The 121781-nt window shown below is 41.1% G+C and overlaps 4 protein-coding genes across 11 annotated transcripts; 1 reads left to right on the top strand and 3 right to left on the bottom strand.

The window, feature by feature from the left end:
- Positions 1-2991: 2991 nt before the first annotated feature.
- yjefn3 (YjeF N-terminal domain containing 3) lies at positions 2992-51727 on the bottom strand. The gene is made up of 6 exons (XM_078258184.1): positions 51360-51727; positions 19679-19787; positions 8260-8370; positions 4714-4827; positions 4041-4191; positions 2992-3763 (listed from the first exon to the last, which is right to left on the bottom strand). Exons 1-6 carry the CDS (start codon positions 51425-51427, stop codon positions 3567-3569), a joined length of 750 nt encoding a protein of 249 aa, XP_078114310.1. The 5' UTR covers positions 51428-51727; the 3' UTR covers positions 2992-3566.
- A 4653-nt stretch (positions 51728-56380) lies between these two features.
- Positions 56381-85635, bottom strand: gatad2ab (GATA zinc finger domain containing 2Ab). Of its 6 annotated transcripts, none has more exons than XM_078259283.1 (12): positions 85495-85635; positions 72976-73114; positions 64804-65112; positions 60981-61104; positions 60206-60337; positions 59912-59983; positions 59533-59649; positions 59107-59307; positions 58668-58917; positions 58162-58547; positions 57793-58015; positions 56381-57541 (listed from the first exon to the last, which is right to left on the bottom strand). In XM_078259283.1, exons 3-12 carry the CDS (start codon positions 65097-65099, stop codon positions 57408-57410), a joined length of 1935 nt encoding a protein of 644 aa, XP_078115409.1. In that variant the 5' UTR covers positions 65100-65112; positions 72976-73114; positions 85495-85635; the 3' UTR covers positions 56381-57407. The 6 variants fall into 6 exon arrangements, with proteins under 6 accessions (XP_078115409.1, XP_078115408.1, XP_078115407.1 ...); XM_078259282.1 differs by having other exon boundaries at positions 72972-73114; XM_078259281.1 differs by lacking the exon at positions 72976-73114.
- A 3497-nt stretch (positions 85636-89132) lies between these two features.
- Positions 89133-101341, bottom strand: LOC144523616 (MAU2 chromatid cohesion factor homolog). Of its 2 annotated transcripts, none has more exons than XM_078259287.1 (18): positions 101081-101341; positions 100686-100769; positions 100401-100496; positions 100076-100170; positions 98329-98356; positions 97917-98072; positions 97544-97690; positions 96944-97034; positions 96723-96826; positions 96511-96588; positions 95881-95946; positions 95648-95731; positions 93896-93945; positions 93054-93131; positions 92859-92970; positions 90655-90745; positions 90337-90464; positions 89133-89389 (listed from the first exon to the last, which is right to left on the bottom strand). In XM_078259287.1, the coding sequence occupies exons 1-18, from the start codon at positions 101312-101314 to the stop codon at positions 89315-89317; spliced, it is 1797 nt and encodes a 598-aa protein (XP_078115413.1). In that variant the 5' UTR covers positions 101315-101341; the 3' UTR covers positions 89133-89314. The 2 variants fall into 2 exon arrangements, with proteins under 2 accessions (XP_078115413.1, XP_078115412.1); XM_078259286.1 differs by having other exon boundaries at positions 95639-95731.
- Positions 101342-102137: 796 nt separating this feature from the next.
- Positions 102138-108661, top strand: LOC144523617 (mitochondrial coenzyme A transporter SLC25A42-like). Of its 2 annotated transcripts, XM_078259289.1 has the most exons (9): positions 102138-102529; positions 102747-102822; positions 102958-103108; positions 104589-104700; positions 104935-104960; positions 105554-105720; positions 106377-106493; positions 106680-106831; positions 107231-108661. In XM_078259289.1, the coding sequence occupies exons 3-9, from the start codon at positions 103022-103024 to the stop codon at positions 107554-107556; spliced, it is 987 nt and encodes a 328-aa protein (XP_078115415.1). In that variant the 5' UTR covers positions 102138-102529; positions 102747-102822; positions 102958-103021; the 3' UTR covers positions 107557-108661. The 2 variants fall into 2 exon arrangements, with proteins under 2 accessions (XP_078115415.1, XP_078115414.1); XM_078259288.1 differs by lacking the exon at positions 102747-102822.
- Positions 108662-121781: the final 13120 nt, after the last annotated feature.

Below are 121781 nucleotides of genomic sequence, written 5' to 3' on the forward strand. Positions count from 1 at the left end.
CCTCATATTTATCTTGACTAAGCTACCTACCCACTCATAATACGTTGTATGTCAGCCACAGGGTAGATTTTACTTTTAATTTTGATACTTTAAGTACATTTTGCTGATAAGACTTATGTACTTTTACATAGGTTATAGAATGCAGGGTTTTAACTTGTAATGGATTGTTTTCACGTTGTTGTATTATTACTTTTACTTAAGTGAAGAATATTCCTCCACCACTGTCACAATTAAGAATTATCAAGAGCGGAAATAAGTCTTTAATTTTTTAAATAATAAACATATCTAGAAATGCCTACATAACCAGGCTCTTATAAGAGGTGCTCAGTGAAACTACAATAAGGAATTGTAGTACCTTTCATTAAACCTTCTTTGGACAGACGTCTTTCTCTATTCAGGGGATCAATATGTAAAACAAACCCACATTTTAAGAATATGACTTGCAATGATTGTCTTTAAAGCCCTGTAAGACCCTGTAAATTGTGTGTGTTGTACGCAAGCACTAAATTAAACTTTCTACCTCACTCCACAAAATCATTTGACTGTATTTCTTCTCCATGTAAGACTCTCACTGGATATTACAAGTGCAGCTGTCAGTTATGATTGTTCAATTCTACGGGCCACCGACGGCTCTGAAGCTCATTACTCAGCGGCTCTCGTGGAAAGAACAGACGACAGAGTGGTGACGAGTCGTTGTTTCCTGACAGGGATTGGACAGGCTTGAAAGACAGGACCGCTGAGCGCTCAGACATATTTCTACATCCCTCATCTGTTCGCCTCTGACAGATTTAATACCACCGAGCACCACCGAATCAACATTCCTTTTCACTGACTTTCTGCACCCACTCACACATGTGTGCGCGCACACACACACACACACACACACACACACACACACACACACACACACACACTGGGCATTAGTGCATTAGTATTCAGAAGAAGCTCCTAAACTTCGTATAAATACACTATCTTGTCCTGCATGAACATTACCTCATCCATAAACAGCACAGAAGTCTCGCTTAGTCATTCTTATTGAAGCCCTGCAGCCCTGAGCTCAATAATGAGAGGCCTTCCTCTCCAGCTGATTATAGTATGATCACACCTGTTTGTGGCTTTCATTACCAAATCAAATCCAGTTGGGAACCGATAAACAGAAGTAACAGCATGCGCTCACCTAAGAAGCGCAACACTAATTGCATGTGATGTGCATGTAACACAGCTAGGTGGCCTCGTGATTAGAGACCGTTATTTAACCGAACGAGCTCTGTTCAGGGTCTGTGTTAGCAAGCAGGTACCCTGCTGAAAACACCCAAGGACACCATCACTAGCAGCCACAGGGTATTTTTTACTCCAGCTTTGAAGATCAAATCTATGTGTGTTTTATGCTGGTGTGCATCTGTTTTTTGTCTTTGTGAAGCACTTTGGTGCAAACTTGTTTGCTTTTAAGTGCTATATAAATGAAGTAAACTTGAAACTTACATAATTCATTAAAGAAATTATATTATTAATCAGTGGGGATGGCATGTCGCTCATCAGGATCGGGAAATCAACTTGCCACTCTCTTGCCGACTCTGCTAACCTCCTGCTAGCCTGGGCTAGATAGCCAGCTGACCGGGCAAGTTTTCAAATGCAAACATTAGAGTAAACACTGTAGGAAAAAGTGGAGAAAATGAGCTCAAACTAGCAAGACCAACTCTCTGCGGCCATCTCATGACGAGTCACTCATCAGGATAGGGAAATCAACTCAGCAGTCTCCTGCTGCCTTTGCTAGCCTGGCCAGTCAAGTTTTTCAAATGTAAACATCAGAGTAAGCACAGAGGAAAAGGTAAAGATGGCTATCAGCTACGACCTATGGCTACGATCCCGACTACGTGGACAAGCAAGACCATCTTTGCGTCTATCTCCATCTGGACATCAGAGGGGGCACCGAGGCAAGCATGGAGGAATTAAACACCAATGGCGACTTCTCTGATCCTGCAAGCCATTGTGCAGGCATCAGACGGTGAGCTGGGTGGCCTCCGTGCCGTCAGTTTCCAGGGGCGTGTCGGGAGCTGTGGTGTCCTTTCGCCGAGACTTGGCTGGATCCTGGAGTGCCGGTGCCATTCAACCGGGTGACTCTTTTCGTTTTCCAATCTGGCAGCCACATTCTGCTTTATGATGAATCATGCACGAGTTGAAGAGCTGATGGGATAACAAGTTTGCACGATTTCACATGTCAAATAAAATTGATTGAGTCATGTTTTTGTACACTTTAGAAATGTAAGTCCAATGTTTACTCTACTTTTAGCTCTGTTTTCAGTCTCCACCAACTCTTGAGAAAAATATCTGGTATTTTAGCTGGTAATTGCTCCACTATGTTCACTAACTAGTCGCTAACTGTGTCCGTCTGATATTTATTGTTGATCAGGTGGGTCACAGTGGGGTTATCTGAACTTTTTCCGCTGCAAACAGCTGCCTCACACAGCTGGACACACGTTTGATGAGAGCAGATTTACAGGCAAGAAAACCAATTATCCAAAAATAGGCAAAAGGCACCATGGAAGCTGCAGAGTTGGTCTGTGATTCTTTGTGGGTTTGTCACTACGAGCGACCCCCTTTCACATTACATGTAGTCATCAACGTGTTATCTCAGGAACACCTGGATAGAATTTATTTAGATTTTGCACAAATGTCCACTTCAATTCAAGGATGCAGTGATTATAATTTCATGTTCAAAGGATCACTGTGTCAACCTTTTTGTCCACAACTCAAGAATTCTTATGCTAATTATGACAACATTTCACATAAATGTCTAATAGTATGATGAATTGAAATGATGAAGTGATGACATTTTTTACCCAAAAGTTTAAAGGTCAACTTCACTTCATCATCATTATGTTCTGCAAAAACAGAGGCATACAACCATGAGTCATTGTTAATATAAAATATATTCATTAGTGCAGCTTCACGTGAAGGAAAACACCAGAACACCAGAAATTGAATCCTTAAAAAGGATGTTTTTTTATTGGACAACAAGAACTGTCTAGGCCTTTTTTCAACAGCTAATGAAGTAACTGAAACAAAAGTAATGCAGAAGTGCAGGCTGACAAAACAAACCAAAAACACATAAACAGAAAATTCTAAATGGCCAACCTACACAACATCTAATCTCAGTAGCACACTTCAGTAGAAAGTTAAACATAAGACCATTAGAACATGAACATTTTGTGAAGAAAAAAAACTTTCCAGTGGTTGGCATCATAGAAATACCATCTCTTTTTTCTGACTGTGGAAAAAGTTATTTCTGTCTTTTGCAAAGTAATCAGAAAACAGTGTAATGCTACAGCTTTTACAAGTAGACTGACACAAAAACTCCTCATGCCATTCCCTAAAAAGACTCAAACCACAGCTTCTAAATATTATCCTTTTACTTTAGCTCAACAGTATATTTGGCTAAGGTGTAGCCTGATCTACACAACTGAGCTGTTAACATTAAATCTATAAAATACAAAACAAGAGAATATATCAACTGTACGTTTTTGAAAATGAGCAGCGGCCACACTGGCTCTTATGTTTCCCATGTGTTACAATTCTATAAGACAGTCTGTGCCAGGGTAGTCTGGGAGGTTAAGCTCGTATTTCTTCTGGATGTCATAGGGCAGGAAGCGTCCGGCCAAGAAATGCTTCCCCGAGAAACTCATGGCGCACTTCTTTGGTGCTGTGAGTGAGATGAGAACTTCTGGGTTAATGCCATCCTGACTTGGTTCTTCTACGTCCCATCCTGAGAAAAAGACAGAAAGGAGGAGGAGAGGAATTTAAAGGGAGAAGGATTGTGGTAATTTTCTGCCTGTTGTGCTCAAACTCAGCAGGGAGTGTATTTGGGGTACGATGAGCTCACACAGAGGCAACTGTAGTGTAAGATTTATCCTCCATGTGGGCCTCCAGATTTTGGAAAAGTCCTGCTGAGCCAAGGCTCCCAGGGAGCTGCCCGGAGGCCAATTTATCAAGTGTGTTTCTGAGCCTCCAGCCTGATATCTATAGTTTGTATAAACACTTACCTGAGGGCACATCCACACTGGCAATGGGGATCTTGACTTGTTTCAGGGTGACCAGAATGCCAGGGTAGGGCTCCTTAATATTGGCACAGTCTGCATCTGGGCCCAGCATGGCATCAATCACTAGGTTGTAGGCATCGTTTATGAGCTGCACCTGAACATAACACATCTCAGCATGACTAATTGGGGGTTGCAAGATGAATAACAGCATAGAAAAGCAAATCAAATAATCATCAATAAGGGTTCACAAGTAGTAGTAATAGTAGTAGACATTTCATTTTTATTCAAAAGGGTCAGATAAAAAATAGGTGTTTCTTAACTTCTTTATTGATCTAATCTAATGCCACAATTCAAAGCATTCCTAAAAAGTTTGACATTTTAGGCAATATGCTTATTTTCTCTCTTGCAGAGCGACAGATGAGAATATTAATACCACCCTCAGATTGGAGAGTGGTATCAATCTTCTTATCTAACTCTGGACACAAAAGAAAGTGAATAAGCACATTTCCCAAAATGTTGAACTACTCTTTTAATCAAAGCGATTTTTCACTGTTACAAATTAATCAACAGTGCATACTTTAAATGAAATGATACAGTTTTAATGTGTCTTTATAGCTAACTACAAGACCATTGAAGCTCTTGTAAATTGTTTTGTTCTGTAAAAAATGCTGCTGACCTCTGTGGGAAGATAGGAGAGGAAAGGGATGTCCATCTTCTCACACTGAACTGTAAAGTCCTGGTGTAGACTTTGAGAGGAGCGTTTAGGGTGGTAGATGGTAGGCTCATATTCCTGTGTGAGACGAGGCAGCAGAGACAAACAACAAAGGTGGGGTGGGGGGGCACAAAGGAGGAGATAAACAAGAATAGAGAAAAGATTACGTAATATCAACACTTCTATTTCAGCCAACACTGACATGATTGAATGTGTATAATAGATTTGGCCTTCAGTTCACAACAAGTAAATATACTGTGGACCAGTGATCAGAAATGTTTGTGGTTTTCTGCTTCCTGAATGAATACTTCCCTTATAAACTGGAAGCTGAGAGGAGTAGAAATCCAGACACCCGCAGTCTGAAAAGTCTGTGATGCTCAGCAGGAAGCACCTGTGACCTTTACACGGTCCCAAGATAAATCTTAAAACACAGGAACCACTGTCAGAAGTGTGTGTGTGTGTGTGTGTGTGTGTGTGTGTGTGTGTGTGTGTGTGTGTGTGTGTGTGTGTGTGTGTGTCTATGTGTGTGTGTGTGTGTGTGTGTGTGTGTGTGTGTGTGTGTGTGTGTGTGTGTGTGTGTGTGTGTGTGTGTGTGTGTGTGGTCATTGATAAATATCCTAATAATGACTTTTAAAGGGCCAGTTTACCCATTTTTCTCTCACTTACACCTAATGGTATCAAGCCATGCAAATAAGTTTTGTTTTATTTTGCCCGTTAGCCTTGCCAACAGTATGGCTCTATGCTTGGCAATGTTGGTCAGTTGGTTGGTCCATTACTTTGGTCCCGACTGAAATATCTTAATATTACTATTGGATGGATTGCCCTGCAATTTTGTACAGCCATTTATGGTCCCCAGAGGATGCATCCCAATGAATTTGGTGATCCTCAGTCTTTTTCTCTAGTGCCACAAAGAGGTTGAGGTTTGTGTCTTTTAGTGAAAAACAGTCTGCCTACAAAGGAAGTGATCTGTCAGGTGAGATAGACTGCTTGTTCCGTGAGGATCCTAAACCACTCAAACAGCCACAGCCACTCATCACCTGACGTCATCTCCATTGTGATCTCTGCAGAGCGAGCAACCAGACCAAATGCAATCCACTGTGTGTGTGTGTGTGTGTGTGTGTGTGTGTGTGTGTGTGTGTGTGTGTGTGTGTGTGTGTGTGTGTGTGTGTGTGTGTGTGTGTGTGTGTGTGTGTGTGTGTGTGTGTGTGTGTGTGTGTGTGTGTGTGTGTGTGTGTGTGTGTGTGTGTTTCCCTCGGGGTTAGCCAGCCGGCCCCGGTATGCCCTTGACCTCATCAGCAGTTACACCATCTAACCGTGTGAAACTAAAGAAGGGCTCGAAATGACTGTCAGTGTCACTGAGCATGAGCAGAAATGAAGCGTGAGACAGAACCATGAAAAGGGTACAAACAAGGACTTTTTCCAGGGTTACACTTCCTCTCCCTGAGGGATGATGGTGTTTTGTGGTATTTTGATTTTTTCAGAAGTGAACCTTTACTCTTAAACCTTGGCCCTCTGACACCCCTTACCTTGTTGGGGAAAAAAAAGAAAACTACCAACCTAGTTTACTGTGTCCTCTCTTAAAGAACTGCAAAAGTTACTTATGACAATTAAAGGTCTGAAAAAAAAAATAAGACGCTAGTCCAGCCTTAGCAATACAACTAGCACACAGCACAGAGAGAGTGAGTTATCACCAAAACAAAAAACTACAATTTTTTTAAGCAAAATACAAATCCTCCTTACAAATAATCACATCATCACACAAGTTATGTGTGCACTTTGGCGGAATATGGTGACAATGGGTTGGGTGCAATATAAATATAAAAAATATTTGCATTTTGTTCATGCCATTCATGGCATTATAATGTGACTAACAGCAGACATGAATTTTTCATTCAGTGATTGTCTATAGAGCACAATGTAGTGAGCCAAACATAACATCATGTCCAGTTGTTTTAATACGAACAAAACACCGGAACTAATGTGCATAGGACATGTTTATTGTTCTCATCCAAAATTAGCTTTGATCAAGGGATATCTGTGTCTTCCAGTATGCAACATTGTGTTTTTTTCCCATACCTAACAGTGGAAATAATCAAACATGCACGACAGACTCAGACACAACCTGCTTTTGTGAACATGGACTTCTTGGAGTGACGTGAGAAGCAAGTTGGCCTGTTTGCCTGCAGCTGATCATTCATTTCTATGCTCTGTCTAATCACATTTACAGCTCTGCATCAGTGTGTGTGTGTGTGTGTGTGTGTGTGTGTGTGTGTGTGTGTGTGTGTGTGTGTGTGTGTGTGTGTGTGTGTGTGTGCGTGTGTGTTACTGTGATGTGCGCGTCTCACGTGTATGCTTGCATGTCTTCCTGCTGACAGGGATCACATCGCACCATGAAAAACACACACTCTTACACCAGGAGAGGAGAGTGATTCACAGTCCAAAGTAAGTACTCAAGTTTCTCAAGTTAGAGCAAAGTCAGACAAATGTAGTCCCAGTCGGCCTATTGTAGAGTGCAGTCACTTTAAAAATATTAATAATAAAACTGTTTTGCTATAGGACATTTCAAGATGCAGTCAAATGTTTCACAATAGGTGACACATACACAGGAAAAGACAGCAGCAGCAGGTGAAAACATTAGAAACAAAGTGACAAAAAAAGAAATAAAATAGCGCACAAAATAAAAGACGAATCAATGCTGTTTTACTCTTTTTAAGTTATAGAGAAGCGCCTCATTTATTTCTGCAATGCCAGGGCAACAATTATTTCCTTCTGAGCGGACCTCTGACCTCATCCTTGGCCTTAAGAAGGAAAAAGAAGCTAGGGAAGAGAGAGACTCCACAGAGAGCCATTAGAGTCCATCTAATATGGTTTTAATCAGAACTATCAATGCACTATAAATCTACTATGTCAGACACATATGGTAAAGTGTATAGATGCATTCCATCCTAAACCAAAGATCCCCAAAACACATATCCAATATTTCCCTTCCAATAAAGTCATAGACTGGGAACTACTGAAATAAACTGTGAAAAAAGAAAATATTTTTCAAGTCGTGATCTGTAATGTGTTTAGAGAGAATGAATCCTGCCTCCAAAAACAATTAGTCTTGAAAATGTCAGTCAATATGTGGCCTAAGGGGCAGACATCATGGTCATGACATCATATCGTGGCTGTGGAGCGTAAGAGGCAGACGGCTTTAATGAGAGTAACAATAGCATGATATCATAACTGTCTGAGTGCCCTTGCGGGGAGGGTAATGGGATAACTGCTCCAAGCCATTTACAGGAGCTAAAATGAAATTCTGTAAAGCGCAGAGGGCCTGTATTGGGGATACCCTGTTAGTCCTGACGTGAGTTTTTATTTAGTTTTTTTTTTTTATAGTGATATCATCTAAATGACTTAGTAAGCACCAGACTGTGTTTTACAATGGCTTATGTGTGGTGTCGTTAAATATAAAAGAGATTTACTCTGCTGAAAAGTTCCTTTTGTGCACTGTGGTAGTTTACTTACATATATGCGCAGGTGCCGGGCACACACCAAGCCGATGGAGCCGTTTTGATCCGGACCACAGATCACCAGCACTGTTGGCTGCTTCTTTGCTAGAGAGCTGAGAGGGTAGGCCTGATGGAGAGACAGAATGAGAGGTATAGGCAGTTAGAAACAGGAGATCATGACTGAGGGAAAAGCATAAGACATAGAGATAGAAGAGATGTACAGAAAATAGACAGGGTTATTGATAGAGAACAATAGTGAGACAAAAGCAAGAGGAAGATAGCTGGTCATCACTATGCAGTATTTATCCCTCAGACTCAGGCCTCCTATTCAGCGCAGGTCATCCAATCTGTGCCTCTGCCTCTCCATCTCACTCATTGGGCCTGAATGCAGCATGCCAGTCATGCCAGACAAGGGTGGAAATGGCCCCAGCTATATTGTCTCTTCCGCCTATGAGAAAAGGTCCAATCTAATTAAAACAACCCTGGCAGCAGTGGAAAAAATACCAGTGTGCTCGCCATGGGATGCTTCCGTATGTGTAACACACTTTCCGTCTCGGCCCCAGCTGCAGCGGGCTGCTGGCATTTGCCTCGTTTGCTGGCCACATATTCCCTTGTAAATCACCCTGCACCTTCTTAAACGAGACAGGTATTTGCCTGAGGAACTGTCAACCTGAGTGGCTAATCTTCCATCTCCAACACCTAAACAGAAGTGCTGAGTGTGTGTGTGTTTGTGTGTGTGTGTGTGTGTGTGTGTGTGCGTGTGCGTGTGCGTGTGCATGTGCGTGTGCGTGTGTGTGCGTGCGCACTCAGTCATGATCATAACTGAAAGCCCTGAAGGTGTCTGCCTTCATTTTCCACAGTTGTTCAGTGGAGAGTTTCTGCACTATTACATTATATAGGAATGATTGTTCATCATCGTAAAGGTCACAGCATCATTTTCATAGAAGAATAACTTGAACTGAGGGAGAAAGTTCACGCAGACTTCTGGAAATCCTGTCCAATTAAATGTGTGTCAAAACAATTAGCCATGGTCTGTCACCGCCATAAATAGTCCACGGCCGCAGTTCACAGTAATGGTTTGGATAAATAGCAGTGCAAGTATTTAATTGTGGGGCTCATATAAAAGAAAGTACATGATAACGTATTAATAGAACAAAACAAGAAGTCTGAAACTAAAAGGGTAAAAGTACTTACTCAGAACTAAATTCATAATTATGTATGTTTTTCATATATGATTATGGGGTACAATGCCTTTAAATCTATACCGTACATGTAATTTACCTACAGTCGGCCAGCTACATATTTTGTTTTGTCAATTCATAAGTACATGACTGTATCCCATAATGAATTTATGAGCTCCTCATAATAAAGAAAACTTTTCCTGGGCTCCTTTTTAGTGGTTTCTCTTAACTACATCACTGTACCATGTTATTATTTCATAAATATCCTTTAATCAGAAAGTAGTTACGCCATAATTTACGAGTTGTTACCCCTTTATTACAAGGCTTTCAGTCAATGTTTTATTGTACCCCCATAAAATGATTATAGTATATGAAATTACATTGTTTATCCTTGGCCTCCAAAGTTTGGAGATGAGCTCAAAATTTGGCCGAAATTCTGCCACTGCACATAAAATCCATTTACTCCCACTTCCACTAATCTATTCAGTAAAGGAGAAAGTTCACATGGAGAAATAGGCCATTTACCACATTGTATAATTGCCAATAACAAGACTCAGAGTGCATTGACTGGAGCGATGAATCCAGGAGAAGAGACAGCAGCCGTTACCTCCATCATAACCGCTCAGTTGAGAAATCATCACACAGACTCAGTGAGATGGACGAGAGAGTGTTATGGTTGCTGAGGGCCATGGGGTTGATGGTAATATTAGGAGAGAGGAGCAGGGAGTGTTGTGAGGAAAAGAGAGACAGAAAGTAGAGACTGAAAGTGGAAGACGGTAAAACAGGATAGCTATTAGTGAGTTTCACACTGTCTAATCTGATGTTAATGAAATATCGCAGCATCGAGTTAATTAGTGTGTGGCATAATGTCAAGCTCTCCATTATAAGCTGCTCCCTATAGAGGGAATTGCTAACTGTAACTAGAAAATGCATTTCCTGCAGAAAATGCTTGTGAATGCTGAAAAGCCAAGTTGCTAAAACTAAACTGGATTGCTGGCATAATTGTGTAAGAAGATGATTAAGAAATGAGAATAGTTGGGAAAGTGGTAATGGTTTTAATTAGTATGAATTGCATTGAAATGTTGAATAATACCAATAATGTATCAAACAAAGTGGATTATTTTAAGGTTTTATTGAAAAGCTGTCACTACACTGAATTGCTGGTTGAAATGTGTAAGAAGGTGAAGTTGTAGGGAAAAGTAGATATGGTTCTAATTAATAAGAATGTCTTAGAAAAGCTGAATAACACCAATATTGTATGACGGTTTTTGTAAAAGCTGTTGCTAAACTTAATTGCCAGCTTTAATTTGGATGAAGAAGTAACTAAAAGAGTAATGAATAAGTTGGTAAAATGGGAAATGGGGGTTCAATATTTTCAAAAACTACGAAAAATGAAAGAAAATTGTTGAACATTTTTAGGCTTGAATTAAGTAACAATCCATCAATGCGGAAAAAAAAAAAAAAAGATAAAATAGCCACTGTAGAGTTTGTCAAAAAAGTAATAAAATGTCATAGTATATAGTATGATGAAAAAAGTTTAAAAAAATTGTCATTGTATAGTAAGCTGCTCTAGTCTAAAATCATCTGGCCAAAGGACTACAGCTGAAAATTAGCCGGCTGGCTAACACTGGCACATTTACAGAAATGTTGATTAATGTGTGTTGTCCTTAAAAGTCATAGTAAAGTAAGTCGAAAAAAGTGATAAAAAGTCATAGTATAGTATGTCAAAAAAAAAATGATAGACAAGCCATAATGTAGAATGTATGTCGAAAACATTCATAAAAAGTAATTGTATAGTAAGTCGAAAAAAATTATAAAATAGCCATTGTATAGTATACATTATATAGTATGATGAAAACAGTTTAAAAAAGTCATAGTATAGCATGTTGAAAAAAGTCATAGTATAGTTTGTTCAAAAAAGTCATAAAAAGTCATGGTACAGTATGTTGAAAATAGTGATAGAAAGCCATAGAATAGAATAGCGGAAAAAAAGTCATAAAAAGTCATAGTATAGTAAGTCGAAAAATGTGATGAAAAAAGTCATAGTATAGTATGTCGAAAAAAGTGATAAAAAAAAAAGTCTGAAAAATTGATTAAAAAGAGTCAGAGACGGTTTAGAACCGAGACGCCCCAACTCGAGCTAGTTTCCTGTATCTTAAGGAGACTAGTGGCAGGTCTGAGTATATTGATTCCAATGGGAGAATTGACACAGATTATGAGCGATCCTTTCGCCCCATAGTCACCAAAGTAGATACTGATCCCATTTCTCACAAGCTACATATCTCCAGAGCATTCTGACACTAAAATTGTATTTTTCAGATGGACACATCAGGAGAAAATTAACTTTGTTTGAGACCTGTTTCTGTCTCAGCACCAATGTCTCGCGAGATCTGGCAACACAGAGAAGCTAACATCAGCTAACGTTCGTGAACGCTCTAACAAAACTAATCTCCGTGATGCTAAATTAGTCTTTTAGCTGTGTAAATATCTAACGTTAGCAAAATACCATATATTAATAATTAATCAAATATAACTTTTCATTCATCCACATGAAGTTCACTACACGTTCAAATGAGGCAACGCCTCTTTAGAAGACAGGAAGTGTGTACCGTTTCATACCATCTTTAGTATGAAGGATCTTTGGTACAGTATGTCAAAAAAAGTGATAAAAAAGTCATAGTATGTCAGAGTGTGTATGTCGAAAAAAAACATCGACTGGTTATCGAACCTTGGTCAGAATCCACACTGACTACTTGCTGGTTACTTGTTGGCAGCAGTGTTAACCATTGAGCCATTGTGCCACCGAAGCATTTATTTTGAAACAGTGATAGCGTAGTATGTTGAGAAAAGTGATAACAAAGTTACAGTATAGCATGTTGAAAAAAAGTGATAACAAAGTCATAGTATAGTATGTCAAACGAAAGCCATTAGAAATTCAACATGTAGTTTTTTGAAAAAAACATCATGAAAAGATGCAGCCAAGACTTGCAGGTTGCTTGTTGGCAGCAGTGTTAACCATTTAGCCACTGTGCCACCAAAAAGGTTATGATAAAACAGTGATAACATAGTATGTTGAAAACAAGCCATTAAAAAGTTACAGTATAAGATGTTGAAAAAAAGAGATGAAAAGTCATAGTATAGTATGTTGAAAAAAAGTCATAGTATAGTTCGTCAAAATAAGTCATAGTATGGTCTGTCAAAAAAAAAGAAATTACAATTTTTTTCCGATCGCTATGACACTTTTCAATACTTTTAACAACTTTCCTAAACTCTTAACACAGTTAGCACAACATCTGTCTGTGTAGGCTATACAATTAACAGTTACAGTTACACAAATTTAAAATGCTTGAACTTCTTCTACACACAAGCTCCACCAAGACCAAAAACATTTACAAATGCTTTCACACTGTATGTCAGAACAGATAACATCATGTTCTAAACCTAACTTATAGGCTAAAGTCAAAGTGAACAGCTGTTCATATTGTAAATTGAAACACAAATATATCCCCTGCATTTTATACATTTATTGAGAAACAGCTGATTGAAGCTATGCAAATAGATCAATCACAACTGATTCCCTTCTAGGTGTTGAGGTTCTTTCAATTGCATGATAATATGGTAGTACATACAGAAAGAGGTCCCATTTGAACAATATACTGTAGATGAACACAGAAAATAAGAAAAATGCCTTCACGAGGGAGAGGAAGAGGAGTACCAGGACAATTCTGTCTCTGTCTCCTTTTTTTCATAAACTGCACATTCTATAAAGCTACTCTGAGATGGGTCATTCATTTTTTGTATTGAATCTCTGCAGCAAAAGAAACAAAATGGTGGCCGGGTGGGGTCAGTGGGTAGAGTAGACGCACATATACTTGGAGGTTTATGCCTCGACACAGAGGTCCAGGGTTCAAATCCAACCTGTGATGATTTCCTGCATGTCTTCCCCCTCTCTCTCCCCTTTCTCAACTAGCTGTCCTGTCAAATAAAGGCGGAAAAACCCCCAAAAAATATCTTTACAGTAAAAAAATATGCATGCATTTACTAAACCCAACAAAACAAAAATGTAGAGAGACTTCAAGAGAAACTGCAGTGCTAAACACAGTCTATGGTCAATACAATATACTATTGTTTATTGTATAAGGGCAGACCTGACACATATCAAATAATGCAGTTTCTGTAATTCCATGTGATGTTAGTGTTTTGTATGATGTTGCGCAGTGATGTAGAATAAATGTTCCTGTTGGGAGAGAACATGTGTTAGTGTTCTGGAAGAATGATTTGATTTTGAGACATGTTTGCATTGTTTTGGTAAACACAGTGTACTGTGTTAGTGAATTATTGTATTTTGAAAATCAGTGTTAGAGTTTAGTTTTCAATGTGTGATTTTGAGCATGAAATGAACTGTTTTGCCAGTTGTGTGTTGTAGGTGTATTGGTGCGTTAAGAGTTTAGGAAAGTTGTTAAAAGTATTGAAAAAACAGTCATAGCGATTGTGAAAAACTGTAAAAGAGGACCTATTTGGGCTGATTTTGTGTGGAAAAGGAACAATAAAGATGAACACAAAGAAAGTAAGCAAAATTGCTGCACAAGTGAGAGGAAGACGAGTACTAGGACAATTCTGTCTCTGTCTTCTTTTTTTCATACAGTAAACCGTACATTCTATAAAGCTACTCTGAGATGGGTCATTCTTTTTTTTTATTGAATTTCTGCAGCAAAAGAAACAAAATGCATGCATTTACTAAACCCAACAAAACAAAAATGTAGAGAGGCTTCAAGAGAAACTGCAGTGTAAAACACAGTCTATGGGCAATACAATATACTATTGTCTATTCAATAGACAATAGACTCTATTGTATAAGGGCAGACCTGACCTGTTTTGGTGGACATAGTGTTTTGTGTTAGTGAATTATTGTATTTTGAAAATCAGTGTTAGAGTTTAGTTTTCAATGTGTGATTTTGAGCATGAAATGAACTGTTTTGTCAATTGTGTGTTGTAGGTGTGTTGGTGCGTTAAGAGTTTAGGAAAGTTGTTAAAAGTATTGAAAAAACAGTCATAGCGATCGTCATAAAAGATCTTTTTTATTGTTTGTTGTTTTTTTATTACTGTAATTGTAACCTGTACTGGATACAGTATTTCATGTCTGTCTGTTGTTTGCTGAGCTAACAGTGTTATGCACACTACTGTAGTAGAATGAAAACTGAGAAATGTTTTGTTGTGGTTCTCCATGTTGACTGATTTGGGTATATGGAGAGAAATAAATTATATTTTCCTAAGTCTGCAGCATTGGTCTTGTGTAGTGTTTGGTGAACTTATTGTATATTTGCACTTTCTCTGTGTACTTCATTTACAGTACTCTAATCACTGAGAAGTATAATTGCTAAAAGTGTTTTAGGTTAGCAACAACAGTGTGTAACTGGTTCAAACAGAATTAAGTCATATGAAACGTGTGTGTTTCATATGGTAACAAAATATGTTTTTTATAAATTAGTGTATAGTTTTTGCAAGAGTGTTTCATTTTGCAAAGGGTCTGTGGAGACAATTGTTTGCTAACATTTTAGCCATTATAACCATAATGCACCTTTAAAATAAAAAAAATAAAAACTACAGTAGTGTTAGTCTTTTTCATTTGTACTCTTTCTTTCTCTGTTTCTTGCTTCCCTTCATGTAACATCCTAAAGAGCACATCAGCAGGTCATGGTCTTTTCTCTAAATGTTAAGAGCTGTCGGGAGGATCAGTGATATCAATGCTGGAGCCATTTCATGCTGCTGTAGAAACCATTAGAGACACACACTGTTGAAGGTAAGCAGCTATAAAGGGAGCAGGCTGAATCAATTCAGGCAGCGTTCTGATGTGTTTTGAAGCATTTGTCTCATCTCGCTTGGAAAAGAAGCTTGATTTACTCTAACACCTCTCTATCCTAACTCCATTTACTCTCGTATCGAGCCTCCACATGGATCACTGGAATGAAGAAAGCAATTAGCAAAAGAGTTGTTGTTGTTGTTGGTGCTGCTGAAAGTGCTTTTTTGTTTGTCTGTTTGTAGAACGAAAACAGAGAGATTCCCGGGGCGCTCTTTAGGTAGATACTGAATTTGAAAGCTTCTTTTAGTCATTATATAGTATGACCTCACTGGTGTATTACACCTTCAGAAAAAAGGCCACATCATGACCAAAACACACTAGTCAGTCACAGACTTTTTATCAGCAGTGATGACAGCTCCACTCCTTTCTTATATTAAGTTAAATATATTGATACAAGTCTATGATGCACTTTATTCCGCACTAATGTATTTTCTTTTAATAAAATTCTCAAACTGCCTTGCCAACAAATGGCACAGTATTATTTTAGAAAAACAAGGTTTTACGACTCCGTTTTAGGCTAATAAACTTGTTGAAATGTTTTCCAGTGTTTGAGATATTTATGATATTTTTGATGTGGAGGAGGTTTCTACAAGTGCAGACAGCTGGTTTGTTGTATCTGTTCAGCAGGTTTGTGCGCTGGTTGCTTCTTTTTATCTGCTCATATGGAAAACTTTTGACGTTTTTGCTGCGGACAGGACATTCAAGGTCTACAGCTAAGTTTTCTGTATTTCCAAAAATAAAAATAAATCATGAATTATATAGAAAAGGGCATACTCATAATAGTTTTGCAATAAATGATTGTATTAATGAAATACACTGTGAGCTTTAGGAGGATGATTTAGGAAGGGTCCAAATTAAGAAAGGTTTGGATAGTGCAGGGTCTTATGCAGAGCACTGCGAGGACCCCCCTCACACTCACACACACACACACACACACACACACACACACACACACACACACACACACAAACACACACCTAAAAATATGGCTGTCTTGATTGTAATAAGGTCTCCAAGGGACTACCTCTTTGAAACAAATGTTGAAGGCACATGTTCTTTCACCACTAATTAACCTGAAACACACACTGAGCCTGAGAAAACACAACCATGGTCCTAGAAACACAAATAAACTCACATAATGCAGAAAAACAGTGCCTTTAATATTTGTACTAGAGTACTAAACTACAGTCTAGTGGCTCCTGTGAACTATAGACTAATGCATTGCTGTGTGGTAACAAAAACATCTCCTGTCTCCATTCAGGTGTTGAAAAGCCTCAGACTGATACAGAAACACACACAAACTGGTCTGGTGGCTGCAGCTGTCGGAACAGTAAAGGGATGACTTACACAAGACCGGTGTGTGTGTGTGTGTGTGTGTGTGTGTGTGTGTGTGTGTGTGTGTGTGTGTGTGTGTGTGTGTGTGTGTGTGTGTGTGTGCGTGTGTGTGCGTGTGTGTGCGTGTGTGTGTGCGTGTGTGTGTCTGTGTGTGTGTCTGTGTGTGTGTGTCTTTGTGTGTCAGCTAGCCAGCGTAGGTGTTTTTTTGTGGTACATTTGGAAGCCAACAGCAGTAGGCCAGCAGGGAAACCAGTGAAATCAGACTGTCTGCATCTCCTTCTACTGTAATTTTCCTTAAATAGCAGTGATGTCATGTAAGCAGTAGCGTGCTGTGGGCAGCAGCGATCCGCAGCGTCCAGGCCATGTTTGTCTAGTAAGGCTATGCTGTTAGGACTGTTGGTGGAGGGCCAGGCATGGGGCCAGCGGTGACTGATGATAATAGAGGGGAAGTGGATGTGGTGGGTTTAATCACACACACTGAGGGGAGAACACACAGTCTCTGATGCAGCCACTCTGCCTGTCTCAGCCTTTACTTCTTCTCTTTTCCATTTCACTTTCTTTAAGCTGTTGCTGTTGTGTCTGCATGTTTCTCATCCCCCAAGAATGTAATAGTTTTGTTTGGTTAAACAATAATACATTTGTCGTGTTTAATAAAAATACCTATAAAATCAAACAAATTAAAAGCATAAAATTAGCTCCAATCATGAATGCAATAACGACTCAAATGACACACTAAAACAAACACTAGTTGAATCTGCATTAATGACTTTGTCAGCAGACAGTTGCTTATTTACACATCCAGTAGACAAGGAGCAACATTATAATTAATTTAATTTGAATGTATTCACTCTCCTTTTAGCTCTGGTTTGGTCTCCACCAATTCCTGAGGAGAAATATCTGGCTTTTTAGCTGTTTAATGCTCACTTAGATTGTCAATGAATGAAGTACAAACACCCTGTTAACCATTAACGAAAGCAAAAAAATAATTTGTGTATCCGCCTTGTGATTGGGATCCTCTCCAAAATTGACTGTGTTCTTCCATGGCCCATGCTACGCCCTTCCACCGAGTTTACATGAAAATTGGGCCAGTAGTTTTTCCATAATCCTGCTAACCGCAACGCATTTTCATCAATGGATTCATATGAAAAATGTATGCACAACAATTCGTATGATATCTTATGAAATTGGCGTTAGTTAGAGTTACGTTTAGCCGACAGAAGATGACTGTAAAAAGCAACGTGACAGTTAAGTTTAGGCACTAAAATGACTAGTTAAGATAAGAAAAATATTTTGTGGCTTGTGTTAAAACCTCAGTCCCCTTAAGTAGTACTTCCGGGACACGAACATCCATTTCCGGGTGAAGTCTTGTCTTTTTCCCGTAGATTTTTCCAGGACACAAACTTCGCTCCCCAGGTTGAAAGTCCTGTGTTTTGGGACCCATCAACCACCCCGACCTCCTCCCTACTTAGATTTTCGCGGTCTAATAATGGTGCTCCGGTCAGATATCTCTGATATGTCCGTCTTTCCTGACTGTCTCTCTTCTTCTCTTTCTTGTGTCTGTCTCTTCTTTGCTTTTTCTGAGGATATATGTAAAATATATCCTATTAAACTGCTTTTATCACTTTTGTTGATGTGTTTTTTGTAACTTTTTACTGTAAACCACTCAATTGTGTCTCTGCTTCTGTCTTTGTCTCTTTCCTTCTTTTTCTCTTCATCCTTCCTTCTGACAGCAGTGCAGGGTTTCATGTGTCTTGTAGCTCAGACTCTTATTCATTACAGCCTGTTGAAGAGTCCGCTGAGGAAACCATTGTGGCGTTAAACCAAGCCAGTGGTCTGGTCAAAGGGAACCACATGTGTTCCTAACAGCCCTCCACTGACACACACTCTTGGCTTGACACAGTCCAGACAACAGCGAAGAAGAGCTGTGGTTCTGGACCGGTGTGGTTAGGAGTGCTGCCACATAGTGAGCTCAGGTGTTCTGCCTCGAGGTGAGCCCCTTCAAATGTTTGGAAGTAAATGTCACTGAAAGTTAGAACATTTCCTTTCCACATAATAATCAGACATTTTGTAAGTTGCAATGCAAATTAGGAAAGTGTGAGTTGCAACAGCTGTGACTTTTTGCCCTCATGTACAACCAAACAGTCACACCACGGTCTCCCTGAGGGCTCTAATGAATGCTGAGGCCCAGAAGGACAGAATGTGCAGCTTTTCTAAAAATAAAAAATAAAAAAAGGTTTGCTGAATGATACACAGGGAGGCTATTAAACAGATTTGCACAGGACTGGGTTGGTTCTGGATTGAATGGCTTTATGCAGAAAGTGACAGTAATTGGAAAATATGTATGACTTCCTTTGATTTGACCACTCTTTTTTCTGTTAATACTTACAGCTATGATATTGGTACAAGGACAGATGATAAAAAATAACAATTATTCAAAAACAAACATATCTTAAATGTAATACATTATTTATTCAATACAAAGACAGCAGTGCAGAAGAGGCGATACAACTCCTCAATTCATGGAAAACATAAAATATATGCAAGAAAAATGTAATTGCTGGTTTGTAAGAGTACTGCTAAACACACTTAAATGCAGACCCAACACACACACACACACACACACACACACACACACACACACACACACACATCACATCACATCACATCACATCACATCACATCACATTAAATGACAACAACTGTTCAGTGTTTGGTGCCATTGGGTTAATGGTCCAAAGAAAAGAGCTTTGAAAGCAAAACATCACATTAAGGCAAAGGTCCATTTCGCAATAAAAACAAAAACTGACATAAAAACATACTGGAATGATGTTATTTGCCTGAGCTTTTATTTATAGCAATAGTATTGGATGGATCAACCCATGACCAGATACGTTTAGATGGTTGGACAGAAAAGGATGGATGGGGATTATGAATGAATTAAAAACATAAAAAGAGTCTGCCTTGTGTTGTGTTCTACCTCCTACTTAGAGAAGAAAGATAGAAACAAAGACATGCAGACTACGGACAAAGGAGATCTGGAAATTAGAAGGTGTGCTGACCTTAGTGATGGCGTGGGCGCATGCTTGTCCCCAAATCTCTATCAGCTGCTGTTGTCCAAACCTGTAGTCCCTCAGTAGCTCTGTCTCAATAGCTGCCGCCTCCCCTTTACTGTCAGACAGAGAATAAGACACGACATAGTGTTAACAAGAGAGGTATTGTTCATTATCATCGTCATCAATAAAAATCATCAGCAGCATAACTCTGAGTGGAGGTGTTTAGAAAGAGAATCATGTCGTCACTGGTGTGCTCTGAGCCTCATTTCTGTAAATGGCTTCACACATCATTTAGCCCACCAGCAGAAATGCACAAAATTTAAAGTGCCTGTAGTGTGAAAGAAATGTCCTTTCTGCCTGAATGTACTGTACAAATGGCAGCGCTACACTACAAGTAATAGCAGGCATATACAAGGTAACATTTCTTTGAAATGACACATAATTGAGTGGTCATATGAATAACACAGTGACCCATGAGACACTAAAAAGGTTTTTACAACACAGTAAAATTGGTCTACTTACAGGTATACATGCTTAAGTGGTTGTCACATGCCTGCTTATAAGCAGCAAGTGTTGCTTTAGGTGAGTTTTTAAGACTTTCTATATGTCAATGTCAATGTACTCAAACCTTCACAGCTTCTGTAAAACACGGTCATGAAACTCAAAACAGAACATGTGGGTGATGAACTGAATTGTGGCCTTTACAGTATCTTACATATGCCAGGTTGTGCCTGTGTATATGTGAACCCAACCTGACGATGTGATTTCAGCATTAGTTATGATATTTGTTCACACATAGGTGGTTGGTTCTGAACTGATTGTCCCTTTGCTTCCTCTGGCTGCTCTGTGTGTGTGTGTGTGTGTGTGTGTGTGTGTGTGTGTGTGTGTGTGTGTGTGTGTGTGTGTGTGTGTGTGTGTGTGTGTGTGTGTGTGTGTGTGTTCAGGTCTTTATTAGGGATCTGATTCTGTAACGTCATCTACATTCCTTTTACTCTACAGACACCTGGTGGTCCTCCTTAGTACTGCAGCTCAATAAGAAATATTAGATGAAACAATTTCTTTCAATTAGAAACAAGGCTGTCTTAATTGTTTTCCCCATTTTCTGTACTTTAAAACATCTCAGAGAGACGTGAGAAAACCCTACAGCAGAAGGAATAATACAGTAGCTAAAGTAGGATAAAAGAGTGATGTTTGCGTCTACCCTTCATTTTATCTGACTATTGCAGAACAATAAGAACACATGAGAAAGCGGTCGATGCGCATCATCAATATTGTGCTTCTAATCAGCACTGCCGCAACAGGGTCACTCAGCTCCACTTCAAATCTTTACCTCTCAGAAAAGATGAAGAGCTCGTTGTATAAGTGAAAGTGCACGTGTGCCTGTGTGTGTGTTTTTCTTTAGGTTACATTTTTGTTGTTTTGTGTTTACATAACTAGACTACTGACGTGTACAGAATATGCAACCACCCCATACAATGGATTCATATTATACATTTGCAAACAGATGATTAGAAGTGTGATGGAAAATGTTAGTCATTTATGTAGTAACAATGCTGTATTATGCCACTGTCTGCCCAATTTCAGCTCCAATATCCAGGAAGAAACAAGTGCTGAGCAATTACACTGAAGGGCTGCATCTGAATCTCTGGGTTATGCTGTGTCTTTGTACAGTATGTGCGTGTGTGCGTGTGTGTGTGTGTGTGTGTGTGTGTGTGTGTGTGTGTGTGTGTGTGTGTGTGTGTGTGTGTGTGTGTGTGTGTGTTTGTGTGTGTCTTTGTGTGTCAGCAAGCCATTGTGACTAAGTGGGGTTTCTGGCATTTACCTGTGCCAGTGGAGCGGCAGCAGCTGTCACCCACGGCTCACCTCAGGGATGTTTCCTGAGTCACTGTGACAAGTTGATCTTTAGAAAGTTCACCTTGGTCCACAGGGTTCGCTCTGTGTTTGCTGCACCCGGCAGCACCTGAGCTCCTCACAGTTTTAATTGAGCCAAATTGATTCTACATGGGGATAGGCTATTTTATTTTGTTGCCTTTAAAACCGAAAAGGGTAACTGTCCAAATTATGTAAAGAAATCCCAAATCTGCTGTGCTGTTGTTGGTTGGTGGAGAACTTTGAACCCAGGACTGATACTATCACATGGTGGTGCTGCTGAACAGGCACTTACTCTTGATCCTTAACATTTCTGACAGAACAGTGTTGTGGGTGTACTGCTCAGTTGCTTGTGTTAGCCAAGAGGCTCTACCACAAGGGAGCAGCACACAGCATTCATGATAGACTCAACACAGATGGCGCTTGCTTATCATATGCATATGCGCTTATCATAATTATTAATTGAACCATTTGTTTACCTGTAACTATGAATGAATGAGTAAGGACCTTGCTGAAAGCTTCAAAACCAAATTGCTTCTAAAGAAAAGCGGGTGTGCATATATAACCCTGCCCTTGATTTAAAGAAAAATGTGTGTGTGTGTGTGTGTGTGTGTGTGTGTGTGTGTGTGTGTGTGTGTGTGTGTGTGTGTGTGTGTGTGTGTGTATGTGTATATAGAGCAGCTGCAGAGAAAATAGGGCCTTATGAGTATTAGCTTGTGTTGCACCTGTAACCACAGCCATTAGCAGCCAGCAACCTCTCCCCGTGGAGGGAGGGTCGATTTCCCCATGCTGTGTGTGATGTGCTCCATCTTCATTGTAGCACTGAGATAAGCTAAAATGAAACATTAATGGTTCCTATGGGGGAATGAGGACACTGCGGTAGCAAATACTGGGAGTGTATACAGCAAAGACAAAAAAAAAAAATATATATATATATATTAAACAATAATGAAGAAGTTGGGGGTCCTAAAAACATTAAAATGCAAATTTCAACACATTAATAAATTATAATGTGTGGATGAAAGTGTGACAATTACAAAGTGTACAAAAAATCAGCTCTCATTCTTTCCAGCATATTTATTGAAAGAAATAACTCACATAAGGCGTTTAGAGGTATGTGTTGTAGCGTAACATTCTCATCTGGAGAAAATATAGCAACATACCATATGAATGCAATGGGTGAACACAAAAACACCTGTTAAATATAATGTAACCCAATGCAACAGCCCTGCAACAGATATGCCTACAGTGTAAGTAGAGTAGCACACAAACATGCTAAATTTACCCTGTAATGTCAACAAAACACTCATAACGTGTTATGTGTTGTGCCATAGCCTGCAGCTGCGAAGCATCCTTGTATCATATGAGAGATGAATTCTTCACTAAATATCAGAAGGGCTTCTATTTTTCTAACATTGGAAGACTGAAATAACCACATTCCCACCCCCTCCCTCTCAATTTGCCTCATTTCCACCTTTTCAGCATGACCTGCTGGTGAGAGAAGTAGCGTGATTAAAATAACTGAAAGTGAAACATTGCTGTTGATATCTTTCCAACCTCTCATTGTACTATACTACACTTGGCAGGGGGAGCTCTATGTTTCTAAGCAGAATTATAGAGAAACAGATGGATAATGGATAATTTAGTTTTACAAAAATACCAAAGAACTTCTGGCAAATAAAATAATATCTTTGAGTTATGTTTTAGCTAAGCTAGCGGCATGCCAAGCAAATGTTAGCTAACATACCGTACTGAGAGGGTTAAAATACTGAAGTTATTCCTGCTAAAAGTTTGTCAGCATTGTCATTGTGAGCATGTTAGCATGCTAACTTTAACATTAGCTCATAGGACTACACCGTGCCTTGGTACAGCGTCACAGAGCTGCTAGCATGGCTGTAAAATTAGCCTCGTCAATAAACTGAACTGCTCCCTGCCAAAGCAAGAGGTACTTTCATGAAGACATGAAGAAGAAAACAATTTTCCTGGACGACAGTATAACATACATTAGTAGGCTGCAGTTACTTATTTTTATCTTGTTGTTGTATGTGTTGTTTGCACATTGCCTCATTAAAAGTGATGGTACAGCCCGGCTGCTGGCTACTCCAGATTTACTGTTCTGTGTAATTATCTAAACTGTTCCCACTAGTAGAAGGCCATGTGATTGCGTGATGGGAACTGTGCTGGTCAAATAAAGAGCAGGTAATATTATAATAATAGATCACTGCCTTGGAGAGGACAGAGAGAGTAAAAACACAGTGTCCATTAGGTCCACAGCCCTCTTCTCCACTCTGTGCCAGTCCTCTCTCCCATTAGCTGTCCACTTGGCATTCTATCTCACACTTAACCCTTTTTAATGATACTTCAGGCCCTAAACGCAAATAAAGCACCACATCAAACAACATGTTTCTAAATGTTCATGTGTTCTAAATTTCCATACTGAAGTCCAAGGAAAGCAATGTCTCAGTACTAACATCTCATTGGAAAACCATTGCTGCATGTGTTGTTTGTCACCAAATATATACAAGACATAATTGCATTTATAGGCTATGTACATATAATGAACCTGCTTTATCTTTTTATTTTTTATTAATTACACTGCCATGTGAACCTATGGAGTACTCACTGGCCAACTATTACAGTATAAAAAGGATTCATAGATACTATTTATCAACTTATAGGTGTCAGTTAAGGTCCAATATGTTCCCTTTGTAACCACAAATCTATTGGCACATACTGCATACTGCATGCATATATTTCTGATGTAAAGAAGTGATCAATGCATCAGATAAATTATTGGGGTTCCTATAGATTGCTTACCAAGCATTGTGTTTCTGAGTGATACTCACTCCTTAATCTGTCATCATATCTACAGAAGGTCCTTTTTATGGCATTACTGCAGCAAAGAGAATTATTATTGTAAGATGGAAACCCCTGCATAGTTTTCATATTTATCAGTGGGCGTCCTCTTTTCCCAATCTTAATTTTTTTTAATGTTGATTGTCTATAAATCCTCTTGGTTGCTCTGGGTCTCTTTCATTTGTTTTCCTTTATTTATTTTCTGCAACAATGATACATATCAAAAGAAGCTTCTACACTGTGATGCAAAAAGATATACCTAGGCCGAGCTTTCTGACCTGTGTCACATTCTGTGGTAAGAAAAGTGCAGCAAGAGATGCTCTCTGCTTCACTCTGCTATTTCCTCCTCTCTTATATCGGCATACTCCTTTTATTCACCTCACTTGTGCTTTCTCTCCACTGCCCTGTCCTATGATCTCCAACTTTTCTGATCTGTCCTTCTGATTTCTCACTCACCCTAGTTTACCCTTTTCCATTAGGTCTTCACTGAACCAGAGTGATGGCAGATGAAGGGGTGACAACAAGAGTCACGCAGAGAAAAAGAAAACACATGGGAGATGACTCACCCTGGTTGATTTGATCTGTTGTGTGTGTTCTGTGTTTTGCTTCTTCTTGACCTACATATTTTTGATCCGAGGAATGTCTTAAGAGGACAATTGCAGAATGCAGCTTTATACCACTATATAAGCAGAGAGGTAAAGCTATTATTACTCATCTTAAGCTTCACTTTCATCAGTACCCTGAAGATAATCTCGTTATGGACACTCTGTGTCTGTGTGAACAGCTTTGTTCCAGCTAAAAGGTTTTGGTCATAATTTTGGCATCATTCTGATGGACATGCTTATGTCCTACAAAGCCTTATAGTTTGTACTATGTTACTGAAGGATGGATCCCCTGCCATTAAACAAGATTAGCAGTAGGCTTTACCAGGTGTGTGCGTGCGTGCGTGCGTGCATGCGTGCGTGCGTGCGTGCATGCGTGCGTGCGTGCGTGCATGCGTGTCTGTGTGTGTGTGTGTGTGTGTGTGTGTGTGTATGTGTGTGTGTCATCTAATTTAACACGTGTCATCTCAAAACACCTTTCATCATCAGTCACGCCTCCTGGAGTATATCTCCAGGAAGTCTTGCAGCATCCAGCTAAGAGGCGATGTAAAGGGAAGTGCAACAGAGAAATGCAGGATGGTTCAGATCCAAATTGCTTAAAGTTTAGAGAACAGAGATCTATCTTTGTTGGTAAAAATGAGAATAAAATTGAAAATGACTTTTAAAAAGGCATCTATGGGAATACCAGCAAATAGCGACACATCAGAGGGAAAAAAATGCATGCAATGACATGAGCGTGCACTTTAAACAATGCCGTTACTCGAGCAAAACAAAAGAAACATCAGGCCGTTACACAAAACATATCTCAAATAAAAAGAACAATGCCCTACAGTATTTGAGTTTATGTCTGAATGTGTTGGTTATGTAAGTGTTTCTTTTCTGTCTTTGCTATCTGAGTACATAGTATATGCAGTGTGGATAGTGCAGCATTACCATGTTCCAGCTGAAATTACTACAATCCTGGAATAATTAGTATAATCACAGCATTGCTGGCCCTAAACACGAATGAGCAGGAGTTATTACGAGGTGTTTACGGTGTCACATTTGTAGATTGCTGAAAGCATAAAGATACGTGTTATGATTCCCTCTCCACAATTTGTTTATGAGCGGGTGGATCAGGTGCCACAGTAGTGGGAGTGTCTCAAAAACAGCCTCAGCTGGCAGATAGGAGCTGGCCTTGCGCCTCCATATGGTCTCATTCTAACTGCCCAGCATGAGCCCCTTCATGCTGCTCAATTCTTATCAAATCAGGATGGCATGATTCACGTTTTTTCAAGTCTCCATAGGCAATAATGTAGGTGTGGCTGTGTGTGTGTGTGTGTGTGTGTGTTTGAGAGAGAGAGAGAGAGAGAGAGAGAGAGAGAGAGAGAGAGAGAGAGAGAGAGAGAGAGAGAGAGAGAGAGTCACTATCTACAGGCGCATCATTCTTTTAAATCAGGCTTAATCAGTTTTGCTGTCTGCTCATGTTCCTAATATCCGGTACGACGAGACAGACATTCTTTAGATAATCTCAATCAGTGGCTCCTGCATCTTGCTCTCATAACTCATTTCATCCCCCAGCCATGAACATGGATCATATTTACCTAAAGCCACAGGTGTTGGCAAGCTCATTTCTGTTTTATTTCCTGTGAGTCGTGTGTTCTTGTGAGCTAAAAATGTCCATCCATGAGTCAGGTCTACTCCATTATTCTGTTTTAGATGGCATGTATTGCAAAAGCCGAAGGACCTTTATCTAGATGGAGGAGCACCCACACCCACCCACACATGCTCAAACACAGAGATGCACAAGACATACATGAGAGGGGCACACCCACATGTACATACACAACAGGTTACATAATCCCATGACCCCCCCAGTGCTCTTGAATCCTTTGACCCAGTTATCCAGACTATCCATATAAAACCAAGGGGCCAGGGGCCATCAGAAACACAAAATGTGAGGCGTATGTTGTCACATTCGATACATTTCCACTGAGACAGGGTCTTGTCCTCCAGCTACTGGAGGCAGAGCAGAATGCTTAACGCAATTTATAAGACCGCCAGCCAGGACACGACAGACTGATGACCTATCTGTGTTACCAAGTGACCTGAAATTCAATGACAGCAATGTATTAGTGCTTTGTGCTTCAGGAGGAAAATCTTGTCTTTGGAGAGAGATGTGGCCTGGCTGTGGTTATATTTGAATCTGTCTGTCTCTCTACCTCTAGATAGCTCTATAATATACCTTAGAGTGACTGTATTCACACACAGCGTCAACAAAAAATCTGTCTTCAGTGACCATAATGAGAGTTTGCTTTTCTACTCGATATAAAAATCCCATAATGTTTCTTTGCAGCCAGCATATGATGGACTTCATTTTCTCCCCCAGTGTGCCCCTTATGGACAGCCCCGATGCCATAGCAACAACGCTCCAAGAGTTATGTGACCGCCCATAATGAGCATGCTGGAGAAAAAGAGCTCAGTATGCTCCTTTATATCCAAACAGTAACTGACCCAAAAAAGACCATACATTTTAGCATCCACCAGTTCAACTTGCTTGAGTGAAATTGTAATTTTGGTGGTTCACCTTAGATCATCAATGCGGTCAAATGCATCCACAATCACCTCTAAAAATGATTGGGGTTCGGTTTGGTTGGACTGTCAATTATTTTCCTGTCTGGTTGTGAGAGCTTTAATCTAAAAAGAATTGACTTCCCACCTTACTCAGTTTTTCACCTGTTACTGACAAGTTTCACAGAAAGGGCTTATGCTATGCCCGTAACACAACACTCAAGTACAGTGACAAGGGCACAATCCTTCACTGGCTTCCCACCCAAAAAAAACTAAGGCTATTAATCTATTGCTACTAATCTATTGCTACCAGAAAGTAACCATTGCACCCCTCCCTCTTTCTCTTTACATTACCCCCACTGTCTTTACTTGAAACTCAAAAGTACAAATTTGAACAGACTTTTCTATAGGCTATGTAAGCCATTTTCTCAAATGAACTCCGGACGATGTTAGGAGAATCAGATGCGGACATTGTCTGGAGGTTCCCTTTCAAACATGTAGCACGTCAGATTGTCTGTGCCAGATGCATTCTCACTTACTAGAAATACTGTTTGGTTTAGGTGAGGGGTGGTGCCTGGGTAAAGCATGCAGGAAGCAGGACATGTTGCAGATTGCACTGCGGCACGGAGCTGTTCACAATTTGGTCATAAATTCATAAAGTCTCTTGCTTGAATTTGTCTGACGATTTCAGCGTCGGCCTTTACTGACAGAAGTTCCCAAATCTCGTTGTCTCTCCAGTTTGACATTTTCTAGGCTTCTTTGTGTAAATCACCCTTCTTCTTCGCCCTCAGATGTTTGTTTTCTTCTGGTTAAGAGTTACTGGTTACTCTGCACAATGACCTGCTCTATTCACACAGGGTCTTAATCTGAGATTGCATGGTACTAGTGAGCTGGCAGGGTAAAGTACGGTGGCCCTTAAGTGCAAACCTCGACAGCAATTTGCATAACACAAAAGCAAATAACACAACACGACAGCAAAGTGTGTGTTGTGTGAATTGCTGTCGTGGTTTGCAATTCAGGGTCACTGTAGTAAAGGCAGCTGAGGATGTCTGATCCAACTGATTCGGACATTTGCGTTCTCACATACAGCTCCGCCGGTTACTGTCTAGATAATTTCAGATTTACAGTACATGTGTGAAATTTTAAACACTAAGCATGAACTTGGTTTGCAAACAGAAGCCTGTCAGTTCACCTGCCCAAACAAACTGGACAAATGTTTTACTGTACAATGCATGGGCAAGGCATTTATATATAATATATAATTATGTAGTAAACACATAGATCCATAGTTAGTCTATCAGCTGGAGTTGTATAGCTGAGGGGCATCATGATGTGGAGGAATCCAACCTCAACATGGAGCATTCATCATGAGTACTAGCTGTTGTAACAAACCACTTGATAACAGTCTTGGATGTTAGCAGAAAAAAGGCATTACCATAACCATAACTGGGTGCTCAAAGCATTCACAATAACGGTGGAACAATGGGTCTTAAATGTGTGGAACACAGAGTGATGCAGTAAGATTTATATTGTTGAAAACCCTTTATTGCTCTGTTGGGCTGTAATGAAAGTGAAAATGAGAAAATAAACTGTAAGAGAGAGAGGTCGAAGCTATTATGGCAACATAACAAAAATAAGTGAAGGATAGATGGAGAAGGTAGAGAGGCTGCAGACAAGAGAAGAAAACGACACGGCATAATTAGAACCACTGCCACCGGCAATGCTAAGATACGAAGGAACAAGTCAGACTAATAAAACCCTGCCATGAAGAGGACAGTCTTCCTACCACTCTCTGCTGTTTGTGGCTAAATGCATGCTTTTCTCCATGCTGTAAACTAAAAGACCACAATGCTTTACTGTGGCAGCACGAGACAGCGTTTAATCAGTGTCAGTGCTCTATCATTATGTGGCCAATGTTGACTGGGAATTGATAGGACCACTGAAACCAGCCAGAAGTGAATAACATGATGTTTTGCTGTGTTTTAGGTGGGTCTATAATTCCACCAGGCCTCTGTCTACAGCTTTTACACCAATTTGGTTCCAGATGTCAAAGTTAGTTAGCTACAGGACACAGAGTGGGGGGAAATATATCAGGAAATGTGGTGGAGGAAAGGATGTAACAACAAAAGAGAACGACGCAAAAGAGGACACAGAACACACAGGCAAATTACAAATACATGCATTTACATACACATTGCTACAGATACATAACAGAGATGAAGATTACCGTAGGATTTTGCACGTATGCATGACTAAACTACTTTTTACAAAAATATATAGGCTTTCACTTAAAAAAAAAAACATAAATGTTAATGCAATGCTGCAATTTAAAAATGTGCAGTGTAGCTAAAATCAAGTAAATTTGAACATTTAATATTCTGCTGACCAGGCCAACAGTAAACCCCTCACTACTCCAGGGAAGAACATCTAAAAAATTTGATCATCATTTTTGATGGAAGCCATCTTATTGGTATTGCATATGAGGGTTTTGCCTTTTTTCTGTTTAATTCTAATCAGTCACTGCACAAGAGGGAGCTGAGGGCGGGATACTACAAGATTCAGATAGCAGTTACAGGGGATGTATTCTGGTAATTCAAATGTCCTGCATCTGAGGATGCTGAAACCTTGTTGTCAGGCAGTTATGTTGTCATGCTATCATGTGAGGAATGAGTCATACTGCACTTAGTGTCCATATCCTATATTCTACACTGTTCGTTGCTACCCCCCTTAATTTACTGTTCGTTTATTTTAACATAAATACCAATACAAATGACAAAAAGTATTTTTAATAGAACATTTATTGTAAAAAGAACCTTAGAACATTAACATCTACAACATGTGTGTGTGTGTGTGTGTGTGTGTGTGTGTGTGTGTGTGTGTGTGTGTGTGTGTGTGTGCGTGCGTGCGTGCGTGTGTGTGTGTGTGTGTGTGTGTGTGTGTGTGTGTGTGTGGGTGTGTGTGTTTCTGTGTGTGCGTGCATGCATGTGTGTGCGAACATTGGTGGTTCACATGCACAATTGGCAACATGACAACATGAACTGTGTGTGTGTGTGTGTGTGTGTGTGTGTGTGTGTGTGTGTGTGTGTGTGTGTGTGTGTGTGTGTGTGTGTGTGTGTGTGTGTGTGTGTGTGTGTGTATGTGTGTGTGTGTGTGTGTGTGTGTGTGTGTGTGTGTGTGTGTGTGTGTGTGTGTGTGTGTGCGAACATTGGTGGTTCACATGCACGTGGCAACATGAACCAGCAGGGGTTGTAGCCGATTCCATGGTCTGTCCCGGGACCATGGTCTCTGGCAGGGACCAGTGGTTACTGCCACTAGGGGCATAGAGACAGTGGTCGCGACCAGCTCATCAGTGGTCGCGACCAGTTGCTCTGTGGTACGGACTAGTGGTCTCTGGCATAGACCAGTGGTCACAACCACTAGGGGCGCTAAAGACACTGGTCGCGACCAGCTCCTCAGTGGTCTGCCCTGTGGTCCCTGTGGTCTGTGAAGCGGCTTTAGTATTTTCTCTCCTTTCCCGTCGTTTTGGCAGCACTGTTAGCTGGATAAATGTCAGAGATCATAATCTTTTGTCTATAAAATACACTATATCAGATATATTATGATTATTATTGTTATTATTATTGATTAGGAAGATCCGTGTGGTCAGGACCAGCTGGTCTCTGGCACGGACCAGCTAGTCTCTGGCACAGACCAGTGGTCACAACCACTAGGGGCACTAAAGACACTGGTCACGACCAGTGGCACAGCGGTCATGACCAGCTTCTTACTGGCACAAATAGTCCAGGCAAAGTAGCGTTTTACGACAGACTAATTGTAAAAGATTTTTTTGCAGCTTAGATCATTTCTATGAGGTGTCCAGAACAACATACTAAAACTCCTAAAAAAATCCTAGTTGAGGAAATATGTTAAAATCTAATCAATCCGAGATGTGTGCATAATGCCAGGCAACAATACACCCCAATGGGGCTATTTTTTTCCTTTACTCCTACCAAAATGAAACTTTACACAATGAAAGTACCCATGAAAAGTAAAAATGTTTGTATTACAAGTTTCTTTGAAAATTAATTTTAATATGCACATATAACCCCCGCCGGTATAGTCTTCAGGGTCAAAGAGGCACACAAGCCTCCCCACCACAACAAAGTAGCTCACCACGTTACTAATGACTAAGATGGCTATTCTGACATTCTTCTGATGTTATCTGTGGGGGAATGTCATTAGGTAAGGGTTGTTCGCCAGGGTTGTGCTTCTCACATTAGGCGATTCTGCTAACACAGTGAGAAACGTGAAAGGTTATATTAAAAATAAATACAAACAAACACACCACAGATCACTCAACTGGTCCAAACAACAGAACAGATCACAGAGGACGTGGTCAGGACCAGTAATTTTAGGTTAGGTTCAGCTGTCAAACAAAGGATGCACAAAGGGCCCACCATGAGCTCTGCATGTTTTATGTCATTCTGCCAATTCTGTCTGTATATATGCACTGGTGATTGTGTTTTATTATGTTCTAGACTACGATCAAGCTCAAAAATGTACAATAACATCTAAAGACAAAATATGGGCCTACATAATGTGCATGTGCTGAAATAAGGACCCTACTTCTGCAATGCACAAGGGACACCTGTAGTTTTTTTAGTTTGGAGTATAGGGGTGCAGTGTGGGTGATGCTGAAGATAAAAACTTGGCACAGTAATTTGATTTATTTTCATCAGTGAGTGTCCCCATTCCAGCAGGACAGCACGGGGCCCTGTCTCAGCTTGGCTCCTTCGAAAGACTAATCTCCTTCCTCCTCGTTCTTCTTATGGCTCTATTTTGTAGCATGTACCCAGGGGAAGACGAAAAAGAAAATGATGCTTCTGCTGCTGTTCCAAAGCTTTCTTTGAACTCTCGTTCTACCTAATCATCCTGCCAGTGTGTGTATTGGCCATATGTGAATGTGTGATCCAATCCCGTCTCTCCTGACTCATTTCTCTTTCACTGGCAAAATGCATGGCAAAATGGATTCTGTTTCATAAGAAAAGGCCGGTTGGTCAACTGAAAGGCAATTAGATACAGAACGCATGCAGCACACAAACAGCCGAGAGCATATCAATGAGAAAGTACAGCCTCAAACTCGCACTGTCAGTGTCTCTCTGCGTCTCCTCATGTTTGGCCAGAAGCCTTCACACCAAGTGAGGTTTTGTTTCTGACACAACAACATCCCTGCACCTGCATGCGCACACACAAACACACACACACACACACACACAAACACACACACACACACATACAGGGTGTGTATAATTGATGAGCACAGCAGTAGGGGGTACCATGAGAGGGACCAGAGAGCCATCGCATCGAAACTGGCATTCGGCCGACCTTTTGCAGCTACGCTGGCATGTGTGTATGCATGCATGCATATGCGTGTGTGCGTGGGCGCATGTGTGGGTGTGTTTATTCTGCTTGGGTAGCAGGTGGCTAGGAAAAGAGGTGCGAAGAGACCAAGGCTTAGTTGATGAAGAGAGTATTCTTCAGAGACGCTTTGAATAAAAACAATGATGATCAGAGAGTTGAAAATAAGGTGAAGGAACGAGAGAGGAACGCTTCAGCGAGGTGCCTCTAATGAGAGCAGAGCAGCCAGGTGTTATGATACACCTGAACCTGAACTCCAGATCGAGAAGGTGGGACTCATGTGACTCAATCACGCAAACAATGAAACTGTTCTCGCAGTCAAATGCCGCTTCACACAAGCAAATAGCCAGCCCCTGTGGCATGGTGTTGTGATATCGACACTCTTGTTACACATGTAAAAGCCTCATGACTTCAGAAATGGATACTAAATTCCAACTGCTGCCCCATACTCACCCTTGGCTTCGTCCCTTACTGACAGATGAAGTTGTCTGTTAAAGGTCCATGCGTGCAGCTGTAACCTCTGGCTACAAACGGCTTTTAGCTGTAATGTATGCACATGTGACATTTCCCATACATTAGAAACAGAATGTCGCACAAGCTGTGCAGCCCGGGAAGCCTGGCAGGGGGTAGTATATGAGGTGTGTGTGTGTGTGTGTGTGTGTGTGTGTGTGTGTGTGTGTGTGTGTGTGTGTGTGTGTGTGTGTGTGTGTGTGTGTTTGTGTCTCACATGGGGCTTATGTGAGTACAGTGCGTATAGTCAAAATGATAAGAAGGTGAAAAAGCAACAGCAGCAGGAGGAAACGGAGGTACAGATGTGTGAGCTGCACGCCGCAGAGGTGTGATGTGGAGGATGAGCCGTCATGCAAAGCCGGCTTCTGTCACTGGTGCCTACACAAACACTTCCATCGGCTCTGTTACAGCCAATTGGCAGCTATTGGACCGCCATTAAGCCATTCGTTTTTATTAATAGATTGTCATTTCTACAGGATTATAAAAAGAAGACTTAGATTAGAACTAGCAGTTGTTAGAATATTGTCAATACAACTCATAGTAATCTTTTCATACCTTAGTGCAGGTTGCATTATGGGACTTATAGGCTAAATATAGCACAGTCCCACCAACAAAACCTTCATCTCCTGCCATTGGTCACTACTGGTCAGGGCAATTGTGCACTAAAGCCAGTGATATCAAGAACAGCAGTGCTAATCTCATAACCTCGACCTTGAGTGTGCTGTGGAGGGAAATAAATTGACAGAGGAACTTTTATTTAACTGTTACTGCTTCAAAAAACATTTTTCTCCTTCTCGTCCGACTCATATCCTTTCTTCCATATATTCATTGATATGCACTTTTTAGCTAATCCTTTGAGAATTATTTTTGTTTATTTCCTCCTTTAATGTAGGTTATATGATATGACTATTGCAATACTGGGAGCACTTACTTAAATTTGTTAATCTTGTGTTATCCAGGAAGTAAATGTATCTGGTCGTTTTATTCTTGTCTATCTGAACTACTGTGCAGGTAGATAACTGAAATGTAAAATGTAAGCCTGAGATAGGAAAGTAGGTAGCAGTTGCACAAAAACAACTAGCAGACAACTAAATAAATGTCATCATCATCATGAAAGCATAAAGATAATTCTGCCTTTATCCACCAGCTGAACGACAACAAAGACCAATTGTGGCAACAGACTACAGACCAGGGGTCCGTTTCAGAAAGCAAGTTTAGTGAAAACTCTGAGTTTGTTAATCCTGAGATGAGGGAAACTCTGGGTTTTCCGTTTCAGAAAGAGAGGTAACTTAACCTCAGAGTCAGTTACTATGGTAACTGAGCCTGTGAACCTAACCTGGTCGGGAGCAGGTTTTCTTCAAGAAACCTCGAGTTTCTCTCAGTCTCCTCCCTCTCACACAGTGTCAGAGGGATGAGACTGAGAGAAACTCGAGGTTTCTTCTCACTCATTTCCTCATTCATTCATTCAGTCTGTATCAGCCACTGTATGCAGAGCCGTCAGAAAAGTGTGACTCGCTCTGAAACGTTTTTTAAACGTTTTTTGTATTGTTCGCTGGACACAAACCAGTGAGAGCCATTAAAAAGAAATAAATGATTATAAATTATAGTTCTGTTAATGATCATGGAGCTGCAGCCTCAGAATGGGCTATAGTAGTAGCTTACTTTTTCGCCCGCAGGATTGCACCTAAATGAAATTATAGGTGTAATACAATTCCAGTTTTCACCAGTAATATTATCAGTTAACTGTGATTAAATATGAAATGAATACACTGTTAATGCTTACAAATTGACTCGAGCAGCAATTTCTCCCAAGCAAATTCTCTCTCTGTTGCAGCAGCAGCCGCTGTCTTGCTTTTTTAACGAAATACATGTTCAAACTCATTGTTTGTGCGCATGAGTATTTCCGCCGACCCGTTTGTTTGTGGTTGTTACCATGGTGAATCGTAGTGTCATGGCTCCATTCATACTGCCTTTTTATTGTGGTGGTGCACGCGCGTGAACCTACTCAGAGTTGATTGAACCAACTCATATCAGCTGTTCTGGAACCGAAAACTCAAGAGTTTCCCATCTCAGGGTAAATCAACTCAGACATCAGGGTTAGTCTCAGAGTTTGTTAAACCTCCTTCCTGAAACGGGCCCCTGGTTTGTTCAAGGTGTGTGACGTTATTCACACAAACATGCCAGTTGAAATAAAACAGAAGAATAAGTCGACATCAAAGTATCCTACATTTGGAATAGTTGATGAACCTAGCTGGATTGTTAAAGTTTCTGCCAGATTTGTGCTAATTTTTTTAATTTTTAAAAGCTTTTGTATGGGCTGATGAGGGTTACTTGAATAATTTCTGGAGAACATTGTCAGGGGGGAGAGGTTTAGGAGGAAGAGGTGGTTACGCAGGCAGACCTCAGCAACAGCGAGGCAGAGGGAGAGGACAGAGAGGGTCCAAAGACCCTCATCATTTTACCTGTAATATCCTGTGATGATCCTCAGATCAGGTTTCAGCACAGATCTGTTATTATTCCAAATTCACTTGTGAGCTTGCTGGGAAGAGATTAGCTTTTGGGGGGTTTATTAACATTCACAAAGAAGGGATTCTCTATCGGTGTCCCAACAGCAAGTTCTGTTTTATTTTAAACACAGTCAACTGAGGCAGGCACTGAAGCTAACAAAACATCAATAGAACAGCATGTCAGCCTACAAACCATGGTTTCAACTCTATGTCTAGAGAAATACTGGCAACTTGAGATACAATCTCCTCAAATATTTGCCACAGACACCATATACCACACCTGTCAATCCTGTGCCTATGCATAATAAGACTGAGTGGAGATTTACTCAGGACCTCAGAGCAATCAATGATTTGATTATTCTATTACCACCTATTGTTCCTGGTGTTTAATTCATCCTTACTGCTATTCCAGCGAATGACACATTTTTTTTATTAACTGAGCAGCAGCATTTTGTGCTGTAGTAAGAGAAATCATTTTGCACCAGGCTGTACTCTGATTCAATATGTTGATGACCTGCTATTCACTGCTGAGACACAAAAATGTGTCTGAAAAAGCCTCACTAATGCTGTTGCAACACCTGGCTCACTGTGGACATAACTTGGTCGTTGTCAAAGTTGCAATGGTGCAAACAGGAAGTTCAGTCTTTGCGATTCCTGCCGTCTAAAGGGTTGATGATGACAGATGATAGGATACGAACCACTAAACAATCGTGATAGGATTGTTTCATAACACTCACCCTTCTTATCCCTCCCTCTTTACACATTTTTATAAAGCCACAAAATAATGGTTTCTTGGCTGTCTTACATAAAAAGGCCTCTTGAGAAATTATCTCTAGTGTTGACAATTTTAGTGCCACCCACTCTGTTTGTCTCTGGCAGGCCTTTAGGCTTTATATTTACTAATTACTAAGAGCTGACAGAAATCCCAAAAAAAACTGTAGAAACCCATGTGCCTCCCCCTTTGTCTGCCTGGCTGTCATTACAGCAATTGTTAGATAATGCTCACAAAGGAATTGGATTTTTGGCTGAGAGAGCAGGAAAAATAAGACAGATGTGAGCTCAGAAAATCCAATAACTAGATTTTCCAAAAAAAAAAGGGAAAGCCACAGCACCTGTCCGTCTGTCTGCCAGTGCTTCTTTGATTTTCTCTCCCTCCCTTCCTCTACTCTAGAGGGATTTTTTGGGCTCTGCCTGTGTAAACATTTAGTTGACTGTCCGTTGATTCCTTTATCTGGCTCTCCAGGTCACTGTCTCAGCATCACCACTAATCCACTGGTTCACAGGTCACCGGGACAATGTCCATCAAAGCATCCAGGAGGCAAGAATTACCCTGCACCCCCAACATCATGGGGGTGCAGGGTATGGGGGTGCTTAGATCATCTGACAATGAGTACCGGAAGAAGACTGAAAAATAGATCTTGGAGCGTGGGGAACCTGGGCTGAGAGGCACTGTTAGTTGTCAGGCAAAGAAGAACACAAATGAAAAACTACCATGAAGCTAATTCAATTTGTAGCCTATATTACTGCCCTCACTCCCACTATTATCTTAACTTTTGAAAACCAACTTTAATTTCATTTTATATAATCCATCGGGGAATGAGGAAGACCCGGTAAATAACAACAGAGAGCTATATAAAAGACGAGACAAGTCATTTACATAATCAGAATTCAGGGACACGGGAAACAAAACAGAACCGCAATCAGGACTCAGCAGAGCGAGACAGTGAACCCAATTACTGAAAATTGGGAAAGCCTTCCTGGCTGCAAACAGCGGCACACACACACATCACTCAAGACATAGTTGGAGACACAATACCTAAGGACAAACGCATGATGTTCCTTTCTTAAACTCACAAGGACACAAATGCATTCACAGAAAGGAAAACGCATCAACAACTGAGAATTTATATAGCTGGTCAGCTTCATACTTTCACAGTCAGTTACATCGGTCTCTCCCTCTCTTTTTTGCCAATTTCTTTTCATTTTCAATCATGCACGACTGGAGCTGCTGAACAGAAAGAATATAGAGAGTACAATTGTATCACAAACACACAAAAGCATTGTGTGATGAACATTTGTTCAATAAATCTGCATGTAACCGCAAACTGAAGAGGTCTCGGCTGAATTGTATTACAGGTTAAATGTCGACAACGCCACCTTTGGGTCTTTTACCCAAAGAGTACCATACCTTGTGGTTTAAACCCAATTTTCTAACTTTTAACTACTTCCCAGCAGGCAAGTCCATAACAATTGGATTAAGAGACAAAAGTATTATATATTTAAGAAATCAGTGTGAATATGTAAAAACATATTTAAACCAAGATCAAAATAATTGTTGTCAACCACTAATGTCTGCGGGGGAAAAAAATGACCATGAATGACGAAAGAACACAAAATGTCTTAAAAAAAAGAAAAGAAAAAGAAAACATCTTAAACAATCTTTTAAAATGTAGAAGATACTAAAAGTGACCTACAGAGGGGCTATATGCAGCTAAATTCAAACTAGGGAGGCACCTCAGGCACCTGGCTTAAAAATTAAGCTTAAGCTAGTCTTGCCTTGCCAGACCTTCCTCCACAGCACTGCGGAGGAGGGTCTGGCTAGTCCACACAGCATTTCCGGATGGGAGAAACCATGCTCTGGTTTATTAGCATTTCTTTAAACCAATCACAATCGTCTTTTGCAGCACTAAGCACTGGACCGAGCAATGCCTCTGCAAAATAGCCTCGGGAAGAAACCTGTTTTAGTGGAACATGTGCACGGAGGGAGGCAAGCTCTGGAATTAAAATGGTTGTCGAGTATGTGATGAGAATTTTACAAAAAAGATCAATATCATTTGTTTGTCAGTTCTAGCAAATCGACGAAGTTTGTGTCGAAGTTTAGAATGCCAACACAAAGAAAGCATGCACACATGTGAAAAAGGAGCCGCTTGCTACTCCTTAACCCAGGCTGTACTACAGCCGCTGTAGCCGCTATTACAAAAACATATTTACAAGAGAGCTTCGATTTAGTTGTCCTCCATGAATCAAAGCTAGAAGTGAACTAAAACCAAAATAACAATAAAATGTCAACTTAAACAATCAAAAGGCCGTACAATAAAAACCAGGCAAAAGTTAATAAAAAGCTCACTGGAGTTGACATGACAAAGCCCGACTGAACGTGCCGGTTACATCCAGATTTAATTTGAGGGCTGCATCACCTGCATGTCTCAGCCAGCCAGGCAACATCTCTCGCTGCGGATGGTTTCTATGGCAACCGGCCAAAAGCTGATGTGAGTGACTAGTGGTAATAGCTGACAAATAAAGTGAGGCAAAAACCCCCTCTGGATCTTATTACCAATTTTCTGGTCCTCACCCACTCTTTTTTAATTTCTCCTTCTCTCTTTTTCTCCTCCTCTCCTCTCTCTGTTTTGGTCAATCTGCACCTTTCTCCATCTCCTCACATTGATTTTCCCGTGGCGACGACATAAGGCAAGTTGTTACTGGGCATTGCTCCCATTCTGTCCCCATGAGAACACTTTCCTTTCCACTCACATTCCTCAGAATAGCTCTGACCCCTGTCAGCAAGTCGCCCACGGGGTCCAGAGGAGAATCCGCTACAAAAGTAATGAACAAATTTGGTTGTAAAAGGAGATACTGTGACCGCCATTAGAGAAAAGTTATGTCTATTGTTAAAGAGCGTAATGCACAGCATTTAAGTGACTATTGGAATGTAAAGTTAGAACACGGTGAAGAAAAGGCACTGCTCCCCTGAAAATACTGTAATAAAAGAGGGGACATTTTTATCTCAATTTGCTGCTGAAATTACATTGAGAGGAGTTGACACAGTTTGAGAATCTCCCTGCACCACCTTCCTTTCGAGATGTTACAGGCACGACCGACACCCAGAGAGTTGCCTTTTGCTACAATGACTCCTCTGTGTTTCACATCACTCCAGTGATACTGAAGAAATAAGAAATTCTGAAATTTCATAACCCGTTACTGAGATGTATGTAAGTCAGATGCCCTGTCTGTGATGGCATGGTTAAACAGGATTTGGACCCAAAAGCATGACGCACTGACTAAGTAGATGGAGTATAATACTAAGTTTGCTGAAACATCTATATGGACCCGAATATTCCACTGATGGTCAGAATAATATTCCAATCACAATATAAAAATGTCTCATTTAACCACCCCAATGGGAAGAGACTGGCCCGATCGGAAGGGATTTTCAATTGGGTTGAGTGGGGTGGTGTAAACCTTCGATAATCTTTTCAATAGGAAAATATTAGCGCCCAATGACCATGTAAACGCTGCATCTGACCGTTTTCTTCTAGTTGGATTAAAAATACACTTTGCTCTTTTTGCTTCTGGGAGGGACAGAAACATAAAGCAAACGTGGTCTGTGGATGATACAACTTTTTTGGTTGGAGACCTTAAAAGATTTAAGGATTGTTGATCACCTCAATGGTCGTAAGGTTTGAAACGAGTTTGAACGAAGCCATCTTGATAAAGTTGGGGGGAAAAACTTATAATATAGTTCTAGCAGAATAGAGCCTTTAACAGCGGGTGGATCCACTTGCACAGATCAAAAAAGATCCTCTCTGATTAAATGTTTTGGGGCATGTAAACGCACACCTAAATTTTATTTAGCGAAACATTGTCCATGTAACCGCAGCTAATGAAGGGTGCAAAGGTCAGCAACAGGTTCTTAGTCTAATCTCAAACTAAAATGTGTTACCTGGCAGGAGAAAAGGCATGAAAGGGTTGAAAAAAAAACAGGGCAGGCAGAAACCGGTCAACAGGCACCTCCATGCGAAATGCCAGCTCTGGCTAGCTAGTAGGATTTGGTTTGTTTGGTGAAAGTCCCGTGTTTGTTCGTCCGATCCGTCCACCCCAACCTCCTTCCTATGTGGCCTTAGTCTTGATTAGAAATATATTTGTGATACATCAAAGACAAACGTAATCCGAGACAAAATAGGTTTCCCTCAAAACGTAATTGGGAATGCAATTTAGTTGTATGGAAACGTAATCTTTAGGAGACATGGCTGGACTAGGAATGACTGGAATGTCACTTATTGACTGGCAGGTAAAAAACTGACTGATGCGTGGTGATGGATCGGTGGCAAACATCAGCTCAAGATAATTGGAGATAACTCTTAATATAAAGTCTACTTGTGATTTATTCCAAGGAAATATCAGATTATTTAAACTGCGGTATCTCATTAATTCAGATTGACTATTCTATCACTACTCTCTTGACACGATGTCATGTAATATTCCTGCATGTAAAGCCGCTCAAAAACAAATGCTTGGGCACATGTGCACACTGCTGCCAGGGTGTGAGAAGAAATCTAATAGACAATATAATAATCAATTCCTCCCATCATCCTGCCCTTAAAATCAATAATACGAAGACTGGAGCTCATGCTTGATATAAGGCACTATTGACTTTTTCAGAGACAACCTTTTTTTTTTACCTATAGCCTGTATTAGAGACTGGGACAACAATGTCTCAGTGTTTGTAGAAATGAAAGTGGAGCCAGCTCAAGTGTGTTGGAAACTGACCCTTATTGTTGTAATGGTAACAAAAGAGTGAGGGCGACAGGGGCAGCATTCACAAAACCTATTTTTTAAAACCCCTACCATCTGATCCATCTGCACATACACCCATAATCCTTCTCTCTTTTCTTCGCCCACCTGTCAGCTTTCTACATGTCAAACAAACACTCACACATGATGACAATGCAGCCTGTCTACACACATTAAAGTCTGTATAAATATCATCTAGGCATATAAACAAACACACATGTTCATCCCACACATGCACTTCAGCTCACACATCTACACATGCTGTGACACATCTTTTTCTGGGTAGCTTATCTGAAGCTGTCTTGATATTTATTATGTAATGTGGTTTAAAAAAGAATGGTGCTTAAAAGAAAACGTTAGTTTTCAAAACATGGATCTTATTTGTATAGTTTTTATGACCATCATTTCTATTGTTCATCGTAACATTTCCTCCACTAATGGCATTGCTGTGATCTTGGGAGCAAACAAGATAAATGGCAGGAAACACAAGCAGATAGATGAACAGGCAGGTTGACTACAGTTCAGCCATATCAACAAAAAGAAAGCAAAAACAGAGATGAATGCACCTGAAATTTTCATCACAATCCTCTAATGTACTGCAAAACGGTGTGTAAGTGCAACAGGTGAAAATGGAAGCACAAAGTACTCGTGAAAAATTAAATGGTTATTTGTAACACTTTGGATAAGACCTATAAAGGTCCCATATTGTAAAAAGTGAGATTTATGTGTCTCTTTTTATTATAAAGCAGGTGAAGGTGTTATATAATGTAATATAATATATAATATAGGACCTTTGATGTCCATCTTTTTTTTACTTATTTGCTTGTTTGTCTGTATATTTTGTTTAATGGTGGCACTGACGAAAATGAGTCGAAAATAAAAAAGTCAGGTGAAAAAAAGACAGTAGGATAAGCAGTGAAACCATGTGTATCACCTGCAATATCATTAAACTGACTAAAATATGTAAAGAGATCCTTTTTAAGCACCACAATAGTTTAATTCACAGTAGTTAATTAAGGCACACTGTGGACCTGTCAAATGAAATAATGGTCTGTCTCTAATAATAGCCTGGTGCTCTGTTTCACTGAGTCAAATGAGAGCTCCTGTCATTACTGGGTTGTTTTATGCCTCAGAAAAGGCACAGTGATCTAAAAGTAGCAATTCAAAATCACCTTCCACTTGGAGTACAATGCCGGTCACACATTGTAGTCCCAATCATACATATTAGAACCAAACTCTCATTCCTGTACTGCAGAGTGAGGGTGCGTGTGTGTGTGTGTGTGTGTGTGTGTGTGTGTGTGTGTGTGTGTGTGTGTGTGTGTGCGTGCGCATGCGTGCGTGTGCGCGTGTGTGTGCGTGCGTGTGTATATATGTATGCACATAAAACAGTAGCTGCAGCTTTGTGGCAGAGTCCAGTGTTCCACTGGGAGAGATGAGGAGAGTGGAGAGTCGCCAACAGTGAGAGAAAGAACATGAGGATGAGGGATGAGGAGGATGGGGGAGTATTTTATCTTTCTCTAGTTCTGTCATCTTTATCTGGGCCAATGTAAAGCTAACACTCATTAGAACTGTGGAGGAGGTAAGGAATTGATGAGAGTCCAGCTTGATCAGAGTGTGTCCCTGTAATTCACCATTACAATAACACACATACATACACACAGTGTGAAGGTCGTGTACAGGTGACATAAAAGCGGTTAAATAATTGACATGCTCTGGCCCTATTACATCTTGCCAATTTGAAGCACAAATTATTTGCGGGTGGTCTCTCTCTCTCTCTCTTTATCGCTGGCTCTCTCCTTTGCTTTACTAATGCATGAACATTTGCACACACACACACACACAGACCCACTCCGTGTGCAACTTCTGTTGTTTGACCGACAACTTTTTGTATACGGCTTGTCAGAGTAAACCCAGAGTGAAGATAAGCAAACCAAACTCGCTCCCGCCATTTCAATCTGCAGTAAGTGTTTGACCTTTTTGCGCCGCTGTCATCTCTCCTCAAATCAACTTGTGCTAAAGCAAGATTAGTTTCCTTCTGAATCTGTCATTGTAAATGTTATGTAAAACAAATTGTGGCACCTTAGGGAGAATTTAGTTTTTTCCCCTGTGTCCCCAAATATCCACTGAAATCCTTTAAATGATTCACACCACAGTGTGGACATAATGAGGAGGACACCGTCTTGGCTCAGCCTTCGTCAAATGGCTCTCTTGTGTTCCATATTTACAAAGGCTGCTGCCTAAAGACTAATGTAAACCTGAACAAGCAGGGTTTTCGGCTTTGAGGTGCTCAGGCAAGTAAAGCTTAGCAAAAGTTCAATCAGGAAGACTTCCTTTACTCACTCATTTATTCTCATCTCTCTCTCTCTCTGCCGCTCTCTCTGCGGCTTCCACTCTGTGGGTGTTCACTTTCAAGAAGTCCATCCAGATCTTGCCATGATCTCTCCGAGCCAATCATATCCTCGCTGACAAAACTTTAAAATCCGCTCTGCTCTCTGCTGCTGTCAGTCGCCATTTCAGTACAAATGGATACAACCCTCCCCCACCCCTTCACCAGATCTTCATAATATCAGCGCCCACTCCTGCTCCACGTTCTATCATCCAGGTCTTCAGCAACTCTCTTCACCACCACCACCACCAGTGTCTGGAAAGATCCTGAACTAAGAACGCCATATTTAACCCCCTGAATATACCACGTCATGATGGGGTCTAATGAAATATGTCAGCAACTATTCAGTGGATTGCCATGATATTTTGTACAGACATCCATGGTTCCCAGAGGATGAATCTGCTATCAGTGATTCCCTGACTTTTCTTTAGCGTGACCATGGAGTTCGCATTTTGAGTGAAAAGCCTCCACAACTATTGGATGGATTGCCATGAAATTTGGTCCACACATTTATGTCCCTCTCAAGATGACATGCTATAACGTTGGTGTTCCCTTATCTCTTATCTAGTGCCATTATCAGGTCAAAATTTAAATTTGTTAATGACCAAATAGCGTCAGAACAGATGACATTTAGCTTCAGCTGTACTTTTTGTTTAGTGCTAATAAGCAAATGTTTGGCTAACACGCTTAACACCCAAATGCTCACAATGTCATTGTGAGAATGTTAGTTAGTTAGTTGTTAATGTTGGCGGGTTGGTCGAGCACTTTGGTCCAGACTGGAATATGTCAGCAACAAGTACCTGCAAAACTAATGACATTAAAGGTCCCATGGTATAAACATTTCACTTTATGAGGTTTTTTAACATTAATATGCGTTCCCCCAGCCTGCCTATGATCCCCCGGTTGCTAGAAATGGCGGTAGGTGTAAACCGAGCCCTGGGTATCCTGCTCTGCCTTTGATAAAATGAAAGCTCAGATGGGCCGATCTGGAATCTTCCTTTTATGTCGTCATAAGGGGAAAGGTTACCTCCCCTTTCTCTGCTTTGCCCACCGCCCAGAGAATTTGGCCCGCCCATGAGGAAATAGAGCTACAACTGTGGCCGCAAGCAAAGAATTTCTAATAAAGGAAGAAGTTCCAGTCTCTCGTTACTTCCGCCTTCTGAACTGGTTGCAGTTCCACCAGAGTTCCATATAGGGGGCGCTCACAGCCCAGTGCAGAATGAATGGGACTCTATGGAGCTATACCCCTCAAAATCCACTTTTCTCAGGATATAATTTTTTTGTCTAGTAATTTGAATGTTGCATTCGAAAGGGGAGGCTAAGAAAATACTGCTGGGTGTTAGATTTTTTTTAAAGTGGCTTTTTTGTTCTAAAAACGGCCAGAGATACTGCTTTACGGCAAGCTCTGAGTCGCTTCCTTTGTTCTCTTGAGGCATCGACAACACAGCTGACAGGTTAGGCTCTCCCTGTTAATACACGTGCTAGAAAGAGGTTTGCTAATGTTTTAAAGACCACGCCGAAATATTCTCTATACTCTGACATTCTGGTTCTGCTTCGGATGCCGTCAAGCAGGATCTCCGATCGTAATCAGTCCTTCACTGACCAATCAGCATTCATTAGCAGAATGCTAGCGTGTTATGGGCAACAACGACTCAACCTGTAAGAAATCGAAAGGACACAAGTACTCGTTCATTCAACTTTTGACCTATAATCCATGTTGAACTTGCAAAAACTACAATCAAATCTGAGATTTCTCAACGACAATCAGGCGAAAGAGACAAATTTAGCCGTCTAGCTCCATAGAGTCCCATTCATTTAGCACTGGACCTGTGGAACTCTGGTAGAACTGAAACCAAATTCGGTACAATGGGGCTTAATAGGGAGTGGAACGGTTTTCCGTAGACTGGCTTTGCCTCAAGCTGGTCAAGGCCACACTGCCACCCTCCACCTTGCCCCCCCTCTCTCCTCCTCAATAGCATTTAAAGCTACAGACACAGAAATGGCACATACTAAGGAAAGCTCGTTGTGGGACTGGCTCGTAGCGGCTGTAATTCTGCACCAAGGCTGAATTTTGGGAAAGAGACTTCAGATACAGTATTAGGGGACCACTAAGGCCTATATAAAAGCATCCAAAAAGCAGCATGTCATAGGACCTTTAACATCAGCCTCAGTGGTGGCTTGTGTTTAGTGCTAATTAGCAAATGTTAGCATGCTTACACACTAAAATAAGATGGTAAACATTATATCTGCCAAACATCAGCATGCTAGTTGTCGCTGGAAGCATGTTAAGGCCTGGATCTAGACATGGGCATTCTAGGCACGTGCATTGGGCCCATTTGCTACTAGGGGGCCCAGTAAAAGAAAATAGTCAAAATTGATTTTTTTTGTTTGTTTTAAAAAGTATTTTAAAATGTAAATGTACAATCTAAGGCTTCATCTGAACTTCTATATTTTCTAAGCATAAATATTATTATATTGTTTTAATAAAAAGTACAGTAAAGTAAAAAAATAAAAAACGTTTTCCAACGTACTCCAATTGTGGGAACATTTCCGGTTCTGTATGTTAGCCAGCCGTAATGGTTACACTACCACTTTTCTGGGATGCTTTCAGGTGCAGCAAAGTGAAAAAAATGAAGATGAAGAAAGAAAACGACAAAGAGGGGCTTTACACGTTTCTCTTAGGCCCTTCAAATAAGCCTAAATTAGATGCATTTAAATATCTCAATGAATCAATTTGCATAATAATCATGTGGCTGTTAAAAGTGATCTTGTTAATTCAGAAAAAAACAACGTATCCATTTGGAGGGGGGCCGAAAACATGCAGTAAGCCTAGTGTAATCTTTCCATTTAATCCGGTTTTGAGCATGTTAGTATGCTGACGTCAGCATTTAGCTTCACAGAGATGTTAGCATGTTCGAAGACTCTTAGCCTTGTTATTACCTGGGAATTGGGTTAATCTAACTCTTATTTCATGCTAGGTACTCACCGTAACTAGATCATTGTGTGTGAAAGTATTTAGAGCTGTCTGGTTTCTTCTTAAATTCTGTTAGCTCACACTTTACAGCTATACAATGCTACTTATGACCAGAAATAGCAGACTTACTGTACATCTTACAAATGTATTTGAAACCAATCATCAGTCATCATCCTGCTTCGCTCCCACTCTCCCCCACATGCTCCTCTTTCAAACATGGTAAATGGAGAACTCATACAGCTAATTAAGAGGGAAATTACATCCAAACACTGCACTGGTAGCATATCATCTCTCCCATAAATTCTCCCTCTCTGCATCTCCACCCCTCTGCCCCAATCATTGCATTTGGCCTATAAATAAATGCCAGAGCTGTCACAAGCCAAAAGAATAATACTAAGCTCAATATGCATCGTTGCCAAGGTAGGAGAGACATGAAGGCAAAGCAGGTAAAGTCAGACAGCTTGACACACTGGCAACAGCTCAGATAGACAGGTAGGCAGGCCAGCAAATGGAAAAAAAGACAAAAATACATTTCTCTGTGCAACTGTCCTCAGGTCTCAGGTGTGGTGGGCAAAAGGGGGAAAGGTGGGCCAAAGAGCCAGCACATTCATCACTGATCACTGTCAGAGCATAGAGAAGAAGGGTGGAATCATGTCTAATTACTCAACAGAGCATTGTGGATATAGTTTAAATGCTTTAATTTAAACAAATGTGACACATTGTGCTGGCAGATATACATTGAGTCACTCCTTGAAAAAAGATTGCCACTGAGTACAGTTTCTAAATTCAAAGTTGCTCTGAAGAAAATCAGGCTTTTGTAGGGGTATTTCCAGTTCTATCCTGTTGGTTGGAGGACATTTGCTGTTATTTGACAGTAAAGTATTGATACAACTGAACAACTAGGGAAGTGGACAAGAACAAACACTGACCTTTTGGAAATGGAGGTTGAACCATTTCATTTGCCCAAATAAATCATACACGCAAGCCCAACATTTGCCCTGTACATTTGACCCACCTAAGCTTTCGGAAGCTAAAGACAGAAACCAGGGACTGTGCCGGACCAGATCCGAGACCAGCTTAGAACCACTGCCAACATTTACAGGTTATCCACCGCCTCAGGCGTTTCATCAACTGAAAAGCTTCAACAATACCTGCGCTTTCATGTAGGGCTACTTCTACATGCAAGGTTGTGGTCAAATTCATTTTTATTCCAGGTGTGGATTTAATTTGGAAGAATTACTGACTGATAGCCTATGTTGCATTATGTGTGTGGTTTGTTTAATCTGTTACTCTGGAGAAACAGCGGTGTGCAAGATGAGCCGTGCTTGGAATTAATTTTGATCTTCTCTTTTCTGCCATTATCGCACTAAAACAGCAGCATTGTCACATATTGGGAATTTCATGAATTAGCGTAATAGTTTTCTGCTTGCCACTGGCAAATACATTACTTACAATTTCTAAACAATTATATCAGATCATGCAGCCTTATCAAAAGGGTGTCTCAGGGCTAATATTATCTCCTGTGGATGCGTGTTTTTTACATAAATCAGGGAGCTTACTTTCTAGATAGTGATTATCTTCATCGAATTTTACTTTGCTCACAAAATCCACACCAAGATGTTGCTAAAACAGACTGCTATAACAGCTGCGTTTCGGCTATTGATTGGCAACCACCATGGATAAATATCTACACAACATTTTAGAAATAAACATTAACTACAGGTTCATTTAAAAAGGGAGTCAATTAAAACCATGAGGGACATTGAGGGACAAACTAACCCGTGCAGCAGTATATTGAAGCTTTAATTGACTGACTTAATTAAGCTGCAGAGATCTGAGTGATCTGAGGACTGAAACCAAGCCTCATGGGTGTTTGTTATCTGCCAGCCTCAGTTCCTCAGATGTTGACACACACGGAGAAGTGTAAATGCAGCTGGCGCAAAGGGGTCAATTACATATGTTATAGAGAAGAGTAAAAAAAAAAAAGCTCCCAGAATAGATTTAAGATGCAGGTGCACACACTGATTGACACGTCAATAACATGAAGACAGCGAAATAGACGGGTGTCAGGTGTTTACAACAGTTAAATCATTGACTGAAGATGAATGAAGTTGTCTTCAGGCACTATATGTACACCCATATTGTAAAATCAATCACTGGCTCGCAGGGTGATTTACTGTCTATAGATAATGATCAAGAGAAAAGTAATATAGCCTAAACTATCTGTTTAGGCTATATTAAGCACATCATTCTATTTGAAAAAAGGATGAAAGGCAACAGTGATGTTTTCACCTGAGTGACAAAACGCCCAATTTATAACAGATTAACCAGTAACAAAAAACAGCAAGGCCACAAATCCTTCAGGCATCTACACTCTATTCTTGACATAACAAAATAATTTAACACCAACCTTGTCATTAAAGGGGTTTCTTACAGTCTGTGTGTGTGCGTGTAAAAGTTTGTATTTGGCGTGTCTGTGCAGAGCTTCATACTGTTAGTTTTGCACAGGCATAGCCCATATAGGATGTAGACAGAACAAAATGTTGCTGTAGTTAAAAGAGTAATCCACTGATTTAACATTACACTCCTATTACATTGTCAGACTCAGGACGGACAGTAAAAAAAAGAAGCAAACCAATGATGCCGAGACTTATTCCAGGCATTCTTTTCTCTTGTCAAAACCTGGCGCCTACATTTCCCATAATACAAGTCGACGACTCATAGTTTGAGCAGAGATTCGGGTAGGTTAGGCAACCCCAAGCAGAGATGAGGAGTGGGTTACGAAGGTCTGGTAGGCTCACTTCTGTCTTACTCCACACCCCCAGATTTCATCTTCAAACTTGTAGTTCTCAGCCCCCCACTGACTCAAGTGACATCACTTTTATCAGATTTCGCACAGCTCCCTCTGGAGCCACAAAAGACTTCATACAACCTTTTTTCATGTATGTAGTAGTACTCCCCAAGTCCTGCAAACAAGCTTTAATGTGTAAAAGTTCCGCTTTAACAGTGGTGGCCCAATTGACATTTAGCTTTTAGCTATTCACAAGTAATGCAATTTGTTTTTGTAATATACCATACTTTTTTTCATAAGACAAACTTACACTGTTTTTTTTGTCATATATATAAAACACAAGATATGGGTCATTCTGCTTGACCACATCAACACATTCTAATTGTGTGATGAAACCTCTTATATATGGAGCTTGCTCTGCCTTAAATTAGCGACACAACCATGTAAACATTGTTCTCCACCGCTAAAACAAAAGATTAAAAGGATTTGATTGTTGTAGTTTTTTTCCATTTTTTCTGGTGAACATTTTATTTTAGTTTTTGCTTAAGAGGGACTTCCTTATTTGAGCTGCATTTTTTTTGTGTCACAAGTTTGATCATGATGACTAAAGGCTGTGTACTTAGTGTGCATCCCCAGAAGGACCACAGTCTGCTATTTTAAATCTTAAGTGGATCTAAACAGAGTAATTGATATTTCAATTTACAGTTTTTTTCTTTTCTATCTACTGTTTTTCTTTAATGGAGCCTCCCAGCATAAGCTTTTCACACGTTTGTACTAGTATAACCGATGCGACATTAAACATTTTGAATCTTGTGCATGTGCAGTTTGTGCGTGTGTGTGTGTGTGTGTGTGTGTGTGTGTGTGTGTGTGTGTCAGTGAAAAATGTTGGGAAAACGGCTTACCTGTATTTTACTATACAAATGTCAGGAAACACCAGCACATAGATGCCAAGCATATCATAAGTACCTGCCACTCTGAGAGTAAAGTGATGCTACAGAGGCAGCCAGGGGCACAGAACACAAACCTCTGATTGCATAACAAACTGATTAGACATCTCATCCGCAAAGATACTGAATCATCAGATGATTGGCTTGGTCGGTAATATGTGGCCTGATAATGCCAAATTTAACATGGGCACCCTAGTTCAATAAGAGCTCATATTTGTAGTTCAATTTGAGATTTCAGTGGAGAGGAAAAGAGCAACAAAGGAAATTCTGAAAGACTGGCAAAGCGTAAAGTATGAGTTTTTTTTTGTGGCGGACCAAAGTAATCCTGCAGGCACCACAATCATCATCATCATCATCATTACTATCATTAGTACTGGTATTCATGTGGCATTTGGCAAGCAAGTCAACTTAAATAATTGAATCTCTTATTACTTCCTCTGCTCTGTTTTCCTTTTAAAAGCTTGCTCTGGTTCAAACAGACTGCCAGATGAATGTACACAGTAAGTCTCATGTAAAGACTTCTCTCTTGGGTCTTTCAAGAAGATTTGAATGTTTCTCTCTCCTCTAATTATGCCCGCCGCTATCGAGCTCTTTCTCACACCGTGCATTGATTTGAGAGCAGTCCTGTGAATTGGTGTGACAGTAAAATAAACAGAATGGAAGAGCAGAACAGAGAAGAGAGCAAAAGATCATGAGAGACATGCAACAGACATGAGCAGGTGCCTACCTGAGGTAACGCAGTGGTTCTATGGTTTCAGCCTCTGCCTCAGCTGAGCTGTGGTTCATCTTGTCCATCTGTGTTCACCCTGCACGACTCGGCAAATATGAGAAAGAATGAGCTGTGCCGCTCTAAAGAAAACACTTCCGTTCCTTCTCTCTGACTCTGATTCAATAAGCACACTGTCTACCTCTGTGCCTGGGAATAGACTGAAAATGTAAATGGGCTTCCTCCCTCTCTATCTCTCTCTGTGGTGGCTCTTGATTGGTTCAGAAGCTGGAAGGTAATAACTGGCTGCTACACACATACACACACACACACACACACACAAACACACACTCTGAATATTGCCTCTATATCTCTGCCTCTCCTCTCTGTCTCTTTCCCGCTGTGGCCCCGGCGCATTCTCTAATAAAACCAGCTGGCTCTGTGCATCAGCTTTGCCCACAGGGCACAGGGAAAACCAGCCGATTAAGAATCAGGAGGCATGGTGCTCGCAGGCTGATTGGCTCAGGTTGCCTCGATCATCTCTGTTCATCCAGAAACCCCCCCCTCTCCCTACACACACAGACACACGCATCGGAGTGAGGAGACACTTTTCATTTGGGGGGGTGGGGGGTAAATGAAGCCCAGTACCGACAACTGAGATAATAACACGATAGAAGCTGAGTGGGTACACAGCAGCACTTGAACCAGAACCAGATGGCTGATATGAACAGAAGCACAATGACCTCAAAAGGGACTTTGATGCATGCAGGCTGATCATATGGATTTAGGGCAGCTGACATGAAAGAAGAAACACACTCTACTACAATTTAAATGTACAGTATGGCACACAAACATACACACTAATGCGCAAACACACATACACAGACGAAGGATATGTACAGTAGTACCACGGGGAGAGTCTGCGGCTGCCAAGGAATGAAGCTCACAAGTGGGTCGTGGTGGCAAACAATAGCTCACTTTCTTCTATAAAGGTCTCGCTCTTTTCCCGTCCTCCTCCTCCCTCCAGACGACATGACCTCTCCTTACAGCTCAGCTAACAGAGTTTAGTCTGTTCTCTTATTACATAGATTAGGGTGTAAGTCTTTGTTTTTCTACCACATAACACAAATGATGAAGATTAAATTCCTGTAAGGACTACTGAAGACAAACAGGTTCAATGAAAAGCTGGTGCACTTTGCCACCTAGGGGTTATACACTGCTATTGCAGTTTAAAGCAAGATAGTCAGTACTGGGTGCTGAAAACTAATCTTGATGTGAGAGAATGAATTGAAAGTCGTTGTAATTGGTCCTCCTGTTCATATTTCCTGTTAAAGGTCCCATGGCATGAATGTCACTTTATGAGGTTTTTTAACATTAATATGAGTTCCCCCAGCCTGCCTATGGTCCCCCAGTGTCTAGAAATGGCGTTAGGTGTAAACCGAGCCCTGGGTATCCTGCTCTGCCTTTGATAAAATGAAAGCTCAGATGGGCCGATCTGGAATCTTCCCTTTATGTTGTCGTAAGGGGAAAGGTTACCTCCCCTTTCTCTGCTTTGCCCATGGCAAGCTGGTCAAGGCCACACCCCCACCCTCCACCCAAGGGGGTAAGCTTCGTCTCACAACGCGTAGATCCTATGGCGCCATTTTGATGCTAACAAGCACTCACCCCCCCCGTTAGCATTCCATTGACTGCCATTCATTTTGACGTCACTTTGACAGCGAATAACTTAACATCTGAAGCGTTTAAAGACTATTTATCCATTGTTTATTTCTGAAGAAACACGACAATGTATAAAAGGCTCCATTACTTTGTATCTCACGTTATGGCTCCGTAGTATACGTTTTTGTAAAAATAGGCTAACGATTGTGTCATAACCACACGACTTACTGTCGCATAGTAGAGGAATTACTGTATAGTACAGGAGAAGCTCGCAGGCAGTTTGGACTTACATTAGCTGTTTAAGTTTAATTACTAATGTTAAGTAGCATTTTAGTTAGCAATTATTAGCCTGTGCCTATGTTATCTCCTTACATATACCTACGCTCTCCGTCTCTGCAAGATTCGGAATGATTGAGATTTCTCTTGGCACAGCTACCAGAAGACCATTTACGTCGTCTCTCTGAGTTGGAGGCTGTGCTCAGCCATCACCAGAAAAGTGCTTCTAATATCCTTCACTGGTCTCCGTCCAGAGCAACGCGATCTGTTGGTCAATTCTATATACAGTCTATGCCTCCACCTTGACCCCCCTCTCTCTTCTTCATTCGCATTTAAAGCTACAGACACAGAAATGGCACATCCTAAGTAATGTTCATTGTGGGACTGGCTCTAGTGGCTGTAATTCTGCACCAAGGCTGAATTTCGGGAAAGAGACTTCAGATACAGTATTAGGGGACCACTAAGGCCTATATAAAAGAGACTTCAGATACAGTATTAGGGGGACCACTAAGGCCTATATAAAAGAGACTTCAGATACAGTATTAGGGGACCACTAAGGCCTATATAAAAGAGACTTCAGATACAGTATTAGGGGACCACTAAGGCCTATATAAAAGAGACTTCAGATACAGTATTAGGGGACCACTAAGGCCTATATAAAAGAGACTTCAGATACAGTATTAGGGGACCACTAAGGCCTATATAAAAGCATCCAAAAGCAGCATGTCATAGGACCTTTAAGAGATCCCTCAGAATAGCAGTTCAATGGATTCTCAGCTGATTATTAATGGCACATATGCATATGGGTGAGTATTATTTTAAGATACACTTGAAAAATGTCTATCCTTAAACCCCAATGTTTTGCACAGAAGGTAGGTTGGATGCTCGCTATTTTATAGTCAGACAACTGTCAGAATTACTGTGTGAATGCTAAAAACTGTGATTTCTCTGTATAGTTTTTTTTTCATAATTGCTTTCTTTTTTTTAGCTTCAAAGACTGGTGATGATGTAACTGCTAGAAAAGAAGCCTGGTTTCTATGTACGCTGACTTATGACATGCAAATGCTTGTGTGCAGGGGGAAGACACAATAAAAGCAAAACAAAGCAACAGCTTCAATTCCAGTGCAAAGGCCATGCAATAATTACTACCAAAGCTTTACAGACAAATCATTATTGTACCACACTGCGTCATATTGGTACATTTGTGTCCACACAGAGGAAGATTTCAGCCTAACTGGATATATACTGGGATTTAGTGTACATATTCACCTGCAGTCTCTCAAAAGCCACTGAGCATTAAGGGCAAAAAGAAAATCAAGATTCCTTTTATTACGGATTTATTGTTTTGCCTAAAGAATATCGAAAAATATCCTTAGCATCCCCTGCCCCATTTCTCAAGCATTTTTTTCTTTTTTTCTTGAGAAAATTGAAACGATTGATTGATAATCAGAGTAATTACTTTTCTGGTTATCGACCAATCGGCTCTCGACTTTGCTCAAACATCGTGAATAAACAGGCAACCCAGCCATGAAAGAGGGGTTAAAATTAGTTTTATTATTATTTGATAGAGCAGAAAAAAATCCAAAAAACAAATACTTCTCATACACTGTTTTCTTTTCCATTTGGGCGGCGCTGCATTCCGCAGAGCTTTGACCCCAAATAAACGGAATGGTGATATTGTTGTCACACAGCAGCAGGCAGTAGTCAGGACAGCACAGGGTTACACTTAGCAGGGCACAAAATGATGGGGCTCATTCCAGATTGCTTATTTTGCATCCACGAGACGCGGTCTGCTACCTTCTGCCTGTCGGGAATGTACAGACAACCTGGAAGATTTCCGATGCTACTTTGAGACAGAAATACAAAATCTTGAGCACTTTAAATAAAACTTTGTATGCTTGTATTTCTATCAGCAATGTACACACTGTATTGTTGCACCGTCCTAAATGAAACCCGAACGTACAGTGATGATACCCCAGTACAGAGGGATGAACGTCAACTGATGCCCAGTTACCTAGTGCAGTGCACCATCTTTCAGTACGGATCCTGATAATCACTGAGCTCAAGAGTGCGCTCTGGATACAGGACACAAATCCTTACAAGGTTGCATTATTTAACACATCATGGATGAATTATGATACGGAAAGTGAGGCAACAGGGCAGCAAGACTCCAGGTTTGTAATTACATAGTGATGACATCATTGTCACTATTGTTTCAATGATTTCTTTTTTTTTTTTTTTTTTTTAAATGGACAGATACAGGATATTGAGAAAACAACCGGTGGGATGGTCAGCCTCTTTTGTCAGTTAGGTTTGAGTTTTTTTTTTTTTTGATATTGCTTGTGAAACATCCCGATTTTAAAATATGCAAACATTTTACCCTGATGTTACTGCTTAAATTCAACACATCAATGTTTTAATCTTCAATTTAGTGACACAGAAATGTCTGCGTAAAGTCATTGCTGAGTTAAAGAAACTGGACCAACCCAGTGACTGAAATTAAAGACAGCACATAGTTAATAAAATAACTCAACTCCATGAGCAATATGGGAATCTCCTTGTTTAATGTAGGACATATTGTACTTCACTAGCTTATCCTGTGCTGCTGCAACCTGATAAAAATGCACTATAGCTCATGTGAAAGGCATAGTTAGCTCAATTCAAGGACCCCACATAAATCATACACACCTTAATGTTAAAGACTAAGAAGTTCATGTCATTTGTTGCTATAGGGGTTTTTGCATAACTACATTCTGAAAGCTGTCCAGCTTCTCTAAGACCAATCGTAAGATGAGTGGGAGCCACTGGACACAAGAGAGAAAACAAATCATTTGTGGAGATCCATTCAAACTTAGGGCATAAGCATATATCTTTACTAACATAACCCTATAAATAAACCCACAGACAGTTTGTCTACAGAAGAAAAATAATGCACCACAACCTATGACTAAAAGCAAAACAATGTCAAAAATATGACATTCCTTACACCCCCTCAGTCTAGCATGAATTCATGTTTATATCCAGAGAGGGTTCAAATAAACTAGACACCTTCTAGAAGAAGGGATACCATTTGGGCTCCACTAGTTCTTTGGAAGTTTTTCTTCTCCTTTTCTACAATATTCAATACGAATAGTCCTCCAAACATATGCTCCGTGTCTTTACATGAGTTATTGAACCTTAATCTTCATTCTTCATCTTAGAAAAAACAAAGTATTTAAAAGTAGGCCACAACACGGAACCCAGCAGATGTAAAACCACCTCAACAGTAACATTAGTCTGTAAATTCAGACCTCGACAAGAGGCCGCTTCCAAAGTATCAGGGAGCACAATATTCCAAACACAGTATATGACTTACAGATGAAAAGACAAAATCCTAACATTCAGTCATACAAAACAATCCAACACACATCAACTTCTCTACTATACACGCTGTGGGTTAGAGAGAAGAGGAAGTCTGTGTGTAGATAGATCATTTTTAGTCCTTTTTTGTTGTTGATTTTAATCATTTTTGCAAAGCCGAAGCAGTTATTTCATGGATGGTCCTCTAGCTTCAACCACAATCCGTGTGGCGAGGTCTTCAGTTAAGTCCTGTCGGCCACCACATGGGCCGGAGTCTGAATGGCTCAGACTGGAGAGGGCTAGGACGTAAGGCGAAGATTTCAATGTGTCTAATAGTGATTTTGAATTTTTTTTTCTTTTCTTTCAGCCTAATCCAGAGGCAGGTGAGCTCGGGGATTATTCCTCTTGGTGCAACAGAGAGGTTCAACCAATATACAGGGAGGGAGAGGCAACATCGCTGGGGAAGTTTGTAAAATTGTACATGCCCATGTAAACCCCAGCCCTCAAAAAAGGTACCCAAATTCAATTTGACATATTCCTTGTATCTCAGAAGCCCAAGCTGTCGCAGCACAACACCACTTTGGGTTGAAGGATTCAGGTAAGGAAGATGGTAGCAGAAATATCTGAGGAGGAGCTGAACAACACCTCTGTCCGACAAAAAACTAGGCTGATTCTCTCCGGCACCATTTTGGCCAGAGGCAGAGTCCATAGAAAGGATTAGAATGATCATGAAAATGGCTGTTATTGATATTAAGAGGGGTAATAGTTGTGATGTCAGTAGGATGTAAGATTGCATTATTTCCATGTGTTGGCTGCTTGGGAAATAGAACGGGAGGGAATCATGTCCAGCAGGTACTCTCGCTGACGCTCGACAGCAGAGGTGGTCTTATGGGCAGACAAGCTGGGGTTCACATAGGCCATAGTCACACCTGTCAGGAGACAGACACATCAGTGGTCAGCATACTGGATATTGAACGGTTTTACATTTACACTGACTGACTGACTGACACACACACACACACACACACACACACGAGTAAATAGAGGAAGAAGCATTGGCATTAAGCAAGATGAGAAAAAAAAAAAAAAAAAAGAGAGAGTGACAGTGCCAGAGACCATAAGAGCTCAAAAGAGGAGCAGAAAGCGAGAACGGTCTAACCTCGTATCACGTTTTATCTACCTGTGTTGCCACCGCTCTGCTTCCTCCAGGCAGACACATTGCCCTGGTTACTGCTGCCGGCGCTGACCTTTGCCCCATGCTGCAGCGGGCGTGCTGCAGCATGCTTACCTGCCCTGTTGCCCAGCGCCGCTGCCGCCATCGCGCTCTGCAGCTGAGAGGAGGAAGTGAATGAGTGGGTCACACCACGAGAGCTCATCGACTGGATGCTGTGTGACAGATGACCCTGTACAGAGAGAAAGTGATGGGAGATGTGCTGTGTGTTAGTAAAGCTTTTAATTATCATGCAGTTGTTATGGCTGCTGATCGAGATTTTTTTTTTTTTTTAAACCGTGTTGGTCCATCACCAATACAATCAAAGGCCATCCTAACCTGCTTAATGGAGTGGTGGGAAGACACAGATCTGTGCTGCATAGCAGCCCTGACATGCTTGTACTGTTGGGACACCAGCACCTCACTCTTGGACATTGAAGGAGAGGAGGTGGTTTTAGAGATGGAGGAAGAGGAAGTCGCCTGCTGGAGGATACGCTGCTCAATCTCCTGCTCCTGTTGGAGTGCCTTAACAAAGGCTGCCTTCAGCCGACTGGTGTGCTCAGCCTTGAGGGCCTTCTTCTGATTGGACGACATGCATTGGTCACAGAGGATGGTCCCAACCTTCTCCTTTCTCCAGCGGGAGGTGAAGTCGGTCTTACACTGGGCGCAGGTGTATGGCTCTTTGGGAATGGAGCTGGCAATGGCAGCAGCTGGGCCCAGATTACCTATGTGGGAAAACGGAGAGCTTCTTTAGACCGGATGTAAACATATATATTCTACTATTCAATCTACCACTACACTACAACATCCCTAAACTAGCTTACAAAGTGGAAAGATCTACCCACCTCTGCCGTGCATCTCCAAAAGTTTTTGCACCACCTCCTCCAGCCCCAACAAGTAGATGAACTCATTATTGGCTGCTGATGGCAGGAAGTTGAACTCAGGGGCCGGCGGTTTAGGTGGAGGGATCTCCAGCAGCGTCTTCTCCAGCTGCTTGCGCAGTGCCAGCTTAGCAGCCGCCTGCCGGCTGGCTGGGGAGTCATTGATGCTAGAGTTGGGTGACACTGAAGAGCCTTTTAGGCTGGTTGGAGAGGCCTGGACACAAACACAACAGAAACCACTTCAGCGAGGACACATGAGGAAGTCACTATTATGGCTGACCATATAGATATGCAGCGTAGCAATGGGAAAGAGTAGCTATGAAAAGGAACATTTACAATTGCTTTCTATATAAATCGTTCTCCAGATGAGTGTGCAATGTTTGCTTGCATATTGTATCCTCACCTGAGGGATGTTGACCATGACATTACTGTTGGCCACATTAGCCACCCGAATGAGTCCCTGCTGAATGATCCTCTGGCCCTGGACCTGGACATTGGGCACAGAAGCCCTGGGAGCCAGCAAGAGTGGAGGGGGTCCTGAACCGCTGTGCTGATGCTGATGCTGGCGTAGACTGGCTATCTGCTGGGGAGTCACTGCGATAGGCTGATAGCGCGCGCGCGCACACACACACACACACACACACACACACACACACACACACAGAAGCAGCCGCCATGGGTGCATGAAGAGAGCGAGCAAAGGAGAAGGCAAAGTAAGAAATTAACAAAGTGCTCTTCAAATCTAAACTACAGATGGAGTACACTGGAAATGTGGGCCAGTGTGATGACATGTCATCATCTGAACGATTTCATGATCCCTCACACTAACCTGGGCCCCTCTGACCAGGGGTGGCATGACAATCTGAGAGTTGTGTTTGGACGGCATGTGTTGCCCACCCCGCACCAAAGGAGGAGGGATCACAGTGCCTGAGCTTCGACCCGTCACCTGTAAACACAACAATGCAAATATACAGTAAATAACATACAAAAATTTTCTTTTAACATTGTGCCACAAACGCATTCCTTTTGATTTTGTGTGATTTGTGGTTTTGATGCGCAAGCCTCTGAATGAATAACTCAGCTGCCCTGCACTTGTGTTGCTCCGTATTCCACTTTGTAGAAAAGGTACAATGTAAAATTGAATCATACATCAATCCAGGCTCCACAATAGTTGCGACAGTGTGCTCTTAACAAAATATAGTAAGTACCTGGAGGGGTCCTTTGCTTGATGTGACGCTACCTCTCACCAGAGGAGGAGGAGTGGCTACAGAGCCAGTCGCCTAAAAAATGAACAGGGTACAGTATTAGTTTATAAAGTTGTATGTACTTGAAGGAATGAATAAGTAGACTTGTTTAAAAGTCTTCATTAATGATGTCAGTGGGAAAACAGGTTTTTCAGGTTTTAAAACCTGAAAAAGACAGAACAGTTTGCCCTGATGCATCCGTCGGCTCCAACAAAACGGACAAAAAGGACAATCAACGCTCATCTTCTGGGGTTTTACCTTCTGCACAGTGCTCTCCTTCTGAATCTGGCTCTGTCGTAGTTTCTTAAGCAGCACCAGCTTGGCCTCTTGGAGTCTCAGTTCCTCCTTCAGCTGTTTGATGATGCGCTCCCTCTCCTCAGGAGAACTCTTCTTTAGACACCAATTCAGATTTAAAAAAAAAAAAGGGAGACTTAGCAGACATATATGTATGTACAATTTGAAGCTATATCAGTAGTGACTTATCGGACAAAAATGTTGGTCTTTTCAACAGCTAGAATGAAGACTTAAGCCGGTGGAAACTACAAGACTGTGTGGTAGGCGTGGGGAGAAAAATAAATAAATCGAAAATGGTATTTATCATAATTTTTGCGACGATTTTTAAAATGGATTCATTTCCTTAAAATCCATATTTCTTATTTTATTTATTTTTTTACCAATGATTCACCTAAATAGTTTGTTTATATGCGGTACCGCCGACGGCGACTACGTCATATACGTTACCAGCAAAACAGACTAGAAGCAGAAAATATGTACTTCTTTACATTTTTTTTTTTTAAATGTCTCATGATATTATAGTCTCTAGAAGTGCATTATTCAACTTTTGTTTTTGTTAAAGTAGGAAAAGAAAATCGCAATTCTCAATACTATGGATCACAATACTTCTAGAATCGCAACAAGTGAAAATCGCCATACAAATCGAATCGGCACCCATGTATCGTGAGAGAATCGAATCGGGACAAAAGCATATGGCCCCAGCCCTGCTGTGTGCAAAGTTAGAATGTTGTTTTCCTACCATTAGTTTATCTGTGTCAGTCTTCGTGAAGCAGTGACCATTCATGAGAGGGCTGGCTGGCTCATTGTCCGACAACACAATCACATCGTCTGGCGATGGTGGCTGCCGCTCATTCTTAATGTCACTGAGGGAAAGGAAGCGGGGAAAAGACAGAAAACTATTTTATTGAGAAGGTGTTTCGTCATTCATTCAATCAAGATTCAACGCTGTATTCCATTTCAGCCCATAATACTGCAGTTGCCATAAACTGCAACTAACGTGTAGTTTGGTCTTAAATCCAGTAGATGGCAGTATACAATTATGATTTCATTATCCCTGTTGTAGTGCAAATGTGTACTGGGACATACAAGAAGACAAGAACCAAGAGATCAATAATAGTGTAATGGCGGCTGGGGAAGATCGCTACAACCCATTATCTCCAGCGAAAGGTAACATCAACGAAGAGACCTCGTGCTCTCTTCATTCCAACAGACGCAGCAAAGTCAGTCAGACAACATGCAAACAAAGGGCTTAATTAACTGCAATTTTTGTTTGTTTTACAGCAGGAAAAGGCTTAAAGCATTTGATAACATTTTCAAATGGCTTTTCCTGAGGACTAGGGAGAACAAAGGCGACTAGTGGTGAGCTACATATGCATCAATCGGGAAAGGGGTGGAGATTAGAAGTAAAGGGTGGCTGTAATTTTACGCATGGACCATGGCGGAAGAATAAATCTGCCGCCACCATCACAGTGGGGATCTTGTCAGGTCCAGTGGGTTGGTGCATAAGAAGATACAAGTCTGAGTGGTAATGAGAACTGGTGGAGGAGGAGGTAAGGTAGCGAGTGGGATATTTGACAGTATGTGAGAGGTATAGGTTCGGGTCATAATGTGAAGTTATGCATGCAAACATGCATAACTCGACGCTGTCGAGCGAGAGGCTTCAGGGCACCAAGGCTCAGGCCCAGTTTACTGGGCCTAGTTTGTTTAGGCTCACCCCTCCCCTGCCTCCGTGGTGAGGCCTGTGGCCTAGCCAAATCGGCACAGCCTGGGCCTCAGCTCTACCCTCCCTCCCAGCTGCCGACACTAGAGTCACAAACTGAGCAGAGCGGAGGTCCGCTGGAGACACTGAAGAGGGTGACAGTGAGGGGGAGGGGAATACATGGCCAGGAGCCAACCTATTGTGTACACTCTCCCTCACTCACTCAGTCACTACTTCACACACCCCTCCCCCCATCCAGACTTGCTTGTTCATCTTTTATACTCCAACTCACTGACTCAGTTCTTCACACTTTCTCTTCCTTTTGCACGCTCCACTCTTCAGACACGTTTCTCTGCTATCCTCTCCGTCCTCACAACAGCTGTCTAACAGCTCCCCTCAACAGAGATTGCACGCTCAGTACAACAAGGTCAACTATATGACAATAACCATGTTGTTTGTACATGATGAGATGAGGATTTCTACAGGCTAAGAAACCACAACGCAAAGCACAACAAACATTTACTGTCATAATGCTACTTTGCCCAGTTGCTAAGAACACAAACAAACCTCGTTAATACCGTATATTGCTACTTCCTGGAAAGTATGTCCTTAATATGCGTCAGTCACTTTCAGCCCTGTTGACATTCCTCGATATAAATGGATGATAAACAATGTCAGACACAAGTAGCATCAGAGAGCAATGAAAATCATCAACAGCATCTTTCACAGACAAAAACCTAATTGCGACGCAGTGCCTTCTCTGACAAAGAATGGACTAGCTTGTGATGGTTGCTACTACTCTATTGAGAACCGCTTACACAAGCATCACAACACACAGCAGCTTGGTTATGTAAGGTCCAGTATTTCTGCATGCCTCGGCCTCCCCAATCATGGCTTCACAATGACCCCACTATAGGATTGCTGAATCAGTCATTATTAGGTGTTTAAAATGCAATGTGGAGCTGCGAAAATTAAATCGATTAATTGATTAGTTGTCAACTATTAAATTAATCAACAACTATTTTTGATCGGTTTGAGTCATTAGAAATATACATATATATATATTTCTTTTTTTTAATTTTAAATATATATATATATATATATATATATATATATATATATATATATATATATATATATATATATATATATATATATATATATATATATATATATTGACGTAGAAAAAAGCGCTGAAAATGTGTAGAACAAAAATTTTAAAATTTAAAAACAGTGGAAAAAGCAAAAACTAATTGTGAAAAAAAGGTGTCGCAAATGTCAGAAAAAATTTAAATGTGAATATTTTCTGGTTTCTTATGACAGTAAACTGAATATATTTGAGTTGTGGACAAAATAGGCCTTTGGGAAACACTGATCAACATGTTTCACCATTTTCTGACATGTTATAGACCAAACAACTAACAACTCAACGATTAATCAACAATGAAAATAATAGTTTGTTGCAGCCCTAATGCAATGCAACACTAAGTGCTATTTTAAGCTACATGGCATACTCTTTACGTAAATGAAATAGCTGAGCTATATATAAATAGGCCTGGAAAAGATCTGTTCAAATATTGACATATTGTTACAAAGCATGCAATCTACTTAAGAAGTGAAGGGAGTAACGCTTCTTCTCGGTTTTTATACCTGAACCCATTCAAGAAATGTTTAGATCAGTTACTGTATTATGTTTCAGCATGTATGCAATTTGGCTTGAATTACACTTTATTGATAGTTTTACAAAGTTGGCCTACGCAGACTAAGTTTTCTGCAAACAATTAGGCTTGAAGTGAGTAAGCACGCCGACACATGCTGCAGCTGACGGTTACACCGGGGCCAAAGGTGACAGCACAAAAAGGGCCAACACACTTTGAGCTGAATCTCTGCTTCACCTTAACCGCCATCACATCATTGTATGCATCCGTCTCTCTACCAAACACGTCACATGACATCAGGCATTGCTCTGTGTGGTCATGTGACACACCCACCACCCCTCCTGGCCCCTCCTTCCTCCAACGGCTCCTTCCAATGTAGAAACCATGGCAACGGCCAGTTGGAACCAGTTTGTGACACGTAGCCTTCATTTTGTGTGAAGTGTGAGGCAGAGTTCAGGTGCTGCTGTGGGAGAAAATGGAGCCCAGGACTCAGGAGCCTTAAACTTTTCAAAATGGGGGCAGGCTGCCGACAACCACACAGCGACTTCCTGTGCGGCTCCTGTCAGACCACTCGCTAGTGCAAAGTTAGAGAGAAACCCAAAACTCCAATAGACACATCTCTAAGCACAACCACGCACTGTGCAAGCAAGCATGAAGTCCAAGGCCTGCAGAACATAAATAATCCTAAAGAAGCTTTCAAACAAACCTGTACGCAAAAATGCAGACAAATATTTTGTCAGCTTGTGTGAAGTACTGCTCGCCATTCACGTCCCCACCCTTTACTTCATATGATGGTCCAACATCAGTTATATTAAGCACTACCAAATACAGCAGCAAACTATCCTTTGCATCTTATACCTCACAGATGTTAACTAGTTAGTAAGGACATTACGGCGCATTTTGTCCGGCTGGAAATACTTACAAAGGGTTTATTGTGGACAAATTTGGCTGACTATGCAGTACTGAGGCCCAGTGTACAGGAATAGATGTAACTGTTTAAGGTAAAGGGTTTCCTTTCCTTTCAGTGTTGTTCACAGACTAATGACTTTGACAGTATCACGCAAACTAAACAATTATGTTATGTTCCTTATGACTAACAAGCTCTCAGCCCCTGTGCAATAACACTGTGAAGCGCTGCTATTATTCACTTAACAAAAAAACAACTGTGACTCAATCAAACCCTGTAATCTTTTTCCTTGTCTCACCTTTTGGATGTGCTCATATCAACAGGCTCGTCTCCAGTCTGCACCTCCACCTTGATAGTGGCCTTCACTTCCCCAGCTTTTAGGATGCTGGCTGCTACCTTTGCAGCCTGCTCACTCTTCAGCTTGACGCCCTCAGCTCCAGAACCCACCAGGGCCAGGGGAGCCCCAGCAGCGTCACCTTTCTCCAGCTTAACTCGTTTATTGTCCATGTCCTCCAGGGGCTCCGCTGGACCTGCGTGGTCCTTCTCCAGAGCCCGCTTTTGGCTGCGCGTTTGACGCACTGCCTCCTCTGACATGGCTGCTCTCACCCTGGAGAGAGAGAAGACGGAAATGGTCAGAAATAGTGTCAACACATTTACAAAACAGAAAAAAAACTAAAACGGTAACAAAAAGCAAGATAGTTCAACTTGTAGCTATGCATGGATTCAAATTAGACAGCAGGGTAGATGCTGTATATACTAGATGTAGTAGACGTTTTACTTGGATGAGCAAAAAGTTCTGGTTTCATCAGAGCAACTCTCAAACTGAATATTAGTTATGTCTGCTTTACACTACTGTGCAGGTTCCTACGAGTTTTGAGAGTCATAGCCACTTGTTGAACTGCCTCTCGCCTTTTGCGAATGAAGAATGTTACCATAACCATCACATAGTAATACTCGATCGTGGAGGGAAGGAGGGAAGTAAACGAGATCCAGTTTTAACATCCACCCTATTGAGTTCATTTTAAGATAAATAGACAATCATCTTCCATGGTGAGTAGTAGCATTTAAATGGCAGTAGAGGATATCCAGACATCTGACATGTCCAGGTCCAGTGAAAAAGACGTAGTCCTACACATCTTGTAAGGTGAATTGTTGGCCAAGTTACCCTGGCTGAGGTAAGATTACCACCTACTGTGTCTGGATTAAACAATGTGGAGCATCCATTGCAGAGAATACAGAAAGTTAATAGGTTTAAATGGCATACTGAAAACAAAACTATCAATTAATTCCTATTGTATGTAAATAGCAGTAAACTTTTAATTACCTTTTATTCCACCCATTACATTAACCCAGATAAGATTATGCAACCAAACCGGCACTGGTGTAATTCTGTTGTGTATGAGGTAGAAGCAGTGCCACCAGTACAAAATGAAAATAAAGATATGTCCAAAATGTGTTAGTTTCATGCAGATATCCACTAGACCTCAAAAAACAAACCTGCATAGTGAGTCCATCTACTGAATGTAACCCCAGGTTTTTGTGGGAAATAATCCTCTTTAAAAACTTGATCATACACTTTGTTGTTGAGTCATGTAGATGAACATTTACAATGTTTGATTTAGCTGATATTTCCAGCTGTATTAAAAAGGGACAATCCTAACAGTGAAAACACACTGGGCGCGCAAGCGTCGCGAATAGCCGCATAGCCAATGTTATCCAATCGGTCCGTTCATACCGGGCGCGGAGCAGCCGCGTCGGCCCGCACGCCGCAGCGATCGTTTCGCTGTCACCCTGTATTTCTTGTGTGAGACGCGAGCAAATGTGTCAAGCCAGGCAGGTAATCACATACAGGAAGACCACAGTGCAGCCGGATACTTTACAAAAATAAAGCACATTTCAAAATAAAACACCTAGGTTCATGGTGATTTTGGCTGTCTTGACTTCTCACAGCGAGACACAAGATCAGGCACACGGACACACACACACACGGACACACACGACAGTTTTCCTTCTCTTTCTATCGGAGAGAGAGAGCGAGCGGTGACCGGCACGGAGAAATACGGTATGAATGGCCAGGCACGCGATCAAGCACGTATCTACGCTTCGCGACGCTTATGCGCCCGGTGCATTTTCACTGTAAGGTGTGTAGGCGTCTCCTATACCGCTGCCAGTGCCCCAGATGCTGTCCCAAATTTCACTCAGTACAGTAACAGCAGAGGGTAGAGAGACCCACTTACATTTCTGGGAAAACCTATTACACAGCAGAAAAATACATTCACACATTCATACATTCACACAAAGCAAACCAATGTAGGCCATGCACTCATTATGAACAGGCACTCTAAGACTCTCTTGAATAAACATTTTATAATAATTGTTATATATACTTTACATTTTGCACAAGCATGAGCGCATGTCTATTACTAGAAAGTCCGATATGATCTCCAAATTGATGATTTGGGCTGAAACCAAGTGCAATATACACAAAACCATGTTGTATATCTGGTATAAGCTGACTCAGGGTCTTCCTAGTCCAACGTGACATCATCATAGCTCTACATGACTTTATCCAAAGGTTCCATGAGACATAAAGAGATTCCCTGAAAACCGGTTCAGACTGGTTTTCGATTGAGAGGAGGTGCAGGTTTAACCCCTGGAGAGACAGAGTGGCAGAAGGGAGGGAGAGAGACGGGGAGGCTACAGGCACATCCCACACAGGGAGGGAAGGAGGAGAAAATGACGTCATGTTCGGACATTCCAAAACATGTCTACCAGACAACAGGGGGCGGATGCATCACCGACATGACTAACTTATGTGGCAGTCAAGAGTCAACAGCTGCCAACAGGCACGCAAATCGTCCCACCTTTAATATTTGAAACTTACATTTTTTTCCCTGCCATTTTTAAGGCTTCAAATATTTATATTAAAAAAAAAAAAAAAAAGTCATATTAAGGATCTGAAGTATACAAAAAACTCCCACTGTGAGCCTGTCGACTGCAAAGCATTGACAGAACTGCAAAGTTAGGTGGGAAAACTGAACCGCTTTTCAGCTATTTCAACAAAATCTCTGTCTGCAGTAAGTCTGCAGTTTGTTCCAACACTCTGTGAATTCAGCCAAGTTTAATTTTTTACTGGCGATAACACACAGGAATCCTTGACACTGCAAGATGTTGAGCTAAGAGATGCTAGCAGTAACTAAACCAACCAATACATCCAAAATAAAGCAACACCACAGCTAAAACATTCAGGTCGGTGTTAAGCATTTGAGTGCATGGAGCCTAAAATGCACCCAGCTCTGGTACACAACAAGGACAGATGTGCCCTGCTGTACCATCCCTGGACACAAAGGCTATCTATCTGCATGAGATGACAGCTTGTGTGTGGGTGGGTGGGTATGTGTGCATAGCCATACACCACACACAGTGCTTCAGAAACCACACGTTCTGTACTATTGTACGAATAGTGTCTGCACGTTGCTCTGGCTTTAAAGGGTGTGGGGGTGAAACATTACAGGTACAAAATGACTGTAACCCTTTGGGACGTTGCAGGACGATCAGTCCTGCATGTTACTTGGACGACTGTGGTTGCCAGTTTCAGGTCTAGAGACACATGGCTACCTTTGTCCCAGAAGAGATGGATAGCATCATGAGCTAGATGCACTGCTGCTAAGCAACATGGGTGGAAACCAAATTAAATTGTTGTCCATGCATATGTTGCGATAATGACTGTTACGTACACACTCAAGACTGACCGAGGGATATGTACTAGTTCTCATCATTGCATCACACTCCATCTCACTAAGCCTTCAGTGAAGGACCATCACTCACTGGGGCCCATTTTCTATTCTGCCCCTTGGTTTCCCTATGAGCCCTGAAGGCCCGTTGTGTGATAGGTCATTCACAGCCTCCAGCTTATAGGAGACATACCACTAAGAGCTAGCAAACATGTGAAGAAGACAAAGAAACTGTAGGAGATTCATCTAGAGAAAGTATAGCCATCAAAAACAAGAGTCTATCTATGCCATTCACAGTGACACCTGAGAGGATTAGAGGACAGAAAAAACACGCCATCAGTACTTCAAGCTGCCAGAATTTGAGATAGTGTTGCACTGAGACGCTGCTCAGAGTATTTGTGATGACAGGAGACGAAGGGAAAAACAGGGAGGGCTGTGCAATTAATTAAAAAGAAATGTAAATCGTGATTACGATTTAGGCTCCTAACAATCACAAAACGGAGTAATTTTGCACATTACGCAGGGTTTCCGCTATATACACTCACATAAAGGATTATTAAGAACACCATAGTAATACCGTGTTAGACCCCCTTTCGCCTTCAGAACTGCCTGAATTCTTTGTCATTGATTGAACATGGTGCTGGAAGCATTCTTTAGAAATGTTGGCCCATAATGATAGGATAGCATCTTGCAGTTGATGGAGATTTGTGGGATGCACATCCAGCACAGCGGTAACGAGGCATGACGGATCCATGTTCTCATTCTGTTTACGCCAAATTCTGACTCTACCATCTGAATGTCTCAACAGAAATCGAGACTCATCAGACCAGGCAACATTTTTCCGGTCTTCAACTGTCCAATTTTGGTGCGATCGTGAAAATTGTAGCCACATTTTCCTATTTTTAGTGGAGATGAGTGGTACCCGGTGGGGTCTTCTGCTTTGCTGCATACCTCGGTTGTAACTAGGCCTGTCACGATAACAAATTTTGCTGCACGATAAATTGTCCCAGAAATTATTGCGATAAACGATAATATTGTCGTTCTGAAACCATTTTCATCTAATATAATGATAATGGCATAATAATGCAGGTACACCTTACCAAATAGTTCTGTTTTTCAGTCTTCATTTTGGCCAAGGTGCAGCTATACTTTCTTCTGCTCCTCTGCGGTCTGCAGGTCGGAGCTTTGTGGGGGCGGGCCGACACCCATACACACCCATACACACCCATACACACCCACCACGTAACTTCTGTTTACTGATAGCTATCGTTTACCTCTGGCTAATTTATTAGCTAGTAAGTGGCGATTTTTGGCAGCCAGCACAATGAAATTAAATAACAGATCATTAACCGTTGACCGACAAGCAGGTAACGGAGTCTCAGTTCACCATGCGGGAGCCTCTGACACACTTTCTGCACTCCGTGCCCGCGGACAGCTGTAGGCTTGTCCCGGTTAATGTTCTGTGCGTTGTCGGACACATGCAGCCACTTTCCTGAAACCGCTTGCGAGACTGACAAGTCCACAGCGGCGTGTATGTCCGAGCCTGTCTCCACCACCTCCACCTGCAGGTTGTCAACTGTGTGCTTCGGAATGAAATGGAGAAGAGTAACACGGCGGATATCGCTCATATACTTTTTTGTTTTTTTGACGGCGCCTTAACTGCAAAGTGGTGCGGGAAACCCTGCTCCAACAACTAGCGTTTTCTCTGTCTCTCTCTCCGCCAGGAGTCCCGCCCCCACACAAAGAGCATGCGACGAAAAATTATCAAGCTCATTTTTCTTTATCGTGCGATTAATTGATTTATTGACTATCGCGACAGGCCTAGATGTAACGAGTGGTTATTTGAGTCAAAGTTGATCTTCTATCAGCTGGAATCATTCAGCCCATTCTCCTCTGACCTCTAGCATCAACAAGGCATTTTCGCCCTCCAGGACTGCAGCATCCTGGATGTTTTTCCTTTTTCAGACCATTCTTTGTAAACCCTAGAAATGGTTGTGCGTGAAAATCCCAGTAACTGAGCAGATTGTGAAATACTCAGACCAGCCACATACTCAGTTTGCTCCACTGAACTCAAGAGAACAGTCACCCGCTCTCTCTGCCCTTTGAGGGTGAGCGACTGGAACAGTGACAGGACGTCATCACTTGCAAAGTCATGACAACCAAATAAACAGCGCGAGTATAGCATTTTCTCCTCAGGCAGAGTGACAAACAGCGACAAAAGCCTCTACGGCTGATTTACCATGAAAACCCAGTGAAATATGACAGCTACAGTCGCTTGGAAAGTCGTGTTTACGGGCACTGAATTTGATGAATTTACTGTTTATCAGAACCCAGATGAGAACGTTAGCAAAAGCTGTGGTCCCTCTTCCTTTGACTCCCCGTTGCTGGAGACGTTCTATTCTCCCGACACGCTGTAACGTTATTCACCGGCTGTTTGAAATGGTGCCCAGGTCAGTGGGGATACATACTTCTGAAAACACACATGAAAAAGTCTAGTAATGTTCCTTTAGCATATTGTTTTGTTGCTAAGCTGTATGTAAAATGAGCGGTGACGTTAAATCACCGGTTTCAGGTAACGCTATTCATATTTTGGCACAATGTGTAGTAATGACAGTAATAGTGGTCACAGTAAGTGAAAATGTGATCTGACATCAGAAAATGTGTTATGCATCTTGAATTGTTAATAAGCTATGTATGTGTGATGTATGTAAAGCTACACTTAAACATTTAAAATCCATATGATGATATGACAAAGCCATTCTCTCTGTCCAAGTTGAACCAATCCGATATAAAAGTTATGTTGAATTGCTGGATCCCTGCTTTTGAAAACCAGTTGGAGTTTAAAAAGAACATCTCAGATAGCTTTTCCAAAATATCCTTTGCCTAAACTTACGTAAACTAATTTAGTTTGAAACTGGACATCAGGGATTTGTATTCTATGGCCAGGCAATTAACTGAAAACAGATCCTGAATCAATCAGTGCTAGTAGCATTCCTGCCAGTTCCAATGCTCCCGCAACTCCATCCATCCAGCGTTTAAAACCAAATGAAACTGACACTACAATCTCACAAAACAAGCTTGACCTGTCTATCAGCAAGTCAATCGGGAGATGCCTGGAAGGAACCGTTGCCCCAAACTAGGGTTGGGCATCGAGAACCGATTCCTACTTGGAATCGGTTCAAACATTACAATTCCAGTGGAGTCAGCGCTCTAGTGTGGCTTTATTTTACGTTGAAAAAGCGGTAAAACTGCAAACCACCATTGAATCAAAATAAAACTTTCCTCTTATTTGTGAAATAAGCATGTGACCCGTTTCAACTCCACCCCTCAAAGAATCGGAATCTAGAATCGATAAGTACCAGAATCGATAGGGAGGAATCGCAATTGGAATCAGAATCGTTAAAATCCAAACGATGCCCAACCCTACACCAAACCTTGCTGCCGGAGACTCCGCAACCCAGAGTAGCAGTCCTGTTTAAGTACCAGTTCTGCATATTACTGTCCTGGATCAGAACGCCACTCCAGTAGGGCTGGGACGGTACGGATTTTTTCTTACCGCAACCCCCTTACTAGAGTAGCGCAAGTTTGGAGCGAGAATGGCAGGAACCCTTAAGTGAGTGACGTCAGTGCCCGTGTGGTCGCGCAAGGAGAGCGAGCGGTAACGGAGAGTAGAGTATGAGTGCTGCTGTGAGGAAAAGAGAGAGGAAAAAACAATATAGTAAAGATGATGTAAAGTGAGTTAAAAGTGAACAATAAAACAACAAGCTAGAACTTCTCAAGACACGGTGGCTTTATCTACTGTCAATACTGCCGGTAAAGTGAATGGCGTTACCCCCCCCAAAAAAACATTGGCTTAAACCTTACAACATGTTGCAGCCCGTCTAGCAGCCGAGCAGACAGAGAGCAGAGAGGGCGACTCGGCAGTCCGCCGAGGTTGCTCTCTCTACCAATATAAGCCGCTCTGTTTTAGGCAACACAACATTCCTGGATAGGAGATGACAATAGGCCAGGGTTGTTTGCATTTCTTTAAACCAATCACAAACGTCTCGGGCGGCGCTAAGCTCCGGACGCAGCGAGCGTGACTCTTGAATATAGTCTCGGGAAGGAACTTGTTTAGGTGGAACATTTGCACCCCACGAAAAAAAAAACGAAGGTTAACTGTTCACACAATACAGTAACGTGAGCTATATAAATTAGCTGGATACATGGTTAAACGTAATTTGCTCTTACCAGTGTATCGCCATGTGTATTTTGTCCATAGCAAATCCCCGCCAACAGGTCCCAAAACGTCCCAGTTAGATAGTAAATGCCGTAAACATAATCTTTATAAATCATTTCCCGAACGAACCAAGCAGGCCTGCCTTGTTGCATGATCCAGATTTTCCTTAAAACTTGCCATTTTCAGCCATTTAGTTGCTCAGAGGTTCCGGTTAAGGTTGCGTGATGCGACCGGAGTTTAAAGTTAACTCAAAAGAAAGCGGAAAGTAATAGACATCCGGCGGAACTTCCAGCGGCGCCGGAACTATCCCGTAAATGAACCGTCGTCGATATGGACGCATGAAATTGGAGGGAATTCATGCACCTTCAAAGCTGAACTGATTAGATGTCACCATATGCATCTGCATAATGTTGGTGACACATTAAACATCCTCTACATTATAGAGTTTATCGCATGCCAACGTAACAATCAAACCTCATAAAGATACATCACTTTGACATACAAATGCATTACCTACAACAGTGGAAATGGCGAGAGGATGTGAAAGAGAGTGGGAGAAGGCAGCCAGTGATTAGTGATCTGTGCCTGTTCCTCTCAGGAGACCACGGAGGAGGGGTAGATGCATGTCCCTCTCGTTTCCCTCAGAATAATAAGGCCTAAGGGCAGAGCAGATCTTAGATCAAAACAAAGGACGAGGGAGTTACGGGCTGCACGTGAGAGAAGACATTTCTACTGCCATTTCAAAATTAATCTAAAAATAAAAAACGCAATATGAATAAAAAAAAGGTTTGCACCAAGCTGTTTGATTTCCCACACAATAATTGCCTCAAAGCATGCCTGCACAAATCTATACATTTAATAAATTAGCATTTCTCTGTGAGGGCTGTATATGCTAACTTAAGTCTTCTTGTCCATAAAATAAGGTGTATGCAGAAAATCTCCCATCCACACGTGTAGTGCGGCAGGATAAGAAGCACTTGCCTGAAAGCAAATGGAAATCTTGTGACCTAGACTGACACTACAGGCTTTATTCTCAGTCGCTCTCCTATTGTGTCCAGTAGTTCATAAAGAGCAGATCAATGGCAAAGGCTCATCCCCTTAGGTAGCGTGCTAGCCTCTCATCTCCAGCACTGTAATGATCTCCCCACTGGGGCAGGACCCAGCCAGCAAACACATTAACAGCCATTTAAAAAAAATAGTGAGGCTTTTCAACTGTGTCCTTAGGGTTCAATGAGAGGGAAAACAACAAGTACACTGTCCAATAAAAGCAATACAAGTATTGATTATTATTGCCCAATAAAAGACAGCAGAGCGACAACTCTGTCTTGTGTCGCTAAAGGACCCTGACCCTTGTAATATTGAATGAATTGCTCAAACTGCCATTTTTCTTACTAGCAGATAAGGCGATGATGATCTTAAATGCAGGGTGATTTACTACTTATCGCCATAAAGGTTACTCCTACTGCTTTATTTATGCCTTATCCTACATATAACATGTGTTTTGTTAATTACAAAACCCTTTCAGGCAATCAAAGAGTAAAGCTCATTTCCTTTGGGATATCCTATAAATAGAAGAAAATATATATATATATATATATATATATATATATATATATATATATATATATATATATATATATATATATATATATATATATATATATATATGACTTCTATGCTAATCTGTGCTCACCAAACTAGGTGTGGGGGCAGGGACCCAGCGGAGGTAGTGCCATGGTTGGGGGAGGGAGAAGGGTGCAGAGCGCATGTGGTTAGCTGGGCCATAATCTAACTGTACCCAAGTGAAAAATACTCTTCTCTGTCTTCTCTCTCTCTCTCTCACACTTGCTCACTCCTTCGTCCTTCCCTCAACCCCTCCCTGCCTCACACACTCCTCCCCTCCTCCTCCTCCTCCTCAGTTGTTCTGTTGTAGGCTCGGCCAGCCCAGTGTGTGTGTGTGCCCCTACTGGTTGTGTTCCGAACGCCAAGGGTTAAGCCCCTGCCATTTTAACGCCACTGACAGATCAGACCATTAGGGTGTTACCTAACAAAATGGAAGCCTTTAACCCTGAATCTGCCAGGCTGCCTCTGTGTGTGTGTGTGTTCACGTGTGTGCGTGAGTGAGCAAGTGAGAGCCCGAGCCACACAGAGTGCATGTAAGTGTGCGCATGTCTCCACCTGGATTCTCCCTCAGCAACGTGACAACGACAACAGCAGTAAGGCCAGGAAGTGCAAACCAGGCTTTTCGACGTGAACACACAAGAATGTATGACGTTATTACATTAAAACTTATATGGCTAGGCTTGTTTCAAAACAGACACACACTGATGTACGTGGTAACATACCCTTAAAACAGAGAACCAACATACAAATAAAAAGCACACATCATTCCCACATCTCTTCAGGATGTTGGCGAGCATGAAGACATACATGTGCAATGCATTAAAGCCTTCTGTAGTATTTGGAGTAATTGATTCACACCAACATGAGTTACTGACCATCAAATGACATAAGGAATGTCTAGATTATGACGCTTTAAAAGCACCTTAACATCTCAAGTCAACCTTCTCTAGTAGTTTTCTCCAGCCTCAAATCACTGGATACATTTTCTACCACAAATGTTTACTAGCCATAAAAAAAAGGAATAGCTAAATGTTTTTAAAAACCCTAGACAGGGATAATCTCCAATTGCAGTCAAATTGCTTCCAAATGGTTACTCTATAATCCTGTAAAACCAGAAGTCCTTACCCACATTCAGACTGGAGGGTCAGGACACATGCAGACTGCTATCAGATTACATTTCTCAGAAATGGATGGTAGCAGGAAGTGACCAGAGTAGGAGGTGGGAGTGCTTAAAGGGTGCAAAGAAATACAGTGTAACAGACAAGACAACTAGGAGCCGAACACATCATCAGTGCACTTTGTTGAAAGAACACATCCAGGTAAAGTAGGTCAGCTGCCACATATTTTTGAGTTAAGTTGGCAATCATAACTTTCAGGAGATCTTCTTCTGTAGGGGCTCATCTAGGTTAGACCACAGAGAATAAAACATCCTGTATAGAAGAGATACTTTAGATAGAATTGTTATTTCAGTGTTAACGGGGGGAAAAAACAGAGAGGGAGGGAGAGCCTGTATGAGGCAGAGGCAATAATACAGTACATTGACATGACATTTCTGAATGTGCATTTGTTAAGCAACATTCAATTCAAATGTGAACTAAAAAAAGACAGCAGATTGTAGTTTCTGTATTTATTACCATAGCAGTTATCAGTTATCTATCTAATAAAGCAAGACGTATCTGTACGTATGTACGCGTGTGTGTCACACGCCGACGCCACATGCAGAACGCTTTACAACGGGGGGTTACAAGGTTACTGCCTTTGACTCTTTTCCTGCTTCCAGCGTAAGCTACATGATTGCTGGATATACCAAACTTACTTTTCTTCACTTTCCTGGAGCACGAGCGGATAGCTGAAATGAACTTTGCGACCGTTGCCAACACTAAATATCAAACAAAAGCCAGACACTATATAGTATTAAGTTGCTGTGAGCTGTAGCCTACAGTCACCACTTCTAAAAAGAGGCAGAACATAACGTAAATCTCGGAGATTATTCCATCAGAGCGCTGTGCAATGCGAGAAAATCTCAGGGGGGGGGCATAGGTGTCAAACCATTCTGAATTAACTATTGTGGTGCTGCAGAGAAGTCCCAGTCTACAAATCCTATCCTACAGAAAACATCTTTGTTTGGTACAGATCCTCGCAAAAATAACACTATAATCATTTACATTTTCTAAATTTTAATATTTTTTCAATGAAAATGAAAATAAGGATACAAAAATCATCATTCCCTCCAATATCGTTAATCATATCGCAATATCAGTCCAAATAATCGCAATTACATATTTTCCTCATATCGAGCAGCAGTACTTTTTATTATAGAGCAGCTGAGAATGACAGGAACGTGGGGAGAGAGGTGGGGGGGGGGGCATGACACACAGCTAAGGGCCGCAGGTCGGATTCTAACCTGGGCCCCTGCCATCGTTATCGCGATTTTCAACAACGTTATTGCATATCGCATTTTTTTCTCACATCGGCCAAATCCAAAAGCCACATTGTGTGGTCTGTTGCACTTGTTACCACACGCAAAAGGGATGTCATGACTGGGTATTGAACCTTGACACTTTTTGAGTACCAATTGGACTTAAGAACCCAATTATCAAGTTGCTAAAATGGCCCCCAGATATTTGGTCAGCTTCTCTGTCTTGTTGTACTGAAAATGCCATTGGTGGCTGAGGTGCTTTGATATGTTGGTTGTGACTTGACAGTGTTTATATCCAGTTTTAGTAAAAAAATAAATAAAAAAAAAAGATATACTTTGCATTCTAAGCCGTGAAATACATAGTATACAAACACAACCTGGGTAAGTTCTGCTTTAAGCTGCACATCAAACTGTTCAACTATCATCATCCTTCATATCAGATTTTATTTTCCATCCCAAACGCAAATCTTCAAACAAAATGTGTTGTTTCTTAAACGACAATCCAGTATACTGCTCTGTATTATTTTTAAGCACTGGCAACCAAGCCCCAAACCTTTGTGGCCAAAGTACATTTTTGGTTGCCCAAATGTAAACTTGTGTAAAAACAATAGTGACAAGGCAATTTAACACAACTTAACGCAGCCTTCCTTAACTGTGATACTAATACATGAAAAGATATTAACAGAATGAAAATATATCATTTACATTTACAGCCTGCTCCATCAGGACAGTTGTATTCTGACAGAGACGCAAAAGTACAGAATAGTTTCTTTTTTCACAGGGTACGCGTTGTTTTAATACAGCAATGGCACCTGAGCTGGCAAGACCGATTAGCATTGCTGTCCAGTATCTTAGCTGGAAGTGATTTCGACTAGTAAACAATAGGGCTGAAAAATTAATTGCATTTGCAACATGTTCAAATTTGATTTTCTAAATCGCAGAGGCTGGTCACGTGACACGCGAGAGTAAAACAGCCTGCAGAGGAAGTTTCTGCAAACCGTCACGTATTGTGACAAACGTGCCTTGCTAATGTTGCTACCTCACGGGGCAACACCACTAACCTGTATCACCACTTAAAAAAAAACAAACACCACAAAGCCATGTACGATAGTTGCATGGCTAAAAAGCCTAACACCAGGGTGTGAACTGTCAAGTAAGCGAAATACCACCCGACAGGGATCACTGACCGCGCAACTCCATATGAACATACTTCAGGAACGTGGAAATTACTCAAGCAGTAAGTTTATCGCGAAACAAAGGATGCACCTCAGTGCTGCGACCAAGCCTGGGCTGACGGCTTTGATAAATACACTGGATAAGCAGTACAACATGCCCTCCGCACATATTTTAGGCAGGTCGTCATACCGAAGCTAATGTTACACAAAAAAAAAAATAATATGTAAACAGAGAGTCGTGGCGGAGCTGTAAAAAAGGAGTATTTTCCACTGCTACAACTGACGTGGTCAAGCCGTAGGATTACTGCCATACTCGTCGTGCACATATACATATTTAAAGACTGTCCAGTAAAGTTCACAGACCGTGTTTAAAAAGTGCTTTTCTGCAATCTGCGCTTTAGTAAGTGTGATTTCTTACCGACTTTAATATTAATGTTTACACCAGGCTTAGTTGTCATGGTAATTATTACATGTCATTGTATTACACGGCTGGACGTTCAACAAATCAGTCACTGTGACTAAAGTAGTTTATAAATAAATAAATAATGTCATTCATATAGATTCATGCATCACCTAATTTAATCAATATAATAACAGTAATTGTTTAAACCATCTAATATTGTGTTAGTCATACAATCATTTTTTTGTCTTTGTTAAATAATACAGCAGATAATGAGCTTAAAAAAAAAATGAAAAAATATCGCATTTTAAATCACAATATTGGTAAAAAAAAAATTTTAATTAATAAAAATCGCAATTAGATCCAAAACCGTTCAGCCCTAGTAAACAACGGTTTCTGCGGACATTAAAACAAGCGTGATTGGCTCTCACCTGGCTGTCATTCGCATCTCACCACTTTGCATTATAGCCTGTAGTGCCGCTGGGTGCCTTTGGAGTCTCTTTCTTTAGACTTGCTGGCCAACACTAGGTCCCATTCACTACTGCTCTTCAGCCGTTTTCCCCTCTCGCCTCATAAGGCTATACATACTGCTACAGCATGCGACATATACATTTGTTCCAGTACATTTCATTGAGATAATAAGGTATTATGTCGAATACAAAACTTAAAGAACAGGCCAGAGCAAAATCTGAAGCAAAAATGTCCTCCAGGGTATTTCTTAAAAGCATAATACAATCATACTGTGCCATCAAACCCAGGAAGTTTGGAAAGATATGAAGATCAAAATTCAATTTTGGACTCATTATGACGTTAGAAATACAATTTGTAAGGCAAGTCATTTTCCTCCAAAGGCTACATGATATTAGCCTGACAGTGAATCATCCAACAGATTTGGGGCAGTGGGAATGACAGCGAGCTTCAGGAATGATAATCAGGTCATTTTTTTTTTCCTATGTAGAGTGACGTGGCAGAAGACAATCAATGCACCTCACAACACCATGGCAAAAGGCCTACCATTTCAGGACTATTTTTACCATTCTTCATCTCAAGTGACACTATATTGTACGTGTCACTGGATTCTTCATCCTGTTCAACCCTCATCAATATCTGATTTTACAAAACATGTTCTGTGTCTACTACTGTACACTTTCTACTCAGGAAACAGATTACTTTGCTAATCATAACTTGGGTAAGTGACCAGTAGGGTTGGGTACCGTTCACATTTTAACTGGTACCTGAAATTCGGTCACGGTACCCAACGGTACCTTTTTTCTGTACTTTCCCTCTGTAATAACAAAAAAATTATTTCAGGATGTAAAAATAATTCCAAACCTATTTATCCCATTTAATCCAAACATTTTGTTAATTATTTAGAACATTTTTATACTTATACCATCCCTAAAAACTATTAAATCACATAATTAATCATTTATACACTGCACTGGAAGTTCTTTTTTTTTTTTTTTTTCCCCCCCTGTCTCTTTAACTGCTCTTTAATGTTTTATGTAAAGCTTTTTGAATTGCCTTGCCTAACCGCACTGCACCGCAGCCGCTTTCGGCTCGCCATTATATTTTATTGCAGCGAACATTGGCAACAGCGTCATTGTGAAGCGTGTTTTACAGTAACCGCAGCCCAGCTGGCACTCGCAAATGTGACGTCACGGAATCGCCGTAACTATGTATACCCACGCTGGTGGTCGCGACACTAGTTGCAGTCTTCTCCTGAACAGAGGGGTCGCTAATGAGGAAAGGCTACCGTCTTTGCTATTTCTACGGACTAGGAGAAGGAGAAAAAGGTAAACAACGGCGGAACTGGCAGCAGCATTGACGTCAATGCTTCGATTTGATTCGATGACCTACTTTGTCGGATCAAGCCTTTCATTCACCATAAAAGAACTCATCTTAACCCAGTAAGTTTACAAGAGAGACTTGCAGTCACTCAGAGTCCTGGCATCCGGTTGCCCAGGAGCTCATTCATGCTTCCTGTTTCCACTTTGTCACTGAAAAAGAGCGGTGCACGACCTCTGCTCGCGCGCTATAAATCCAGTCCAGCTTGGCTGTAAAACACGCATGACTTCGCTCCGTCCACACCTCTGCGTGCGTGTGTATCGGAGTTGAGCCCCGCTCTCTGTCAACATGCAGAGAGGACAGACGTGCTCGCGCGTACACGCTCTCCGGTACCGCAATTTGCCACTGTTAATAATTAAACATGAATCGGTTCTCGGTAGTAACGACGCGATGCGGTCCGTACCCCAAAAAAAAAAAATACAGAGTTCGGTGCCCAACCCTAGTGACCAGTGGGCCCAAACTTCCAAAGTCAGTGCACTCAACCCTTGCTTTGATGACTTTTAGGCCGGGCATGACAGCGCAGTGATAATGTAACACACAATCCACAGAAAAGAGCCATGTGGCAGGGAATCAGACAGGGCTGTGTGTCCCCTCTTGGACACATGCCTTGATGGTGCATGCATCCAAGTTGCCGGTCTGCCTGTTTGCTGCACTGAGAGTTTGAGAGTTGCCATGTCAGCACTGGCCACACAGTGGAAGCAGTTGCTACAGGCAAATGGAAGAAAAAAAAGAAAAAAAAACTTCAGCAATGTGTATTACATAACCTGAAAATGAGCAATTAGTCTTGTTTACATCAGATGCCATTTCAGACAACACTGGTCATGTGGGTTGTCACTTGTGAGCAAAAACACGAGTGGAACAGATACATAAATACAGGCTATGCTAATGTAGAAATGACCAGTCAGACAGGAGCCACATAGGCAGCTGTTTAGCCGGCATCCAGCACTGAGGATAGCCCCTGTGAATGCATATTACTCAGTGTTGAATAAATGATGTTTTTTTTGCTGTGCCATACAGCTACACACTGCGGGGAATACAAATTAGAAGTACATGCTCTCCCCTTCAATACTCCAAGCTTTCATGCTTTTAATTGTGGTTTTAAAATATATCAGGTAGGGATGGGAATACATTTTTAACCAGTTACTTGTGCTGGGAGGTGAGTGCCCACAACAGCTGTCAACAAGAAAAACTGTGGCAGCTGGCCAGAGGCCTGTACTACGAATCAAGATCAACATGCCCTGGATTTATTTCAGTTACCCGGCTTCACCTAACCTAACAACCGCGGTCCCGCATAACCTGTGTCACGACGGTGGTCAACAACTAGTTCAGTCAACCCAGGGTTTCCCAATCCAGCGACGCGCGCGTTCACATAAAAGAGGCGGCGTTTGCACAGCACGACCAATCGCAAACATCTACCAGAGCCGCTTATTTTACATAAGAAGAGCAAACTATAATTCTACATAAATATGAACACACACACACACTAATTGTATATAAAGAACACAGACACGTTTTTACAGGCAAAACGCAATACAGTCGCTGCTTCCTAAAACAGGAGGAAAGCTGGCAAAAAATAGCCGACGCTGTAAATTCGTAAATTACAACGCTAATCAATATCTTCCCCATCAGTCAGGCACAAGATCGGACCATAATTACACTTGTGCTTTCCATAAACTGTCGTTGCTTTAGCCTTTTATTTCAGTTGCAACCTGCAGTGGGAAGTGATCGTGTGAGCAAATAAAAAATATAAAAACATAATTCAAACCGACGTGCGCATTGGCAACACACGGCTCAAGATGCCGACAAATAGCCTATACGTAATTCCCTCCGCTGAAAATCTCTATCTTTCATAAAAATACCCATCAGGGAATGTTAACGGGGTTGTCGGTCTCTAAATGTTTTAACTTTTATGAGTCTCTCTCTCTCTCTGATCTTCTAAGAATGGTGACGCCGTTATCAATCGAGGATTGATTGGTCAGTAGGCGGTCCCTTTCACACCGGTTGACCTCTATTCTCCAATTTAACCTGCTCCCGATCAGGTTAGGTGTTCAGTTACCACGGCGATTTAACCCGGTAACTAGTGATCCACCAAACCCTGGGTTGAACCTGAAGTTACCTCGTTAACGCCAAATCTTGCTTCGTCGTACAGGCCTCTGGTGTTATTTGTGCCTGCCTGGTGAGTTTTGTTTTTGTCTGATGCATTTTGTACTTTCATAAAATAACCACTGAAATGACAACTGCGAAATTCTCTCTCTCTCTATCTCACCCTTTCATTTCTATCTACTTCTTCTCATACACTGCATGTTCAAAAAATGCTAAGCAAAAGAAAACATGTTCACTACCTCCTCATGAAAATAATGCCTCTTACAGGTATGCAGGGCAACAACAAACACCACTTCTTGCTATTTACTCAAGGGCCAATTCATTGTAACCTGTCAACAGGAGAAGCAGAAGTCTTCTACAATGATGTATGTCCAGTCTGAACCAGGGGCAGTATTTAATTAGGCATTGGCCACACAAAGTTACTGTCGATTTAAAAAGTATCAGGTATGAGACTATGAACTAGTGTAAACTCAAAGTGTGTGTTTTTTTTGTGTGAAACTAACATTTAAGGAGGTTAGCGTCATAAAGACAATGACCAACTCATCGCTCCATACCTCCAACTGACTGCGATAGGTTGGGTCACACTGTAAATACGCATGCTTGAGTCATATCTAGACCGACAGGATAAACAAAAAATTGTTTGTCAGTCACACATTGGAGGATTGCTCTCCTCCAGCTGCATATATTGCCTCTGGGTGGGACCCTGTGGCCAATACGACTACTCCTGTCCTCTGGAATATGATGCAACAAACCGGGAAACTGACAGAACAGACAATTCTCAAAAGGACAAGAAAACATTCAGATCTTAACAATACTATGTACATATGTTATGTTGAAACAGCACAATGTTAGATCAGACTTTAAAAAGGTACTTCTGGTGACTTTCAAAAGTGATACCTGTCTGATCTCCTTAAACCTTTTATTCCATCCTGTGCTCTCTCAGAATACAGGGTAGTGGGAAGTCAGCAGGCTTCAGGGCCTTAGAACATGAGGTCTGACTCTGTTGAGGTCTTTAAATCCAAACTTAAAACTCATATTTTTCACCTAAACTTTCAGTAAGTTTCTTCTTCTTACATCAGGCTATGTTCCTGTTATCATTATCCTTCCGGCGGGTCGGTCTCAGTATTAATCTACTAAGGCTAGCATTTATAGTTAGTATTTGTCCTGCCGACAAGGATACCGTAAACTTCCTGAAAGCCACTGCATCTCTTTAACCCTGTTTGTTGTCCCACAAGCTGTATCTCTCTCTCTCTCTCTCTCTCTCCCTCTCTCTCTCTCTCTCTCTCCCTCTCCCCCCCTCTCTCTCTCCCCCTCTCTCCCGGAAGACTGAACTTGACTACATGATCCGAACCAAAGTCAATCAAAGCATCCAATCACTTTCTTCTAACACAACTGTCAAAAAATGAAAGCAAAGCTACACTGAACTACCCCCTACAGAACAAGGGGTCAGTTTTCACTTGCAGCAGCATCTTTCACTTTTGCATATTATTAGATTCACAACAAGTGATTCATCCACACTGACACCATCTACCTGGTCGATTTTGGAGAGACTTCATGGTTTCCCAACATTTCCAGCGGGCCTGCGGCGAAAAGTTGAGACAGACTCAGCGGTTTCCCTGTCTGAACGCAGCCTAACTGCTATATTCAAACTCACAGATACTGTTATGATAACACCTCAGCCAGAAGTCAATGGATAATAACAGTAAGAGCTATGCCATAATACCCTGCAGAGAGTTATCACCAGTATTGGGTCTAAATATTGTGGTTAATCATTAACATAGGACATTTCCCTACAGATGCATTATAAAAATGTTTCAGTCCTGATGCAGCAGAATAAGAGCCATGCCTGTCTGGTCACATCCCTCTCAGGAAGGTTTTTCATAAGAGGCACCCCTCCTTAGGCTAATCCAGGGCCCATCATAAAATGCAAAGCGACATCTGTCCCCCATCACTAGCCAAGGGTGCCAACTCTAAAAAAGAAGGGGCACTTGCTCAGCAGAGGTAGGGATATGGCACACTACTGTTCATCTTAAACACACTTTAAGAACAGGTGAATATAAAACTGTCTTGATGTGACCACTCAAACAACATGATCCATGGATCATAGCTGGCTTGCTGTAATGGTGTAAATACCGACAAAACCATCAAACGCTGAGCCTAGACAGAGTCATAAACAAACTTAATAATTCAGATGACGTTACATCTCACAATGTAACAATTAACACAGGGATGTCTCCAAATGCTCGACTTCAACGGGAAAACGGTATAGTAGTTATGAACTATGCCCCATAGACTTGGGCGCAAGACACCTCATTAGCTACATACATTAAGTGGTGATGAATTTGATCTCAGTTTTTAAAAAACACTGATATTCTGGTGCAAACACAATGTAGGCGTTTAAATGTCGGTAGTCTGGCGTGGATGATAGCTACTAACGTTACCCCGTCGTGGACAGACAGACACACACACACACACCCTGACGGAGGCACCAGCGTCCACCATTACGCCTCCATAAAAAGGCTTTTCACGGTTGAGCTAATCTGACAAAGTTCTGAGATCAATGGTTTATGAAGCCATAATCATACCCATCCACGGTTAAGAGCGGTCGGCTTAGCATTACCCGGAGACAATACTGGTTATGAGATGTTCATAAACTTTGGTGACGCAACTTTGCTTAAAAAAATAGCTACCTTTTTTTTTTTTTTTCAACTAACCTATCAACAACAACAAGCTATCTCATGCTAACGTTAACTTGGCTTGCCAACAACAACCTGTCCATCTGTCCGGCTACAAAACCAGTGGCTAACTAACGCGAGCTAACAGCCTATTGTGGTTGTGAACGGTTACAGAGATTATAGCAAAGTCACTGAACACCGGAGCATATACTCCTTTAAATATGATTCTGTGTTTTATGATATTTGGCTTCGATGTCTGCACGCGTCCAAATAGCGATACACGACAGACAATGAAATCGACCCCATCTCAGTGAGTTGCTGCTAGTGTTAAAAGGCTAGCTAGCGAGCTAAGTTAGCCTGCTAACTCCCAGGACACTTGCCTTCCCAGACAGTCGCTAAATGTATTCACAAATAATCAAGTGTTAATTGCACACAGAAAATAATTGTTTTGTCTTAGTTTTGTAGCATCATTATGGGTAAATACAAACAATAACTTGAATTATATGTTACTATTGGTGCATCCCTATACAAGTTTGCCGGGGAAGTTTGTTTAAACATTTCTCGACTTTTTGAAGCGGTTTGTTCTTGGCAGTCCGTGTTCGGTAGGTGTATGTGTGTAGCTGGACGACACACACAGTTACCTTGCACGTTAGCTAAAATCAAGCTATGCTAGCTAGCTTAACTTACGTTAGCTGTGCTAACACCGATAGAGAAACTTCCCTTCGTCGTCATAATTTAATTGAAAATGAAACTATTGGATTAGTTGATATGATAATGAAATACAGTAACTTACGAAGTCTAGGAGGAGCTTGACCGAGTTCCCCCGCGATTTTCAGATGTTTGATGTTAGTATTTAGCTGGCTTCAGTGTAAAAATCCCGGGGATCCCCTCTTTTCTGTCCGCTGCCACTCCGGTTGCCAGATAATGTAATGAGCCACCACAGGCGGCGTCATGCTGCGTTCATACACACCTCGGAAATGTTAAGTTTCCAACTGCTGAAAAAGAAGGACAATGCTGCAATTAAAACATGTCTATGGTTTAAAACTAGGGCAAGCATTGAATTGGAACCTAAACTTACATTAATCAAATTTTAAGAGTATGTAAATAAATAAACACCACAGTGTAATTGTATGCTAACCTTTTATTGTACTCATTGCATTTGATTGGATTTCATTACATGCTTGTGTGACAATGATGTGTATGCTTGTGACAGAAACTTCCCAGCTCCTCGGTTTATGTGTGCTTTAGGGCTTATCTAAGAACATCAAATAATGAATTAAAATATTCAAAAAACAACCACTTTTTTTTTTTGCTCAAGAATAGGTACGCTTGATTTGCTTCTCCCACTTACACTTATTGCAGTCTTTGCTACTGTAAGACACTGCAACTTAGGATATAGAAAAAAGGCGAACATAAAAAATCATGTATCAATTTGACCCTTTAAGTTTAGATGTTTTAATTTACAGTCAATATAATCCTCATTTGTTGTATGTGTGTACTTTTCACATAGCTACAGCATTTGTCTTCAGGCTTCATTTTGTGTGTGTGTGTGTGTGTGTGTGTGTGTGTGTGTGTGTGTGTGTGTGTCAAACAAAGTTGAAATTATTCCATAACATAAACCTATAGTACTACAACTCTGAATATTAATGTATACCTGTCAGGGGGTTTTAGCGACAACACAACAGGAGTTTTGCTCAATGAATCATACTACATATAACACATAACCTATATAATTGAAATGTACTTAACGGAGTCCATTAAACTAGACTATATGGTTTGACTTAGTGCATTTGTTTATGCTGGATATTTAACAGTTAAATAATCCTGCTTTACATGGGATGGCAGTTGAGGCACAACTGAACTATTGGTTGCAAAGTAGACATTTCCATTTCCATGGATTCTCAGGATCTTCCTGCACCCACAGAGGACCCTGTAGCAGCTCCAGGATCAACTGAGACAGGAGTTCCAAACGTTTGCTGTAGAGAGTCCAGTGCCAAACCAAAGACATTTATAAAAGGCTTTATGTGGTTCATTGTGCCAAACTAGCCCCTGCCACCTTTCTGAAACCTTTTATACATTTCTGAGGTACAGTGTTGTCCTCAGGGGTATACCTGGTCAGTCTGCTCCTAAAGTATACCCAGAGACACAGGAGCATGATGTGTCATGGCTGGACTACATAACTAGCTAACCATGCCTGGCCACTTCTATGGCAACAGCTTGTGATCTGGTGCAGAGAAATAATGGTGCAAAAGTTCAGGGAGTCCTTAGCTACAATATGTAGGAAGTGTTATTAGGTTTATTCCTATTCAAACTGCTCTATGGGGCCTGCACAAAGGAGGGCATAAGGGCATTTCTCACCTCTGTACGCCAATTCATTTAACAGGTGCAGGGATGGAGGTGGGCACAAAAGTCCTTGTCAACTTGGAAAGTTTAACATAGTTTCATAGTAAGCACAAAGTCCAGGTCCTGCTTTGTATCTGTGCAGTGTTAACCCCACAGGACACATAAAAGTGTAGAGTTAGTTTACTATTTCACACAGCCCTTAAATAGCTTGTTAAATCCATTTCTGAGTGCGGTTATATTTGAAATCACATCTCTCTACTGTATGTCCACTTCTTTATATTATTTAATTAATCCGTTTCTTGAATAGTTCTTTGATACAGAGAGATCAGAGCGAATCAACCATCGGAAAGACAATTAGAGAACTATAAATTTGCAAACTGTGTTCAAATACTAATTAATCACATTATACATTCTTTTTTGAAAAGGATCAATTTGATTAACCACTGGAAATCATCCAGTAAGTTCATTGTTTTGGTGGTACATTCTAGTCAGGTAGATGTTTACATTGGCAGCTTTTAAATGTATTTTCTTCTAGAAATGCTCAGTTCTGTTAGTAAAAGGTTAAATATATTACAGTATTTAGCCCTAAAATTGAGATTTGTGCATTTTGTCTAAAAGACTTAGTGCAATTCCATGCATGTAAAGACATTTGGGAACTCTAGCACAACCTGCAGGCTACTTAAAATACATGCTCACCACTCTAACTACTGCAGTAGTTGACAACTAACTGTGCCTCTTACAGCTACCAGTATTCACTTCAGTTTTCTTTGGGGGGGGCATTTTTAGGCCTTTATTTTCACAGGACAGATGAAGACATGAAAGGGGAGAGAGGGGGAACGACATGAAGCAAAGGACCGCAGGTCGGAGTCGTACCCGCTGCGTCGAGGAGTAAACCTCTATATGCGTGCGCCTGCTCTACCAACTGGGCTAACCCGGCCACACCAGCATGTCATCACTGATACGAGTGGTGGCCCAGTTTAGCTCCACTTAACATGATCATTAAACAATCAGCACTCGCGCACTAAAAGGCATAATGTCAAATAACTGATATGTAAATCCGTCAATTTCAAATTTTCAATCATATTTTTATTGGAAAATTATTGAAAACAATGTAAGCATTAAAAACATAGGCATTGGATAGAATATGGCCAGTACTCAAGATTAAACTGTGTCCTTACAGAGTGCCTTAAATACCAAGCATTGAGTTTTCTACATAGGATAGCTAAAAAATACATATCACACTTTTACTAAATTGACTTTATAAAATGTCACTGTACAATAAATGTTCAACGAGTGGCAAATCTATACAAACATACTGTAAAGAAACCATTTAGTGGAACTATCAAGACAAATTAAAATATAACAAAATAAAATAAATCCACTTTTTGAATATCTGAAGATTACTGTAAGCTCCAAAAGTCTAAACCTGATTTGTAAAAATGAATACATCAACAGGGAATTCTTATATTATGGAACTTCAAAAAATACATCAGTTAAATGTGTTGCTTTAAAAGGGTATGTGGCAACCCTCACAGCCACCAAATTCTGGTCCACAGAGGAACTGCACACAGTGAATTGTACATTCTTCCCACTACAATGTGTACTGCCAATTTAATTATTGTGTGAAAATATATTACAAGATGTCTCTACTCTTTCTAATATGGATTTTGTGCAAACAATGATCAACCAAAACATTATTGTTAGCAATCCAGGTCAGAAAAAACTATTGTACAGGGAGTCTACATCAGCTCATCCATCATCCATGCATGGGAGAAAACCACAGAATCCATACAAAAAGGCGAGATGTAAAATATTTACCAACAGATACAAAAATATCAACATGAATAAATTAATTTCTTCTACATTTCTTTACTGCCCCCCCTATCTACCCTCTCCTTTTTTTTTTTTCCTCCAACAAATGGAAAAGAAACCTGGCAAAAGTAGAGAAGGGTTTTCTGTATCTGAGGCGAAGAAGCCCTTTAATACGTCGCTATGTGTCCTTCACTACTCTAATCAAGAGTCCGACCCTGCCCTGCATCCATCCCATCAGGAAATGTGAGATACATATACAACAGGTGTTGCAATTGCAAAAAGTGATAGACAATCGGGAAGCAATCTTGAGAAGCTAATAAAGTGAAAGCCTGAACTCTGTGACCTCTTAAAATCCTCTCAAATCATAGCTACAGTGGTCTGATAGCAGGTTGTTAGGCATCAAATCTGTTGCTCGTTATAATGTACCAGCTACCGCGATAGGCCAGACTGAAGGCTTCTCATAGCAGGCTTGCAAGGCTGGTGGTTGGGCCGTTTTGGGCTTGGATCTGGACAGGAGGAGGGCCATCAGTCCACTGAAAAACAGAGAAAAATACTGTAATCTCAGCACTACAAAAAAAAAAAAAAAAATAAGACTCAGAAAATAGATACAAGTGGTAATAAAGAGTAATAACATGTAAACTTTAAAAAGATCCCATATTGTAAAAAGTAAGATTTCCATTTCTTTTTTTAAATTATAAAAGCAGGTCGAGGTGCTATATAAATACTGTTAAAGTGTCAAAACGCTCAATCTACAGAAAAATGCACACAGCCCGTATTCGGAAACGGTGGCTTTAAACGAGCAGTCAGAACGTCCGTACGGTTTTGATGTCGCAACTATACGATATTTTGGTAGAAAGTGGCGCTACAGTTACTCCCCAGCTGCAATGACGGTGCAGGATCTAATAGAGCACAGATGCGAAAGACCCTGAAACGCTGACCAATCAGAGCAGACTTGGCTTTTTCGGGAGGAGGGCTTAACCTTTGTGTTGTCCTCTCGGGTCAAAACGGAAAATCAACACTTTTTCAAGTTTTTCCGACACGTTTTTCCATGCGTTTTTCAAGATTTCTCACATTTTTGAAGCTATTTCAAACATTGTCATCACCTTGTTTGAGGCTTTCGGCGCTTTTTTTCAATGTATTTGGCGCTTTTGTCACTTATTGCCATTTTTTTTTTAAATCAACATTTGTTTGGGCAATTTTGAAAAAAAAGAAACATACATTTCTCATATAGAAAACTTTGAAAAGGGGTCAGACTTGACCCAAGGACAACAGGACGGTTAAAGAGACAGGTGTTAAAACGGAGTGTTTTCAGACAAAGGGTGTATACAGGTATATTCAGACAGACCGTATGAGAAAAATGAGGGGTTTTTTTTACATGAAAGCATATAAACATTCTAGTAAAAGCGCAAAATACAAGAATTAACCTAGAATTGAGCATGATATGGGACTTTTAAGAACCACGTTAATCTGTTTCACATACACTGATGAGGTTATGCTCAGGGAGGCTGCAGGCAGCGATGTGGTCCTGCAGCAGCTGCTGGGAGAAGTTCTGGTGCATCTGGGCTGCTTCATGGGCATCCATGGTGTTCCCCAGGGCCTTGTTCAAGTCTGCAAGCACAACACGCGGTCAATATCTTCCTTCAACCACAGTTTGTTTCTTGAGAACGGAGATGTCGTGCTTCAGACGTGATTCAGTATTCTCACAGTAAAAGGCCTGCAGAGCCTGTTTAACAAGTACAACATCTAAGAACACAAATGATGTCTGAGATGAGGGAAAAGGTCAGTATACAGTATGTACCTTTCAACAGCGCTGAAGACCAGAGCTGAACAGACATGTCCGGGATCTTGCTGGCCAGCTGCATGGCAGGTACAACCATGTTGTTGCTTTCCTAAAAGAGAAAAGGGCAACTTTTTAGAAAACATGCTTACAGCATTTAGTAAATACTGTACATTTCGGATTGGCATCAAACACAAGTTTTTCCTCCCCAATTAATAATGTCTGCACAGAAAATAAATCATTTCCACACAACAGTCATTTTGAACCCTGAAATCAATTCATGTGTGTGAACAAATGATTCAATTGTTACTTCAAATTAGCTACTGTAGAAAAAGAAAGTGAAGTTGTTGTGACTGCTCTTGTCAGTTAGGGAGGAGCACCTAGACTGTTCGAACCAGACTAATGGCTAGTTAATTTTATTGTAACAATAATTTTTATATATATATTTTTTTTTAAATATCACTATAGTATGTCAGTGTTTCTCTGTCAGTTGATGCTTGGTCTACAGGTGCTGGTCATATAATTAGAATATCATGAAAAAGTTGATTTATGTCAGTAATTCCATTCAAAAAGTGAAATTTGTATATTATATTCATTCATCGCACAGAGTGATATATTTCAAAATGTTCATTTCTTTTAATTGTGATGATTATAACTGACAACTAATGAAAATCCCAAATTCAGTATCTCCGAAAATTAGAATATTGTGAAGACCAATACAAAAAAGGATTTTTAGAAATGTTGGCCAACTGAAAAGTATGAACATGAAAAGTATGAGCATGTACAGCACTCAGTACTTAGTTGGGGCTCCTTTTGCCTGAATTACTGCAGCAATGCGGCGTGGCATGGAGTCGATCAGTCTGTGGCACTGCTCAGGTGTTATGAGAGCCCAGGTTGCTCTGATAGTGGCCTTCAGCTCTTCTGCATTGTTGGGTCTGGCGCATCGCATCATCCTCTTCACAATACCCCATCGATTTTCTATAGGGTTAAGGTCAGGCGAGTTTGCTGGCCAATTAAGAACAGGGATACCATGGTCCTTAAACCAGGTACTGGTAGCTTTGGCACTGTGTGCAGGTGCCAAGTCCTGTTGGAAAATGAAATCTGCATCTCCATAAAGTTGGTCAGCAGCAGGAAGCATGAAGTGCTCTAAAACTTCCTGGTAGACGGCTGCGTTGACCCTGGACCTCAGAAAACACAGTGGACCAACACCAGCAGATGACATGGCACCCCAAACCATCACTGACTGTGGAAACTTTACACTGGACTTCAAGCAACGTGGATTCTGTGTCTCTCCTCTCTTCCTCCAGACTCTGGGACCTTGATTTCCAAAGGAAATGCAAAATGTACTTTCATCAGAGAACATAACTGTGGACCACTCAGCAGCAGTCCAGTCCTTTTTGTCTTTAGCCCAGGCGAGACGCTTCTGACGCTGTGTCTTGTTCAAGAGTGGCTTGACACAAGGAATGCGACAGCTGAAACCATGTCTTGCATACGTCTGTGTGTGGTGGTTCTTGAAGCACTGACTCCAGCTGCAGTCCACTCTTTGTGAATCTCCCCCACATTTTTGAATGGGTTTTGTTTCACAATCCTCTCCAGGGTGCGGTTATCCCTATTGCTTGTACACTTTTTTCTACCACATCTTTTCCTTCCCTTCGCCTCTCTATTAATGTGCTTGGACACAGAGCTCTGTGAACAGCCAGCCTCTTCAGTAATGACCTTTTGTGTCTTTCCCTCCTTGTGCAAGGTGTCAATGGTCGTCTTTTGGACAGCTGTCCAGTCAGCAGTCTTCTCCATGATTGTGTAGCCTACAGAACTAGACTGAGAGACCATTTAAAGGCCTTTGCAGGTGTTTTGAGTTAATTATCTGATTAGAGTGTGGCACCAGGTGTCTTCAATATTGAACCTTTTCACAATATTCTAATTTTCTGAGATACTGAATTTGGGGTTATCATCAGTTGTCAATTATAATCATCAAAATTAAAAGAAATAAACACAGTCTGTGTGGAATGAATGTATACATTATACAAGTTTCACTTTTTGAATGGAATTACTGAAATAAATCAACTTTTTCATGATATTCTAATTATATGACCAGCACCTGTATATCCAGTGCACAACAACATGCTTCGGCGCCTCAACTGTGACGTCTGAACATTTCTTCATGTCTAGATAAGTCAGCTACCCTGAGCTTTAGGCAAAATGTATCATGCATTTAATAGTCTTACTCTGTGGTTGCCCAGTACATAGAAGATGTGGCCCAGCAGAACCAGGGAGCAGGCAGTCAGTCGGTTCAGATCCTCAGCATTAGACATCTTCAAGGTTTCTCTTAGGAAGCGTCTGCAACACAACAACATATACATGTAGAAGTATGTACAGGCACAGGATGGGTCTGTAGGTGTGCAATTTAAGATTCAACATACTTTGCCTCGTTGTAGCGTCCTTGAAAGAAGGACAGGAGTCCCCTGATGTAGAAGGCTGCTGCCCGGAGGCAATGGGAGCTGAATCCAAAACAAAGACAATGGTTACATATCTAATATCTGAATCTGAACCAGTTTTAAAATGTGTGGGAAATGTCTCCCATCTAGCGTTGAGATCATATATCGCAATCAACTCTCTCGCGCCATGCAGTTCAAAGTACGTATAACAGCTACGGTAGCCTTCAGGCTTTTTTCTGATGACGCCGGCCTCTCGCTCTTTTCAATATCCTTTTTCTTTTTCTGGGCGAAGAAGACGACTTCTGTTCCTGAAATTTGGACTTTGATTACGTGTGGTCCTCCACGTTTCCTTCTTCAAACTTGCCGGGGCCGGGAAGCTACGTTACCCATTAGCAGCATTAGCAGCACCTGTGAGTTTATCATGCGACAGCGAAAACGTGAAAGGCGGAGCAGTTGGTCCTGTATGTCCCTTACCGGCTAACGTATTTCAAGATGGCGCATGAATATGGAGCGTCTACCCCAGTTCATGCAAACGCAAATGTAAGATTTCAAGCCAATAGGAATACTTGGAATTGATGGTGGAGGTAAATATTCATGAAAAAGGACAAGTTTGTGAACGGGCAACACAGATTTTGACAACAACTAAATACGTTTTTTTTACACACTGGACCTTTGACAAAATGCATTGCTTTAATGTATTGTGCTGTATTTTTTATATATATATATACACACACACACACACACACACACACACATACATATATACAATATACATACATACACACACACAGTATAAAAATAATTTAAAAAAATCTTAAGCCTCTTACCTTACTGGGAAGTTATGGTCGGGGTTTATTCTCTCTAGGAGGCTATACAGCTGAAGAAGAAATAAAACAGGAACTTATTTAAAAAAAGTTTTGTCTCTACTCATGTTTCCTTTATTTCAAATGTCCTTTATTATTTTTTATCAAGATAACTATAATCCACTGACTGTTCTTAGAAGAAGATAAGGATCACTTAGATTTGGTTATCAAAGTACTGTGCTGGGTCGGACATTTTACACTTTTTTTACACAAAAAAATAAAATCAACTCATCTGCACCCTCTACTGGACAGACTATGCAATGGCAGCACTGTTTCTAAATTACAAAACAAACATGCAGTTCATCTGGCTTTTTCTGCAGCAATTTCATTGTCCTCTGTGGCCAACATACACACCAACAACCAATATATCTGCGATAAGTATTGATTAGGCTCTACAAAAGACGTAAACCACAAACTTGATATAATGCATACTAATACCTCTTTCACGCCAACGACCAGGGTTGGACGAGGGTTATCTGACCAGGGATCAACCCTTCTTTTGGAAATTCAAACCAAGCCAGCCAACCCGGGTTGATCCCTGGTCATGACATTTCAGATACAACCTGGGTCACAACCCGGGAGCAATGCATACCAATTACCTTAAGTCACAACATACTCCACTCCATCTGTCCTCCACAAGAACTAATGTTTGGTAGGTACTTGGATTTGTCAATGTACAGTAGAGAGAGAGAGAAATGAAGCTTATTTTATGATTTTTTTTGTTGTTGCAGTATCGATGTATGACCATTTTAAGAAGAGGGGAGAACCTTTTATCTTTGTTTGATCTCATTAAAAGTAAGGTTAGGCTTTGCTGACGGCTTCCCGACTCATTTAAAAAAAAAAAAAAAAAGAGCGAGATTTGCGAGACATTCGCACGAGCCAGAAGCCACGCTGAACTGCAGACGTCTGTCTCGGGCGTGAGAGAGGGAACGAGAGCGGCAGTGCAGTTGACAAGAGAATAAAAACAAAACTTATTTTCATACATTAACGTTCTAACGCTGGGTTTTTACAGGCAGCTTCTTTCCAACTGCAACCCTACCCGCTCTGCAAAAGTCGGGAGTCAACTAGAAAACGGGCAGAGTAGTGAGCACTCGCTGTCAGCAGACTGCGCTCATACACGGCTGTTCTCATGGGGAATAAATTGAACCGTTCTGCTGCTGCTGTTGTTGATGAAGCTGCCTGTGATAACCCAGCATAAAGCACAGTGAGACTAGGGGTGGGTCTCAAGACACAATGCAGTGTTTCCTTGAGCAGTGGGGGCAGGTCTGTCCGAACAACCGCGACTACATTGTGCGTCTGCCCCATTTCTGATACCGTGGCGGCAGAAATTTTGCCATGCCGGGCCGCCACTACAAAATCAACACAGAGGAAACACTGCAATCTATGTTGTTGTTTTTTCAAAGAGTGCGGCCACCCCCCCCCTCTTATTTCTAACCAATCACGTAATTTGTCCCGCCCTGGTTGTAAGCAACCCCGGTTGTGTGCATTTATAATTGAACCTAGTCCGACCCTGGTCCAACCCCCCGCTCGACCTGGGTCAGCGAAGCTGAGTCCATAGACGAGGGTTAACCCTTTCAAACGCAGCCCTGTGAACAGCCCTGGTTCAACCCTGGTTGAGCCCTTGGTGTGAAAGGGGTATAACGCACTCTTTTTGAAGTGATTCATTGCATTACACTGTTGTTAATTAAAGACGTGACACGTTATTACTTCACTGACCTCCTGGTGTCGGTTTCCTTCCCTTATGTAGACACTGGCCAAGTTGGTCACTATGTATGTCCACAGTTCCTGATGTGTGGTGAGCTGAAACACAACAAACGTCTTTGAGATAGGAGGAGAGAGCAGCTGCAGCAGAGTAGAAGAGAAAAGAAGAGGCGAGTAAAAGAGAGGAAAGAAGAAAAGATACGGGCGACGTTATCTGAAAAGAGGCGGCAAAATCAGGCCGTACTCACCCGCAAGGCTGTGGTAAACTGTGCCTCTGCATTATCCATACAGTTCACTGAGATACAGTACAGACCCTGGGAGATGACAAGAGAAAAAGTGGTTTCTTCAGAAAAAGAGCTTTTGGAATGTACAAAAGCTCTGTGTTTTGGGATTCTTCACAATTCCACAAAGTTTTCGTCATTATTTTGGGTTGGTTATCAGTTTGGGTTTATGGGGCTTTCTATATTTCTAAAATGTTTTATTGAATTCTAAAATCATTTAAACAAACATTGAACTCAAAAGTGGGTCAATTATTTCAACAACAATGTAATAAAAAACCATTTTCTTGCTATTGCTAACATCCCCTACCTGTCTAATTTGAGCAGGTAGGAATCTACTGCTAAATCTATGGAACTCATACACTTTTTTTTTTTTTTTAAGGTCACAGTATTTTAAATCAGAAGGGGTATTTTGTAACAATGAATCCTTAAAAAGTTGACCGCTGAGAATGATGTCTCGATCTGTTTTTAGTGGATATTACAGGGAAACACACTTCGTGGAACTTATTTTACTTGATTTTTTTTTTTTGGTATTGGCTTGAAATAGTAACCCTGGGGCACACACAAATGTTTAAGAGGGTTTAGGTTGAAAATACTCACTAATAGCGTGTGAAGCTGAGCAGCGTGGTTGGTGAATAACCTGGGGGACTGTTGGCACAGCTGACACACCTGCGAGATCTGGAGGGACAGAACAGAAAGTCAACGCCCACTTCGTTTTTGTGACATGCTACAAAATAAAGCTGCTGGACTGTATCTTTTTCACACTGCCACGTATTAAATACAACAAAACCACAGGTGCAGAAACCAAATACCTCTTGTAACGCAGTGGCCTTGTGGCCCGTGACAAGTCTACACATGATGATGTGCTCCAGTAGAATGACTTGGAAGGTAGAGAGGATGGGGCTGCAGTCCAACACTGTAACATGAAAACACTAAATTAAAAAGCATGCACAGACCAGTCCAACATTATATAGTTATTAATATAGATTCAAGATTTTTTTAGAGAAGTACAGGAACCTGTTGGGCAACGCACTTTTTAGTTTCTCTAGTTGCATAAGAGCCTTGTCTGTGTACTTCTGAGCTTTCTCCAGATAGCCTGCTTGCATGGAGTGCATGACCGTCACCTGTAAAATGACAAGGAGTACATACTCAGTGCTGTGAACCAATTCCTAATGATGTACATGTTAACCACATCTCTGTATGTATATATATTTGTGTGTGTGTGTGTGTACACACACACACACACACACGCTCTCCTCGTCTTATGTGAAAATATATTCAGCAGAGAGTTAGTGGAGTTTTGAAAAAAATAGGGTTTTGTGACTATTATTTCCAAGTCCAACAACATTTTAACATGTCCCAGGTGCTACAATCCCGACACCAGAATAGTGTGCATCCATTCAGAGGATTTAAGCACAAACAATGACATTAGAATTTTAAAAGTGCCTCCATTCTTGTATGGTGGCTACTTAACCTCATGTCTTAAAACACACTTATGGACTACACCAAGTTAAACTGGAAACACATTCAGGAGGCGAAAAAACAAGGGAGGTTGGTGTGTTGCAATAAGAGCCCTGGTGTTGTTTTGGGATATTATAACTTTTATGTAGCAAAGAAAGAGAAGTGGCATTACCAAGTAGACGAGCACACACATGTGCTCCTTGGGCAGCCAGTGGAAGAGGTCAGCCGGGTTGCTTGGAAGAATCTCATCATCGTGGAGTGTCGAAATGGTCTGGATGCACTGCTGCAGCTGCTTCAGACACGGCTTCACACTCTTCACCTGGGGAGACATGGACATGGCAATATATACAATCTCTCAGCTTCAAGTAGTTTGAGGGAACCAGACAATCAAAAAAGGTTTACCCTCCTGAAACGCTTCACGAAATTAATGTATGGATGCATGCATGCTGATCAACAATTTCCCTGTGTGTTAATAATTAGCTATTTAAGGCCCTATTAACAACTCCGTCCCACTTTATCTACCCCCTCCAGACTGGCTTTCCTACCTGTCCAGCATCCAGGTAGTGTGTGACTTGTAGGACCAGGAAGAACACCCTCAGGGATTCCTTCTGAATGGGGTTTCCCTGCCAGTTTTCTACAATAGTTCCGCACAGTGTGAGCAGAGGATGCACCTCCCCAAGCTTCCTCTCCATTAGCAGCAACTAGAAGATAAAAAAAAAAACACATCACCGCAATCAAAACGTGATAGAATTTGATGTTCCTTGCTTTTGTTGTGCTTGTTGTTAAAAAAAAAAATAAAAGAAAACAAACGACTGGTATTACTTAGTTATTGACAAACAAATATGCAAGAAAGGCATTTGTGTGGTGTTGGAAAAAAATGTCCCCGTTTCTACTGCCATGGTGTAACTGCACAAAAAAAAAAAAGCATAACTAAGTAAAGCAGAGCAGATGACTCACCATTCCTTTACTGAGGAGAAACAGTGCCCTATAACAAAATAACACATAGTTAGCTTTTTCACCATCAACTTCTCACAATCAATCCATCTTTATAAACACTTCATGCCAGTTGTACTAGTAGCAAGGGTGCACCACCAGTAGTCAGAACTGGCGAAATGTGTCTGTCACAAGAGAAGGGTGCGTTTGTTTGAAAACTTTTACAAGAACATTTTACTTTAAATGAAGATGAAGAACTGAGAATGAATTATTTTCTATGCAATGGGAAATGTGTGATGTTTTGTCTCACTACATATTAAAGTGCTCATATTATGCTCATTTTCAGGTTCATAATTGTACTTAGGTTATATCAGAATAGGTTTACATGGTTTAATTTAAAAAAAACACAACACCATATATTTGTTGTACTGCACATTGCTGCAGCTCCTCTTTTCACCCTGTGTGTTGAGCTCTCTGTTTTAGCTACAGAGTGAGACATCACACTTCTGTTCCATCTTTGTTGGGAGTCGCACATGCGCAGTAGCTAGGTAAGGACTACTAGCCAGTCAGAAGCAGAGTATGAAGGAGTTCCACTCTAGCAGCTAGGCGAGCATTATAACGTGTGTTACAAAGTGACGCACGTTTGTCTCTGAAGTAAAGGCTGGACTACAATAGAGCTGTTTGGAGCAGTTTGTGAACAGTGTTTTCTGTTGGAGATGGTAAGTCCCTTTGGGGTGGACTTTGGGCTTTTTCACTTTGTAAACCTATTACATGCACAAAAAAAAGATATATAACACAATAAAGGAAAGGGGAAAAGCCAAAAAGCACAATATGAGCACTTTAAGTGATTTGACAGGTCAAAAATTACATTTACAAAGTAATGAAACAGAAGTTAGATTTAGGATATAACTTGATGTAAATGATGTTTCCTGTATTTAGTGGCACTTCTGTAGAGGAATAGACTTAGACAATAGAATTGCTGTCAAGAGTTTCATTGTCCACTTCCCGTTACTTGGTTTGGGATAGTCCTTCATATAAACATGCAAATTGTAGGAGAGTGGCTCTGTGAGGGTGTAATGGCCAGATTTAGGCTACTTCAATACTACTACGTTTTGAAAACAACTCCATCCACGCAGGCATTTTAGCTCCGTAGCAGAATGAATCTCCGGTCATATAAACACCCCGACAACACAAACCACATGACTATTGGCATACACTGTAAACAGGAAGCAGATTGTCTGACGTTACTCTGCGGTTAAAAATCATGGATGTATAAATTGAAAATACAGAAAATAGTTTGGAGAAAGAACAACAACAACAACAATGGCGAAAAGTAAGACCAGGGATTTATTTGCTTGGACCGACAACGACTGTAACTGAAAGGTATGTAAGGCTACCTAAGCGATTAGATTGACGGACGCGAGTCGTCATTTCAAAAGATCTCGGTTTCTGCATGCCCAGACTACATCGCAACCCCAGAGTTGTCAAACTTAAAAAGGGGGACAGCAGCGTTTCCAAATGTCTCCGGTTTAGGGGAGTAGTTTGGACGCGATGCATAAACGTAGCAAAAGATATTTGTTTTTTTTAACAAAAACGTAGTAGTGTGGATGTAGCCTGAGACTTATAAATTACTCATACTCGACCTTGGTTTATGGCAATTTTGTTTTTGTGGGTCCAAGATAAATAGTAATCTTTGTAAAATTGGAGGTATCAGATGCTAACCACTGAAAGCCTTAAATATGCAGTCAACAGAAGATTGAGTGACATTTACCTGGTATATTCTGAACCAACCACTCGGGCGTACTCGGCTCCAACCCCCAGCAGGTCACATGCTGACACCAAGTCTTTCTCCAGTGTATGAAGTTGCTGAAAGAGGCAATAAGAACATTCCCGTCATTGTTGGAGACTCTTTTGCTGTCTGCACACAAAGTCTGCAATCAAAAACTTTTAAAATGTAATTAAGAAATACAAAAAAAAAAATGGCACAGTGTGAGCAAACAGCACACTGACTAACCACTACAATTGTATTACAGCTGTTGTAACTGCGTTGTCATTTCAACTCAAACCCCTGTTCATAGTGTTGCACTAACACATACCGCCAACTGGAACAACAATCTGCAGTGCCAGTATGGTGTTTGTTGTGAAATCTGAATGGCCTTGCGCAGAAGGGGTTTTGCAGAGTCCACCAAATTCTGAAAATGAAAAAGGATCAATAGTCAATAATCATAAATAAATAACAACGCACAGTCTACTCTGCATGAACTACCATGGCATACACAGCTTCTAATACCTTCAATTTCACTTTGTGCTAAGTAAGTACATGTATGGAGCCAAGCTAATGTTACTTTTACCTCACGAAAAAAATAAATAACTTTACTTACCTGTTGGCAGAAGAGTTCTGACAAAATGCTGGCAGCTTCAAATTTGACATCTTCAAACTGAGGGACTTGTTGCGATATAAACCACTGCAAAAAACGATAACGTTACATGTTAGCGGCGTCATATTGTCGGTGTTTGCTATCTTTATGAACCAATAATAATACCACACAGAGGCTTATTTAGCTAGCTAACGTTAACACCAGGGTAAGAACGAAAGCGGTCGACTCGCTACGAATGTTTAACAAAACGCGTATAAATCTTAAATTTCAGCTTCTGTACAAACGTAACCTTCCTAGATAAACAGCTATTTTAAGATTTCCGCCGTTTGCTGTTTTCGCTGCCTGAGGCCTACACCCGTCCTGCATCCTCGCTCTTTCCTAAATCAAATGTCCCTCACCGCTTTCTCCAGGTGGCTGCGGGCCAGCTCGCTGTTCTTGGTGTGGTGGTAGAGAACCGAGCCCAACTGAAGATGTGTCCGGGCCTCGATCCTCTGTGGTGGCTTAAACTGAAACACTGCCTGTAGACAGTGCACACAGAGCCGGATTTTGGGCGGACTTGAGGTTCGGAAATGCTCCGCAAAGCCGAGAAGGGCGAGGTACCAGCGCTCCGGGGCCTCTACGTTGGACGCCATTTTCCCCGACAACAACAAGTTTTTCAGCGCTATGGCCAGACTCCCGGGTTGCCAGGTTCGGTCAAGTAGAACCCACGACCAAAGCGTCTAATGCACCAATCTATCGCGTTCGTTTGCTTTTCTTCATTTTAGTAAACATTTAATAACGATTGTTACGCGGTTTAATAAAATACTTTGTACCTGTACATTTATAGAATTAAAAAGACAAGGTGCAAGTAATGTCTTCAAGGGCTGCAGCTATTTTATTGTGATACACTGGCGTTCTGAATAATATTATTTTGTGGGACATTATACTCCTACTTCATTCATTGTAATTGAGAAATATATAATTTTAGATTTCCCTATATAAGATAAGATTATACGTGCAAAACACAGTAAAACCAAAATATGCTGAGTTTCAGCTATAACCGTACTATGGGTCACACATAGCATAACATCAAACGTTTTCCTCAAAAGTTAATGTCCAACAAGTTATGTCATCTTCTAAAATGGGTCATTTGTTAAATGAATAATTTTACATTACCTAGGAACAACTCATAACTTATAACGTATAGTCAATTAATAGACGCATGTAATGTTCAACTTGTATTTATTTTAGGTGAGTTGTTGTTGTTTCTTTTGAAACTGCTCTGAAACTCAAAATGTTCCATCTTAATCGTGGCAACAGCATATATGCTGAATGGCATAACTGCAGTAAAAATCATATATCAGCATAAACTGTAGTCTATACATAGACTACAGTTTATGTTATATTTGCGCAAAGCTGGCAACCTAACGTTGTAGATAAACTCGCGAGATTTCATACCAATAGCGGGAGTCTCTCATGGGTATTGTAGTCCAAAATGCATAGTTCTTCTAGTCAGTTCTTTAAAACCTTGAAAAGCCCAATACATCTTGTGCGCAGAACCAGACAGTGGCAGAGGCAGATGCAGATGCAGATGCAGATGCAGAATTTCCTCCCAGGCGATAGTCTATGAACAACACACACTCTGCTGCAGCTTGACACCTGTCTTTTACAATCATCTTCAGAAACGTCAACAACGTGAAAGACGTGCAGACACCTCGCAGTCGCAGCGAGTTGCAAGTTTTCAAGAGCAACTGACCAGCCTTCAGCGATCAATGAAGAAATGCGTGCAAGAATCTGCAGGGCAGACTGGCGACTGATCATAACACATCGCAGACTTGTAAACACGGGGTCCTAGAAAACAAACGAAGGTAACAGGATGCAACATTTAATCATCAATGAACACTTAACGATGTAACAGCAATAACGATGTTTATTCATTCTTTGATGAAGTGATGATTAATGGTTCGCAGTTTTATTTATTTGAGGTGTGGTCACATTATTATTAATATCTGCACCCATTTATTTTAGAAAAGTGGGCCAGATTGACGATTGATAAATATAAACGGTGTATTTGTTTCTGTGCAGGAGAGTCAATGTGGGTTGAACAGCGGAGCTTTTGTAACGCAACACCCTGGACTGTTTACAAGCCAGGCTGTTTAGGGTACGCGGGAGTCATCACGTCCTCGCGTCAATGCAAAGCTACTCGAGGCAGTGCGACATGGCGCGCTGTTGTTCTGTAAAATAAAGTGTCGTGTTAATTGCTCCAACATATTTTGTCACATATCTTCCTCTTTAGTGTGTTTTCCCTGAATGAGTGGCTGAGCGTCTGACAGTACCTTGGTAACCTGTGAAGGGCACACATGGCCCACGGTGTAAACAACCATCAGAGCTCTCTGCCTGTGGCCCAGGCCACCGTGCTGGCTCTGCCACCCTCCAGCCAAGCTAAGGTGAGCGTCGTTTCTCTTATGACTTATTCACATGTTCTGCGTGAGTACAAATGATTAAATATTGCACTTTTATGACATATTCGAGCACCTAGGATATATGGACTACATTATTATGACCTTGTTTACAAAAGCTTCAGTTGGATATTTGTGTCAAAATCAGGTAATAAAAACATTTCAGCTGTCAGCTTAACTCAGCTATTTGTCAGTCTCAAGTGTTATACTTTTAGGCGATGTGGAGTCTTTTTTTGTAATGTAGAGTTTTACCACATCTGACATTAAACAGCACAGTGCCTTTTACATTCTCAGTCAACAAAATAAATACATAAAATAAAAACCACCATCTATGCTAGAATAATCTTGTATGGAGACAGTGTGCATTATAACATTGCATTTAAAAAGAACACACCGATAAATCCCTTTTAAATTTTTTATAAGGCACCCTTTGTGAAATTGTTCCATTATCCGATATTGGTATGATCTCTTTACGATCAACCATAAAACAAACCCTACTGTGTGACTCCTATCAGTGTAATGGAGCTGTTGTTGTGACATACTGTAGAGCCTTCCTGGTATTACACGTACTTTCAAAGGACGTGCCTCTACCAGTACATTGCTCGAATTAGCAGGGAGTTGCCAGCTAATCCAAGCTGGCCTTAGTTTACAAAGCAACACTGTATTAAATAAGAACTATGCCATTTGTTTACTGTAGTATCACACGGAAGGGTTTGTCACTAAACAAGACAATATTTATCAAAAGATAATTTGTAAGAAAACTTAAGCTTATATTATTGGAAGATATGATCTCTTTTTTTTCCCATTGTAAACCATTTTGCTGTTTTGTGGAGCATAGGTCATTCATGACTTTCTCCAGCTTGTTTGGAAATATTAAGATATATTCACCCAGTGTACCAAATAATTGCACATTTTCATTTGAAAACTTCTAACCTCTATTTTTTTTCCTCCTCTGTTTTGGGTTGTGAAGTTTGCTCCTCTTATCAGATTGCTTATTGGGTTCAACTGTCCCTTCCAGCGGGACACACACACATTCCGTATTGATACAGTCTAGGACACATTAACCCACACAAACGTCTCTTCTTCAGTGGAGCACTTGTTGGTGTTACCTCTTGTGATTCTGCCAAAACAAATGAGTCACTCTGGCTCTCCTCGTGCAGATTTCTCTGTTCTTTTGGCAGTAACTTTGCTGAATGATAAACACGGTAGTGTTTGTGCTGATAAGCATATGACATTTGTGCTACATATACAGTATGTGAGTATCAAACAGTGACGTAATGAGAGATTAATGATTAAACTACTACTTTCTTTGTCCACACTTTAAAAAGTAACCAGTGTTAAGGTTGTGAAGATATCTTGAGTTATCTCAAAGGATCAGTGTTGAGCTGTCAGTATGTGTCAGTGTAATGTGACACATGTGATGTCTTCTAAAGCAATGCAATGTGAACGTGTCCGTGTGTCCAAACAGGACTTGAGGCCCAGATGGACAGTGCTGGACTCCCTGCTGTGTGGGGCATTTGCTGGAGCTGTAGCCAAAACAGTCATTGCACCTCTGGATCGGACCAAGATCATTTTCCAAGGCAAGAATGACCCTCAATTTCCTTCCAAATAAAGAATTTAGTGCAGAAAGTGGGCTACTGTAAATTCTGTTCAGAGTATTCCATTCCACAGATAATGCAGCTACCGTTTTTCAGTTTGTACCAAAGTTTTCACTGACCGTTCTTAACTCATTTCTAATCCTCTTAGTAGATGTTTAGCCTGCATGGGAGAGTGTGTTGTTTAACCCTGAGGTTCACTGTGTTTTTGTTCCACAGTGTCCTCCAAGAGATTCTCAGCTAAGGTGAGTTCAGGTTTCTATCTTAGCAGCAAATCAGTCATTGGTATATTCTAGATTTACCTCATTTAATATGTAGCTACACTGGCAGCCAGGACAAAGTTGAAAGGCAGAATATATTTATGCTGGAAATTGATTTGTGACAATTTGTGCCAAGTACAAATGATTTAAAAAGAAAAACGTGGTGGGTACAGTTCTTGGTTACAGATTTGATAAGGTTCTTAATTGAGTATTTGTGTATTTTTGTGACTGAGAAAACAAGCAAAAATGACCAAATGAGATTTTTGAGGCATCTATTAAGACGGGAAATGTTTGTCTTTTTGACATTTTATTGAATTAATTAAAACAAATATATCAATAACAAAAACAACCTTAGTTGGAGCTCTAGAATGTGTCGTAGATCTCTGCTTTAGTATTATTTTATATGCCATTATGTCAAAGCCACACTCACACACTTTCTTACGCATTCAGTCTTAAACATTACACCTGATTGTGCACCTTGAATATATTAAGATTATCACGTTAAATTATTAGATGTGGAAAACATGAAGGGCATCTATATCTCCGCTCCTAACCCCACATATCCACCCACCCCCCAGGAGGCCTTCAGGCTCATCTACTGCACGTACATGAAGGAGGGGCTGCTGGGTCTGTGGAGAGGGAACTCTGCCACCATGGTGAGGGTCATGCCCTACGCTGCCCTCCAGTTCTGCTCACATGACCAGTACAAAAAACTATTGGGGAGCTACTACGGCTACCAGGGCAAGTGAGTAGAGCATTTGTCTTTCAGCAGTAATGAATTTATTTATTCATTTGAAGATAAAAGGGATGACAATGTCTGTTGTTGGATGGGTCGCTCCACCACTTTGGTCCAGAATGAATAGTCTATATCCTTGACGTTCCACTTTGGGGATTCCACACGGGATTGCTTCGTTGCAGCCAGAAAATCCGCTGGATGTCACTCATTTAGGCCGAATATCCGTTGCCTTGGGCTTCCCTTGTGTTGGCATTTTAAACTCCGGTCGATTCATGAGGACTATGTTTAACCTTTTCTCAGATCTCTGCAGGGTAAATCCAGACAGCTAGCTAGACTATCTGTCCAATCTGAGTTTTCTGTTGCACGACTAAAACAACTTTTAAACGTACACATGTTCCACCAAAACAAGTTCCTTCCGAGCCTTTAAAGAAATGCCAATAAACCAGAGCATGTTTTCCGCCCGTCCCGAATGCTTTGTGGACTAGCCAGTCTGGCAAAGCGAGACTAAGAATGAATAACATCAACATGTCAGCATTGTCATTGTGAGCATGTTCGCATGCTGGAGTTAGCTCTTAGTCTTGTTTTTTTTAACAGCATAAAGAATATCTTTTTTTGTATTATTATTATTATTATTTACTACAGATTATTGTGTTGTTTGTTGTCAGAGCTCTGCCTCCTTTCCCACGCTTCCTGGCTGGCTCTCTGGCCGGCACCACTGCTGCGATGCTTACCTACCCTTTGGACATGGCGCGAGCCAGGATGGCAGTCACAGCCAGAGAAATGTAAGCACTTACAGTCCCATAACACCCACTACTGTGTACCGAGGGGGTTCCCTGTCGTCTTGCCAGTACAATAAAATGGACCATTGCGCTGCATGAATGTTACTAAATGTCATACAATACCACTCATAATGGTAAATGGTACAGTTTGTTAAACAATGTCTTGACCGACGCTTTTTATTGGGACAGGTACAGCAACATTATGCACGTCTTTGTGCGGATCTCCCAAGAGGAGGGTATCCGGACCCTTTACAGAGGCTTCACTCCCACTATCATGGGTGTCATCCCATATGCAGGGATCACATTCTTCACATATGAGACCCTCAAGAAGCTACACACAGGTACTGATGGCTATTCTTTTCTATTAAATGCCTACATTTAGTAGGGCTGGGTATCATTCAAACATTTTCGTTACCGGTACCAATACCAATACCGTAACTTCAATATCGGTTCCTGACTTTTTTCAATACCAATTTTATAATATCCATTTTAACAAAAAGAAATTACAACAATTCACGTTACGGCAAAAAATATTTGTATTTATTAGTTTTTCCTGCCTGCCTCTACAACGTGTGACATTCAGACAGCCAATTAGCAGCATTATTAGATTTTGGTAGAAGCATGCTGAATGCTTAGTGGCTTATTGGCTAAAGTGACATTTTTTATACTTAACTAAGTAAAAATGTGTCGTTCAGATGGTGAACTCTTTTTCTTTCTTTGCATTTTTCTCTCAACTCTAGAAAAAACGAAGCGATCCCAGCCGTACCCCCATGAGCGCTTGGCTTTTGGTGCCTGCGCAGGCCTGATCGGACAATCTGCCTCATATCCCCTGGACGTGGTACGTCGGCGCATGCAGACAGCCGGCGTCACCGGCTCATCGTACAGCACAATTCTGGGGACCATGCGTGAGATTGTAACACAGGAGGGAGTCGTACGGGGACTATACAAAGGCCTGAGCATGAACTGGATTAAAGGGCCCATTGCTGTGGGGATGAGCCTCACCACATTTGACATCACGCACAGCCTTCTTCTCAAATTGCATCAGATGGGCTACTCCGCTCACTGAATCATTTGGGAGCGACAGAAGGACAACAAAGAAGCACAGACAGACATGAGGGAGATGGTCACCTCTGTCACATGGCAATAATAAGTCTCTGCACTCAGTCGGTGCCGAGCCGTCCTGCTGCACACTCCTGTTCCCTTCAGACAGGATGTCAGAGGAGGGGATAAGTGGACAGGAGATCTGATATGCACAAAGAAACACAGTTTCTCACACTTTACTTAACGCACAGTCAGGATTCACTGACAGAGAGGGTGAGGAGACATAAAAAGAGTCTTTAAATCGTTCACACAATCACAACTTTGTTTTGAAATCACTTTTCCATGGGGGTGGCTAAAGTGATTACCAGAGGGACTGTGGATAAAGAAAAGTTTTTTGTTTTTCATGGATAATGAGCATTTTGTGTTGTGTTAATAAGCTCATGCTTGCACTTTATTAAACCTACAATGTTCTTTCAAACTAATCTTGTACTCTTTATTGAGATAACTTGTTTTTTATGAGTTTTATTGCTTTTAATTTGGAGGGAAATCTTTATTTTTATTTTAATCGTTTTTTGTCCTTTTTTTTTTTTTAATCGTTTCAAATGGCATGATCGTGCAGGGGTATGAATTGTAATGAAAGGATGATTATGCAATATGTTGTGTTTTTATTTTCAATGTTAATGATGGTGTTATGATGAATTGAGATTGATGGAGCGAATGATTGTAGGAGGGTGATCATGTCAGCTGGACTGCACAGTTTTCATTATCTATCCAGCACTGAGGAGGTGTGATATAGTATTAAAATGTCTAATAAGATGCTAATCAAATGTATGAGAAAAATATATATATATTCTATATATATCCAAAAGATTTTATTGAGAGTTTTTTGTAGTGTGTCCACATTGTTGTGTAGACTCCATCATCGCTTTCACAGTACATGAGGGTAAGGCGTTGTTTGCCTGAAAAATCAAAATATGCCAAAGCACTAAACTTAGTCATAAGTTTCATGTGAATAAGAAGTATTTATACTTTCACTGCTAATGTACATTTCAAAGAAGCAGTATTTTTGCAAAGATGTACGTTTACAGTTACATGTTAAACTGACTCTTCAATAAAGTGTCCATCCACAACCATGAGAAGTGCGTCCTTTTGTCCACTTGAGGGGGCCATAAGCAAAGCCAATCACACCACCAGTAACATTAAAGGCCCGTCTTAAATTGTAAATTGGAATAGGAATGGTTACAATAGGTTTCTACTGACCGCACAAAGATCTTTCATTTTTTTTAATTTTTATTCTCTCATTTTCATATAATAATGTGGTCTTCATTACATTTCCGCTGTATCTAGGATGCATTGTTTCAGTGTTTAGCCTTTATTTCCCTCAAAGACTGAAGTTTTAGTTGGTCTTGAAATATGAATCAATTATTATATCCAATATCTCGTATATAATAATTTAAAATGACAGCATTTTGCAGTAGGCTACTGTATCAGTTTTATTATTCACATCTGGCCTGTGTGTGTGTGTGTGTGTGTGTGTGTGTGTGTGTGTGTGTGTGTCAGTAGATGGCAGCATTGAGTGGCTGCTCTTCTCTATGCATCCTGGCCCATCATGGAGGTTAGTTAGGCTCCGATCACTTCATGGCCTGAACTTGACCTGCCCTCTATTCACTGAGACTGAGATCTGATTGTTATTTTACTCTTCTGTGTTTTATTTCATTCAAACATTCTGTGGAAACCTCTTAATTGAGTAATCATTGTTGCAAGTTTACAAAGCAAAATGTAAGTAAAACTAAATTTGGGAATTCGTAATACGGAACACTGTTAAGGCTAATTACACACTAAAACGTTGCAAAACATTTTTTTCTGTCTTGTGTTTTTTTTTTTCCATTTATTTTTATACACAGATGTTTGATGTCAATTGTGTCGATAGTGAAATTGAAAGGGAATTATAATAATTTGAAATGATTAAGAAAATAGAACTCCTGGCCCATCTTTGAATATTATTTGTATTTTTGTATAATTTATATGGACTCTATTAAAAAGCAAGTCATTAAAAAAACTATTCACACAGTCAACAAAAACACCCAGAAATGGGTAGCAATTATAATAATAGATAAACATGAAAAAAACAAAAATGATTTTCAGCAACACATTTATTGAACATTTTAATCACACATACAATCAGGACGTAAATAGCATTTCTGACACTTCCTTCAAAACTATTAAACAAGACTGAGGTCGCCACACACATCAAACAAAATTCTAATATCAAAATGAGTTTATTTTCTATTGAAACATGACTTAATATGGCACAATGCTATTTAATAATACTATTCTTTAGTGACAGTTACTGTTTATTAAAATAAGATATTTGAGTAATGGTATGCTGATTTGAAAGGTAGTATTCTTTTCTGTGCTCGTCCTGTTTTGCTGCACTGGTTAGTACACATGAGCCGTGACTGAATATGAATACTAGGCGAGTGTGATGCCCGCTCCATCGCATCATTCACCACCTAAAACCGCTCCGCTTTCTTCACCAGCTGCTGAGTGTCGGCTCCTGAACTTCACATCTGAGCAGCTGGATGGAGGGACTCCACCTTCCTTCCATCTGTCCATCCCTCCATCCCTTCATCCCTCCATCCCTCCATCTCGCCATCTCTCATCCTTTCCTGTCTATATGACCTTGACTGTGAATTATGGGATATCCTGCCACCCCACAGTGTGCAGCCACCCAGCCTGGTATTGCAACAATCGAAACAATACCACTGGGTGGATAACATGGTCGGAGGGCGGGTGCCTGAGAGAAGCAGGAGGAAGGGGGGTTTGGAAAGATGCTTCTTGAAGGCGCCGTTGCCATAGGTAACCTGGATCTGTGCCAGGAGAGGGGAGTGAACCATTTGCATGTATTCAAATCTTGCATGAATAATTCACTTTGAAGGCCCTGCTGGAGCGCTGGCAGACAATAGCTGTTCTCATACACAAATTCACAGTATATGAGCGAAAATGCACACAAATACAGCCTTCCCGACACACACGAACCCAGCCTAATTCTGGGTGAGAAAGGTGAGGGGGTTTTACTGGGAGGCACGCAGGAAGGAATCAAGCCTTTCTTACAAGTAAATCAGATTTGGATGCTGGGAGTCGGTGGCTGCGGCTGTAATATGATTTTGCATGTATTTTCACAGCTTTTTAAAACACTCTGTTCTGTTTAGATGAGGCCCTCTTTTTTTCACAAACAATAGATGCAAAACCAGGCATAGGTGCTGTTTGACTTTCAGCTTATTCTGTGGATGTTACACCACAGGAGGCAGAGGAGGGAATTTGTAGTAGACATATGCATTTACACACATGTTCACACCCCTGTGGTGCCCTGCACAAAGCCACACTGGCTGGCATCCAGTTGCCTTCACTTTGAAGGCCATGCTCAGTGTTTGCTTTTTCAGCACCTGGCTCCACTGCATACATTCACCAGCATTAAAAAAAAAGCCCTGAGAGGCATTTTATCAAACATTAACAGGCCTGTAAACGTGTCCCCTGTAAACGTGTCCCCTGTAAACGCGCCTTAAGAAAAGCCAAGAAACGAGTGAAAAAATACCAAATCACACTGCCGTGACTATAAAACTCAGTCAAGAACAGCTATAATCGCTCCATGCATGCATGCTGATATTTACAAGTGCTATAGGAACGTCATCCTCTCTCACAGCACAACCTCGAAGCTCCCTCTCCCCATAGCTCAGTCTTGTTAATTTTATAAGATCCAGCATATTGCCACTTATCGGATGGCAGCGTTGTAAAAGCTCTGGGGTCAGTGCATTACTGAGCTGCTGGGCTCCACTCTTCCATTAGAGGGAGTGTTCAGGCTGCGCTGGCCTTCACTCAATCAAATACAGGCTACAAACGGCTGCTCCAAGTGCAGATGAGGGGGCACAAACACACACACACACACACACACACACACACACACACACACATACATATACACATAGAAATGGAGACTCCTTCAATCCCTGGTTGTGAAACTATAGCACGCATAAATCTGAGCACATAAATCTAGCCACCTACACACACACACACACACACACACACACACACACACACACACACACACACACACACACACACTATGTGCTTGTTCTCACTGTTTCGAGCCCGGAGGGGGCAACACACTCATTTGCATGGAGTGTTTGCATTTAAAGAGAGGGAAATGTATAGGTGTGTGTGCTTGTACTGCGGCTGACATTTTCAGCACTTGGCATTTGAACAGATTCAACACTAAATGAAATGTAGCTTCCCCCCATCTCTGGATCAGGTGAAACAGATGAGAGGTGAGCGTTGGAGACGAGCAGCAAGCAGGAATAAGAATCAGGGAGGGATTTAATAGAGATGCCAAAATAGAAATTTAAATAGAATTTGTGTTTGTCGGAACATGCGGTACAAAATGATTTCTCACAATCAGTGTGGAAATGAGGTCAATTTCATGCCAATGCCCGTCAAGGCAGTGTCAAGGTTATAGGAAGTTAAGATGGCGTTAATGCGAGCTATGGTGCATTCCTCTCTCATGACTAATTATGATGATTTAGTAAAGAACATGCATCAGACTTCATTCTCCTTCTTTGTCCAGTCGTTCTGTTGTCTGAATGCTGCAGGCTTAAATGCCTTATTACAATTCCAGGTAGAGGTGTGTTACTTCATATTTAAAATATAACGTTTTGTCTAAAATATAGCCTCTTGCACTAAAAGCTGATGACTGATGATGTGATTCTTGAATTTTCATGTCAGCGATCATATTGTGTGAGTGATTTTTTTTACAAATGGATTTATTTCCAATGTTAAGTCCCGTATTTGCAGACTGAGCACATTTAAAGAAAGGGGTACCCTACCACGGCCTCAGTGAGTGTGTACCCATTTATAAACATGTGTGTATTTCTTCTGCAAGAGAGAGTAAAGGCTGGGGGTGGGTGGTGGGTGGACGGACGAAGGAGAAGGCTCTGACAGACTTTGCATGAGAATGGCCGGGGTCCTGTGAACCTTCTGCTCCCTGTGTCCACATTCAATGGCATCTCTGCAGTTAGCATGACAAACTAGGCTCCAAGTTCTTGGACTTTTTAAAATACCCCCCCCCACCCTTCCTCCCATTACATCAACCCCACCCATCCATGTCCTGACTACACCATAACCCCCTTTAGTCAACCCCTGTAACCCCCCCTAACCTTGGTTTTCTGTGTGCACCGTGGGCTATGAGGTGTCTGGGGTGGGGGGGGGGCTACCAAGTTCAGGGGAGCCAGGAGGACGATCCCTGCGCAAGCACACACACACACACACACACACACACACACACACACCCACACACAGAAAGGCTATTAAGCATGTGAAAAAGTTCCAAATTGAAATAGCACTGGACTTTAATTTAAATTACTTTTACATTTTAAAGTCACCTAAATCAAAACTCACAAACAAAATGTAAACTGTAAACCTGCAAGTTTCATCTACAGTCCCCCCCCCCTTAAATCATCTCTGCTCCCCCACGCTCTAAAACCACATCAACACGATGTTGAAGTCAGCCTTTCATTACACGTGAATGTGAGAACAGTCATTGGGGTCTGAAATTAGGACGCTTACATAAGAATTTCATTTTGTACGTGTGCATGCTGGGATGGCACACCAGTGGTCCACAGCTAAACTCTATGAACTCAAATGCCTCGGATAGGAATGCATTCATATGAAGTAAAATAAATAAATAAAGTAAAAATAAATAAATAGATCATGTCATTTCACATGTACTGTGTATACCTTTAGCAATGTAAAACAGATTTTTCCACGCTGCTCTAATATTTTTACACACCTTTTATCATACTGGAGGCAGGCACACACATTGTTTGATGTTTCATTAAAGAGCTCTGGCTCCAGTCTTTTTGCCTGCCTGTGACAGCGATCAGGCATTTAAGCTTACCGCATTGATGAACTCATAGTGAGTCAGCATTACATAAATTAATATAATAAATACATATAATTAACACTGGCCTGTGTTATGTAAATGGATGCTTAATACTATACTCTTGTTAATCGGAATTGTATAATGTTTTGTGTAATATGTTCTTGCAGTGTTTGTGTAGCTGATCTTATTTTAAAACTCATATTATTCCTGAGGGCGGTGAATACACACTACAGTGTGCTCTTTCTGTTATGATGGACAGTTAAGATATATTTATCAAACCCAATTTGGAAAATTGAAATGTACCGTAATTTGAAGTACATTACAGTCTAAACAATTAAATAATTGCATAATTTCTGAAATCTAGGACTAGTTATTATGACTACTAATGTAAGCGCAATTTAAACACAGTAGTTTTTACTCATCAGAATCAATACCTGCATTTGTTTTTTTGTTTTGTTTCTTCTTCTCTTCCTAATGAATTAAATCTACCCTGCTTTCTGTGATTTTGTCTTAAGAGCAAATGTAACCAATCAGAGAATGTGTTAGTAAAATAATGGATGTTCAAAAAAAGCTGACATTTATTAAAGCAACATCCTGGGGAATGTTTTATTCTTCACATCGTCAAAATAGCAAATAGCATGATATAGAAATCATTTTAACCCTTGTGTGGTCCTCGGGTCAAATTTGATCCATTTTCAAAGATCTGTATCAAAAATATGGGTCTCTTTCAACCAAATTGCTCAAAAAATAACAAGCATGGTTCCATACAAGAAACAGGCTGTAATTATGCATCAACCAACGTTCCTCTGATCTTAATTATTAGCTAAAGTAATTCATCATTTCTGGGTTTTTTAACTCAAAATTAGGCATATTTTAATATGAATGAGGTTTATAGTCCATGAATTCCAAACATAAGTGTAAAACTAGTGGTGATAAGTTGGAATGAAGTTGGCTTAGAAGATGTAACACAGAATTGGAAAATGTATACTAAAACAGGCAAAACAGACCGGGTCAATTTTGAACCGGGAAGACAACACAAGGGTTGTTGATGTAAAATAAAACAAAATGCTAATTTTAAATAAAAGCCTTTTATTCCAGCCTGTTTATTCCAACACATTTAGCTTGTCATGGTAAAGCTAATCCAAAGAAAATGAAAGAACAGATGAAATTGACTTATCTTCATTGCTCTCTCGTGATAACTCCTTAATTGCAGTTTAAAAAAGATACACACTCCTCCCTATAAATTCTCTTATTTGTTTTTACTGCTAGTGAGCTTTGTGCATCTCTGTCCTGCTGTTAAAGGCCTTTGTGTTGCTAACAGACCAGGATGTTAGAGACTCTCCATCCACAAACAAACAGCTGAGCAATTAAAAGATAATTATTTGACCCCTGAGGGTTTGTTAAGGTCTACAATGAGCTGCTTTTACAACTCAGGGAGCTTTTATAAAGTAGTGTAGTGGACAGGTTAGGAAGAGTTTATATAAACTCTGTGAGGCTGTGTTCATAATCATGTATTTGTATGTTTATGAGCTGAAAGCCTCAAGTTGAATTCACAAAATATTACCATGTTTTATTTACTGTATTTCCTCTTTTATTAAGAGGCACAAGTCAGTATATGTAGAACAGCAAAAAGAGGAAAAATGAATGGTCTTTACACATTCATGCATTTTTATTGATCAAAAGAATGTTATTTGGACATATTAAACATTAAAAAATAAATAAAAAAAAGAATAAATAAAACAAACAAGTAATTTGATCTTTCAACACAAGCTAAAAATGTTTCACGCTGGTCTTCACATTTACCATCAGGAGTTATACACTGTATACAGACTGTATGTGACATGATCCGTAACTCTATCTATAGGTGTTATGGTATCATTCCCACCATTAAAGAGGTTTTCCACCTTCCCAATGACCTCCGCCTCGCCTCACAGGACACAGAAAACGACCTGATGGCAATGTCTTTCACTGTACAGAGGCTACGCTGAAATGTGTGTGTGTGTGCGCGCGTGTGTCCCTGTGCATAGATGGTGGGTCACTCCGCGTACAGACTCCAGTGTCCTTAGAAAATGTCCACCCTGTAGGGTTTGGCCTTCTCCCCGGTGAGAGTGAGGGAATCTAGCACGGCCAGTAAGCATGTATATCAGGCTATCTCACGGCTGGCTGGACGCTCCCTGGGTGGCCCACCATGGTCAATACTGCACTGGTGACTGGACACACAGAATGGGATAATCTCCTACTTTCTTTCAGGGCCATGGTACACACACACACACACACACAACAGCCTTTTATGCTGGCCTGGCCAGGGAGGCTAGCCTGGCCCTAATTTCAGGTCAGGACCAGTCAGGGGGAGGCCGAGGGTTTGGGAACCCGGAGCGAACGAGGGGACAGTGTTGTTGGGCGAGAGTGGGGGGGCCAGAGGGGAACAGGGAGCCCATTTCAGCCGGAGCAGTGGAGCACACTGGGGGCACTGGGGCATCGCCTCTACTGGCTGTTGGGGGGAAACAAAAGGAGGTGTGATCCCCACAAAACATAAGACCAAAACATAAGACCAGTGTGTGTGTGTGTGTGTGGTTATAAATGTGTATCATTGTTCAGAGTTTCCTTCAGCTCCAGCAACTCGCTTCAACACCCCTGCTGCTCACACACAAAGGCACCTAATTGACACCACAGATTTAGGCCACTAGGTTTAACTGTTCCCCTTCCAACCCTTCAGCCACTACTAGAATAATCAGAGAGAACAGGCTCCTATAGCTTCTCATACCAAATATTAGATGATACTTGTCGGCAAAAGAAAATGGCTAAGACAGCAGGGTACTGTAGTTTTTAGCAAACGTCATTTAAATAGAAATAAATACTGTATTTGTTTGGGACTACTTTCAGCTGCCAATTAATACATTTTTGGAGTATTGACGGCACTAGGACAGTATATGGTATCGATTTAAATAAACTAATAAACATAAACTACAGTGACCATGTTCGTTTCAATGAGGGACATTGTCACCCAGTGAAATGAGAAATGACATGTCTCATTGATGTGTTTTTAATAGTTTTTTGTTTTTACAACAATGGACGTCTATGGCACAGAGGAATCAGATATATTAGGCTTTGGACACATAGGAAGTTGGTCTTTTCATGGAATTTGTTGACACTGACAAAAATATAGAGTATCACATAACGTATCCTTTAACTGTATAGTTCAGCTACTGTATAATCTCAGCAACAAAACAAACATCACTGACATACAGTATATAGAAACAAGAATCTAATAGAAGAGGGAAAAAAAACAACCAAGACAAATTTTCATTTCACAAATTGCTCAACTTTATTGAAAATATATATCATATCAGGGCAACACTTGGGATTCTGGGATCATTTTATGATAAAGGAGCTCATTACGTTATGAAAAAGAATATATACATATGTCTGTGTACACAATGTCCCACAGAAAAGAGGAAAGTTAAAAGAGCAACACACAATTTTCCAGTCAAATACTTGAATGTAAACTACTGAGTGAAAAGAAGGACCCCTTGGGGTCTCATCCAATCTCCCATCTAAAATTGCTCTCAAATATAGTAATTCATATCTAATGAAACTAATTTTGGGAAATATTGCTCGGCAGCACTATTTTACACTTCAGACAGCAGTAATTGATTCAACCTTTTAAACTTACCTTTTAGAAGCAGCTCCAACTTACCTGTCCACATCCACAAAGACTGCAGACTAGACGACTGATAACCAGACTCTAATGATGTGTGTCTAACTGACTGTTCTTGCAGGTGTAGAGATGACATTTTCCATAAGTGGCGGAGGAGGCTAAGCGCTAAATGTTCGGAGAAATTGGCTACAGACAGTGTGCGTGCTTTGTTAGAGTAGGGTCCAATGGCCAATCGTAGTTTTTCATCTCCATGGTGGCATTCCTGACTGGCTGCATCTGTGAAGACATGAGCAAATAAAAAAAAAAATAAAAAAAAGAGTGATTAGTGAAACGAAGACTCCTTACTTTGTGCAATTAGTCCAGGCATATTCTTCTAATTCTGGGCATCCTTAAAAAAAAAACATTAAATGAAACGTTATGCAGTGAGTAGACAGATGTTGCTGTACATCTAAAAAGGAGGAACCACTATCTGAGCTTAAATGACGTGCACATGTGCTCTCTGCATACAGCCAGCTGGGATGACGCTGTTTGTGTCATCATCTCTCTAGACACACCAAACTGTTAAGGGGAGGGGTTAGGCTGTGAGTTTGTGCATGTATGTGTTTGCATGTGCGTTTGTTTGAGCGTCTATCAGCTGTCTGTATCAATGGTGTGCATGACCCCTGAGCTAGTAGACAGTCATGGGTCAAAGGTCTAGGTAGAACCTGTCTGGGCTTCCTGGCTCACCCCAACGCCTGCAGCACAAACACACACATAAACACACACACACACACACACACACACACACACACACACACAGGGGGATGGGTTGCCCCCTACCAGACTAATATCACCTTTGGGATTTGGATCCAGACAGAAATACATTGACCCCAAACACACACACACACACACACACACACACACACACACACACACACACACACACACACACTGAGTGTCTCAGACACTGGATCTGCTTGGTCATAAAATAGGACATGGTTGCACTGCATGATGCAGAGAGAAGCAGCGGAAATGTCGAGTCTGAGAAGGCCATCTAATTATCTGAGTTAAAGAGGAGAGCAGAGGAGGCTCAAGCGTCCCCATGGTGAGATGAGGAAGCAGCTAACACCGTGCTAGCTAGCTACATCGTAGTGTTAATGCTGCGAGGATAAAAGGAGGCTGGGAAATATAGGCAGCTATGGTAGCTCAAATATTGTAAAATGTTAAGGGTATGAAAATGCACAGGTGATTTAGGGTGGATTTAAAATGTTCAAACTGCACCAGGTAAAAGAGAAGATGAAAAAAAGAGCATTGTTTGTTGCTAAATCTTCCTGTCATATGTCAAGCAGTTTAGCTCTGTGTAATTGTATTTAACCCTGATGTAGCTGCAGGAAGTGAGAGCCCAGGGCACTAATATGGATAAAACATCAGCAGCATGCCAGATGCTTGTAAAAAAAAAAAAATACAAAAATTCACAAATCAAAGAGAAACGGGAGTGCAGGATCTCAGCACAGAGCGAAAACAGAAAAAAGGTCAAATTCAGAGGAGCTGACGGGCTTCACCGCCAGGCCATCGGGAAAACTCCCCAAATAAGCCCCAGTGTTAAGCCTGCTAATCCCCTGTATTATTGCAACATCTGTGAGGTCTAGAGAGGCTCTGCCAGTGATTAGCAAGACAGATGTAAACAATATCCTGGCTGAAAAGGAGAGGAGAGTGCTTGGCTGATCTGGGTAACACTGCTGAAAGGATAGGATAACAAAAAAAAAAAAAAGTAGAGCTAGATAGAGAGAATGTGGATAATACAAAGCAGGTAAGGTAGGAGTGAGTGTGTCGACGGAGAGGAAGCGGTAGTGATTTTGGAAGAAATTACGAACACAAGAAAGGAAATGAGATGTGAAGAAAGGATCTGTTAGCTTGAGGATGCCGGGTCAAAATAAGTGGAGGACTGATAGGATACAGTAGACAGAAGGTGACAGGGTGAGGGGAGAAGGAGCAGCAGATTGGGAGACGTCAGACCCGGGGCCAGGGGTGCCCCGACCGGCTGACGAGACACCAGGGAGACGTGTCTAATTTATGCAGAGTTAGGCTGAGGGGCTGAAGAGTGGAGGGTGTCTGGGACCCCCTCAATAGCCCTGAGACTCAAGGGGAGCAACTATGGGTGCTAGCTGTGTGAGAGCAAGAGGGGCATGGGGGAAGGTAGGGGGGATGGGGGAGACTGTTTTTTTGGAGAGACAACAAGGGGAGGGGGTGGGGGGGCTGCTCGCCCTGCTCAATTGAGGCGAGGCTGTCCGTCTGACGTCCCATTAAGGTTTGGGACAGGGCATGGGGAACAAGGCGATAGAGGGGAGAGGGAAGGAGGGTGGAGGAGAAGTGAGGCCATGCTTAACTCCCTCTCTGCTAGAGATGCTCTTCCCCCCCTCCAGTCTTCTTCTCCAGTCTGGCTACCTATTAGATCTTCAGGGCCGTCCGTCTGCCTCCCTGCATACTAATTTCCCATTACCACAGCTTTGAACGTGAGCAAAGAACAGAGTCGGACTAAATCAGAGACAAGTAGGCGGGCTGATGGGTTGGTTGTATGAGAGGCTACAAGAGTACTTCAGCATCCAGGCAGGCAGATTCATTGGGACACTGAGTAGTGTGTTGTGGTGAAATTGGGCATCAGTTTTTCTATTTATTGTATTTAGAGGTTTTTCTAATTTAATTTTAATGAATTGAATTATTATTTAGTAAATAGAATAATCAGAGATTGCAATTAAAAGTTGTAGCCTCCACTATAGAAGACATTCATTAAACATTGAGTGTCACACAATGAGCTATACCAGTGGTTCCAAACCTGGGGGTTGGGACCCCCTAAGGGTTCTGTATAAAAATGTGAAGGGTCCCCAGACGAGTAAAGGAATAAGAAAAAGTCTGTTACACAAAATTAGAACTTTTTGTAATATTTGTCTTGTATACTGGCTCTAAAATCCTTCAAATGGAATAATCTGAAAATAAATAATCACTTTTCAGGTGAACTGCTTACATTCTCGTGAAGAGGGGTCACAAGCAGACGCTGCTTCATTGTAGGGGTCTATATTCTATGCGGGAACACTGTCTGTTTGTGATTTTATTGGTATGAAATAAAAATACTGGCACAAGATGTGTGCTATCTTCAGCTTTAATATAAAAAATATCAGTATTAATGTCAGCCTTCCAAATATTGTAGTGTGAGGAGACATACTGTATGCTTTGTGTATGTGAATCCTGGCTGACGGCCAAGTGAATCAGTGTGTGTGTGTGTGTGTGTGTGTGTTGCTCGAGAAGGGCCCAGCGAGAAGCAGAATGGACAGCCAGGCAGGGTGATGGTTGAGTCTGGTGATGCAGGCAGACAGTTTAATGACAGTCCTCACCCCTGAACATACAAACCAATGAGCGCCTGGCACGCTCGCAGATGTACACACACCGTACGACACGTGTACATATATGTGTGATATATGGTGTTGCTTTTCTCAAAAAAAGACACATGGCGGTGAAAATGAAAGAGAAAAGAAATCTCTCGGTGTATGACCCTGGAAAAAATATATAAAAAAAATAACTGGAGGGGCTAGAAATGGCTCACAGGCACTTCTTTTGACTGTCACTTTATTCTGTTAAAAAATAAACAAGAGTTTTGAGCATGTCCCTGTGCACATTTACACCTTCCATCTCACATCTTTTAAACACGATTTACACAGATGACACTGCACAAAACACTGCAAAAGGTGTCATTAGCTATAAGAAGTGAAACTTTTGTATACATTTCTCAGAATCTGCATACCTGCTACCAGGGATGTTCTAGTGAGCAACAGTGCAAAGCGGAGAGCTATTCACTGGTTCAACAGAAGCCAAACTCTTTGTGCTTTTTTTGTAAGTTGTGCCTGGCCATGGCCTCGCATCTTATTCAGCAGGACCTGCTCAGGTCTGGACTTGAATTTGGTGCCCAAACAAAGACATAGAGCCACCTCATTAAAAAAACATGTCATTGGATCAGGCCTGGGCTGAATTGTGTGATTTTCCCTCCTACCATAAGTGGCCGTGACTGAGCGTCGGGCTGAATGAGAGGCCAGATAGAGGTCTACCAATGGAGTGCCATGCTACATCCCTATGGGAACCACCCTCTCACAGAGGGGGGCACATTTAAAGCTTTGTTGGTCTGTTAACACAGCTTTTTAAAACGCCTCTTTATGGACTCAGCTAAGCAAACTGCAGCCCCTGGTTTTCTTGCGCCAGACGGAGAAAGTAAAAAAAGAAAGAAAGAAAGAAAGAAAGAAAGAAGGAAACAGTGAAGGGCAACAGAATAAGAGGAGAAAAGAAGGATGAAGAGGTTGTTTTTTTGTTTTCAAAGGATATAAGAAAACTTTAAAGTAATGACAGCAGGCACCAAGATGTTAAAATAAGATAGATAAAGATGTTTCTTATGTGGCTTTATGTGACATGAAATGAATACAGATGAAAATTATTAGCAGTCAAACCCAAAATCCGGTTTTAGTATTTCAAATCCACCCTCAACACATATTGCTAAAGTAAAGACAACATCATCCTATGCAGAGGACTCCGTACACCTGCTCTCACTGCACCGGAGCACTGAACTTTGCATTATAGTTGGATGCAGCAGAACCAGGTCATTGACAAACTGCACCGTCTAACGGTGTCCTCTGAT

This window comes from Sander vitreus, chromosome 9, assembly GCF_031162955.1.
Source record: "Sander vitreus isolate 19-12246 chromosome 9, sanVit1, whole genome shotgun sequence".
Classification (NCBI taxonomy): Eukaryota; Metazoa; Chordata; class Actinopteri; order Perciformes; family Percidae; genus Sander; species Sander vitreus.

Excerpts from the sequence above, each read along its gene's own strand:
- LOC144523616 (XM_078259286.1), bottom strand. The coding sequence starts at position 101,314 with ATGGCGTCCAACGTAGAGGCCCCGGAGCGCTGGTACCTCGCCCTTCTC. Across the intron at positions 100,171-100,400 it reads GATTGTTGTTCCAGTTGGCG|CAACTTCATACACTGGAGAA; the intron begins GTATGTGTTAGT and ends TGCCTCTTTCAG. Across the intron at positions 97,035-97,543 it reads TGTGTGTGCTCGTCTACTTG|GTGACGGTCATGCACTCCAT; the intron begins GTAATGCCACTT and ends GTCATTTTACAG.
- LOC144523617 (XM_078259289.1), top strand. The coding sequence starts at position 103,022 with ATGGCCCACGGTGTAAACAACCATCAGAGCTCTCTGCCTGTGGCCCAG. Across the intron at positions 104,961-105,553 it reads CCAAGAGATTCTCAGCTAAG|GAGGCCTTCAGGCTCATCTA; the intron begins GTGAGTTCAGGT and ends CCCACCCCCCAG. Across the intron at positions 106,494-106,679 it reads GCAGTCACAGCCAGAGAAAT|GTACAGCAACATTATGCACG; the intron begins GTAAGCACTTAC and ends TTATTGGGACAG.
- gatad2ab (XM_078259279.1), bottom strand. The coding sequence starts at position 83,595 with ATGTTGGGAAACCATGAAGTCTCTCCAAAATCGACCAG. Across the intron at positions 65,113-83,557 it reads GTCTCTCCAAAATCGACCAG|GGTGAGAGCAGCCATGTCAG; the intron begins GTAGATGGTGTC and ends CTCTCTCTCCAG. Across the intron at positions 61,105-64,803 it reads GATATGAGCACATCCAAAAG|TGACATTAAGAATGAGCGGC; the intron begins GTGAGACAAGGA and ends CCTTTCCCTCAG.
- yjefn3 (XM_078258184.1), bottom strand. The coding sequence starts at position 51,427 with ATGGACAAGATGAACCACAGCTCAGCTGAGGCAGAGGCTGAAACCATA. Across the intron at positions 4,828-8,259 it reads CCCGGCACCTGCGCATATAT|GAATATGAGCCTACCATCTA; the intron begins GTAAGTAAACTA and ends CGTCTCACACAG. Across the intron at positions 4,192-4,713 it reads TCTCCTATCTTCCCACAGAG|GTGCAGCTCATAAACGATGC; the intron begins GTCAGCAGCATT and ends TGTTATGTTCAG.